At 42.0% G+C, this 144,179-nt stretch overlaps 3 protein-coding genes across 3 annotated transcripts in view; all 3 read left to right on the plus strand.

Moving 5' to 3' along the window:
* The first annotated feature begins 9,197 nt into the window (after window positions 1–9,197).
* On the plus strand, window positions 9,198–40,468 carry LOC140492292 (uncharacterized). Its single transcript, XM_072591248.1, has 9 exons — window positions 9,198–9,424; window positions 15,596–15,801; window positions 24,090–24,275; window positions 32,211–32,353; window positions 34,158–34,287; window positions 36,628–36,707; window positions 37,968–38,585; window positions 40,060–40,368; window positions 40,460–40,468. The coding sequence occupies exons 1-9, from the start codon at window positions 9,198–9,200 to the stop codon at window positions 40,466–40,468; spliced, it is 1,908 nt and encodes a 635-aa protein (XP_072447349.1).
* LOC140453313 (uncharacterized) lies at window positions 40,454–100,936 on the plus strand. The gene is made up of 15 exons (XM_072547875.1): window positions 40,454–40,674; window positions 41,947–42,567; window positions 44,113–44,730; window positions 45,958–47,752; window positions 48,445–48,627; window positions 50,878–51,020; window positions 55,701–55,860; window positions 59,271–59,405; window positions 68,144–68,232; window positions 68,357–68,456; window positions 74,537–74,633; window positions 83,841–85,068; window positions 95,655–95,795; window positions 96,717–96,861; window positions 100,150–100,936. Exons 1-15 carry the CDS (start codon window positions 40,522–40,524, stop codon window positions 100,299–100,301), a joined length of 5,760 nt encoding a protein of 1,919 aa, XP_072403976.1. The 5' UTR covers window positions 40,454–40,521; the 3' UTR covers window positions 100,302–100,936.
* Window positions 100,937–140,972: 40,036 nt separating this feature from the next.
* LOC140453325 (beta-1,3-galactosyl-O-glycosyl-glycoprotein beta-1,6-N-acetylglucosaminyltransferase 4-like) overlaps window positions 140,973–144,179 on the plus strand; it is a 15,369-nt gene continuing 12,162 nt past the window's right edge. Inside the window, exon 1 of the mRNA XM_072547876.1 lies at window positions 140,973–141,262. The gene's annotated coding sequence lies outside the window, so the exon portion shown is untranslated. The remainder of the gene's footprint in view (window positions 141,263–144,179) is intronic.

Here is a 144,179-nt window from a genome sequence, read left to right on the forward strand (position 1 = left end):
GAGCCAAGCATCTGCCTATCTGACAACAGCTGAACCTAGGAACAGGTAGCTTATCAGCCCTGACCTAAATACTTTATTATGAAAATCATTACATTGTTATTATAAAAGTTGGCTTAAAGTCTTTGTCTTTCATGTGATTTTAATAATTCTATCATAGCAATGTTAAAATTATGTTTTATTTGCTAATTCATGTTACCGTTCAGAAAGTTCACAAGATAAGGATAAAACAATGTTGGATATTGATATTATCAATGATGTGCCAGCAGAGACTACTGAACAAGTGAGTAAACTTTTTTTTTTGCTAACGAGCAAAACATTGAATATTTTATGTAAACATGATTTGGCACATTAATTATAGTTTGTGTATATCACATAGAGTCATAGAAATGTACAGCACGGAAACAGACCCTTCGGTCCAACCCATCCATGCAACCAGATATCCCAAACCAATCTAGTCCCACCTGCCAGCAGCCGGCTCATATCCCTCCAAACCTTTCTTATTCATTTACCCATCCAAATGCCTCTTAAATGTTGCAATTGTACCAGCCTCCACCACATCCTCTGGCAGCTCATTCCATACACGAACCACCCTCTGCGTGAAAAAGTTGCCCCTTAGGTCTCTTTTATATCTTTCCCCTCTCAGCCTAAACCTATGCCCTCTAGTTCTGGACTCCCCGACCCCAGGGAAAAGACTTTGTCTATTTATCCTATCCATGCCCCTCATAATTTTGTAAACCTCTATAACGTCACCCTTCAGCCTCCGACGCTTCAGGGAAAACAGCCCCAGCCTGTTCAGCCTCTCCCTGTAGCTCAGATCCTTCCACCCTGGCAACATCCTTGTAAATCTTTTCTGAACCCTTTCAAGTTTCACAACATCTTTCCGATAGGAAGGAGACCAGAATTGCACGAAATATTCCAACAGTGGCCTAACCAATGTACTGTACAGCCACAACATGACCTCCCAACTCCTGTACTCAATACTCTGACCAATAAAGGAAAGCATACCACATGTCTTCTTCACTATTCTATGTACCTACGACTCCACTTTCAAGGAGCTATGAACCTGCACTCCAAAGTCTCTTTGTTCAGCAACACTCCCTAGGACCTTACCATTAAGTGTATAAGTCCTGCTAAGATTTGCTTTCCCAAAATGCAGCACCTCGCATTTATCTAAATTAAACTCCATCTGCCACTTCTCAGCCCATTGGTCCATCTGGTCCAGATCCTGTTGTAATCTGAAGTAACCCTCTTCGCTGTCCACTACACCTACAATTTTGGTGTCATCAGCAAACTTACTAACTGAACCTCTTATGCTCACATCCAAATCATTTATGTAAATAACAAAAAGTAGAGGGCCCAGTACCGATCCTTGTGGCACTCCACTGGTCACAGGCCTCCAGTCTGAAAAACGACCTTCCACCACCACCCTCTGTCTTCTACCTTTGAGTCAGTTCTGTATCCAAATGGCTAGTTCTCCCTGTGTTCCATGAGATCTAACCTTGCTAACCAGTTTATAATGGGGAACCTTGTTGAAAGCCTTACTGAAGTCCATATAGGTCACGTCCACCACTCTGCCCTTATCAATCCTCTTCGTTACTTCTTCAAAAAACACAATCAAGTTTGTAAGACATGATTTCCCACACACAAAGCCTTGTTGACTATCCCGAATCAGTCCTTGCTTTTCTAAATACATGTACATCCTGTCCCTCAGGATTCCCTCCAACAACTTGCCCACCACCGAGGTCAGGCTGACTGGTCTATAGTTCCCTGACTTGTCCTTACCACCCTTCTTAAACAGTAGCACCATGTTAGCCAACCTTCAGTCCTCCTGCACCTCACCTCATTGATGATACAAATCTCTCAGCAAAAGGCCCAGCAATCACTTCTCTAGCTTCCCACAGAGTTTTCGGGTACACCTGATCAGGTCCTGGGGATTTATCCACTTATATGTGTTTCAGATTCTAACTGATCTTGTCGTCATGGGGTAGGCAATGTAGTAGCTGTAAATGACCTCTTCATAAGGACAAAGGCTAAATTACAACTTCCTGCTGACCCTCCCAGAAACTGAAAGTATGCTGGAGGCGGAAACATGCCAGTAGACTGGTAAAGCGACTGGTAGGGAGAAATTGGCAGTGTGGCCAACTCTGTCCTTGTCTTCACTACCTTATTAAAAGTTGTACCAGAGTGCATAAGTGATGACAAATGCTACTTGTTTTCTTGCTAGACATTAAATGGCCTTACCTTCTGTGTGGTAATGTTTTTGTTGTGACAATTTTAACGTAACCCACCAGTTACAAAGTCTACAGGACAAGGTGGAACTATGATTTTACACCTTGCTCAGTATTACTTATTGACCTCAGTGGAGACTAAAATAAGCCATAAAATCCCTACAGTGTGGGAGCAGGCCATCTGGCTTGTCGAGTTCACACTGATATTCTGAAGAGCATCCCATCCAGACTCACCACTATCCACATAACCTCATATTTCCCATGGCTAATCCACCTAGCTTGCACATCCCTGAACACTATGGGCAATTTAGCATGATCGGTCCACCTAGCCTGCACATCTTTGGACTGTAGGAGGAAACTGAAGTACCTGGAGGAAACCCACACAGACATGGGGAAAGCATTCAGATATCACACGGAGGGTCACTAGAGGGTGGAATTGAACCCAGGTCACTGGTGTGTGCGACAGCATTGCTAACCACTGAGCCACGATGCTGCTTGTCACTAGGATTCGTACTCTGATAAATTGAGTTATTTACAAATACTAATAGAGTTATATTTGTATAAGCAAGGAACACAGGTCTGTCTAGTTGACCTTTCCAAGCTGTTTCTTTGTCATGATTTTGTAACAGTAATTTCTTAAAAATCAATTTCATTCACGTAACTAACGTGAATTCATCTTTTCTTTTTAACTCTTCTATAATTTTCTCTTCCAGCAACCCTTAAAGCCACCATAAATATCTCTGCCTTCATTGTTTCCTGCTTTTGGGATGCTGTTTCAGACTACCTTTTCAATTAATCTGTGGCCACTTGCCCTTTTATCTCCTTGTGTAGCTGTGTTAAATTTTGTTTGCTAAAGTTCTGAGAGGCATTGGGGTCTTTTACTTTGTAAAAACATGAGTAAGTTCATGTTGTAGAACTAGTAAGGTCATCTGTTGATACCTTCATCTGTTCTGCACTATGAATCAGGTACCCATTAAGCACTCAGCAGTGGTTGAACTCTCAATGGTTAACTTCAACTATCTGATCTCTTCAAATAGGTTAGGGTGGAAACCAAACATTTTACTCAATCTCATCAGTTTCCTGACTTTCTGGACAAATCAGGTTTGCCTTCATTGAGTGAGGTGTAAAATCACCGTCCACTTGATTCCATGTATTTTTCACTAGGGGATTTAAGTTAAAATTGTCTCCGTGGTCTTTATCATCAAACAAACTGATTGTTAATTTTTCTTAGATAATTTCTGAAGAAGAAGACTCTCCAGAAATAAATCTACTTACAGGCGCTGTTATTACCCCAGGCATGTCAACAAAAAAGAGGGGAGTATCGTTATCTAAAGATATGTCAGAAATAGACTGCACAATACAGAATGTGCCATCAGTACTCTCAAGACAAACATCTTCATTGGGTTCTGGTGACTCGTCCATGGTGGAAACCTTGATATCAAATACATTGCCACCTGAAGCAGAAATGGCTGAACGACAAATGCAGGGCTCATTGACTCAAAGCATTATCTCATCCCAGGAAGAGAATTTAGTTGCACAAGGCATTGTTAATGAGAAAACAAATTCACATTCAAGAGACAGTGAGTTAACGCTCACAGATTTGTTGAGGCCACTGAGCAATGAATCTATGACTAATGCATTTACACCAATGAATATGTCACCTTTAATGGATTCTGAGATTGCACTGAATGATGGTTCAGCAACAGTTGAACCATTGGCAGAAAGAAAGGATGCATTGCCTGTAGATTTGTTGGCAGCACTGAACAAAATGCCATTAATGGTGTCAGTTACACCAGTCATTCAGGCATTATCATCAGCAAATGGCAAATCAGCAATTGATGCTGGCATTCAAGACAACCTAGGACTCAAGACTGGAACAGTTACACTGCATGATAATGATACACAAGATGATGATGACCTCACACAAATAACACATTGTGAACCGGACTCTCAGACTTCGAGGAAAACTGATCAGCTGGAACAGACAAGTATTGAGGTACATTTTTAAAATCACATACCATTGAAACTAAAAGAAACCAATTATTATAATGGAATTCTCTTTGTCAGCATTAATCATTGTAAAATCCCATCTCAACTAGTCAACATTTTGCTAAAGTCCAGGACTGGTGAAGTCTGATATCATTTCCAATTTTGCTAATCCAATTGAATACTGTTAAATGCTAGATGCTCGAAACAGTACCTTTGCTGGAAAGACTTTAGACTCATTTGCTGGAGTCAGAGTCAAAGATTCCTTCAAATTGTGACCCTTCTGTTTAGCTCAAGAAAATTGTGAAGTGAGACAAATGAATCGTTCTACTTATTTCTTATGCTCAAAAATCAGCTTGGGGGGAGAGCACAGATAGCAGTGCCGTTAGAAGTTGTAATTCAGACCCGCCAAGTATGAATTCAGTAAGTGAGTCCAAATCTATTCTGAGCATCCAGCAATGAATTACAAGAATAGCATTCTGTTTTCTTTAAATGCAGATTTTTAACATTTGTTCATGGGTTGTGATCTTGCTGGCTAGGCTGGCATTTATTGCCTTCCCTAATTTTCTTTGAACAGGTGGTGGTGAACACTTTGAACCACTGCAGCACACGTACACCCATAGTGCTTTTATTTTTATTTATTCATTCTTGGGATGTGGATGTTACTGCCTATGCCAGCATTTATTCCCATCCCCAATCGTCCTTGACAAGGTGGTGGTGAGCTGCCTTCTACAATCTACTACAATCCATGTAGTGTAGGTACATCTCTCGTGCTGTTAGGAAAGGAGTTATAAGATTTTGACCCAGCAAGCATGAAGGAACAAGATAATTCCAAGTCAAGTGGCCTTCAACGTGGAGCAGAACTTGCAGATGGTGGTGTTTTTATGTATCTGCTGCCTTTGTCCACCTAGATATTAGAGGCTCTGAGATTGGCAGATACAGTTGAGGAACCTTGGTAAGTTGCTGCACTGCAGCTTGTAAATGGTATAGTACAGCCATTGTGCCTCGGTGCTGGATGGAGTGTCAACCAAGTAGGCTGCTTTGTCACTTCACCTCTTGAGTTCATTTCCTTTGTCAATATTTGAACTAGGGCTGTAATGAACTCAGGAGCAGAGTAGCCCTTGGAGAATCTAAACTGAGCATCATTGAGTATGTTATTGCTGAGTAAGTTCTGCTTGATATTATGTTCAATGATCTTGTCATCACTTTTCTGAAGATTGGGAATAGACTGAAGCTGTGGTAATTAGCTTTGTGAAGAAGGCATACCTGGCAATCTAGATGTCAGCATGTACCGGAACAGCTAGGTCAGGTTGGATTAGTTCTGGAATACACAACTTTAATATTGTTGCCGGAATGTTTTCCAACCCCATAGCAGTATCCAGTATTGTCAGTGGCTTCTTGATGTCACGTCGAGTGAATTGAATTGGCTAAAGACTGGCATCTGTGATACTGGGTCCTCAGGACAAGTCTGAAATAAAATTGCCCACTTGGAACATAGAGCTGAAGATAGCTGCAAATTCTTCAGCCTTATCTTTTGAACTGATGTGCTGCGCTCCCACATTATTGAGGATGGGAATATTTGTGGAACGTTCTCCTTCTGTTAGTTGTTTAATTGCCCACCGCCGTTCATGACTGTATGAGGAAGACTGCAGAGTTTAAAAATGATCCGTTGGCTTTGCTTTGTCAATCACATTCAGTTTCTAATATTTGGCATGCAAATAGTCCTGTGTCATAACTTCACCAGATTGACACCTCATTTTTAGGTATGTCCAATCCTACTTTTGGTATGTTTTCCTGCATTGTTCATTGAACAGGACTGATCCCATAACTTGATGGTCAGGTTGGGTGCAAAATTTGCTGGGCCATGATATTACAGATTGGAGTTGAATACATTTCTGTTACTGCCAACGGGCCTCAGTCCATCATGGATTCTGAGCTTCAGTTGCTAGATTTGTTTGAAATTTATCCCGTTTAGAATGGTGATGCTGGAGGGTAGCGTCAGTGTGAAGATGAAACTTTGTCTCCACAGGAATAATCACCACCTACAGTAGATGTAATCTAGCAGTTATATCCTTCAGAACTTGGCCAGTTTAGTCAAAGGTGGTGCTACTAAGCTACTCTTGGTGTCGAATATTGAAGGTCCCACTTGGAACACTCTCTGTGCTCTTGTCACCTCAGAACCTCTTCCAGTTGATGTTCAACATATTCCCATGTTGAGTGGCAACTTCCTAACTATTTCTGATCCTGGATGTTGTGAAGTTGTTGGCACTGCTGCCAACAAATTAATGATGCCCACAAGAAATTTGGTTTGGAGCCTGGCAGGATGATCAGACTGATCATCAGGTTGAATCCTACCACATTTCCAGTGGCACCACTAGACTGATTACTGTCGAGTACTTACCTCAAACTGTAAACAAGCACACATGCCATCAGTGTATTTTCATCCTTAAAACTCAAAAAAACAAAAAATAAATACATAATCATGGACAAACATGTTTACATAGAATTGTGTAGAATTTACAGTACAGAAATAGGTCATTTGGTCCAGTTGGTCGCTGATGACATTTATGCTCCATATGAGCCTTCTCCTATCCCACTTTATCTCAAGATGCAACAAACATATTAGTACATATGAATTAGGAGCAAACGTAAGCCAGTCAGCCCCACAAGGTAAAAACAATAACTGCAGATGCTGGAAACCAAATTCTGGATTTGTGGTGCTGGAAGAGCACAGCAGTTCAGGCAGCATCCAACGAGCAGCAAAATCGACGTTTCGGGCAAAAGCCCTTCATCAGGAATAAAGCTTTATTCCTGATGAAGGGCTTTTGCCCGAAACGTCGATTTCGCTGCTCGTTGGATGCTGCCTGAACTGCTGTGCTCTTCTAGCACCATTAATCCAGAGTCAGCCCCACAAACCTGTTGTGCCATTCAGTAAGAACATAGTCACTCCTTATTCTCACCTCCTCTGATAACCTTTCAACCCCTTGCTTAACAATTCCTGATGAAGGGCTTTTGCCCAAAACGTCGATTTTCCTGATCCTCGGATGCTGCCTGACCTGCTGTGCTTTTCCAGCACCACTCTAATCTAGGCTCTGATCTCCAGCATGTGCAGTCCTCACTTTTGCCAAGAATCTATCTACCTCTGCCTTCAAAATATCCGAAGACTTGGCTTTCAGGAAGAGAATTCAAAGAATCACCAACACTCTGTGGAAAAGGATTTCTCCTCATTTCATGAATCCTCATTCTCCATCATTAATTAGGCAACCCTTTAGTTTTTAAGCAGTGACTCTAGTTCTAAATTCTCCCACAGAAGGAAACATCCTTTCTACATCCACCCTGTCAAGAACCTCAGGAACATATATGTTTAAATCAAACCACCTCCTAATTTTCTAAATTCCTGCTGATACATGCCAAGCCTTTCCAACTTTTCCTTGTAAGATAATACACCTACACCATAGTCTAGCAAACCTTATTTTAAAAGTTTCCAATACGTTTGCTCATTGACACTCAAATTGGGTCACCTGGCTGCTGACTTCAAAACAGTCTTGGTTCAAGCATGGACAAAAGTGCTGAAGTAAAAGTGACAGTCTCTGATATCAACGCAGCATTTGACCAAGTATGGCATCAAGGATCTCGAGCAAAACAGTGTCAGTACGAATTGGGTAAACTCTCTGCTGGTTGTCATACCTAGTCCAAAAAAGGAGGGTTGTAGTTGTTGGAGATCAATGATCTCAGCATCAGGACATCTCTGCATGAGTTCCTCAGGTCCTTGGCCCAATCATCTTTAGCTGCTTCAATCTTCTCCCCTTCATGAGGTTAGACGGGGGGATGTTTACTGATGATAGTGATGCAATCTTATCCATATGCAGTAAGATCTGGACTACATCCAGATTTGGGCTGATAAGTGTCAAGTAATATTTCTGCCACACATGTGCCAGGGACTGACCATCTCCAACAAGAAAGTACCTTAGTATTGCCTTCTTAATGTTCAGTGACATTACAGTCACTGAATTCTCCCATTCTCAATATCCTAGGGATTACCATTGACCAGACTCTGAACTGTACTGGCCATATAAATACTATGGTAAGCCAGAGGCTAGGAATTAGTAGCAAGTAACTCATCTCAGGACTCCCCAAAACCTGTTCACCATTTACAAGGCACATATCAGGAATGTAATGGAAAACTCTCCACTTGTCTGGAGTGGGTATAGCTCCAATAAAGCTCGAATCTTTACACCAAGCAGAATAAAGCAGCCTGCTTGATTGGCACTGGATCCACCACCCTCAACATTTACTCTCTTCACCACTGACACACCATGGTAACAGTGTGTACAACATACAAGATGTTCTCCAATAACTCATCAAGGCTCCTCTGATAGCATCTTCCAAACCTTCAATTATTTCACCCAGAAGGACAAGAGTAGCAACTGTGTTGGAATAGAATTGTCTGCAGGTTCCCTTCAAGTCCCACAACATTATGTCTTAGAAATAGATCAATATTCTTTAACTGTAAAAATCCTGGAGCTCTCTCCCCTGGAACACTGCTGATGTTGCTACACCCCAAGCACTGTGGCAGTTTAGGGTGGCAACTTCAGTTTTGATGGCTAGGAAGGGTATTTTACATTGAGAACATATTAAGGTGATGGCACCCTTTGTAGGTGTGGAATTGCAAAAGGAAATTAAGTTCAAGGAAATCTTTGTTCTTTTATTTCTCTACAGTTTTCAAATAAGAGTGAAACTGAGGTGAATACTTCTAAATGTGAGACCATAGACAAGTTAGCGAAAGAGCCAATTCTCCATACAACAGACACAGACTTAACAACCTCTTCCCAACAAGATAACGTAGCTGGTTCTATTACCCTTCAGAAATCATCTCGGAAAAGAGCTTTAATTGACTTTACCTGTCCCTGCTGTGAGCTTTCTGCTTCTAGAATACAAAACCTTGATTTTAACGATGGATCAGCAGGTAAAAAGAGAAAAACAATGTCTCCTATACATGAAGATCTCTCAAAACCGCAAAGCTCAGGAACAACTTACAAGAATAATTTAACATCCAATGGCCAACAAGCAGCTTGCAATGAAGTATCACATTCTATCAACAGACCAAACCCTAAAACTAGTGTTAACATTGTTGTTCAGCCTCTGAATCATCAAAGACAGTCCAGGCAAATCTTGAATTGTGTTCGAGGTTGCACAAATACCAGGAACAGGTAAGTGTGATACACATATGTGGATTTTTTCTGTGTTACGAAAGTGCTTAATGATTAACTTGTCAGTTTTTCTGCAGCCAAGGTGTTTCTTTTAAGGAGAGAGCCGTTCCAGAGTAATGGGGTTTTGTTTGCATTGGGAAAGTTTACAAGCAAATGCAGTAAACTTTTACACATTAGGCTTTTTGTGTGCAGGATTCAAAAACACCTGACAAAAGTATAATCCCATTATAGTACTGAACACCAGAGAGGATTCCCTTCTGTTTCACACCTTTCGGACTTAATTTAACTCACTTGAAAACCTGATAGCCTCTTCCCCGAGGTTGTTTCTTTCCTCTTTAGATTAGGGGAAACACCCTTAGCTTGAGGAAAATGTTTGAGTTTTGGTTTGGCAGTTTTGCAGAAGTCCTGGTTGAAGTTGGATGTGTAAACAGTTGCCTCTAAAGAAAGGCAACTGTTAATAATCTGTTTACATACTGATAAAAAATTACTGCAGTATATGTGGTTTAGTTTGGAAGTTACAGACCAGAAGTATTTGGTTACAAAGCTGGAGGAGTTATTTGAAGAAGGGCTTATGCCTGAAACGTCGATTCTCCTGTTCCTTGGATGCTACCTGACCTGCTGTGCTTTTCCAGCAACACATTTTCGACTCTAGGGAAAGCTCAGCCTTACGTATACACAGGTAATCTGCCCACAGTTCTCTGTGCCAAGGAGTTTCAAAGGTCCACAACCCTTTGACAGAGAAAATTTTTCCTCATCTTAGTCTTAAAATGGTGCCCCTGAATCCTGAGACCATGCCCTCTGATCCTGGACTCTCACATGAGGGGAAACATCCTCTCAACATTTATCTGTCAAGCTCCTTAAGAATCCTGCATGTTTCAATAGGATCACCTGTCATTTCTTCGAAACTCTAGTGAGTAGAGTCCCAATTTGTTTAGCCTTTGCTCCACGTTGGGGGAACGTCCTAGTGAACCTTTTGCCACTGATGAAGTAATATCTTCTCTTAAATAAGGGAACCAAAACTGCTGACAGTACTCTAAATTTGATCTCACTAGCATCTTGTAGTTTTGCATAAGATTGTTCTTATTCCTATCCTATATCCCTATTCTTATACTCCAACATCCTTGAAATAAATCCACCATTCCATTATCCTTCCTGATTACCTGCTGCATCTATGTGCTAGCTTTCGGTGTTTCATGCACAAGCACTCCCCACCACACCCCACCCTGGTCCCTTTTGTTGCAGCTTTCATTGAAATAATACTGTTCTTCTGCTCTCCATTCCAAAATTAACAACGTTTATTTTCCCACATGATATTCCATTTGCTTTTTACCCACTTAGAACATAGAACATAGAACAGTACAGCACAGCCCTTCAGCCCTTCAGCCCATGATTTTGTGCCGACCACTGATCCTCATGTATGCACCCTCAAATTTCTGTGACCATATGCATGTCCAGTAGTCTCTTAAATGTCCCCAATGATCTTGCTTCCACAACTGCTGCTGGCAACTCATTCCATGCTCTCACAACTCTCTGTGTAAAGAACCCACCTCTGACATTCCCTCTAAACTTTCCTCCAACCAGCTTAAAACTATGACCCCTGGTGTTAGTCATTTCTGCCCTGGGAAATAGTCTCTGGCTATCGACTCTATCTATGCCTCTCATTATCTTGTATACCCTCTCCTCCTCCTTTTCTCCAATGAAAAAAGTCCGAGCTCAGTCAACCTCTCTTCATAAGATAAGCCCTCCAGTCCAGGCAGCATCCTGGTAAACCTCTTCTGAACCCTCTCCAAAGCATCCACATCTTTCCTATAATAGGGCGACCAGAACTGGACGCAGTATTCCCAGTGCGGTCTAACCAAAATTTTGTAGAGCTGCAACAAGATCTCACAACTCTTAAACTCTTAAACTCTTAAACTCAATCCCCCTGTTAATGAAAGCCAAAACACCATATGCTTTCTTAACAACCCTGTCCACTTGGGTGGTCATTTTAAGGGATCTATGTACCTGCACACCAGATCCCTCTGTTCCTCCACACTGCCAAGAATCCTATCCTTAATCCTGTACTCAGCTTTCAAATTCAACCTTCCAAAATGCATCACCTTGCATTTATCCAGGTTGAACTCCATCTGCCACCTCACAGCCCATCTCTGCATCCTGTCAATGTCCCGCTGCAGCCTACAACAGTCCTCTATACTGTCAACAACACCTCCAACCTTTGTATCGTCTGCAAACTTGCTGACCCATCCTTCAATCCCCTCATCCAAGTCATGAATAAAAATTACAAACAGTAGAGGCCCAAGGACAGAGCCCTGTGGAACACCACAGACTTCCAGGCAGAATATTTTCCTTCTACTACCACTCGCTGTCTTCTGTTGGCCAGACACTTCTGTATCCAGACAGCTAAGTTTCCCTGTATCCCATTCCTCCTGACCTTCTGAATGAGCCTACCATGGGGAACCTTATCAAATGCCTTGCTGAAGTCCATATACAGCACATCCACAGCTTGACACTCATCAACTTTTCTAGTCACATCCTCAAGAACTCAATAAGGTTTGTGAGGCATGACCTGCCCTCACAAAGCCGTGTTGACTGCATTTAATCAAGCCATGATCTTCCAGATGGTCATAAATCCTATCCCTCAGAGTCCTTTCTAACACCTTGCAGACGACAGACGTGAGACTTACTAGTCTGTAATTGCCGGGGATTTCCCTATTTCCTTTCTTGAAGAGAGGAATTACATTTGCCTCTCTCCAGTCCTCAGGTATGACTCCAGTGGAGAGCAAGGATGCAAAGATCTTGGCAAGTGGCGAAGCAATTGCATTTCTCGTTTCCCAAACCAGCCGAGGACAAATCTGGTCCGGGCCTGGCGACTTGTCAATCTTAATGTTTGACAAAATTTTCAGCACATCAGCTTCCTCTATCTCTATCCATTCCAGCATGCACACATGCTCTTCAAAGGTTTAATTCACTACAAAGTTCATTTCTTTCGTAAAGACAGAAGCAAAAAACTCATTTAGAGCTTTCCCCTTCCTCCTCAGACTCTACATACAAATTCCCTATGCTATCCCTGATCGGCCCTACTCTTTCTTTTACCATTCACTTATTCCTCACATAAGTGTAAAATGGCTTTATGTTCTCCCTAATCTGTTCTGCCAAGCTTTTCTCGTGCCCCCTCCTGGCTCTCCTCAGACCATTTTTGAGCTCCTTCCTCGCCTGCCTGTAATCCTGTAGAGCTGAGCTTGACCCTAGCTTCCTCCACCTTATGTAAGCTACCTTTTTCCTTTTGATGAGAAGCTCCACCACTCTCGTCATCCAAGGTTCCTTTATCTTACCACTTCTTGCCTGTCTCAGAGGGACATATTTCTTCATTCACTTGCAACAACTGTTCCTTAAACAGTCTCCACATGTCTATGGTGCCTTTACCATGGAACAATTGCTCCCAATCCATGCTTCCTAATCATGTCTAGTCGCATCATAGTTTAGTCTTCCCCAATTAAATATCCTCCCATTTTGCCTAATCCTATCCTTCTCCATAGCTATGTAACTACTTACTGATTCTATCAATACCTCTCTGTAAATATTTGTATCCCTCTCAGGAATTGCCTTTCCACCTATTTTTGTGATGCCTGTAAATTTGGCTACAGTATATTCACTTCCTTTCTCCAAGTCATTAATATATATTGTACAAAGTTATGGTGCCGACGCTGATTCCTGTGGAAACTCAATGGTCACAGATCGTCCGCCTGAGAAATAACCCTTGCTGTTATCTCCACTTGCTGTTTCCTGCCCAATAACCAATTCTATGCCAATATAATACCTCTGACACCATGGATTCTTATTTTATGACTTAACCTTTTGTGATGTACCTTGTTGAACACCTTCTGGAAATTCAAATATGGAACATCTACTGGTTCGCCTCCATCCATTCTGGTTGAGACTTCTTCAGAGTTAATTTCCCTTTCGTGAAGCCAAACAGTAATAAAACAAATGGTGGTGGTAAAGATTGAAGGAGTGTTAATTATTTGAGAATGAGAGGGATTGCTTATGTGAATGAATTATACTAAGTTGCTCCTGTTCTTTCTTATTTTTGCTGCTCTTCCTCCATCATCTGCTAAATATTTGCTGCCTTAGCTAGTAATAAGTTCTCTCATTATTGTAAATATGTGCAACATATCGTACAACCACAAGTCTGGATACATATTCCACACTTTTAAATGGTACATAATATCAAACAGGGAGATGGTTCTGGTCACTTGCTTCATCCTGGAAGACACCTATTGCATTAGCTTTAAAGACCATGGTGACTCAAGTCTTAAACACTGATTTGAGGACTTCTGTTGTAACTGTAATAGTTGATGTTGCTTGATGATAGTCTTGTTGGTGAAGTGAAGGTGACTGACATATTACCTCCTAGTGAAGTTCAATTAGTGATGTGTTCACTGAGGATTCTTCGAGAAGGATCCTATTCAGTGTTGACCTCTTCTTTCCTCTTTTGCACCAGCTCTATCCAATCTTCTTTGCTGCCTCCATTGTCCTTTAGCACTACACAATTATTACACGCACACATCTACTTGAAGATAAACAAAATAGTTCAGTTCCAGACCAAACCTAAGAGAAGTCAAAATTAAGTTACAGACGGGAGGTCACAAGCCAGATATTACGTAGATAGTAACCATCAGTCAAAAAGAACAACTCAAAAACTGTAAAGAAAATTACTGCAGATGCTAGAAATCAGAAATAGAAACAGAAAATGCTGGAAATACTCAGCTGATCTGGAAGATCAAGTTGGAGAGATCAATAGAGTTAACATTTCGGTTGTGACTTCTCATCAAACTAATAACTAAGTTGGAAGTATAAATTATAAAGTAGAGGGAGGTGCTCATACCCGAGTACTAACATCCCTGGACTAGTAGCCTTGAACCCGAGTCCAACATTCTATGGAATGACATGTAGGGAAATTTGGATTTAATATAAATTTGCAATTTAAACGTAATCTAATGATTACCATGTAACCACTGTTGATTGTTGTGAAAATCCATCTAGTACACTAATGTCCTGTTAGGGAAGGAAATCTTCTGGTGTTCATGTGCCACCAGACCCATGGTGTTTAATTCTTAGCTGCCCTCTCGCTGTAACATGACTTTTTTTTAAAAAAACACCTTTGCTAGTGCCATGAGTTGCTAAATGAGATGAAAGTGTGAAGATTCAGACACTGGTGCAAGTCAATTTCCTAAAGAAGCTTGCGTGCCTTATTCAAACATATTACATGATCCTTGGTTGTACTTTTAGAGAAGACCGATCCAACATGACAAGAAATATGATAGACCATTATTAAGTGCTCATTATGTGCTGGTAAAAGGGAGATTGTATAAATGTTGAAACAAACACATTTCAACTGTCCCAGTAGAATACGTTTCAATATTTTATTGGTAATAGTTTAAGTGACAGTAGGAATAATAGAATGAAATTACTAATTTTATATTCATTATGTGAGTTTGCATTTTCCTGGTCATTGGCTGGAATTGACAGTACTCGGTTGTAATGGAAAGGTAAAAGGAGGCAACTCACAATCTGGTGTATAGCTCCATTGCATTACACCAGCATCCCCTGTCGCTCCTCTAAGATACTCCACTGGGACTGAGCATCCCAATGCTATAGCAACCGAAGCATTTCTAACTTTTGCCTCACTTTGCTCTTCCAATGTACTTTGTGTGTCCCAGCAGGGGCACTCTTGAAGAAATCTCGCGTAAGAACCAGTACCAGGAGTGCAGAGGGCATATAGAGATCAAAGTGTGTACTGTAGCACTAATGTTTTCCAAGATTTGAAGCCTGTAGGTGATTCTCTGGCTATGGGGTCTTGATCAGAGCAAAAAATGCACATGGGCAAACTTGCCAGTGATGCTCACAACCCATGAAAAGATTAAATAAATACTTTTCATGTTTGCAGCTGCACTGTTGCTTCCTGCTCTATTTTTAAAAGTAGCTGTGATACAGGTCTTGTTTAGGGCAAGAAAAATGCCTTATCCCCCTCCACTGACAGGTGCAGATATACTTTTTAAAGCAACCAACTTACAGAGGAAAGATAATTTGGAACTGTAATATCTTCAAATATTAAAATCACATGTATAAGCATAGCAGTATTTATTGTAATAAGTTGCTCTTTTCATTCAGGGAGACAGTTTTGCTAAGAAATGCCAAAATCAAGAAAGAAAGGGAAAACATAGCTAATGTAGAATATGAAAATCCACGAAGAGCCTTACAACATGGAATGATGTCTGTAATGAATGCATGTCAGAGTTCAAGAGCTCAAAAAGAAAATGGTGAGCATCATCATGTCCGGTGCCAGGACAGAAATCTTAGGAATGAAGCAACACCTGGTGAGCATAATTTTACCTGAATGTCACTAATAGATTATCTCTTTGACCATTTATTTCTGCACCCATAAAATTGTCTGACTCTGTTCTTGTCTCCGATAATCTGCTGCTAAAACAACCAGGATCCCTTCTTTTGTTACTCCTAGACATGACTATCCAAAAGGTAAAAACAATGACTGAAGATGCTGGAAACCAGATTCTGGATTAGTGGTGCTGGAAGAGCACTTCATCAGGAATAAGGGCTTTTGCCCGAAACGTCGATTTCGAAGCTACTTGGATGCTGCCTGAACTGCTGTGCTCTTCCAGCATGACTATCCAAAAGCACTTCTTGCTGACCAACATTTTCTCTGTTAATCTCAGGACACCCAAAACATCCCAACTTGCCCCAAGTATCACAGACTCATCAATTCTGTGCTTATGGGCTATATTTGCTTCCTGGATTAGTGGTGCTGGAAGAGCACAGCAGTTCAGGCAGCATCCAAATAGCTTCGAAATCGACGTTTCGGGCAAAAGCCCTTCATCAGGAATAAAGGCAGTGAGCCTGAAGCGTGGAGAGATAAGCTAGAGGAGGGTGGGGGTGGGGAGAAAGCAGCATAGAGTACAGTGGGTGAGTGGGGGAGGGGATGAAGGTGATAGGTCAAGGAGGAGAGGGTGGAGTGGATAGGTGGAAAAGAAGATAGGCAGATAGGACAAGTCCGGGCAAGTCAAGGAGACAGTTACTGAGCTGGAAGTTTAGAACTAGGGTGAGGTGGGGGAAGGGGAAATGAGGAAACTGTTGAAGTCTACATTGATGCCCTGGGGTTGAAGTGTTCCGAGGCGGAAGATGAGGCGTTCTTCCTCCAGGTGTCTGGTGGTGAGGGAGCGGCGGTGAAGGAGGCCCAGGACCTCCATGTCCTTGGCAGAGTGGGAGGGGGAGTTGAAATGTTAGGCCACAGGGCGGTTTGGTTGATTGGTGCGGGTGTCCCGGAGATGTTCCCTAAAGCGCTCTGCGAGGAGGCGCCCAGCTATATTTGCTTCCTGTTAAGCAACATTTCCATTTTCAACTTCTCAGCCTTGTTTTCAAATTTCTCATGGTCTTGGCCCTCCCTTTCTCTGTAACCTCTGACAACTTGATGGCCTTTTGAGGTATCTGCACTTCTCCAGTTGTTTTGCACAATCCCAATTTCATTGGCTGCACCATTGGCAACTCTGCTTTCCACTGCTAAGGAATTCCCTCATTAATCCTTTATTTCCATCTCTTCTTTCGCTTTAAAGATATTTATTAAAACCTATCTGATCTTTCCTAACATTGGATTTCTGTAGAAAAGAAATTTTAAAAAACCCAATAAAGCAAATAGCTGCAGATGCTGGAAATCTTAAACAAAAACAGAAATTGCTGGAGAAACTCAGGAGGTCTGACAGCATATGTGAAGAGAAAGCAGAGTGAACATTTTGGGTCCAGTGACCATTCTGCAGAACAGATTGTAGCTAGGAAAAGGTTGGTATATATGTTAAAGATGGGGTGGAGGAAGGGGGAAGAGTAAACGACAAGTAGAGATAGAGCCCTGAGAGACACAACCACAGTTGGATAGACAAAGGATTGGGTAATGGCCAGCCTGGGAGAATCAGTAGCTGCTATTGAAGGACCCACTATTGATTTACTAATTTTAGAGCCTGAGCACCTTATCCCATGCCCTTCTCCCAACCGTCACACACCTGGCCTTGTTATCACATTGTCTATGGTAGTAGCCAATCTATTGTCAGCTACTAATGGTCCCCATTAGCAATCATGGATTCTCCCAGGCTGACCATTACGCATTCTTTTGACTCACCAATTGCTGTTCTCTCTTTCTGTTTCTCCATTTACTGTTTACTCCTCCCCCATCGCTCTACCCCACCTTTAACATATATACTGAACTTTTCCTACCTGAAAACATAAGCAGGCTGAAACATAAACTCTGCTTTCTCTCCAATAATGCTGCTGGACCTGCTGAGTTTCTCTTGCTGTTTTTGCATCTTGCTGTTTCTATAGCTCAATTTCAATTTTTACTTAACTTTTTTTATTCTACTTATTTTACTAATCAAGCTATTCAAAGTTGTTAATACATTCCTCTGGAGCAGGTGGGACTTGAGGAGTAGGGACACTGCAACTGCACCACAATAGGGCCCTTGACAATATATCTGTGAAGCGCTTTGTACCATTTAGTTATGCTAAAGGTACAAATAGTTATTACAGCATCTAAAAATCCCCACCCTCAGAATTTGATTGCATCCATTCCTTTGAAAACAAGTAGATTATTGTTCAGTAACCACTGAACTGTTCATGTATGATTTTCTATTACACTGATTGTAAACTCACTGCTGGTGCTAAATTATGCAATGCAATATCATTTAGTCCAGATTGATGAAAAAATAATATTGTAATGGATGCCATTTGAATTATTTGAAGGGAAACTTAGATTTAACTAACATATATTAAAACATAGGATCCTGTTCTTTGTAGAGAGAAAGAACATGTAGATTGCACCTGTTTGAACTTAAAAAAATAGATAGCAGACATTCTCTTGTTTGTTTCTCAGGGTAATGCATTGACTATTCACTGTCAATTTGCCTGAATAAAATTTCATAAAACTCCCTACAGTGTGGAAGCAGGCCATTCAACCCATCAAGTCCACACTATCCCTCTGAAGAGCAGCCCACACAGATCCACCCCCCGTACCTTATCCATGCATTTCCCATGGCTAATCCACCTAGCGTGTACATTTTTGGATTGTGGGAGGAAATCTACACAGACACAGGGAGAACATGCAAACTCCACACAGAGAGTCGCCTGAGGGTGGAATTGAACCTGGGTCCCTGACTCTGTGAGGCTATAGCGCTAGCCACTGTGTCACCCTAATTTAAGACTAGGCAGAAAACTGTGTGGCCCTTGCCTGCCCCAGATCAATACCAGTGAAAACAGTCATTACAGCTTGTACTGTTACTGCAATCTACTTCTTTACTTATCATTCACTAAGTTTAACACAACAGAATAAATTGCATCAGGTTACAAACAAAGCTGTCTCAGTCTCACTATTGAGGCTGAGGTATTACCCACACTGGTGAGGGATAGCTGGTCAGGCTTCAGTCACTCAGTTTGATCAGTCATTCTTCTCTGAACTCACAGCTTGGGATCTTGCTTCTGTGATGGTTGTTCCTAGGTTACATTTGCTGATGTCTTGAAAATACTTATTTTTATGTGTTTTCTCTTGAAAGTTCCAGAAAGTGTGATTCCTGACCAAGACCCATTAACTCTAAGAACTTCCATCCAACTGTTGTATCAACAAGATGCATCTGTTTCATTGTCCTCCCTTCTGACTTTAATTTAGTAGCCTTTGTAACTACAAAGGTTAAGAAGTTTTTTAGCAAACCTTATCATCAAATTGCTGCTTAATGAGCAGTATCTTGCACAGCAAGCTTTTGTTCCTGTGAAGTTGTCCACTCCTTTCCATCGTCCTTGCAGAGAGTTAGCTGTTAACCATTCTGGAATTGTGTTGGAAATAAAATGCAGCCATTTGGCTACAACTGTCCTCATCTAATTAGTGCATATCCGTGGCAACACTTCAATGAATCAAAGTTAATTTGCCAACCAACCAGCATTCTGTTATTGTATAGTAGTAAATTTTGTTTTCCCTTTACGTTGATATTTCTTGTGAATTGTTCCAATGACTGTAAGATGAAAAGCTTTGACAAAATGTGTCTTTTTTCATCAATGTTCAGGTTGTGTCCAAATGATTTAAAGAGATTTAAGATTATATCTTCGTGGCAGGTAAAAACATCTACACAACTTAACAAATACATTCTCCCCGACCTCAAATTCACCTGGACCATCAGAGAGACCTCCCTCCTCTTCCTAGACCTTACCGTCTCCATCTCTGGTGACTAACTCAACACGGACATCTTCTTCAAACCCACCAACTCCCACAGCTATCTAGACTATACCTCCTATCCCCTCCTGTAAAAGCACTATCCCTTACTCCCAATTCCTCCGCCGTAACTGCTCCCAAGAGGAGCATTTTCACCCCAGGACATCCCAGATGGCCTCCTATTTCAAGGACCGCAATTTCCCCTCTCACATAATCAACAATGACCTCTAGCGCATCTCCTTCACTTCCTACACCTCCGTCTTTGATCCCCAGCTCTCCAACCACAACATGGATAGAACCCCCTGGTCCTCACCTTCCACCCCACCAACCACTGGATACAATGCATCATCCTCTGCCATTTCTGCCACCTACAATCAGACCTCCCCACAAGAAATATATTTCCCTCCCCACCCCAATTGGCATTCCGCAGAGATCATTCCCTCCGAGGGTCCCTCGTTAGGTCCATGCCCACCTCCAACCCACCCTCCACTCCCCAAACCTTCTCTTGGATCCACAAAAGATGCAAAGCCTGTAACCCTCACCTCAATCTGAGCCCCAATGGATCTTTTCACATCTGGCAGAGATTTTCCTGCGCACCCAAACACCTCTACTATGTCCATTGCTCTTGATGTTGTCTCCTCTACGTTGAGGAGACAGGATGCCAACTTGTGGAACATTTCAGAGAGCATCTCTGGGACACACGTACCAAACGACTCCACCGCCCTGCAGCCAACCACTTTAACTCACCCTCCCACTCCGCCAAGGACACACAAGTCCTGGGCCTACTCCACTGCCAAAACCAAGCCACCCGATGCCTGGCGGAAGCATGCCACATTTTCCACCCTGGGACCCTCCAACCACACAGCATCAACATTGACCTCATCAGTTTCCTCATCTCCCCTCCCACCTCCTCATCCCAGATCCAACCCTCCAAGTCAGCACTGCTTTCTTGAACTGTCCTACCTGTCCATCGTCCTTCCCACCTAGCTGCTCCATCCTCCCCTCTGATAGTTTGAAAAAAGTGATAGACAGACAGTCACATTACTTTCAGATACACCTCCCCTCAGTGCTAAGACCCAGCATACAATAGGAGAAGGTGAGGTCTGCAGATGCTGGAGCATACAATGCTGTATTTGTACAAGGCACTTGTTAGACTGTTGTGTACAATTCTGGATTCCATGATATAGGAAGGATGTGAACGCATCATAAAAGAGTTCAGAAGAGATTTACAAGACAGGTTCCATGGATGAGCAACTTCAATTATTAGGGTAGATTGAAGAGTTTGGGACTGCTCTTCTTGGAAAGAATGCAACTAAAGTTTTTCAAATCATGATCGGCTGGGTGGAATAGATAAGGAGAAAATGATTCCAGCAGGAAAATGGCACTAATTACAAGAACCGATGCAAATATGATGGACCAAATGGCTTCCTTCTGCACCATAACACTTCTGTGATGTCTGATATCCAGCTCCAATTAGTACATCTTAATATTACCTTATATGAGTTCTCAGCATTTAAGTCAGTGAAGGTTAATAATGAAATATCTGTATTGGGCACTCATTTCTGGTTTTCAAAATAATGGATAGAAAACAGTACTGAAAACAAAAAATCCCAGGATACCCATTTAATATTTGATTTCCTCAGTCACTACACTATTACTGTGGTATGTGTAAGTTGTGACTCTCTGTAAGCAAGAGCATGAAGAATTTGCAATTATTCAAAATAAAAAAGCTTCAATCTAATAGAATCATTGAGGAGCTCAAGAGGGACTACGCAGGTTGGAGAACCATGAAGCCCCTCTTTGAGTCCCCAGCGGACTGGTGGGAAACAGTAAAAGGGAACATTAAGAGGTTCTTCATCCTCAAAGGTGTTCAGGAGGCGAGAGAGAGGTGGGGAAAACTGTCCCAGCTCCAGGAAAGTATGCAGAACCTGCTCCTGCTGCAGACGATGCAGCAGGATTGCAGACAATCCTTCTATGCCAGTCTGTATGACGCGATGCCAACCGACAGCGCGGCCTCCCAGTCATTCCTGTCCTCTATCACGGAGGTCTTAAACGACAGAACACGGGAGAGGCTGGACCAGCTGCTATCTTTGGACGAGCTGACCAAGGCCCTCGAGTCCTTCGAAAAGAATAAAACTCCCAGAAGCGATGGCTTACCGGTCGGGCTCTATTCTACTCTGTGGGACTTGATTGGCCAGGATCTGCTGGAGGTGTATGTCAGTATGTTTCTGGCAGGTACCATGACTGAATCCATGAGGAAAGGCATCATCGCCCTCATCTACAAGTGGAAGGGGGCGAGGGAGAAACTCAAAAATTGGAGACCAACCTCACTGTTGAATGCGGATTACAAAATTCTGTCAAAGGTTATCGTCAACTGGGTCAGGTCTACTCTGGGGTCGGTGATTCACCCTGACCAAACCTGTGCTGTACCGGGCAGGAAGATCGCTGAGAGTCTCGCACTCCTCAGGGATACGATCGCCTGCATGCAGGACAGAGGGTTGGACACCTGCCTGATCAGCCTGTACCAGGAGAAAGCCTTTGACAGGAAATCACACACGTATATGAGAGATGTTCTGACCAAAATGGGCTTTGGGAGGGAATCTGCAATTGGATCAGACTGCACTACACCAACATTGTCAGTGCAGTCTCAATCAATGGGTGGGAATCAGATAGCTTCCCAGTCAGATCTGGAGTCAGGCAGGGCTGCCCTCTCTCTCCTGCCTTGTTTGTGTACTGCATAGAGTCATTTGCCGAGTCCATCAGGAAGGATGCGAGCCTCAGAGGGGTGACTATTCCTGACAGCGGGGGCCTGCAGGTTAAGGCCCCCCTGTACATGGATGACGTCGCCATTTTCTGCTCGGAATCGCTGTCCATGCACAGATTCATGTGCATATGTGACCAGTTCGAACAGGCCTCGGGAGCTAAGGTAGAGCGAGGCCGTGCTCTTCGGGAACTGGACCGACCAATCCTCGATCCCCTTCACCGTCAGGACCAACCACCTGAAGTGCTGGGTATTTGGTTCGGGGGGACTGGGGCGTGTGCCAAGTCTTGGGAGGAGCGTATCAGCAAAGTGAAGCAGAAACTGGGCAGATGGAAGCTACAGTCGCTCTCCATCACAGGAAAAAACCTGATTATCAGGTGTGAGGCACTGTCATTGCTGTTATACGTGGCACAGGTCTGGCCTATTCCCAGAACCTGTACCGCTGCAGTCACCCGGGCCATCTTCCAATTTATATGGAGGTCAAAGATGGACTGGGTCTGAAGGGAACTCGATGTATAAAGATCTGGGCAACGGGGGAAAAAATACACCCAATGCCACCCTCACCCTGATGGCCACCTTTGTGAGTGGCTGCATCAAGCTGTGTGTGGATCCCCAGAACACCAAGGGTCACTGCGTACTGAGGTTCTACTGTCCCTGGTGTTGCGAAGGATGGGCCTGGCCTCGCTGCCGCGGAACGCTCCGAGTAGTTGCACCATTCTGTATCACCTGTCCTTCGTGGAGAAGTTTATGAAGAAAAACACCTTTGACCACAAGTCCATCAGGAAGTGTTCAACACATAGTGCCCTTGAGACCCTTCGGGAAAAGGAGAGGGCGGATCCTGTCGAGCGGTTCCCTGAGCAGACTGTCAAAGCCATTTGGCAAAATGCCTCATCGCCAGAACTTTCCAACAAGCACCAAGACATGGCTTGGCTGGTGATGAGAAGGGCTCTGCCTGTGAGATCCTTTATGCACGCCCGGACTCTCAGCCACACCGCACGCTGCCCTCGAAGCAGCTGCGGGGGGGGACGAGACTGTTACACACCTCCTTCTGGAATGTGCCTCTTGCAGAAGAAGTCTGGAGAGGAATGCAGTGGTGTTTGTCGAGGTTCGTCCCGAGTAGCGCCGTGACGTGGGACTCCGTGCTCTACAGTCTGTTCCCCGGGACGCACACCGAGACGAACATCAACTGTGCCTGGAGGATCATCAACTTGGTGAAGGACGCTCCCTGGGTGGTCCGAAACCTGTTGATCTTCCAACTGAAGTTGACCCTGACTGAGTGTTGCAGACTGGCACATTCCAAGGTCCAGGACTACGTGTTGAGGGATGCGCTGAAGCTTGGGGCAGCTGCCACCAAGGTGCGGTGCAGAAAGACCACCATGTAACATCTGCCTACCTCAGAAGAACAGGGGGCCCACGCCTCAGCTAAATATGTAATCGTACAGACCTGTATATATGAATGATTACTCAGTCTCTGTATACCAAGAAATGGAATGTTTACGGATATATGGCATGACCAATTGTACAGACCATCAAAATATTTTATGATTAAAGTATATTTTTAAAATAAAAAAATAGAATCCGTATATTTGGTTTTCACTGGTATAAGATGTTGTTATTGCCAATTTTTCTTAATTTGTTTTCATCAGATGGTGAACACGTGCAGACTCGATCTGCCTCCAACCATTCTGTCATCATAAATTGTCGCAAGATTATGAATAAAAGGAACGTATATGGAGAGACAAAGTTGCATGAAGCTGCTCTAAAAGGGGATGTCGATCTGCTTCGAGCCCTCATACAAGCAGGTGCCAATGTAAATCTGGTAGATTATGCAGGTAGGGAGGATTCCATCACTTTTGAAAGTTTTATACTGCAAACATATCGGCAATTTTGGATGAAAAGTATGGATGATGCCATGTATGATTTTGATTTTATCAAAGGACTTCAGTGAATCCAATGTGCAGCACTGGAATTTTCCAGTGAACATGTCGGGAAAAGCAATCAAAACATGCAGAACACTGTAATGTGGTGTTGGCTTCAAAGAGAATGGAGCAATTGGAGGGGTGCAGAATTTTTGCAGCTACAACTGAATACAAGGAGATGAGTACCAATTCAAAAAAGGGGGCTTGGCCTGCTGATTTGAAACGCAAGACAATGAAAGAGTACCAACATGATACATGTAATATGGATGAGGGAAGGACAGCAGCTGTGAGGAGGTTGGCAAACTAAACTGTGAACTATCCCCACCCCCCAGAACCCCGAGGGGAACACTACCCCTGCTCATGACTCCACCCCCATTCCCCCCACCATCACACCCACTCCAGTTACAGGTTCTGCCCCCACTCCCAGCTCCACACCCACACCAGATCCCAGCTCCCAGCCCTGCCGAGTTTTCACCATCCCTCCAGACCTCCCCCTCACTGAGGATGAACGATCAGTCCTCAGCAAAGGACTCACCTTCATCCCCCTCCGTCCACACATCAATGAATTTAATACACACCATGACATCAAACAATTCTTCCATTGCCTCCGCCTCCGAGCTTACTTTCATAATCAGGATTCCCGCCCACCTTCCGAGGACCCCTTCGCCCACCTCTAACACACTGCATCCACCTGGACACCCCGCACTGGCCTATTACCTGCCCTCGACCTCTTCATTTCGAACTGCCGCCGGGACATTAACCGCCTCAGCCTGTCTACCCCACTCCAACCTCTCACCCTCACAACGCGCAGCCCTCTAATCCCTCTGCTCCAATCCCAACCTCACCATCAAGCCAGCAGATAAAGGGGGCATAGTGGTAGTCTGGCGCATTGACCTCTACACTGCTGAAGTCAAACGCCAACTCGAGGACACCTCTTCCTACTGCCCCTTCGACCATGACCCCAGCCCCCATCACCAAACTATCATCTCCCAGACCATACAGAACCTCATCACCTCAGGAGATCTCCCACCCACAGCTTCCAACCTCATAGTCCGGGAACCCCGCACTGCCCGATTCTACCTCCTTCCCAAGATCCACAAGCCTGACCACCCTGGCCGACCCATTGTCTCAGCATGCTCCTGCCCCACTGAACTCATCTCTACCTATCTTGACACTGTCCTATCCCCCCTAGTCCAGGAACTCCCCACACACATTGAAGACACCACCCACGCCCTCCACCTCCTCCAAGACTTCCGCTTCCCCGGTCCCAAACGCCTCATCTTCACCATGGATATCCAATCCCACTACACCTCCATCCGCTATGACCAGGGCCTCCAAGCCTTCTGTTTTTTCCTCTCCAGATGTCCCCAACAGTACCCTTCCACCGACATTCTCATTCGTTTGGCTGAACTGGTCCTCACCCTTAACAATTTCTCCTTCGAATCCTCCCACTTCCTCCAGACCAAAGGGGTAGCCATGGGCACACGTATGGGCCCCAGCTATGCCTGTCTCTTTGTTGGCTACGTAGAACAGTTGATCTTCCATAATTACACCGGCACCACTCCCCACCTCTTCCTCCACTACATTGATGACTGCATTGGCGCCACCTCGTGCTCCCGCGAGGAGGTTGAGCAATTCATCAAATTCACCAACACATTCCACCCTGAACTTAAATTCACCTGGACCATCTCTGACACCTCCCTCCCCTTCCTGGACCTCTCCATCTCCATTAATGACGACCGACTTGACACTGACATTTTTTACAAACCCACTGACTCCCACAGCGACCTGGATTATACCTCTTCCCACCCTACCTCTTGCAATAATGCCATCCCGTATTCCCAATTCCTTCGCCTCCGCCGTATCTGCTCCCAGGAGGACCAGTTCCACCATAGAACACACCAGATGGCCTCCTTCTTTAGAGACCGCAATTTCCCTTCCCACGTGGTTCAACATGCCCTCCAACACATCTCGTCCACATCCCGCACCTCCGCCCTCAGACCCACCCCTCCAACTGTAACAAGGACAGAACGTCCCTGGTGCTCACCTTCCACCCTACCAACCTTCGCATAAACCAAATCATCCTCCGACATTTCCGCCACCTCCAAAAAGACCCCACCACCAAGGATATATTTCTGTCCCCACCCCTTTCCGCCTTCCGCAAAGACCGTTCCCTCCGTGACTACCTGGTCAGGTCCACGCCCCCCTACAACCCACCATCCCATCCTGGCACTTTCCCCTGCCATCGCAGGAACTGTAAAACCTGCGCCCACACCTCCTTCCTCACCTCTATCCAAGGCCCTAAAGGAGCCTTCCACATCCATCAAAGTTTACCTGCATATCCACTAATATCATTTATTGTATACGTTGCTCCCGATGCGGTCTCCTCTACACTGGGGAGACTGGGCGCCTCCTAGCAGAGCGCTTTAGGGAACATCTTTGGGACACCCGCACCAATCAACCACACCGCCCCGTGGCCCAACATTTCAACTCCCCCTCTCACTCTGCCGAGGACATAGAGGCCCTGGGCCTCCTTCACTGCCGCTCCCTCACCACCAGACGCCTGGAGGAAGAACGCCTCATCTTCCGCCTCGGAACACTTCAACCCCAGGGCATCAATGTAGACTTCAACAGTTTCCTCATTTCCCCTTCCCCTACCTCACCCTAGTTCCAAACTTCTAGCTCAGCACTGACCCCATGACTTGTCCGGACTTGTCGTACCTGCCGATCTCCTTTTCCACCTATCCACTCCACCCTCTCCTCCTTGACCTATCACCTTCATCCCCTCCCCCACTCACCTATTGTACTCTATGCTACTTTCTCCCCACCCCCACCCTCCTCTAGCTTATCTCTCCATGCTTCAGGCTCTCTGCCTTTATTCCTGATGAAGGGCTTTTGCCCGAAACGTCGATTTCGCTGCTCCTTGGATGCTGCCTGAACTGCTGTGCTCTTCCAGCACCACTAATCTAGAGTATGAACTGTGAGCCTCATTCCTGATAAAGGGCATCTGCCCAAAACGTCGATTTTCCTGTTCTGTGTGTTGCCTGACCTGCTGTGCTTTTCTAGCATCACACTCTCGATGCTTAAACTATGAGAGAAGGAGTTAGAAAGTACAGAATGAAAAGAATGAGATATTTACATAGCACCACTCATGATCGCTGGCATTTCAATGTCCTGTATAGTAGCAAAGTACTTTTATAGAGTCATAAAGTCATAGAGATGTACAGCATGGGAACAGATCCTTCGGTCCAACCCATCCATGCCGACCAGATATCCCAACCCAATCTAGTCCCACCTGCCAGCACCCAGCCCATATCCCTCCAAACCCTTCCTATTCATATACCCATCCAAATGCCTCTTAAATGTTGCAATTGTACCAGCCTCCACCACATCCTCTGGCAGCTTATTCCATACTCGTACCACCCTCTGCATGAAAAAGTTGCCCCTTAGATCTCTTTTATATCTTTCCCCTCTCACCCTAAACCTATGCCCTCTAGTTCTGGACTCCCCGACCCCAGGGAAAAGACTTTGCTAATTTACCCTATCCATGCCCTCATAATTTTGTAAACCTCTATAAGGTCACCCCTCAGCCTCCGATGCTCCAGGGAAAACAGCCCCAGCCTGTTCAGCCTCTCCCCGTAGCTCAGATCCTTCCACCCTGGCAACATCCTTGTAAATCTTTTCTGAACCCTTTCAAGTTTCACAACATCTTTCCGATAGGAAGGAGACAAGAATTGCACGCAGTGTTCCAACAGTGGCCTAACCATTGTCCTGTACAGCCGCAACATGACCTCCCAACTCCTGTACTCAATACTCTGACCAATAAAGGAAAGCATACCAAATGCCTTCTTCACTATCCTATCTACCTGCAACTCCACTTTCAAGGAGCTATGAACCTGCACTCCAAGGTCTCTTTGAAGTGTAATCACAGATATACAATGCAATGCATTCAACCATTTTATGCACAGCAAATTCCCATAAACAGCAAAGTGATAATGATCAAGTGATCTGTTTTTGCAATATTGATTGATAGATAAATGTTGACCAGGAAGGCAAGGCTAAGTCCCCACTCTTCAAAAATCATGTCATTGGATCTGTTTGTCCACTTGAAAAGGGAGAGCAAATCTCCATTTAATCATAGAGTAGGGGGACGAGCTGAGAATAGTTCACAGGTTGGCGCAACATCGAGGGCCAAAGGGCCTGTTCTGTGCTGTATTGTTCTATGTTCTATCTCATTTGCAAAATACTACCTCCAGTCGAGCACTGGATTCCTTTGGAACAGCTGGAGCACAAGAAGAATGGCAGTGTTGATCTGTGCTATAATTCTTCCTTTTTCAGGAGATTTGTGAAAATACTCAATGAAAGTATGCAATCCTATTAATCTTATGCCTAATCTTTGCCATCATTCCCTGTGAAGTTCTAAATTATGCCCTCAGAGTTTGGTCTTGCACCTAACTAAGTCTTCAAGCAGTACATGCTTTATGTGAATCTGCACTGATGTTTACCTTGAGATGGCAGCTTCTTGCCACCGGCATCACAGGTGCTTGGGCAAATATACGATTGCTGCAGTACCTTCTAACAATGCCCTTTTTGAACCATAACGTTATCCTGACTTAATTTATATCACCCGAGAAGATGACAATGTGGCTTTGGCATGCAGCAACTAACAGGAGCACTTGCCATGTCTTCATAGCTCTCTTTACCACGTGTACAAGGATGCAACAGTCACCCTGTTAGAGCTTGCATTCCTTGTTGAGGATCTGCCGTCGCCAATGGGGACAATGTGGTATTGACTGAATATTTCTGCTCCATTGGCTCTTATAGACCTGTGACATTATGAGATGTCAATCAGGCTTCATGAACTTTAGTTACAATTGGAAGATGTAAGACATGTAGACATACTGCTTATGTGGGAAGTGAAGGTAGATAATAAACAATTGGGCAACAATTGGGTGGCACAATGGCACAGTGGTTACCACTGCTACCTCACAGTGCAAGCGACCCCGGTTCAATTGCAACCTTGAGTAACTGTCAGTGTGGAATTTGCATAGTCTCCCTCTGTCTGCATGGGTTCCCACTTTGTGTTCCGGTTTCCCCCAGCAGTCCAAAGATGTGCAGATTAGATGGATTGGCCATGCTAAATTGCCCATAATGTTCAGAGATGTGCAGGGCTCAGTGGGAAATGTGAGATTATGGGGATAGGATGAGGGTATTGGTGCTAGATCTTGGTGGAATTCAAAAGGGCTGAATGGCGTCTTTCCATGCTGTAGGATTCTGTGAAACAGTTATGGGATTTCTGAATTCTGGCCACACATTCTAGCTGTCAACCACTCACCTTTTCAAAAAATAAAGTTACTCACTTGGTGTATAGCTTTAATCAAATTGAAAATGCAGTGGGCATTTGATTTCCAGATCAAGGTGGTAAGCTTCAGAATTTGCATATACTGCGGTGAATTGCAGCTTCCCCTGTGACCCACAATGTACCTGCTGTCTGAATCACTCCCAGTGTCTTGGAACCTTTTTTTCCCAATGACCTTTTATTTTCCACCTCCATGTTACTATCAATGTTCCAATTTTACACCCAGAACCCTTCCAGTCAAGATCCTGATACCTTTGCTGGCCCTGTATTCTCCCCACATTTCAGGCTAGTCACCTTGAACTTTTTTGACTGCAGTCCCCACTACCCACCCCAACCTTTCTAGACACTTCTATCTTATCCTACAGTATCCCACTCTACTACATTCAGTTACCCCATAGCTGTAATCATTCCTCCAGCTCGCCAGTACCATGAGGCCAATCCCCAGACTTGAGCTGCCTGCAGCCATGAAAATGCCATGCTTAGATCCTACAATTTCCCTTGTGCATCTATGACTACTGAAATGACTATTTCTCCAGGACTGCTTTTTCTCAACAGCCCTTGTTAACTATGGCCCACTCCCCCAGATGCAATTAACAAGGCTTCCTGTCAGATAGGCCATAAACAAAGCTTCGTTTGCTTGACTTCTAAAATTGATTGTTGTAGAACTGACACAACCCCTCCCTCCCTGGACTGATAAGGTGCCAATCGCTGGACTTGAACTGCCTGACTGACCTCGGCTAATATTCTGGGTTAGAAATGGCTTAGCTTCTGGACTGACAGTGATGGTCCACCCTGATTAATAGGAGCCCATATTCACCCCAGTAATCGTGCTTATGCTTTTCCTTTTACGCATTACCATGCTTTTGATCAACATGCGCTGCCTCTGCCACATGCTCTGCAGGCACTCTGATGTTGACGCAGCATCATGCCCTTAAACCACATGTATTCCCCTTTCATGTTGAGGCTTGTCCATATCCTGCAGTTGAAGATTTACCTTGTGTGATACGTTGGTCCTCTCAGATGCAAGTTATTGCCTTACCTTCTGTGTAAGTTTGCCACCTCAAAAGCATAATTTGCTGCATTGCCATTCTCAGTTGGTCCCCTTGGATGCACCCAATTGTAGAGTTTACATCAAAAGTGAAAAAGACAATGAATGTTTATAAAGTCTCCTTAAAAGAAACAAAGGTAAAGAGCTTACCCAGACTGGAGGCTGAAGACAATGTTGTCTGTTTTAGGTGGTCACATTTGTGTGGTGTTGAGGTATCTTGATTGGGCAGAAGCCTGAATTAATTCCAGCTAGCTGTATAAATAATGAGAAGGTTGACTTGCATTTTGAGGTGGATAACTTAATTGCTAAAGATTATCTCGATAGCGAGAGGTTGATTTTTGGTTTTTAACCTGATTGAGTTCTCACATCTGCCATTCATCTCACCTTCACTGACGGGAGAAAATCATGCTCACTAAGAAAGAAGAATTTTGTGACAAAGAAAAACAGAAATTGCTGGAAAAACTCAGCAGGCCTGGCAGGCATCTGTGGACAGAAATCAGAGTTAATGTTTCATCTCCCCACCCCAACCCAACATGTCATGTAAAATTTCACTTTTAATAGGTACATATCAGAATTTTAATCAGCTAACCTTGCATCTTCAACCAGTCTCCTGGGAAAACAACTGTGTACTCTGCACAGGCAGTCTCATTTAAATGTTATTTATCCAGTTATTTATAGACCTGTGACAGAAAGGAAAGTAAACTACAAATTTAAGAGCAAATCCACAGACAGGTCTCGAAGTAAATAATGAAAGGACAATATAAAGGATACAAGTAGCATTTCAGAAATAGTTGTAAATCAGTAAATGAAAGACAAGGAGGAATGCAAGAAAAATACAGTCAACAGGGAAGTGATACAGAGAAAATTCTCGGATTGTAGCTTCCCAGTGGACTTCATCCTAGGAGCTTAAAATAAGTTGTATAAAGTTATGGCTTCAGCTAAGACTCTGCATAAAAACTAGGTGGAGCTGAACTCCCTTGACCTTGCCCACCGAAGTTGTGGATCTGAGCTTTACGTTTTTCCATTGGGAAAGAATTGTTTTTGTTTTCTATATGATGCTCTAAAAATAATACTTTTCTTCATCATTTCTAGCTGCTCATAACTTTAATCCGACTCTTTCTGAATAGAATGATTGTTAGCTCTTTGGGAATAGGTGGGGAGTGGGTGGGGTGATGATGTGGTTCTTCCTGTGTACTACATAATAGGAAGAACAACTCATTCAGTAGCTACTGAATTGGGCTTCAATTGCGTTTAACACATTCAGGCAGATCCACCACTTCTTCTGCACTTAACCACCTCATTTCAGAAGGTTTTTAAAGTGTGTGATTTTCAATGTGATTGTTTAATTGATTACCATGACATAAGCGATCCTAAGACTAATTTTATGATAATGGAAGAATAACTCTAGATTGTTATATCTTAATGTTAATCTGTGCTCTAGGTTGGACAGCTCTGCATGAAGCAAGTGTAGCAGGTTTTCATGAAGCTGTGGGGTTACTGTTGTCAGCTGGAGCACATGTAGATTGTAAAGGCTTGAACGGTGTGACACCTCTACAGGATGCAGTGAAAGGTGGACACTTTGAGGTACCTTTGAAAACCTTTATACATCTCTGCAAATTCAATTATATACTTTACACCCCTCAAAATGGCTGAACTGATAATTCATTAGAACCAAAGTTCAATGTGTGCTGGGAAAGCACCAATAAAACAAACAATGATTTTCAGCTTCTTTGAGAACAAAGAACAAAGAGAACAAAGTACCTTACAGCACAGGAACAGGCCCTTTGGCCCTCCAAGGCTGCGCCAATCCAGATCCTCTATCTAAACCTGTCACCTATTTTCTCAGGATCTGTATCCCTCTGCTCCCTGCCCATTCATGTATCTGTCTAGATACATCTTAAATGACGCTATCATACCTACCCCACTACCTCTGCTGGCAACTCATTCCAGGCACTCACCACCCTCTACATAAGAACTTTCCCCGTATATCTCCCCTAACTGTTTCCTCTCACTTTGAACTCGTGACCCCAGTAATTGAAATGGGAAAATAGGCACACAAGATGTAACTCATAATAATGCAGGACTCAAAGAGTTGGATGAGGGAATTGAATGTACTATAGTCAGGTTTACAGGTGAAATAAAACTAGGTGGGAAGGCAAGTGGTGAGGATGACACAAAATGTCTGTAGATGGTTATGGACTGAATGGGCAAAAACGTGGTAGATAGAATAAAATGTAGGAAGATGTGAGGTTGTACACTTTGGCAAGAAGAATAAGAGGAGCTGAACATTATTTAACTGGAGAAAGTTGCAGCACAAAGGGATTTGGGAGTGTTTACACATGAATCACAAAAAGCTAGCATCCAATTTCAGTGGGAAAAGGCTGGCAGGTGGAATGTTGACTTTTATATCAAAGAGAATAGAGTACAAAAGTAGGGAGGTTTTCAGAAAACTATATAAGGTGCTCGTCAGACCACAATTGGAATACTGTGGACAATTTTGATCCCCTTATCGAAAGAAAGATGTGCTAGCATTGGAAACAGTCCATAGAAGGTTTATAAGGCTGGTATTGGGCAGGAAGGGGCTATCTTACAAGAAGATGTCCAGTAGTTTGGCCTGCATTCATGCGAATTTAGAGGTTTGAGAAATTACCTTACAAAAGATACTTATGGGATTTGATAGGGTTGATGTGGAGAGGTTTTTCCCCTTGTGTGAGAGTCTAGGACCAGAGGGCATAATCTCACAGTAAGCAGTTGTCCATTTAAAACAGAAATGAGGAGAAAGTTGTTCTCTTAGAGGGGAGGGAATCTTTGAAATTCTTTACCACAGAAGGCTGTCAAGACTGTGTTGTTAAGTATATTCAAGGCTGAGCTGTACAGATTTTTAATCAGAAGGGGAATTGGGGGTTATATTGAAAAGGCAGGAAAATAGAATTGAAGGTTATTAGATCAGCAATTATACTAAATGGTGAAGCAAACTCAATGGGCTGAGTGGCCTACTTCAGCTCCTATATCTTATGGTTTTGTAAAAATCCTAATCTTAACATCAGTACCAACTATTAATGCCTGTTAATTCACATGTTTAAATAAAATGCAGTCAATGGCAGTAAATCTCTTCAAAGGGTGCAGTTTATTGTTTCAAACATTGATGGAGAAATGGGAGAATCTGAACAGAATTTTTGTTTTGTAATCTTACTCCTTTGTACCCTGATAAGATCATTGTTATTAGTGCTGTAGCTGGTCTAATAAAGCCTGAAATTTGTGGTTACCAGGGAATAGAAGAAAATGCACAATGTGATGGATGTACAAATTTACAATCAGAAGTAATATTTTGCTACCTGCCCACAGGAATATCCAAGATTAAGGTTTTAATTATTTGTTATGTCTATAGGTAGTCAGATTGCTGCTGCAGCATGGAGCTGACCCCTTTGAAAAAAATGAATTAGGGGAATGTGCATTACAAGAAACAATGGAAATCCAGATGAAGAGACTAATCAGAAGCCGTCTACAAGGAAGAGCAGGTATGAGTCTATTCTGTATGTCTTTAAAGAATTTTGACTATCATGCCTTGTGTACTGTATTACAGTTTTCAACCATACTGATATGGAAAACAAATTGTAGAGATCAGTGGTTTCTTACAGGAAGGAAGGTTAAATTTGAAAGCAAATCATCACTGGGTCATTTTTATAGATCACTTTTGGATAAATGTGACTGGTGGCTTAAGGTCAGGTTATCTCCCTGTCTTATCTTCAAAATTGTAAGTGGTCAATGTAAAGGAAGCTAATGCATAAAGAGGAAGTCTCTTACAGTTACTCTTAATTTAGGTCATTTCCTTTATTTTCTAAATTGTTTTCACTAGAAAAGTCTAGACCTTAATTCCTAAATAACATACTCATTGGACTGGATTTCGCCAATAGACTTGGAAATACGAAGTCAGTAAAATGGAATTTGTTGATGGATCAGTTGTTAATTTTAATTCTGAGATTGATAGATTTTGTTCACCAATGGTATTAAGGTATATGGGGCTAAGAGGAGTTAAGTCAAAGATCAGTCATGATCCCTTTGGATAAGGGATTTGAGGGGCTAAATGCCCTATTCCTGTTCCTGTGTTTTAAACTAAGACTTTAGTGTTCCTTGAGGAGTAAGTGTGGATTGTTCTTGATGGTGCACCCTGCTGGCATGGTCATATCATTGAACCCCAAGGTGAAATAGCATCATAACATTCAAGGCTATGGACCAAATGTTGATAAATAGGATTAGGTTGAATGTCAGGTGTTTCTCACAGGTGTCAGTGCAGACTCGATGGGCCGAAGGGCCTCTTCTACACTATATGATCCTATGAAATCAAACAACTGATTTGTTTTGAAAACTTCTGTAGGTCAGTCCACCCTGACAAAAGCACACATGTGCATACACCATTGTTGCACATGTGTGCTCAATCAAGCCTTTTGTTGCAAACTCAGACCAGTGTTCTGGGGAGATGGGCTTGAATCTCACAATAGCAGGTGGTAAGGTCTGAATTCAATTATTTTTAAAAAACTGGAATTTAAGAGGGGCTATTGTGACACAGTGATAGTATCCTTACCTCTGAGTCAGAACGCCTGAGTTCAAGTCCCACTTGTTCTCAAGGTATGTCATTGTAATTGATGGCTAAACTAAACCACTGGTAAACACTATCACTATCTGTTTTCAAACGTAATTGTAGAGCATTTTTATAAAAGAGACCACACCTTGATTAAACTGCTTTCATTTCTATATTGTAAAGCAATTCTTGAAAAATGTGGGAGATTCTGATTTAAGTTGTAAAAATAGGATTTGATACAAACCTCAGTTCTCTTATCGAGCAAAAAAACCTGAAAACTGGATTGGAATCAAACTTCAATTTGAAATTAGTTCTCTTTTCTAACAATGTTACCTATTAGAGTCAATTATTAACGGTACTGTTGGTTTGTGTGCTATTGCTCTAGCTTCTTGCCACTAAGTTATATGACTAATTCTGAATGTAGCACACTTCTTGTTCTTGTCCCTGAATGTACTGGAACACTTGAGCACATGAAAAGAGGAAATTTGGGGGTAAGGTTTGTAAAGGAGCTTTCCTGATTTTCTGTATAATTAAGGCCCTTCCCATTCATGTTTTCTCTATTCACTGCACTTAGACAATCCAATGCCAACAGTCCCAGAAAGAGGAAATTGTTACAATTTAAGTGTTGAAGTAGATTTGATTATTGTGCTGACAGCACTACAGGTGGGGCTGGATCACATGTTAAGAAATGGGCTCCCTGCACTGTAGCACAAAAATTGGGGACGAACTTGTGTATGCTTTGCTACACTGCACTGTTTCATTTTTCCCACAATGGCCTTATAGCTAGTATGAAGCGACATTTTTGCCAATCTCCAAGAGATGGATCTGCCTCAGAGAGCACTGGCTAATTGGAGGCTAGCACTCTGTGCACCTACAATCCATGTCAAAGTGATTGGAGGCATGTTGGACAGGGCAGAAGGGAAGGGTGGAAGTAAGGAGCCAAAATGTGAGGAAGGGCCTCTAATTGGCACTTGGGGCCAAGCAAGATGCAACCCTTACATATAACTGAACAGCAACCCACAAGATCATACCTACTAGGTTGCACTTTGTGCATTGACCTCTCCTACAAGCTTATTAGACCAGAGTGATGGCAGGATGAGGTGACTCATTCAGCATAACCCCATCAATGAAATATTGAAGCAAGTAGATGGCGTGATACTGATGGCATGGTTTCGTAACTTATAGGTCCATCCACCTTCTTCCCATCAGTAATGGCCTATTAAATTCATCCATGTTGCAGAGGAGGAACCTTATCTATTTTTGTTTATTATTATTTTAGTTGCTGCCAAAGTTGGAGCTAACAGCAACATTTCAAATAGTAACAGCTTTAAAAATTCAATGGACAGTAAAAAGCTTGAGGTAAGTGTCAATGTTATTTAGCAGATCTGAGAAATATAGTTTGAAGTGAAAAATTGTAGTAGATTCAGCACAATTATTGCACAATACACATTACTGAACTCCTGATTAAGAACATACAAACATACAAAATGGGAGCAAAAGTAGACTATTCAGCCTCTCAAGCCTGCTCCGCCATTCATCAAAATCATGACTGATTTGTTTGTGTTTTGATTTCCACATTCCCATCTATCTCTGATAATCCTTGATTCTCCAGACTAACAAGAATCTGTCTACCTCTGTCTTAAAAAGATTCAATAACTTCATCCCACCATGTTCTGAGGCACAGAGTTCCAAAGTCACACAACCCTCTGTTAGAAAAAGAAAGTTCCCTCCTGTCCTGCAAGGGGAATCCATAATTTTAAAACAAGGTCTCCTACTTCTGAACTGACCAGTAAGAGGAAATCCATGTCAAGACCATTCAGGATCTTATACACTTAAATTAAGTCACCTTTGATTCTTCAAACCTCCAATGGAATTAATCCCTGCCCAACTTATTCTTATAAGACACCTACCTCTTCGAGGTGTAAATTTAGTAAACCTCCTCTGAAATGGCACCAATACACTTATATATTTCCTTAAATAAGGAGACCAAACTGCATACAGTTGAGAAATTTAGTCTCATTAATGCGATGTACAACTGAAACATCCTTACTTTAATGTTAATTTTTTTGTTAATAAAGGATTGCATCTTTTTAGCCTCCTTGTTTATGTGCTGTAGGTACACACTAACATCTTGAGAAAGGAACCAGACCACCTAAACCCCTGGAAGTTCTGTAGTCAGTCTCGATTTAAAAACACTCTGCTTTTTTACTTTTTCTGAATAAGTGAACATCTTCACATTTTCCCACATTATACTACATCTGGCAGATTTTTGCCAATTCACTCAACTTATTGATATTTATCTGCAGCTTCCTTATGTCTTCTTCACAACATATTTTATAACACTAATTCTGTTATCTGCACATTCAGCTACCATGGCTTCACTCCCCTCGTCTAATCATTGATGTAAATTGTAAACAGTTGATGTCCCAGAAGAGATCCCAGTGGAAGTCCATTCATCTCACAGTGATCAAAGATGTATCTCAGAGCTTGCATATTTCATAACTTCTTTATTTGTTCAAGGGATGTGAACAGATATGTGTAGAAGCTACTACTATTATTGTTAAGTTGTTCTGATTATTTCAGTTAATCGTGTTTATTTTCTGATGTATTTAACTCCAGGAGAGCAGGAATTCTAAAATGGCTGCAATGAGTGACAGAACCCTGACTGTAAAGAGAAAAACAGGAAACACACATCAAGCAGAAAGTCACGTGGAGTCCAACAAAAATACCCAAAATACAGTAGCTACCAGTAACATAATTGAAAATCAGGTTACATCTGTAGATGTGAGACAGCCTCAGAGAAGCGTTACAACTCGTCACATGTTGAAATTACAGTCTCAGCTTTCTAGTCATCCAGAACAACAGATAACACAATGTAACTCTTTAAATAACAAATCTCAAGCTGCAGGCAGAGATGAAATTCAGAATGTAGCTTCCTCTGTAGCTATGAAAGAGATCATGACAAAGCCCATTAGTTGCACTTCGGACTCTGTTGTAGTTCCTGATGGTACAACTGAAGCTGATATAGCAATGAGACGATCTACAAGGATCAGAAATTCAATGTGTGGACTTTCTGACCAAATGGAGAAAACATCAACAAAATCCAAACAACCCAGTGCAGAAAACCTCCAACAAAATATATTAACACTTAAACCCTGCATGGCTGTGAGAAAAAATACAACAAAAGCTACCCTGAACTGGAAGGAAAAGATAAAAATGGAAAAACGAACAAGCCAAGTGAGTACTCAATGAATACCAATGGCAGAACACTTGAAGTGCAGAGGAACTAAGGAACCTTAGGATACTTATCCACAGATCCTTAAAGAGGGCATGGGGTGGTTAAGAGACATATGGGTTACTTGCCTTTACATTTGTGACATAGATTATAAGAGCAGGGGGTTATGTTGTAACTCTACAGGATTTTGCTTAGGCCATAGCTGGAAAACTCTGTGCAGTTCTGGTTATCACACTGTAGGAAAAATGCAAATGGACTGGAGGAGGGTGCAGAGGAGATTCTCCAGGATATTGTCTGGGATAGAGTACTTCAGGTATGCATTGATGCTGACTGAGCGTGGGTCGTTTTCTTTAGAGAAGGGAGGGCCGAGGGAGTGTCTTATTGAAGTATTTAAGATTATGAGAGATGTAGAGAGGGTAGATTAGAAATATCTGCACACTTTATTTGAAGGTTCACAAGGTTGCATAATTTTAGGGTGAAACGCAAAAAGTTAGTTAGGATTCAATGAAGAGTGTTTTCACCTAGAGGGTGGTAAGATCTGGAATGCACTACATAGGATGTTAGTTGAGGCATGAAACATCACAGCTTTTAAAAAGTTCTTGGATGAACACTTGAAATGTCATAACATTCAAGGCTATGGTCCAAGTGCTGCAAAGTGGGATTATTGTAGAGTAGTTTAGTTGGTGCAGTCTGAGTGCCTTTTCTTTATTGTATGATTCTGTTAATCCATGCTGGGGTCCAGAGTCTTGGTATTTGCTGCAGTCCTGTGAGACAACAATATGACATGGGTGAAATTGTCATTCCACTCGGCCATGGAGCTGTGTACACTGATAAAAGCAAATTACTGCAGATGCTGGAATCTGAAACCAAAAAAGAGAAAGTGCTGGAACATTTCAGCAAGTCTGGCAGCACCTGTAAGGAGAGAAACGAGCTGACGTTTCGACAAAGGGTCAGCTGGACTCGAAACGTCAGCTCTTTTCTCTCCATACAGATGCTGCCAGACTTTCTGAGATTTTCCAGCATTTTCTCTTTTTTGTGTACACTGATAAGCTGGAGGAGCCTCCCAATGTCCACTAATGTACTATGAAAATCCATGACAGAGAGGGTGCTGTGCTGACTGTTTTGTTCTCTCCACCTTGTAAAGCCTAGAGACAAAATCTGTTCTTCTTTGAATGTAAAGGTCTTGGTTAATCTCTGGTTGCATTTTTGTGGATTTTGCTGCTAATTGCAGTGATGTCATCATACTGTTGTGCCTTGAAAAGAAACAGGGAGCTACAAACAAATTGTAGACTCAAGATCTATGCCTGTGAACTACCACACATGATCAGAGACATATTTCATATTTTATCTTTCATAATTTTTTTTTATTTTTTAAAGGGATGTGAACAGGTATGTGTAAAAACTAGTACTATTATTGTTAAGTTATGCTGATTATTTTAGTTAATCATGTTTATTTTCCAATGTATTTAATTCCAGGAGAGCAGGAATTCTAAAATGGCTGCAATGAGTGACAGAGCCCTGACCCTAAAGAGAAAAACAGAAAACACACATCAAGCAGAAAGACACATGGAGTTCAACAAAAATACCCAAAATACAGTAGCTACCAATAATATAATTGAAAATCAGGCTACGTCTGTGGATGTGAGACAGCCTCAGAGAAGCGTTACAACTCGTCACATGTTGAAATTACGGTCTCAGCTTTCTAGTCATCCAGAACAACAGATAACACAATGTAACTCTTTAAATAACAAATCTCAAGCTGCAGGCAGAGATGAAATTCAGAATGTAGCTTCCTCTGTAGCTTTGAAAGAGATCATGACAAAGCCCATTAGTTGCACTTCAGACTCTGTTGTAGTTCCTGATGGTACAACTGAAGCTGATATAGCACTGAGACGATCTGCAAGGATCAGAAATTCAGTGTGTCAACTTTCTGACCAAATGGAGAAAACAACAGAATCCAAACAACCCAGTGCAGAAAACCTCCACCAAAATATATTAACACTTAAACCCTGCTTGGCTGGGAGTGAAAATACAACAAAAGCTACACTGAGCTGTAAGGAAAAGATAAAAATGGAAGAGGGAACAAGCCAAGTGAGTACTCAATGAATGCCAATGGCAGGACACTAGAAGTGCAGAAGAGCAAAAGGACCTTGGAATGGTTATCCACAGATCCTTAACGAGGGTGGGACAGGTTAATAGGGTGGTTAAAAGACATATGAGACACTTGCCTTTACATTTGTGACATAGATTATAAGAGTAGGAGGTTATGTTGCAGCTATACAGGACTTTGCTTAGGTACAGCTGGAAAACTGTGCAGTTCTGGTTATCACACGGTAGAAATGATGTGAATGTACTTGGAGGGGTGCAGAGGAGACTCACCAGGATGTTGTCTGGAATAGTGCACTTTAGCTATGAATAGAAGCTGAATGAGGGCGGACTGTTTTCTTTAGAGCGGAGAGAGCTCAGAGGGTGTCTTATTGAAGTATTTAAAATTGTGAGTGATGTAGACAGGGTGGATTGGAAGCATCGGCACTCCTTATTCGAATAGTCACAAGGTTGCATATTTTTAGTGTGAAATGCAAGAAATTAGTGGAGATTCAATGAAGAGTGTTTTCACCTAGAGGGTGGTGGGACCTGGAATGCACTGCATAGGATGTTAGTTGAGGCGTGAAACATCACAACTTTTAAAAAGTTCTTGGATGAACACTTGAAATGTCATAACATTCAAAGCTATGGACCAAGTGCTGCAAAGTGGGATTATTGTAGAGTAGCTTAATTAGTGCAGACTGAGTGCCTTTTCTTTATTGTATGATTCTGTTAATGAGTGCTGGGTCCAGAGTCTTGGTATTTACTGCAGTCCTGTGAGACAGCAATGTAAAGTGGGTGAAATTCAGTCATTGTCATTCCACCGGGCCGTGGAGCTGTGTAAATTGATAAACTGGAGGAGCCTCCCAATGTCCACTAATGGACTGTGAAAATCCATGACAGAGAGGGTGCTGTGCTGACTGTTTTGTTCTCTCCACCTTGTAAAGCCTAGAGATGAAATCTGTTCTTCTTTGAATGTGAAGATCTTGATTAATCTCTGGTTGCATTTTTGTGGATTCTGCTGCTAATTGCAGTGATGTCATCATACTGTTGTGCCTTGAAAAGAAACAGGGAGCTACAAACAAATTGTAGACTCAAGATCTATGCCTGTGAACTACCACACATGATCAGAGATATATTTCATATTTTATCTTTCATAATTTTTTTTATTTTTTAAAGGGATGTGAACAGGCATGTGTAGAAACTAGTACTATTGTTGTTAAGTTGTTCTGATTATTTTAGTTAATTATGTTTATTTTCCAATGTATTTAATTCCAGGAGAGCAGGAATTCTAAAATGGCTGCAATGAGTGACAGAACCCTGACCGTCAAGAGAAAAACAGAAAACACACATCAAGCAGAAAGTCACATGGAGTCCAACAAAAATACCCAAAATACAATAGCTACCGGTAATACAATTGAAAATCAGGCTACCTCTGTGGATGTGAGACAGCCTCAGAGAAGCATTACAACTTGTCACATGTTGAAATTACGGTCTCAGCTTTCTAGTCATCCAGAACAACAGATAACACAATGTAACTCTTTAAATAACAAATCTCAAGCTGCAGGCAGAGATGAAATTCAGAATGTAGCTTCTTTTGTAGATGTGAAGGGAACCAAGACACCTGAACCTATTAATTGCACTTCGGACTCTGTTGTCGTTCCTGATGGTACAACTGAAGCTCAAACAGCACTGAGACGATCTACAAGGATCAGAAATTCAATTAGTGGACTTACTAGTAAAACAGAGGAAACATCAACAGGATTCAAACAACCTAGTGCTGAAAATTTCCAACAAAATATTTTAACACTTAAACCCTGTGCGGCTTTGAGCAAAAGTCCAACAAAAGCTACTATGAATTATCGGGAAAAGATAAGAATGGAAAAAGGAACAAGCCATGTGAGTACTCAATAAATGGCAGGGCACTAGGATGCACAGAGGAACAGAGTTATCTTAGCATGCTTGTCCATACCCTTAAAGAGGGCAGGACTGTTTAATCGGCTGTTGATAAGACATATTGGACACTTGCCTTTACAGTTGTGACATAGATTATAAGAGCAGGGAGGTTATGTTTTAGCTGCACAAGACTTTGGTTATGCTAAAGCTGGAGAACTGTGTGAATTCTGGTTATCAGACAATTGGAACAATGTTACTGCACTGGAGGGGGTGCAGTGGAGATTGACAAGGATGTTGCTTGTGATAGAGCACTTTAGCTATGAATAGATGTGGAATGAATGTGGGTTGTTTTATTTAGAGCATAGATGATTGTGGGGGTGGGGGGTGTGATTGAAATATTTATGATTATGAAAGATGTGGACAGGGTGAATAGAACATAAGAATTAGGAGTAGGAGTACGCAGTCCAGCACTTTGAGTCCACTCCACCATTCAAAAAGATCATGGCTGTTCTCTTTGTGGCCGCAGCTCCAAATACCCACCCTCTCACCATAACCCTTTACTGTTCAAAAACAATTTAACTAAACATTCAGTGAGGAAGCCTGAACTATTCACCAGGCAGGGAATTCCACAGATTCACAACTCTCTGGGTGAAGAAGTTGCTCCTCAATTCAGACCTAAATCTGCTCCCCCTAATTTTGAGGCTATGTCCTATACCCTCTTATTCTCGACAGGAAGCGCCTGCTGAGCTTACTTGCAGGGTCACAAGCTTAGAAGATGTCAAAGTGAAAGGTAGGAAGTTGGAGAGGATTTGACGAAAAGTGATTTTAATCAGAGGGTGGTGGGGGCTGCAATACACTGTCTGGGAGGGTAGTTGAGGCAGGAAACCTCACAGTTTTTAAAAAGGACATGGAAGAACTCTTGAAATATCACAACATTCAAGGCTACAGAGTAAGTGCTGGGAAGTGGGATTAGTATAGAGTTAGGATAATTTAGTTGGTGTAGACTGGGGGCCTTTCTGTACTGTCTGATTCTATTAATCGATGCTGGGGTCTGGAGGTGTGGCACTTGGTGCAGTCCTATGAAACAGCAACATGAAGTAGGTGAAATCCAGTCTTTTTTCATTTCCCAGGCCATGGAACTGTGTGCACTGATAAGTTGGATGAGGCTCCGAATGACCACTAATGGATTGTGAAAAGAGAAGCTGCTGCGTTGGCTGCTATTTTTTTCTCCATCTTGTTGTGCTAGAGATGAAGTCTGTTCTTCCTTGACTGTGAAGGTCTTGATTAACCCTTGGTTGCATTGTTTTGGATTCTGCTGCAAAATGCAACTTGACATAGTTTTGTGCCCTGAAACAAAAACAGCTGCAAACAAATTGTAGACTCAAGAACTATGCCTGTGAATTACCATGTGATCAAAGACGTATCTCAGAGACTGTATATTTCATAACTTTTATATTTGTTAAAGGGATGTGAACAGATATGTGTAGATACTGTTACTGTTAATTTGTTCTGATTATTTTAGTTAACTATGTTTATTTTCAATTCCAGGAGAGCAGGAATTCTAAAATGGCTGCGATGAATGACAGAACCCTGACCCTAAAGAGAAAAACAGAAAACACACATCAAGCAAAAAGTCACATGGAGTCCAACAAAAAAACCCAAAGCACAGTAGCTACCTGTATTGTAATGGAAAATCAGGCTACATCTGTGGATATGAGACAGCCTCAGAGAAATGTTACTACTCGTCACATGTTGAAAATACAGTCTCCGCTTTCTAGTCATTCAGAACAACAGATAATGCAATGTAACTCTTTAAATAACAAATCTCAAGCTGCAGGCAGAGATAAAATTCAGAATGTAACTTCTTCTGTAGCTATGAGGGGAACCGAACCCAAACCTATTAGTTGCACTTCTGGCTCTCTTGTACTTCCTAATGGTCCAACTGACGCTCAGATAGCGCTGAAACAATCTACAAGGATCAGAAATTCAATGTGTCGACTTTGTGACCGAACTGAGAAAATATCAACTGATTCCAAACAATCCAGTGCTGAAAACCTCCAACAAAATATATTAACAGTTAAAGCCTGCATGGCTGTGAGAAAAAATACAACAAAAGCTACCCTGAACTATCAAGAAAGGATAGGAATGGAAGAAGAAACAAGCCAAGTGAGTACTCAATAAATGGCAGGACACAAGGAAACACAGATGTTGGGATGCCTGTCCACAGCTCTTAAGAGAGGGCAGCACAGGTTAATAGGGTGGTGAAAAGACATATGGGACACTTGCCTTTACAGTTGTGACATATTATAAGAGTAGGTAGATCATGTTGTAGCTGTACAGGACTTTGGTTAGGCCACAGCTGGAGAACTGTGTACAGTTCTGGTTACGACACTTTGGAAGGATGTGACTGCGCTGGACAGGGTGCAGAGGTGATTCATGTGGTCTGGGATTGAGAACTTTAGCTATGAATGCACACTGATTCAGCATGGTTTGTTTTATTTAGAGCAGAGAGGACTGTGGGCGTGCCTGATTGAAGAGAGACAGGGACAGGCTGGACAGGAAGCTCCTGCTCGCCTTAGTTGAAGGGTCGCAAGGTTGCATAATTTTAAAGGTGAAACGCAGGAAGTTAGAGGGGATGTGACAAAATGTGTTTTCACTCAGAGGGTGATGGGATTTGGATTTCACTGCCTGGGAGGTTAATGAGGTAGGAAACCTCACAGCTTTTAAAATGTACTTAGATAAACACTTGAAATGTCATGGCATTCAAGCATAAGGACCAAGTGCTGGAAAGTGGGATTAGTGCAGTTTAGTCAGTGCAGACTGAGAGCTTCTTTATTGTATGATGTATGTTTCAATTCTGGGGTCCAGAGGCCTGGCCATTGCTGTAGTCCTGTGAGACAGCAATATGAGGTGGGTCAAATTCAGCCATTGTCATTCCACCAGGTCATGGAGCTGTATGCACTGATAAGCTGGATGGGCCTCCCAGTGACCATGAATGGAATGTGAAAATCCATGACAGAGAAGCTGGTGTACTGGCTGCTTTTTCTTCCTCCACCTTGTTGTGCTAGAGCTGAAGTCTATTCTTCCTTGAACGTGAAAGTCTTGATTAACCACAGTTGCATTTCTTTGGGTTGAGCTGCAAAGTGTAATGAACTCAACATAGTTTTGTGCCTTGATTAAAAAAGGGAGCTGCAAACAAATTGTAAATCAAGAACTACGCCTGTGAACTACCACATATGGTCAGAGATGTGCCTCAGAGCTTGCATATTTCATAACTTCTTTTATTTGTTCAAGTGGTGTGAACAGATACATGTAGAAACTAGTACTATTATTGTTAATTTGTTCTGATTCTTTTAGTTAATTATATTTATTTTCTGATGCATTCAATTCCAGGAGGGCAGGAATTCTAAAATTGCTGAGATGAGTGACAGAACCCTGACCCTGAAGAGAAAAACAGAAAACACACACCAAGCAGAAAATCACGTAGAGTCCAAAAAAAAGATCCAAAATACAGTAGCTACCTGTATTATAATGGAAAATCAGCTGAAGTCTGTGGATGTTAGACTGTCTCAGAGAAGTGTTACTCCTCATCACATGCTGAAATTACAGTCTCAGCTTTCTAGTCATTCAGAACAACAGATAATTCAATATAACTCTTTAAATAGCAAATCTCAAGCTGCAGGTAGAGATGAAAATCAGACCGTAGCTTCCTCTGTAACTATGAAAGAGATCAAGACAAAACCCATTAGTTGCACTTCTGGCTTTGTTGTAGTTCCTGATGGTACATCTGAAGCTGAAATAGCACTGAGACAATCTATAAAGATCAGAAATTCAATGTGTGGACTTTCTGACCAAACTGAGAAAACATCAACAGAATCCAAACAACCCAGTGCTGAAAACCTCCAACAAAATATACTTAAACCTTGCATGGCTGGGAGTGAAAGTAGTTCAGAGGGGCAATCATTCTATCAAGAAAGCTTCAAGGTACTCACAGCAAATCGACTAAGCTCTCCAAATATGGAAACTAAGTCAGCTGATAAATTTTGCACAGTGAACATGTTACAAAGTGTGAGTAACAAATCCAATACCAACAACACAACAAACAATAAATTAGGTACAATAGAAATGCTGGATGCAAGCAACAGTAATGTGCAGCCAGCACAGCTGAAAAAAACTTCAAATCATTCACAACATTCATCACCAAAAACACAAACTAAAGACGATGTGATGAACATAAAAACCATTTGTGAGAATAATGTGATATTGGTTCCAAAAACCTTTGTTCAAGGACACACAGAAAACAACATTGATGATCACTCCATCGATCATGCAATTTCACTGGAAACGGGGAAATATAATTTTCATAATGGTGTTGATTCCACAGAATACTCTGACTCTGCTAGACATTTGTCAAGCATGGAATATAGTAGAACTACTGAGTCAACTACGATGGGTGAGAGTAGGAAGCATGAACCCACCAAAAACAAAGTCTCAGAAGAGAATTGTGAATGCAGTGTAGAAGCTTCTGTCATATTAAAACAGAGATGCAGTGACTCCGTGATTTCTGAATATGAATCTGTGGAGAAGCCATTTGTTTCTATGAACTCAGAACGTGTGTCCTCACAGCAAGAATCCAATTGTTCTACAACGTCAGATTATGAAAGACTTGATAACGGGATCACAGAATATAAATTAAGTAGCAATGTGGTCCCTACTGGAGATGTTAGTAAGGCAGTGATATTTGAACCAGTTATTCTCAGAGAAAAACCCAAAGGAGTCATGTCTGTGACTGATCAATCTATTAGCAGTGCTTCCACTTGTGAGACAGTCTCAATTTGTGAATTTAGTCCTGCAGCTACAAATTCACACCCAGGCCCTCAAACATGTTTGAATGAATCTAATGCCAACACAACTGGACTGAGAATCAATAAGCTACATGTTGCATGCCCCTTGTCCATGGCAATTAACATGGAAATAGATAAAGAAGCAAATGTAAATGAAGCCAGAGATAACTTTGCAAGGAACAAGTGCAAAGGATCAATGCAAGACCTCATTAAAAATGGCTCTGCCCCTGTAACTCAAACAGAAGGCAATGATGATCAAAGGAATAAACTGCAAGTGACTAAGAGAATGCACGGCATACAATCTACAAATATGAAAACTGAAGACAAGACAGCAAAGAGATCTGGTAGGCAACAGACTGCCAAAACTACTAAGGATATTATGCTTTTGTTGCATTGCAGATGAAATATGGTTTTAAACATTTCAGCAAGTGTAAATTATTAATGTTGCAGCTATGTTCTCCTGAGTTGAAGTATGTGAGTCACTATCTGCTCTGAGTGTTTTCAAGCTATTAGGAGGGTTGTTTCAGCTGGAGAGTGGATTGTGATCAAGTAGGTCAATGACAATACCACTATTTATCAAGGACTGCACTCACTTATTTGGATAATTAAATATTCCCATTTTCTTCCCTCTGCTCTTCCGTCATGGAGGAAATCTAACAATTTTCATCCCCAGTTCCCAAACTCCGGTCTAATTTTTTTTCTCACTGAAACACTTCTGACTCGTCCAGTTTTTCCCTCTTAAAGTATATTCTTAGATTCTCTGAATTATTTCTTCTACTTCTCTTGAGCACCTGAACTTGATTTACTTTAATAGCAAACACCTCTTGCTCATCTCACTTTGTTTAGCTGCTGTACCGAGTATGCTTCTAGCATTGGCAGCTCAGACATTTAATTTTGGTCTGATGAAGAGGTCACTGTTATGAGAACAATGAAGTTTATTTCCTACGCCATTAAGCATCATAGATATTTTTGCTTCAATCTACAGGAAACTCAATTTCAAAGCTATGAACTTGTATTCCTTTTTTAATTGTAACAGATTGTCCAATGCCTGATATTTTTACACCAACCTCTGAATCTCATATTCCAAAACTAAGTGCGCTGAACAAGAAAAATGGCAAGGGAGAGACTCGTCTGCACCTTGCTGCGATGAAGGGAGATTTAACTTCTGTGAGATCTCTAATCTCAGCTGGAATCAATATAAATAGCAAGGACAATGCAGGTTTGCTGACTTTAAAATGAATTTAAATAATACCAGGGTAGAATAGGACTTAAGCATTGCAGAAAAAAAAACAGAAGTGCCGGCCTTGCAGCCATCAGAACAGAGGCAAGAAAAGCAAATTTCAAAGGGAACAACAATTTGTATTACATGAGAAACAGGTTGCTGATTGCTTGGCTTTGGTCAAGGAGAATGTACCAGGAGACAGAGACCTCAAAGCCTTTGGTTTAACTTCAAAAATGGCCATGTTGACTCAGGTTGTTTGAGATGTACAATAGGGTCTGCATCAAGGAACAGTATTTCCAAAGTTTTTGTTTAATTGGAAGAGTGCAATGCCTGGACAAATATGTTTTTTTCATTTAGAGAACTAGGCTTTGAGTTTGAATATATGAATAAGCACATGAATCCACATGATTTGTTATGATTCACCAAGACATTGCCAATTATAGTCATAGGGATGTACAGCACAGAAACAGACCCTTTGGTCTAACTTGTCCATGCCAACCAGATATCCCAAGCCGATCTAGTCCCACCTGCCAGCACTCGCCTATATCCCTCCAAACCCTTCCAATATACCCATCGAGATGCCTTTCAAATGTTGCAATTGTACTAGCCTCTGCAAGTTCCTCTAGCAGCTCATTCCATACACGTACTACCGTCTGTGTGAAAATGTTGCCCTTAGGTCTCTTTTATACCTTTCCGCTCTCACCCTAAACCTATGCCCTCTAGTTCTGGATTCCCCCACCCCAGGGAAGAGACTTTCTCTATTTATCCTATCCATGCCCCTCGTGATTTTATAAACCTGTATAACGTCACCCCTCAGCCTCCGACGCTCCAGGGAAAACAGCCCCAGCCTATTCAGCCTCCCACTATAGCTAAAATCCTCCAACCCTGGCAACATCCTTGTAAATCTTTTCTGAACCCTTTCATGTTTCACAACATCCTTTCGATAGGAAGAAGATCAGAATTGCATACGATATTCCACAAGTGGCCGAACCAATCTCCTGTACTCAGCCACAACATGACCTCCCAACTCCTGTACTCAGTACTCTGACCAATAAAGGAAAGCATACCAAACGCCTTCTTCACTATCCTGTCTACCTGCGACTCCACTTCCAAGGAGTTATGAACCTGTACTCCAAGGTCTCTTTGTTCAGCAACACTGCTCAGGATCTTACCATTAAGTTTATGGTAAGATTTGATTTCCCAAAATGCAGCAATTCGCATTTATCTATATTAAACTCCAACTGCCACTTCTCAGCCCATTGGCCCATCTGATCAAGATCCCGTTGTAATCTGAGGTAACCTTCTTTGCTGTCTACTACACCTCCAATTTTGGTGTCGTCTGCAAACTTACTAACTATATTTCTTATGCTCACATTGACCTTGTAATGTGGCTCATTTATTTTTAAGAAATGGCGTACAGCGTCATGTTCTCTGTAAATAAAAGGACTATACTCAAACCTTGTGCCTTTTCTGAATTAACTGGAGCCAAAGGGAATTCCCCTCTGCCATCTATGTGGCAATATCTTGGCCCATTTGAATTGACTTGTCAGCTGTTCAGAACCAGTTTCTCCTGTCGTACAAATTGTTGCAATGATTTGAAATGTGTTGTTCCTACATTTGTCCTAGGAAGTACGAGACAAAACTCTTTATCAACATGTCTCTCATCAATATTCGAGAAAGAAATATGTAATCTTTATGGTTTTCTCATTGAATACCACTAATATTTACCAAAATGTTTTATATGACTACCACTTTACCACAACATCTCATTGGTAAACTTTTAAATATCTCCCATTTCAGACATTAAAATATAACTGTTTTGACTTAGTCAACATTCCAAAAGAAATAAAATGCTCTTAAAGTTCAAGTAGAAAGCTTGTTGCAGAGCTGTCTCTACATACCCCACCCCCAAATTCAGACTGGGGAATGTACACAGATTTTCTGGCTGTATGCATGCACCATATAGATGTCTATGTTAATGAAGCTGTTTCACAAAATACAGCAGAGTCAGTGTTGAAGGTCACAGGCTTGTGGTGTGTGGGGCAACTGGCATGATCATGACCCATGCCTGCCCAGTACCTTTGGCCTGTTGTGTAACTATCTCCCTGCTGACTGCAATATACAAGTTAATGTCAAGCCAGGGATGGGAAGTCAGAGCTTGAAAGTTTAAATTACTGAAGTCAATGTTGGTATATGACATAACTTTGGTGGTATCTGATTTTGTATATGCTGCAATTTTCTTACAAGGTTGGACAGCGCTTCATGAAGCTTGTAGCAGAGGCTTTATTAATATCATACAAGAATTACTGAAAGCCGGTGCTGATGTCAATAGTCGTGGAATGCATGGGGTGTTACCATTGCATGATGCTGTGAGCAGGTCTCATTATGAGGTATTGTGCTTTTTAGCAGTAACACTTGTCAAAAAATTTAGTTTCTCAATAAAAACATTCCTCACGCTTGGCACAATCCCCCTCACTACCACCATTGCCATCACCACACCAACCTCCATTTGAAACTTCCTAGACAAATGGGCTCAGGTTCACATTTTTAAATGGCCAGGCTGTATGTGAAACTATGGTAGATAATAGCAGCTCTCCAGAATATTGGTAATAGGATCTGAAGTGCATTAGAATGTAGCAGTGATCTTCTACCATCATAACGTTAGAAATGGGATGTTTGCTAATGATTGCACAATGTTCAGCACCATTTCCTAACAGCATTGCAGGTATACCTACCAAGCATGGACTCTGTTGGTTCAAGAAGGCAGGTTACCACCACCTTCTCAAGGGCAGTTAGGAATGGACAGTAAGTGGTGGCCGAGCAAGCAATGCCCACATCTAATAAAAATAATGAAACAAAGTATCAGGATATGGCTTTTATTGTATACACACCATACGTAGATATTGTGTATCAGCATCATCGGCAGATGTGAGTCAGTGGATAGCCTCTTGTTGCCCAATCTTCAACCTTTTTGATTGTTCAGATGCAGCTGGTGCAGTGAACAATGCAGAAGAAAAGTAGCATGGCTCTTGCTAGATTATTTTACATTGTCCTGTAGATGTATAGATATGGTCACACTCCAGTTGTTCATTGAGGAAACAGCCAGCACCATGTGGAAACTTGTATTCCTTGTACTACAACATGCTCACTCTGCCTGTTTCTCTTTGGTATGGAAGAATGAAGTGCAGTTAGCTCTCACTGAATTGAAAACATCAATAAGTTCTTTCATGAATCAGTGACTGCCAAACTACAAGCCTGAAAGGAGCTACACAAAATAAGTTAAGCTTGTTGGTCTAAGCTTACATTAGTAGCAGCAACAGATGTCAGATTACAAATGACAGGTATTGATCATCTCCAATAAAGAGCTCAAAAGTGAGGACTACAGATGCTGGAAAGCAGAGTTTGGATCAGAGTGGTGCTGGAAAAGCACAGCAGGTCAGGCAGCATCCAAGGAGCAAGAAAAATTGACGTTTCGAGCAAAAGCCCTTCATCAGGAATAGGGCTATTCCTGATGAAGGGCTTTTGCCCGAAACGTCAATTTTCCTGCTCCTTGAATGCTGTCTGACCTGCTGAGCTTTTCCAGCACCATTCTGATCTAACCTCCCATCTCTAATAAGAGACAATCTAACCGTCACCCCTTGACATTCAATGGTGATACCATCTCCCAAAAGGATCAACATCCTGGAGGTTACCACTGACCAGAAACTGAACTGGACTTGCCATGTAAATAATGTGACTCAATGCATCTAGTCATCCACCACCAGACTCCCCAATACTTGTCCACAATCTATAAGACACAAGTCAGGAGTGTGATGGAATACTCCCCACGTGCCTGGATGAGTGCAGCTTCAATAACACTAAAAAGGCTTGACATCATCCTGGACAAAGCAGCCTGCTTGATTGATACTACAGTCACATTTTTGCAAGGTTTGTGAAGGTTTGTAGCTCAGGTTGAGGTTTAGGGTGTAGGTTTGCTCACTGAGCTGTAGGTTTGATATCCAGATGTTTCATTACCTGGCTAGGTAACATCATCAGTGGCGATCTCCAAGTGAAGCGAAGCTGTTGTCTCCTGCTTTCTATTTATATGTTTGTCCTAGATGGGGTTCCTGGGGTTTATGGTGATGTCATTTCCTGTTCGTTTTCAGAGGGGTTGATAGATGGTATCTAGATCTATGTCCCAGGATAGATGTGTTGTCCCAGTCGACTTGGTGGTTTTTTTCATCCGTGTGTAGGGCTACTAGGGAGAGAGGATCGTGTCTTTTTGTGGCTAGCTGGTGTTCGTGTATCCTGGTGGCTAACTTTTTCCTGTTTGTCCTACGTTGTGTTTGTGCCAGTCCTTGCATAGAATTTTGTTGATGATGTTGGTTTTGTCCATGGGTTGTACTGGGTCTTTTAAGTTTGTTAGTTTTTGTTTGAGAGTGTTGATGGGTTTGTGTGCTACTAGGATTCCGAGGGGTCTTAGTAGTCTGGCTGTCATTTCTGAAACTTCTTTGATGTAAGGTGGTTAGGGTTTCTGGGACAACATATCTATCCTGGGACAGGCTAAGCAAAGACATGCCAGAGAATTCCGAGAGGCCTGGCACTCCAACCACAACGCCATAAACAAACACATAGATCTCGATACCATCTATCAACCCCTCTGAAAACGAACAGGAAATGACGTCACCACAAACCCCAGGAACCCCATCCAGGTCAAACATATAAATAGAAAGCAGGAGACAACAGCTTCGCTTCACTTGGAGGTCGCCATTGATGATGAAACGTCTGGATATCAAACCTGCAGCTCAGCAAGTAAACCTACACCCCATTACAGTCACTCCACCACTGGCACTCAGTAGCAGCAGTCTATAACAAAAGAGAAATTTCTGGCAAAACTCAGCAGAGCTGACATTTGTGGGAAGGAAGCATAACCCCTGGAGTCACTGACTTGAAATGTTAACTCTGCTTTCTTTCCACAGATGTTGTCAGATCTGAGTTTCATCAATAATTTAAGTTTTTGTTTCAGATCTCCAGCATCCATAGGTCTGTATTTTATTATAGCAGCAGTGTGTACTGTTGAGATACACTGGAGAAATTCAGGAAAAATCCTTTTACAACTTCTAAACCATGATCACTTCCAATTAGATGAACAAGGACAATAGATACATGGGAACACCACCTCCTGCAAGTTTCCCACCAGGCAACTCCCCATCCTGACTTGAAAATATGTTGTCGTTCTTCTACTGTCATTGAGTCCAAATCTTGGAATTCTCTTCCCAGTGGATTTACCTACAGCACATGGACTGGTTCAAGGTGGCATCTCACCTCTAACTTCCCAAGGGTAACTAGGACAGACAATAAATGTTGGCCAGCCAGCGATGCCCATGTCCCACAGATTAACTTGAAAAAGACTTTTAGTGACTTTCTCAAATGCAGACAACGCATAGGTTCTTCCTCGCTGTTAGGAAATTGTTTCTTGAACACCCTTTGAAAATCACCAGCATTCTCTTTCCCTCTTGAGGGGAGGTAGGTGGGGGGGGGGGGGGGGGGGGGGAGGCAAACAGACCTAGATGTGAGTGTAATGGCATGTGCTCACCTGTGGATGTAGTGGATTTGGCAAGGGTGGTTATTGTGAAACATCAAAAAGACATGTTTGCAGGATGTGAGGCAGAGCTGAGAATGTGGAAAGTGGTTGCGGTGTACACGACAGGTTGTAGGTGAATGTGCAGCTGTATTCATTTTTCTTGACCAGGTTAAATTATTAATGTATTTTCTACATTAAAATCAGGCAAAATTATATTGTGAATTATATTTTTGGCTTCATCCAGCCACACCTTCCTTGTGACAGGAGTTGGGTTGCTTCCTACCTTCAATGGGCAAAGTTATCTCTCTCTGATTCTTTACTGCTCCTAGTCATGTATCAGGGACACATGATTAAAGCTTTGTGTTATCTGAGGCCATCCTCTACAATTGGTTGTCTCTGTGCAGAACCTCCCAAACTCTCCAAATTCCTAAAATGAATTGACTCTTTAAATTTTGGAGATGTGAGTGCAGAGTGTGGATCAGCACCTCTTCCTCTGACATGCAATCAGTGCCAAACTCAGTGGTAAAGCTAAAATGAGATAGTCGTTTTCAAATGCTATACACATTTCCTGAAATTCCTTCCAGTTCTATCATGTGGTAACAGGCATGGTAGCAGAATGAATTCCAGAGTTAATGACTGGCACTCTTGTGGCTATTACTTTTGTTGATATTATTTTCAACCATAATGAGGATTAGAGGCAGATTTAAGTGCCTTTTTGGACAAATTTAACCAATTTAATGAGTGTCTACTTTAAAATAAAACAAAGTCAAGCATTATTTTCTCTGATGAATACTTTTTTTTCATAAGCATAAGAATTATAGGTTATTATATTTTATGATTGAAGGGATTCAAAAGCCATTTATTTTGTTGATGATAAAGTGAAATGGGTGTGTTCTATTAATACAGCCTCGCTGCCCTATAGAAGATATGAGGTGGCTGAGGAAAATGTCTGACTACTAGGAAGTCTCTCACAGATTTTTAAATGTTTCCATATATTGTCACAGCACATGCAAAACAACACTTACAGGGCAGAATTCAGCACAGCCCATTGGAACAGGCAAGCTGGTGAGTGAGCTCTGAAAATCTTGCAATCTAATTCCCAGCAAAGGTGAAACAATTCCATATTGAGTTAAGCCAGTGCATGCTTAACTCACTTGCCCGCTTGTGGTGGGAAGATGATTACGCTCATTAGGGAACCTCTTAAATCCAATTATTCTTAAAATCATCAGGATTTAAATGTCTTGACCTTCCACTGAGAAAGGATGTGGTGTTCTCCAATCTGTCATGCAATTAAATTCCATCCATAGCCACAAATGTACCATTAAGAAGAACATTCCTAAATTCCAGAAGTCAGATAATTACTTGATAGTTTTAAAGGTGGAATTTAGCTCCTTAAGTGTAAGAACTGTGAAGTAGCAAAATATATAAATTACAAAGTGATTTAACCCAAATATTCCTCAGCCTTTTAGCTGAATGAGTTTTCATGATGGTATATTGTATTTTTTAGGCTGTGAAACTCCTGTTACAGTATGGAGCTGATCCTAAACAGAAGAGTGCAGCTGGAAGGAGTGCTTTTGATGAACTCGCTGATGATAAGATTAAAGATCTACTTGAGACTCACTGCAATGGTGAGGTGACTGTTCAAGAACAATCACAGCCAATTATAGGTTGGTTCTCCAGTGGTTCAATCCATTATGAAATGTGGGTTTCAAAAGCGTGTACTGAGTTTCTAAAATGTTCTTGTGGTAGAGTTTTAATGGACCACAAATTATTTCTTTACAAAGAAGATGCTTTGATGGTGGACTGGAATCAGAAACCTTTGGTTGCTGACCATGTGTGTTAGGATCTTCTAAGAATTCAGGGTTGCAGAAGTTCACTGTCACTCCCATTTTGTGAGTCGAAAACAAACAAGTTGGGCATGATTGGTTACAAGGTTCCAAGCTAGTCACAGGACAAATGACATAATCAATCCTGCAGGACTCTCCAGAGGTTTCTTTGGAAGTAAAGGTTAACCTACTGGAGAATTTGGAAGTAAAATCATGGAGTAATGGAACATTCCAGCAGCAGGTGGCAAGGATGAGTGCTGAGTAGGGGGAGCTCAAGCAGTTGTACTGGGACCTCAAGCAGCAGTTGGAGATGGTCAGTGAGGGCAGCTGGACTGAACAGAACTTCATTGGGAAGAAAGGGCATCTTCATGGGAGAAAGGAGCAGACAGACAAAAGATTTCTCAACCCAGTGTAAACATCCATGTAAATACTCCCAAGTAACAATAATGATGATGACATTGGATATTTGACCTGGTAAACTACAGGATTGTGACTGAAGATGTGCTAAAAGGAAAGATTCCTTACCCATGCAGTCATTGGAAGGAAGTTCAAGACTACCTGCCAAAGCCTTTGGAGCAAGGTGTCATCCAAGAGTTGTGAAGTGTTCTCCTTTGTCCTTGGGATTCAGATGAAAGAATGAAACCTGGGGATCCGTGTCAGTTAAGAGGCCCTCAACGGAAATCCTCATAAGGGATGATGAACCTTGATGTATGCTGAGGAAGGATTGCAAATCCTCAAAAGTGCAACATAATTCTGGTCTCACAATAATAACCAGCTACCCTTCACTGAACAAGACATTGAAATGATGACTTTCCCAAGCACAAGGGGAATACAGAAGAATGCTGTTTTGGGGTCTTTAATTCATGCATGTGATGGATAAAACTTCAGGACATCTTTCATTTCCAGTCCATCCTTATGTATCTGAATGATATACTCACCCTCAGCTTGACATTTGAAGAGACCCTTTCAAGACTAGACATCACTAGCCTGCTTGTCACACATTAACTTAAAAAAAACAAACCATAGAAGTGTCAACTTTCCAGTCTGTGGGAATTTTGTTAGTAAGGAAGGCATTATTCCTGATGATAAGAAAATTGGAGTGGTAGAAAATTGCCCCAGCTTAATATGGGAATGGAATTACATGCATTCCTTGGTCTGATTCACTTCCACAGGAGGTCTATACAAGGCTATGTCCAATCAGATGCCCCATTCCAAGATTTGCTGAGGAAATCAGAGAATGTTGCAGGTGAGATTGAGAAAGTTTATAAGTGGCAGCATACTTCACTGAGCATCAAAGGGAGCTGGACTACAGCATGTGAAGACTTTGCACCATCAAGCAGAAGCTTATCTGATCACCTGCGATTGGCTGGCTACCCACTTTCATAGGAAACTGACCCTGGTTGATTTAGGAGTGCTGTCACAGGTTCAACAGCTGAAATGAGTAGTTAACATTTTTGCCAATCAGAGTCTCAAGCTGAAAGTGAGGAATGCAGAGATTTACTCCAGTATGGAACTCAAACTCTAGCTTTGAGCCACTTTGTTTTCCAGAAGTTCAGAAACACTCTCATCAGTGCCAAGTTTGAAGTGTTTACAGACAATAACCCATTCAGCTAATTCAAACATCTGTCAAAACTTAGAGCATTGGAAACCCAATAGGCAATTGAATACCAGACTAAGATTCAGGTAAGTGTCACTGATGCACTTTTGAGTGAAATTGAAACTAGGTCCAGACAGATGGAGCCAGATGTGGTTTCATCTTTGTCATTGAAATTGAAAGAAGACTTCAGACAGCTTCAGTTAATTTTTGTAGGTTTCAGTAAAGTGCACCATTACTGGAAGGCTCACCATCCATCAAGCCAGTGTGAACTGATAAAGGAGTCCAAATAGGCATTGAACTATTGATGTGCTGGAGGGGATTAGGGGGAAGGATAGAGTCTTCAACCTTGATTCATGTCAAGGAGAATGAGGTGAAGCAACTCATCCTTACTGACAGCTTGAAGTGTCAAGCATTGATAGCAAATCATAATTAAGTGGGCCATCAAGTAATAGGAAGACCAACGATAAAGCAGTGTTATTGACCTAGATGGCTGCTGATATTGATGAGTGCTGTCAATCTGTGAGAGGAATAAATTGTGAGAGGCAACTGCTTGACAAATGGTCATTGTATCCTTCCCCAGCAGCAGAAGGCAACAGTGAAGGAATATGCTGAGCTAGGGAGCCCGAGCAGTTCTGCTGGGACCTCCATCACTTGGTGGCAATAATGAAGGAGGTGTCAAACGGAACCTTTGGTTAATTGATGTCTTTGAACAAAGGGAGGAGCAGACAGATAAAGGATTCCTTAATCCAGTGTAAACCACAGGCTTCATTCCACAGAAATACTTCTTTGTTTAACTGTAATTTCCCTTAATGTTTGTCATGAGCTAATACCAGTGGAATAAATATCCCTGCATCATGAACTTTGGGCAGTTCCATGTGTTCAAAAATCATGCTACTATAGGTAATTTAAAACAATATTATCTTTATTTAAAAAACCTTCAACATTTTTGTTTATTGTTTGTCCAAATATTGTGGATATGGGGAAAGACAGTTGTTTAACTTGGGTGGGTGAGTGGGAAGCAGAGGCAATTAAAGTATGAACTCATCTCAGGATGTATCAAGAAAAATATCCAGTCAGCGTTGGTCATCAGAAGTAATGATGGTTATTTTGTAGGATTAGTCTCCTTATATCATTAGTATAAGGTTGTAGAATAGCTTTTCTTTGGGGGTGGAAACTAGTGAGGGTGTTGAAAGGTCTGGCTAGCAACTAAAATTTTAAATGAAGTATGTATTTAAAGACAAGTACATTAATAGAAGCATCAAGAACTTTCATTATAATTGAATCAGTGGGTTGGCATCATTAGTCCTGCTATTAATTGTCAGGTTGTCTGGTGTCCATGCCATTGTTTAAAATGTCTTAAAAAAAGATGTTTATTTTGGCTGCAGGAAATGTTGAAAGGTAGAGGCATTGAATCTATTTGGGTTTTCTCCATATGTGAGGAGGAAGTCATGGAAATTCTGGGGGCTCAGGGCAGTCATACGTGGCCGGCCAGAGGATGCATCCTACAAGATTATTGACTACATTTCACTCTTGTTCATTCCAATCTCATCCTCACACACCGAGAGTGGCAAAGTGTGGCCACTCCCAGTTGTCTATCTTTGCTCCTTAATAAGTTCTTGAAAAATCTAATCCTTGTCCCTCTGATTCCTTCCAGATCAACAAAATGTAGAGTACCGGGAGGAAAAGAAGCTGACAGAAAGCATCGCAGGAGATCCAACTGCATCACATGACCTAACTAAGGAGATGCCTCAGGATGGGCTGGTCGGGTCTTCAGTGAGAGCCTCATCTGGTATAGTAATGGCAGGGTTAAGGGATAGGATCCGTCTGCTAGAAGGAGAAGTCATAGACTAGATTTATGGGAGAGGTTAGAGAAGATAATTTTAAGAACATACCCTAAAGACAAAGACTGATCCTTATAGTCAAAGACTTTTCCAACCCACAGGTTGTCTGCGAGACAGCTTGTACCCAATGACACAGAACATGTGGGGATTGACTCCAGCTTGTATAGGGCCATTCAGCAAGCCATTGAGGCCCTCTAATAAACGATGGATGAGTAGTCAGCTCTGTAATCTATGCAGTAGAGCCCCAAATAAGACTGCTCAGACAGTTGTTTAGTGCTTTGATGGTTGCTAACATGATTTTGAGGTCTAGTTTCTCCTTAGACCAAGCTCCCTTGAAGAATGCAGCTCCAACATTACATGTTCTTGAGGCAGAAGAACAGAGGTGGGACTGCTGGAGTAGGTTAAGGCATCCTTACTTCTACTTAACCAGGAACAGCCTGAATCTGTTCCTTTTGACCTCCTCATATCATCATGTCAGTTTCCCTAGGTTCCTGCTGAAAAGGGGATGTCATTGATCATTTTATAAGTTACCTCTTGATCGTCAGTCATTTCTGATCATATGGTCTTAACATTTTTAAAAATGGGATGAAGGCATCATTGGCTTGCATTTATTATCCAAACCTAATTACATTAAGGCAGGGAAGACAGTTAAGAGTCAACCACATTGCTGTGGTCTGGAGTCACATATTGGTCAGACCAGGTTAGGATGGTAGATTTCCTTTCCTAATGGATGTTAATGAACTAGATGGGATTTTACAACAATCAACAGTAGTTACATGGTTGCATTAAGTCTAGATTTTTATTGAGTCCAAATTTCACCATGATAGGATTTGAACCCATGTCCCTCCAGCATTAGGTCTGGATTATCAGCCTAACAATATTATCACCATGACGCCGCCTCCTCTTGATTGCTCCCTGGTAATCATACAAGTCCTGTACTTAAAAAGAAGAGGACAACTCAAAGACTTCCCCATCAACACTTTGTAGGAGTGTTAGACCACTTTTTTTGGATATTTCATATCCATGGTAATTTTCTTGAAGGACACAAAGTACATCTGTGCTCTTCATTAAATTTAAGTACAAAGTGAAAATTCTGTGTACAAATCAAATTGAGTTAATCTAATTTCTTCACATCAGCCCAAGTTCATATAATTGCAATCATGCTCCATTTTTACTTTTTAAAAAATCTGTTTAACTTTATCTCTTTTCTGCAAATTTAGCACCCTCATTCAAAAAGGGAAAGAAGCAGAAAACAAGTATCTATAAGCCAATTGGCTTAACATCCATTATTACGAAAATGTGAGCGTCAATTGTGAAGGATGTAATTGCAGAGCATTTAATCAAGCAGAATCAACATGGTTCTGTGAATGGGAAATTATGTCTGACAAATTTATTAGAATGCTTTTGAGAAGGTAACAAGCAGGATCGATAAAGGGAAACCAGTAGATCTAATAAGTTCAGATTTCCAAAAAGCATTTCATGACATACTGACATAGAACAGGATAGAACAGAAACTGTCCCTTTGTTCCACCATGCCTGCATCAACCATGATGCCATTCTTAGCTAATCTCAGTTGCCTGCACTTGGTCTGCATCCCGCTATTCTCTGCCTGCTCATGTTTCTGCCTAAATGCCTTGTAAATGTTGCTATTTATCTGCTTTTACCACTTCCCCCGAGGCATATTTCAGGCACCTACCACTCTCTGTATAAAATCTTGCCTTGCTCATTTCCTATAACCTTTCCCCCTCTCACCTTAAACCTATGCCTCCTAGTATTTTATATTTCCACTCTGGGAAAAAGACTGTCACTTTCAACAGTATCCATGCCTCTCATAATTCTATATACAGGGTGACCTCCGAATCCATGGGTCAGGTTACCGTGGTTTCAGTTACCCACGGTTTACCACAACCTGGACGTATAAAAGGAAACGTTTGAGAACCAGGAACCAGGAGGCTGCCAAGAAGGGACATTCCTATTTAAATGAATGGGTTTGCACCTATCCGCAGTTTCAGGCTTCCACGGTAGGTCTTGGAATGCATCCCCCGCAGGTACAGGAGGACTACTGTACTTCTATTAGATCACCCCTCAAATTTCAACATTCTATCAAAGACAATGCAAGTTTGTCTAACCTTTCCTTACAGCTAATACACTCCAATCCAGGCAACATCTTGGTAAACCTATTTTGCATCCTCTCCAAAGCCTTCACGTCCTTCCAGTGCCCAGTACTCCCAAAGTGGCCTATTGTAAATTTTATACAGCTGCAACATGATTTGCCAACTTTTATACTCAGTGCCCTGACCAATGAAGGCAAACTTGGTGTATGCCTTCTTTACAAATTTATCCACTTACATTGCCACTTTCAGAGATCTCTGGACTTGCACCCAAGATCTCTCTATATATCAATGCTCATAAATGTTCTGCTTTTTACGAATACTTGCCTCTTGCATTTGACTTCCCAAAATGCATAACCTCACACTTGTCCAAATTAAATTCCATTTGTCATTTCTCTGCTCAGCTTTCCAATTATCTATATCCTACTGCATCCTTTGCCAACCTTCCTCACTATTCATAATTCTTGCAATTTTCATGTCATCTGTAAATTTACTAATCCGATCACCTACATTTTTAAACAAATCATTTAAATTACAAACAGAGGTTCCAGCACTGATTCTTGTGGAAAACCCATGGCTGCAGACCTCCAATCAGAAAAACAGCCCTCCTCAATTAGCCTGTGTCTTCTATGGCTAAGCCAATTTTGTGTCCAATTTACCAACTCACTATAGATCCCATGTGACTTGATCTTCTAGTCCAGCCTACAACAAGGGACCTTAGCAAGGTCCATACAGACAACATCCTCTGCCCTAGCCATATCGATCATCTGTCACTTCCTCAAAAAACTCAATCAAATTTGAGAGACAAGACCTTCCAGCAAAAAGGTTTACTGATCATCCCTATTCATTTCCAAATGCCAGTAAATCCTATCCCTAAAAATCTTCTCCAATAATTTCCATATCACTGATGTAAGGCTCACCAGACTATAATTTCCTGGATTATCCCTGTTGCCATTCTCAAACAGTCTCTTCTACAGTCTTCTGGAACCTAATCTCTGGCTAAAGAAAATACAAAAACCGTTGTCAAAGCCTCAGCAATTTCCTCCCTTGCCTCCATCAATATCCTGGGATAGATTTCGTCAGGCCCTCAAGACCTATCTGCCTTAATGTTTTTCAAGGCACCCAACACTTCCTCTTTCTTAATATCAACATGCCTTAGAATACCCCTCTTTAATCTTAACAGCCTTATATATGCTTCCTTTTTCTTTTTTGATGAAACTTCCAATATCTTTTGTCATTCAGGGTTCCCAAATCTTGCCACCTTTAAATTTTAACCTCACAGGACTGTGCTGATCCTGAATTATGATCAACTGGCCTTTAATAAATTCCCAAATGTCAGATATGTATTTACCCTCAATCAACCACCCTGGTCTAAATTAAACTGCCTTGCCCCAGTTTAGCACTTTCGCCCAAGGACCAGTCTTACCCTTCTCCATAGCAATCTTAAAACATGCAGAAGTATAATCCCAAAATGCCCTCCACTCAAAATGTGATCACCTGGCCAGTCTCATTCCCCAATACAAGGTCTAGTATGTCCCCTTCCCAATTTGGACTGTTTACATATTATTTGAAGAAACTTTCCTGGATGCACTTGACAAATTCTGCCCCATCCAAGCCCAGCACTAAGGGAATCCCAGTCAATATTGAGGAAATTAAAAATCACCTACTGCAACAATTCTGGATATAGGTTTGCTCGTGGAGCTGGAAAGTTCATTTTCAGACATTTTAGCACCATACTAGGTAACATCTTCAGTGAGCCTCCAAACGAAGCACTGCTTGTGTTTCCTGCTTTCTCTTTATATGTTTGGGGTTCCTTGGGTCAGTGCTGTCATTTCTTGTGGGGACATCATTTCCTATGGTGATGTCATTTCCTGTTATTTTTCTCAGGGGGTGGTAAATGGGGTCCAAGTCAATGTGTTTGTTGATAGAGTTCCGGTTGGAATGCCATGCTTCTAGGAATTCTTGTGCGTGTCTCTGTTTCGCTTGCCCTAGGATCGATATGTTGTTCCAATTGAAGTGGTGTCCTTCCTTATCTGTATGTAAGAATAATAGTGAGAGAGGGTCATGTCGTTTTGTGGCTAGTTGATGTTCATGTATCCTGGTAGCTAGTTTTCTGTCTGTTTGCCCAATGTAGTGTTTGTTACAGTTCCTGCACGATGTTTTGTAAATGACATTCGTTTTGCATGTTTTCTGTATAGGGTCTTTCAAAATAAGCTGCTGTTTTAGTGTGTTGGTGGGGTTTGTGGGCTACCATGATGCCAAGGGATCTGAGTAGTCTGGCAGTCATTTCAAAGGTGTCTTTGATCTAGGGAAGAGTGGCTAGGGTTTCTGGACACGTTTTGTCTACTTGTTTGGGTATGTTGCTGAGAAATTGGCAGACTCACATCTGTCCCACCCCTTATACATCCCTCCTTATCATGCCTGAAAAATCTAAACCCTGAAACGCTAAGCTGCCAATCCTGCCCTTCTGTCAACCAAGTTTCTCTAATGGCTACAACATTGTAGTTCCATGTACTGATCTAGCCTCTAAACTCCTCTATCTTATCCGTTATACTTTTTGCATTAAAATAATTATACTTTGGACCACATTAACATGGTCCTGCCTGTTCTTCTAATTATAATTACTTGCCTGTAACTTCTAAAACTGTAACTCCTCCTCAATCCCTCCTCATGCTGACCCACTGCTTTGGTTACCCACCACACTACACTAGTTAAAACTCTCTTGAATGGCCCTAGCAAATGTCCCTGCAAGAATATTGTCACCCCTCTAATTTAGGTGCCACACTCCTAACCTGGAAGTGATCTCAATGATCCAGCTGCCTGACATCCTCCCTCTTTAGCGCCGCATTCATCTGTATTATCTTCCTATTTCTAACCTCCTAGCACACGGCACAGGGAGAATCCAGAGATTACAACCCTAGAGGTTGGGCTGCTTAATAAGATAAGAACTCATGATGATTAGATTAGATTAGATTACTTACAGTGTGGAAACAGGCCCTTCGGCCCAACAAGTCCACACCACCCCACCGAAGCGCAACCCACCCATACCCCTACATCTACCCCTTACCTAACACTACGGGCAATTCAGCATGGCCAATTCACCTGACCTGCACATCTTTGGAATGTGGGAGGAAACCGGAGCACCCGGAGGAAACCCACGCAGACACGGGGAGAATGTGCAAACTCCACACAGAGAGTCGCCTGAGGCAGGAATTGAACCCGGGTCTCTGGCTCTGTGAGGCAGCAGTGCTAACCACTGTGCCACCGTGCCGCCCAATGAGTGTATCTATTGGCATGGATAGAGGTTTGACTAACTAATAGAAGATAGAGATTTAGGATAAGAGGATCATTTTCAGGATGGCAATTTTTAATTAGTGGAATGCATAGTGGAATAGGCTAGCATTGGAGACAGTCCAGAGAAGGTTCTCTAGTTTGATCAGAAGTACGGAGGGGTATTCTTATTTAACCAGGTTGAGTAGAATGGGTCTGTGCTTATTAGCATTTTGAAAAATGAGAAGCAACTTTATTAAAAGAGTTTTACGGGTCTTGTGGAGAATCTAGGACCAGAAGGTATAATCTCATAATAAGGAGTCACCCAGATAAGATAGATGAGGAGGAATTTGCAGAATATGTTTACCGTTAATATTGGTTAGAATTGATTCCTGGCACCAGTGTGTTCTTAGTAAAATGCAAAAATTCAGAAGTTGTCAGAGATACTCCACTCTTTCTCAGGGCACACTGTTCAGTCTTCCTTTATCTATCATGTATATCCCAATCTTTCACTTTCTGTCCAATATTATAAACATGTTTTTGTTCACTACTTTTTACCTCCTAGTTTGCCTATGTGTGTGCAAATGAAACAAATTTCAGTTGCTGCACAAAGCAACAACTTTCCTTGGTCACCGCAATGAGAAACTTTATGCTCTCGTGTCATTTATGATTGCATAGTCAGGTGTTAGATTTCCATTGTGAAGAACCAAATAACATTAAGACTCAGCAATTATTTTTCCATCTGCTAAAATATACCTCAATCTATGCGCCTGGTAGATAATTACCAATGGAGGAGTTAAAACGCAGAATAATCAAATCACTCCTCTTCATAGCCAACCCTGTACTGACATGTTGTTGGAAATGACTGATCACTGCATACGAGAAGTCATGCAGTTCAACCTCCGGGAATACATCCAAGTAGATTTGGCAATGTACTTAGCTGGAATTGCTTACATGTTTTTTTAAAACTTTGTCAGCTTTTACCAAGCTATAAGAAACAAAATGAAATCAGGGTGTTTGCAGTGGAAGAGAATAATGCCCCGAATACCTGTTTCACTGTTAGTAGAACAGACAAGCTGCTGTCCCCTTCTATCGCACATTTGAGTTGGTTGTGAATATTTTCCTGTTTAGAACTTTCAGGCGTTTCTTGCAGAGGACAGCAGTGCACTTTGCTAGTCAGGAGATGGATGCTCTGCACCAGGGTATGTGCAATTAATGGGTACCATATACTATTGCAAGCCTTGGCACCTGGGAAGTATCCTGCATTCTGTCAAATGGTATAATTTTTGTTGTGGGAAGTGGTTAATGTCCTGTCTTTTACAAATTGGGAATTCTTTATTTATTTGGTGAATTTGTGAAGAACAGTGATCAGTGTGGTTTAGAAGAATCTAATGTCAGAAATGTTTATTGTAACCACAAAAGCAAAACATAATGCTGACAATCTGAAAGAAAAAAGGTAGAAAGTATTGGAAATATTAAACAAGGCTTGCAATATTTGTGGAAACCGAAATGGGGTTAATGATTGGAATCTTTCTGCATGGTATGGTCTGTGGTGAAAAATTTGAGAAATTCAGGTGAGAAGTTAAGCAAGTACCTTCTTGACCTTATGAACAGAAAGTCCCATTTTCCAAAGTGACAAGATGAGATTCTCGCTAGTGAGCTATGAGAGGCCCATTTGCATGGCTCACCCATTATCATTTTCTAATTACTATCTAAGTTTGCCTCATTAATATACAGTTTTCCATTCTCGCACCTACTGGATAGAAAGTAGAGTTTGAGAATTCCCAACATGAAAGTCAGTGTAGTTATCTTGAAACTTCAGCTTGATTCTTTCTTTCATTGCAAATGTTGCTGCCAAGACACTTTGTGTGCAGGCCCAGGCAGCTGTCCTATGAATTGGACCAGGCTGCATTTCAGGGAACACATTTCCTGTCTTAGCATTCACTCACTTTGATTCAAATCAATGCATCTTAGCATCTTTGCTCTGCCTCGTCTTGCTGTGCTTTGCTCCCTCAGCCATAGCTAACATGTTCACACTCCTTCTGTTCCACCTTGCCTTTGAGCAATACCTCAAAGCCAATTGTCATGCTATAACAATTTCACATCTGCATCATGTACTAGCAATGATGGCTACAAATATGCTAGCAATGGCCATATCTCATAGCCTAAGGGAGTAGTCCTCAGTCAAGTCAAGAAAACCACTCTTCGGGGGGGATTCCCAGCACTATGTGTCCAGCAGCTCGGGCATGGACAGTCAACTATTTGGGGTGGTCACAGTCAGGATCCTGTCCTTGCATGGGGTGAGGAGTCAAATATTATTGTGAGCCATTTTCTCATGGCATGAGACAAAGGGAGGGATTGAGTGAGGTGCAAGTGACTGCCACAGTTGTTAGTGCTGGTACAAGTGGTGGAAAGGCAAGTTGTAAAGTGTCCTAACTGAGTGAGTAGGAGATATGGAAAGCATCCATTGTTATGAGTTTTGGGGAATTAAATGGCTGAGAGCAAGCAAGGGAAGATGTTGCATACGACAAGGAGAATGATGGAGCATGAGTCATGGTGAAAGTAGCAGAGATAGAAAAAGTGTGAGGTATCAGAGAGGATATAGTTCACTTATCCTGGCACAGCAGAGAAGGTCATTGACTTTCTTTTTGAGTTGCTGGGCACTTCTCTGGTCTATGGAGGCTCCACTGACTAGGATGGCAACCTCAGACCAAACCGGTGGGACGTAGTGTTGTTGACTCTTCTGCCAATCCTGAGGGAAAAGAACACTTGTCCTCTGTACTACTCCATCCACCATAACCCATCTGCAAAGCAGGATATCAATTTCCCCTTATCTGCCATTTCAGTGGCAAAGTCACAAACCTTGCTGGGCAGCTCCAGAAAGCATGGCCCTTTACCAGATGCACAACTGCCTTTCAAAGATGCCTTTCAAAGATGGCACCTTGCCAGGCATTCTGGAATGTCCTGGTAAGTACTTCTGCCTATAGAGAGTGGGAAAATTGATTAGCATCAGAGGAGAGGGGTTCCATAAGGAAATTCTGCATTGTCAGTGACGCTCATTTGGGATGATAGCATGGACCTTGTGGAGACTGATGAAAGGTGAAAATTTTTTACATCCTTTTTGCTATTTAACTTTTTAAAAATTACAGCATGTGAGTGTAATAAACACAAAACCGCCTTGTAAAGGGTGATATTGGGCAAGTCTGGTTGGATTACAGCCTCCTCTGTCAAGAAAACAAAGATAATTGTTTGGTAAATCTAAGTTTGATGTTTCTCCACGTAGACATCTGTTATGTATTTTACAGGTTCTTCAAATGACAACTGTGCCTCTTGTGATGATAAGCAAATTCCACTACCTTTAAACAATGCAAAGGACTTAGAGAGCCCACCCAATGTAAGTACCATAGCAAGTATATTGAACATTTGATAAATATGAATATTTTATTGAAGTGGTCTGGCAAAGAGTACAGGTCTTATGTATTTTATATGCTAGTGAACAACGCTACTTGTTATTTCAGTATATTTTACAGCATGAGTCAATTACAATGACATTGAATGAAATAGAAATGAAGGAAGAAAGGATGATGAAATGTAAACTCAAGGAGCATGAAAACGCAGGTCAGTAAATTTGAATCTCAAAGTAGTAAGGCTTGTGAAAGACAATGAAAGCTGATGTACAATTGAGACTTTTGTGATCAACCATGTCAAAAACTATACTAAAGTTAAGTGAATAAGGAGGGATAATGTATTATAGTCAAAGAAAATATTGTTCTTCACTTTGTTGATGTGCAGTTGGTAGATAATATAAAGACCTTGGAGAGGAAAACAAGGTGAGACTGGAGCAGTAGCTTATGGTGAACTGCAGAGTAAAGGCTGAGGGAATGAGTAATGATAACAATCATGAAAAATATGAATGCTTAAGAAGAAGGAATCTTTTACAATCTTGGCTAACATGATGATTTGAATTAATCTATCGGAAATGGGATTACGGGAACAAGTATAATATAAACTTGGAAAAGGCATGAAGGAGAATCTCGAGAGGGATTTGTATTCTAGTAGAGCAAGAGGGTAATGTGGTAAAGGTTTGGCTGAAGGCTGAAATGAAATGAGAGGCAGCTGAGCATATGATCTTTTTCATAAAGAGTTCCATTAACATGTTAGAGGTAAGGGTGGAGGTAGTAGGGTGGAGGGGTTTCAGGAGAATCTTGATAATGACAAAAGAAGCTTGATTTGCCATCGTTTTCTGAGGTAATCTTTGTGTAGTAAGTGGTTATGATAAATGAGAGTGAGGCCCTGTTGAATTTTTACATATTTCAACCTATCTGGTGTTGAATAGGTAAACTCAGAGTTTGTAGGATATACTTATGCCTGCGGTTCTCCAATTGCAGAACTGAAGATGGGGGCTTTCCTGGTTTAATAAATCAAGATTGGGGACAAGCACTTCAAGGATGGAAGTGAGAGTGTGGTTGAGCAAATCACCTGTGGCTGTATGGCACCTTGGTGAATGAAAGACCAAACAAAGTTTAAAAATGGAGTTGTTAGCAGCATGGGAGATAGAATTTTGCGGGAACCTTTAGAAAAATTAATAATTGAAATATATAAGCAGAGTTGAATGGTAAGGTTCATAAGAAATTGATCAACAATGATCAAAACTATTTGACTAAAGAGACTATTAGCTCACAGCGTTAGGGAAATGGTGATAAATATGGGGGGAATAATTTGTTTGAAGGGAAAAGTTAAGTGAGCACAAGAGCTTAATGAAAAAAAGAGTTCAATAGTGTTGAATTCGAGGCAGGAATTATTGAAGGAGATTGAGAAGTCACTCAGTGTAGATGCTGAGGATTGGAAGAATGGAAGGTGTCTGAGGGAGAAACAGGGTGTTGGTACATGTTGATAATATTAAAGGGGCAGCCAGCAGTATGGCCTCAGCTTATGATGCTTGAAGAATAAATAAATGCCAGAGGAGAAAGGCGTTGTTGGTGGTATTGGCCATGGCACCACTCTAGTGGTTGGGAGGATAGCTGGTGAAATATATAACCAGGCAGAAAAGCTACAGAAAGAAATTTATGCTATACCCTTTGAGCTTACACCAGTGTTACTTTGGCTTTCGGGGCAAGATACCAGGATTTGTGGTTCCATAGGTAATTTGGATATTAGGACATTGGCCTGTTTTTACATGCATTTTGATACTTTTTCATCAGTAACTCTCTGTAGTATCTCCATCATATGTGGCACCTATTAAAGAATTCAATGTTTTTGAAAGAATTCAGACTATAAAAATTCCGCGCTTCTAAAAGCTATCACTGAAAGCAGTACAATGTACAAGCATTCATCACAATCAGCCTGACTGAGACTGCTTACATATTGCAAGCAAAACAGGCACAGTATTGCTTCAAAGCGTTTGAGTATCCAAATGAGCATTGAAATACCTTCTCCAATCCTCACTCCCAACAGTATCTGAAGTAGCAACAGAAAAGTATCTAAGGAAATTGGGCAAGAGTTTCAAGGTCACATGCTGTGCACAAGTGTAGAGGTAACCCAGAAAGTGTAAGAATATTTGAAATGTCTACTCATTCCAATAAAAGTATTACTTGTCAATTATTGAACTGAGTTTCCTGTAAGATGCAGTTATAACTGGACTTATGTATTTTGTTGTGAGATTATTTGTATAAGTTTCTGATTGGAGGACAAATATCATGACACCATTACACAAACAAAAGTGCAGCAAGTTGGAACTACTCAGTTACTGTAATATTCTTGTGACTTCCATCTCGATTACTGGGGACAGAGTCAATTTAATTATAGGGTTGAGTGCCAGCAACTCAGTGAGTTATCCATTTCACAAAGGCTAGGCATTTTCAAAGCTGTACTATTTTCCACTATGAGGGATTGGCAGAGATTAGATTAGCCTGGAGACAAAGGTCTATAGGAATCCTTTCAAATTTCTTATCTGAATTTACATTTAGTTATAACAAAGAACAAAGAAAATTTACAGGCCAGGCACAGGCCCTTTAGCCCTCCAAGCCTGAGCCAATCCAAATCAACTGTCTAAACCTGTCTCTTAATTCCTAAGCATCTGTATCCCTCTGCTCCCCACCTACTCATGCATATGTCCAGATGCACCTTAAATGAATCTACCATGCCTGCCTCTACCACCTCTGCTGGCAACGCGTTCCAAACGCCCACCACCCTCTGTGTGAAGTACTTGCAGCGTGTATCCCCCTTAAACTTTCCACCTCTCACCTTGAAGCGTGATCTCTCGTTATTGAATCCTTCACCCTGGGAAAAAGCTTGTCTCTATCCACTCTGTCTATACCCTTCATGATTTTGTAAACCACAATCAGGTCCCCCCTCAATCTCCTATTTCTAATAAAAATAAACCTAACCTATTCAACCTCTCTTCATAGCTAGCACCTTCCATACCAGGCAACATCCTTGTAAACCTTCTCTGCACCCTCTCCAAAGCGTCCACATCCTCTTGGTAATGTGGTGACCAGAACTCTACATGGTATTAAGTTGGTAAGGCATGATCTCCCCCGCACAAAACCATGTTGCCTATCACTGGTAAGCCCATTCTTTTCTGAATATAAGTCGATCCTATCCCTCAGTACCTTCTCCAGTAATTTTCCCACCACTGACGTCAGGCTCACTGGTCTGTAGTTACCCGGAATATCCCTATCCCTGGTTATAATGCTGTTTTGCAATAGTTATTTATTTCTTTGTGAATAGTCGTTCATCCTTGTGGTCAACTTACTATCAGGGACTTCCACTGGCTCAGATGAGTCCATTTATACCTTAGGTCTGTCAGGTACTTCTGTCATAATTGCCGATGTGCAAAACCTGAACAAATGCTCATTGTCCCTTCCCTGCACCTGGTAAGGTTGTGAACTTTTTTTTTGGTACTGCACCAGATCCTGTCGAAAATGCTGAGAAACCAAAATTGTCTCCAAACATTCAGATACGTAATGATAACATATGTTCAGGATGATGAAGATTATGCTCAGGATAAATATCAGAAGCTGAATTTCAGAATCAAAAGGGTGATGAACAACTGAAATGGGTCATCAGAAAAAGATGGCTGAAACCAAAATATTATATTTCTTTTAAACTAGAATAGGGACTAGGAATCCCCAGACATAGAACACTATGTTGTATTTCCATGGTTTAATTATGTAGTCAGTTACTTGAGAACATATTTTGAAGCCAATACCATTCAGTTAAAAATCGCACAACACCAGGTTATAGTCCAACAGATTTGTTTGGAAGCCTTGGCTTTAGGAGCGCTGCTCCTTCATCAGGTGATTGTCAACAGTGCTCCGAAAGCTAGTGCTTCCAAATTGACCTGTTGGACTATAACTAGGTGTTGTGTGATTTTTAACTTTGTACGCCCCAGTTGAACAGTGGTGTCTCCAAATCATGAGTACCTTTCAGGTGAATGAGGGGTGAAGAATCAGGCAAACAGGTCTTAGAACTAATATTTGGAGAAAATCATTCCACAAGATTTTGTGTCGAGGCGAATTGTATTTGTGTGATATATATCTGATATGTACATCAAGCATTTAAAAATTAGAAATACTTATTGGCACTGTTTTCTGTGACCATTGCCAGAAGTCCACTTAACTTGCTAAGTAATCCTTTAAACATGTTTTTCTGTAAGGATATTTTCAGTCACTTTCCATATTATATCCTTAAAATCACTTTTTAAAATTTCAGTACTGTTTATTCAGCTTTTTGTTTTACTCTATTTCATTGCATTTGCAGCTGGTTTCATTTCTGATTTTTTTTTTGGTTGTTTAAGATTTATTGAGGATCCACTGCTTGGCTCACAACAACACTATCTGAGAAAACACCTCAGGTCCACATTTCAATGGTGGCACGGTGGCACAGTGGTTAGCACTGCTGCCTCACAGCGCCAGAGACCTGGGTTCAATTCCCGACTCAGGTGACTGACTGTGTGGAGTTTGCACGTTCTCCCTGTGTCTGCGTGGGTTTCCTCCGGGTGCTCCGGTTTCCTCCCACAGTCCAAAGATGTGCAGGGTCAGGTGAATTGACCACGCTAAATTGCCCGTAGTGTTAGGTAAGGGGTAAATGTAGGGGTATGGGTGGGTTGCGCTTCGGCGGGGCGGTGTGGACTTGTTGGGCCGAAGGGCCTGTTTCCACACTGTAAGTAATCTAATCTAATCTAATCTAATCTAATCTAATCTAATCTAATACAGACTTTGACAAACTGTGTTCAATTCCAGAAATGCAATCAAATTGATTTTGCCTTGACCTCAAGTCTGACTTTGACCATGCAGTACCAATAATCTTTGCCAAAGTCCCACCATTTATATCTTAAAGTTACCAGTGAGCAGAAATTTAACCAGATCAGCCATATAAGCCAGCTATTTACGCTGAATATGGATATCAATATGTATGAAGTAATGATATGTAATTGTCAGAAAATGCAGATCATTTGCAGAAAATGAACTGTATGATCATGCCACACAATTACTAGGCAATGACCATCTCCAACAAGACAGAATCTAACCTTGACATTCAATGGCATTACCATCTCTGAATAGCCTATAGTCAACATCCTGGGAGTTATCATTGACCATAAGAATAACATGGCTTAAAGAGGAGGTCAGCAATTGGGAATTTTGCAGCAAACTAACTCACCTCCTGACTCCCAAAGGTCTGCTCACTTCCAACAACATTCAAGAAGTTTAACACCATTCGGGACATCCCAGCCCACCAATCAGCCTTGCATCAACAATTTACACATTCATTACCCCCCCCGCCCCATTGATGCAAAGTGGCAGAGGTGTGTACCATCTACAAGAAGCACTGCAGTAACACACCTTCAACTACACGTTCCAAACCCACAATCTGTGCGTTACAGAAATACAAGGGCTGCAGATGCGCAGGGACACCAGCACCTACAAGTTCTCCTACAAGCATCAATCTGATTTGGAACTATATCCTGAAACACCCTGCAATTTGGCTGTACCTACACCAGGCAGACTGAAGCATTTTAAGAAAGCGAATCATCTCACCTTTCCAATTGGGAATGGGCAACAAATGCTGTGTTTGCAAGAATTCCCACATCCCCTAAAATAATTTTTTTTTAAATTGTACCTAACATGGGGATTGATTGTTTGCTTGTTCTTAATGTTCCTGTGTACAATATATGTGACCTCAATCCTTCCCTCTGACAAATATTTGATGTATGGTGTATACAATCTAATCTAGTGTTGGTGCAACAAATACTCCAGTTGTCCTCCAAAGAATGTGTGACACTAAAATATGGGACAGAAACAGTACTAGGCTTCTTCTGCTGGGTGCTTTGCTTCAGGAGCTGAATGGTTCTGCATGAACTCTGATGTATTAGAAAGTCGTTTGTGTTAACAACAGCCTGGAATGATATGATGAGCTTCTGAAAAAAACGTCCTAGCTTGTCTGCAATACTCTGGACAAATTACATTTACTCTATATTTCCAGAAAACTTTTCTGTTTATATTTGCTATTAGATTTTTCTGGGGAGGCCGATGAAAAGCTTGTAAATCCAGCATAATGGGGTTCAATAATACATTCAATTCGTAAAGTTGTACAATTTTTATGGGGTTCCTATCACAGTGACATAAAATAGATAAGTGTCAGCAAAGCATAGTATAGATTTCATCAGATTGAATAATCTGCTTTGTTTGTTTGAACAGCTCAGTTTGAGCTGGAGTTGTCCCAGGTACAGAAGGTTTTAAATGAAGTACTTACGAAACATAAGGCTGAAAAGGAAGATCTTGTGAAAAAAATTAGGTAAGGTTCAAATTGTAAAACTAAATGCATTAAAAGTGTGATGGTGAGTATTCTGTGATAAACTGCAGTTTATCTGTCTGTTTGTTTAACAAATGCAAAAATAGGTTATGTGGTTATGCTGATTATGTGTACATGGCTGATTTACGCTGCTGACTTGCAGACATTTGAAGCAGAAATGCTAATGTATTAAATCTACTACAAAATGTTGTAGAATTTAATTCAAGGTAGATAGTTAACAAAAGAAAAGGTTTTAATGAATGAAAAAGTATTTATTGGTGAGTATTCTGACACAGAAGACATCTTGTGATACAGTGGGTAACATCCTTGCCTCTGAGCCAGACACTTGGGTTTTAAGTCCATGACCAAGGAAGACACATTCAGTACACAACTAAAAAGATTAAGTAACAAACTTGTAAATCCTTGTAACATACATCAATGGTATGCAATAAGTGTGGGACAGATTCCTGGTCAGTTAAATTATAGAAAGAAATTGAAAACTCTTATCATCACTATTGCTCCAGGCTACAAAATGCAGGTAAGAGTGTATGTTGCCTGAACAATTCGGAGGTCAAGGAGGCTCCATTCGTTGGACAGCTGGTGTGGATCAGAGTGCTGCCAATAACACAGGAGTTTTGGCTTTTTGTTCCAGCTAGGGTAGATTGGGACCTGTCTCCTTTCCCTACACATGGTGGAGACTGTGGCAGTGTGAATCGAAATCTGCCATCAGGTTGAGAAGAAAGGTGAAACAGAGGGAGTTCACCTCACCAAGGATCGTGAAACATTGATCATGGATCAGTGTTAAACTTTCCAATAAACATGTTTTATTGTTTACTACTGGGATTAAATTATACATTTGTTATCTTGTGCATGAAAAGGTACTATTGTACATTGCTAATTATACTGGTAGGTAGCTGGAAAAGAAAGCATTTACAGGGACAAATGAAATTTCAAATGAGCATACAAGGTTTTTAAGTGAAATTGGAGTCAATGCATCATTTCTATTCTTTTGCCAGTAATGTGAATCTACTTTGTATATAATTCAATTTTTCCATGCTACCACTTTATAAATTGATATTTTCAAATAACCTTTTTCTTTCTGGTGACAGCCTTCAACTCTCCTTCTGTTTAGCAGTGCAGCCCTGTAAACAACAGCATAAGTTATTGACAATGAAAAAATTATATTCATATCAATTGGGACTGAAATGTGAGCCTGCTTCCACACAGCTCATTTTACACAGAAAATCAAATACAATTTTGACCTGAAATTGTTCAATTTCCATCAAGTGCTTATATTTTGTTTGCAAGCAAAAATGGGCAGATTGCTCAGTAGCTGATATTATTAATAACCAAGCACACAAAAGGGAGTTTTAACAGTTAGGGGAAGATGTATGCAGAGTTAATTTTTCTGAAAGTGATAACTGGTTGAGGTCCCAGTGTCATCCTGTCTACTTCACCTGGGTGCATTTCAGGCCAATGAAACAGTTCCTTGGATATGCTTGGGTAACTAAAAGTCAAATTGTAAATAGGTCACCAGCTTCTTTTTTTAAACTAAATTTCTAACTTTTTAAGAGCCAGAGCACTTTTTACTGAACTATCAGCAACTCATCAAAGTCAAATAGATGTGTGAATGTGAAAAACTGTTTCTTCAATAAAATGTACAGGCTGGACAGTCTTTGACCAATAAAACTGAAAGATGGTTAAGAAGGCATTTAACATGCTAGCCTTCATTGCTCAGTACATTGAGTATAGGAGTTGCGACACCATGTTGCAGTTTTACAGGATGTTGGTGAGGCCACTTTTGGAGTACTGTGCACAGTTCTGGATACCCTCTTATAGTACAGATATTATTAAATTAAAGGGGTTTCAGAAAATATTTATCGGGATGTTGCCTGAACTGGAGCATTGGAGTTATAAAGAGTGGCTGGATATGCTGGAATTTTTTTCACTAGAACGTAAAAGATTGAGGAATGAACTTATTGAAGTTTACAAAATCATGAGGAGCATAGATACAGAGAATAGCAAAGATATTTTCCCTAGGATAGAACCCAAAACTAGAGGTCATCTTTTTAAAGTGAGAAGGAAATGATTTAAAAGGGACTTGAGGGGCAACTTTTTCACACAGAGAGTGGTTCGTATGTGGAATGAACTGCCAGAGGAAGTGGTGGATGCAGGTACAGTTACAAAAAAAAGATTTAGAGAGAAATGAGCCAACAGCAGGCAAGTGGGTCTAGTTTAGTTTGGGAAACTTGGTTGGCATGGACGAATTGTACCGAAGAATCTGTTTCCGTGCTGTATGACTTTTTGACGCTATAAGTCGCAGGAGAAGTAGGTCACTCAGTCCCTTTAGACTTTCTCTGCAATTCAATAAGATTGTTGTAGTCTCAATGGCACTTTGCAAACCCACCACAAGCCACTATCTATGCCGGTGTTGGACTGGGGTAGACAAAGTCAGAAATCACATGACACCAGGTTATAGTTCAGTGTGTTTATTTGAAATCACAAGTTTTCCGTGTGCAGTTCCTTCATCAGTTGAATTGTCACCTGATGAAAGGGCAGCACTATGAAAGCTTAGGATTTCGAATAAACCTGTTGCACTATAACCTGGTGTTGTGTGACTTCTGACTTAAGCCACTATCTAGAATGACAAGGGAAACAGACACATTGGAACACTGCCATCTGCAAGTTTGTCTCATCTCACCATTCTGACTTGGAAATATATAGCTATTCCTGTACTGTCACTGGTCAAAACCCTGGAACTCCTTCCCTAACAACTATGTACAGCAAATTAACTGAAGCTGTTCAAGAAGGCAGCTCACCTCCAGCGTCTTAAGGGCAACTATGAATAAGTAATAAATGCTGGTCCAGCCAGCAGTGTCCACTATTGAAACAACTACATAAAGTATTCCTAACCAGATTGCCTCCAATAACAATCTGCAATTTGCAAATGAATACTTCTTGCACTTTGCCGAAAATTTGATTTATACACCTTACAAGTTCCCCATGATATACTCAGTTCAACGGTAAAGCTGAATGAGTATCAAAAAATTGTTAACGAATAATAGAGAGTTTCAAACAGCATTCCTAAATTACAGATCCAATCAAGTCTCCACAAACTATGGACAGAAGAAAGCTCAGAATGCAACTTTCCATTCTACAGTAAAAATTATCTCCAGGGCAAGCAGTCAAAGATTATCACTGAGTGCAAGCCACAGAGAAGTCTTATTGAAGCCCACAAGCTTCAATAACAAACTATAACAACAAAAATTGTACCAGGAATGTACCCAATGGAACATAATGATACAAGATCAAGGCAGATAAGGAGTAGTCATGCAAGGTGATAACATCAACAAAGATCTTATTTTGGAAATACCTCAACAAGTGCTATAAAAAGAAGGCATCTTATTTCTATCAACAAAGGTGTCAATCAGTCAATACATTTGATGAACCAGATGTTGAGTCTGAAACTCAGAAAGAAGCTGATACGACAAATCTCAATGAAGGCTTTCTAAGTCAAGAAACAAGAATACAGAGAAAGACTATCAATATTCTAAATTTGACAAGAATACAATCAGAGAGAGTGAAGCCTCTTGACAGATTGAATCAATGGTCTCAGAGACTTGGTGGATTTAGGTAATAAGTAAATATAAAAATTGTTGTATGAAAATATATACGCATAGACTTTGAGAGGAGATATAGTATAAGTCTTTGAAAGGGTTAAAATCTGAAAGTGTAACATATCCCACTCTGATGATGTAAGAGATTATGTGAGAGAGAACTAATTATTGTTCAAACTATTGAAGACTTGGTAACGTTTCCTAACTAAATATACAGCAACGATCATCTGTATTTTTGCACCATCTCACCACTAATGGATGTCCTGCTGAATCGTTGGCATTAGGCATTTTGCTTTTGTGCCTCTGTTTGGGGCTCCAGTAGAGGGGTCAGCAGCCATTCTTTCATGGGCCTCTGTTGTCTTCTAGGATTAATCTGCACTTTATGGGTTGGAATGACGATCTGAGGCAGCCTGAGGCAAATGTCATGTCTACTGCCAAGAAGTGAGCACACAGATGGAGAAAGCTCATGTGGAAGAAAACCAGTTGAACATCAAGAGATTGCATACCCTCCCTTTTGGAAGATCTGACTGGTGAATCACTTGGTGCCTTGAAGAAGCACCGAACCTGAAGTGATCCAATGATGGAGGTGGCAATGCACTATGTTCCCCCAATGGCATGCCTGTTATTAAAGGAATATGCTGTCAGATTTTGGTAAAATGTGACCCTTGCAAAACAGATGTGCGCAAGTGTTATAGAATGCTACTGAGGTTTGGTGCCAGAAATGAAGACATTTAAGACCACAGTGACTTCCTGCAGACGGTTTTGTCCCTCATGTCATGGGGAACAATATCTTACAGTCTTGTTCTCATTGTCAGCTGGAGCTTTTGTTTACCATCGCTGGCCATCTTATTGATCTTGGATGTTTTGTCTCCTCAATGCCAATTACATTCAAAGCTTAGTCACAAACTGACCACTCGCCTTTTACCCTCTACCATGTATGGACTCATCTTTTGCCTCCAGATCCACTTACAAGGACTAGTTGATGTTTCCAGCAGGCATGACAGGCTCCCTAATCTGGGCCCTGAAATATTCCATTCTTCCATGTGTAGCATGAGTATTTTAACAATTTTAATAGGAATAGGGATGAGAGTGGATTCCTGTCTCAACCTTCTCCCGTGTTACTCATTATTGCCGGCACCAGTATCAGTGCCTTGAAATTGACACTGATATTTGTGAATCCACTCAGTTTCCATTCATGACTCCATAGAGCCCTAGAAAATTCACCGTAGTACCTTTCTAATATTCCAGTCTACTTGAATCATCATTTGTTGATTTTGTTTTATAGATAAGATTGCTTGGTGTGGCCATCTGTTGCACTATTGTATTGTCTTATCTTGGTTTCCTGACTACAGTCCAAAATTTCATTGCTTTATTGATCTGAAGCCATAATTGTATACAAAGAATCTTGAAGCCTTATACTTTCCATATCAGTCAAAGCTCCAGGATAACTCCTGTAAGTGGTTTTTTAATGGCTTTGTATGTAAAATCATTCAAACACCCCATATTTTGAAAAAGGCTTCTAAATCGTATTCTTTTACTTTGTGGTGAATTGGTTTCCAGTCAGGTTTCCAAATGGCACCTGAAAAAAAAACAATTTTGTGTTTAACTTTAGCTCTCAGTATGTCTTGTTGCTCATTGCTTTCCAGTTATTCCTAACTCAGTTACTTCTCTACTGACCCCTACATATTTAGAGTCAAACCTGCCAGTTAACATTCTGTTCATCCCCCAGTTATTTTTTGTAGTTTGAAACATTTATATCAATAGGTGCATTTTTATATGCGTAGTGCTATTTTAATGTGCTAATGGAAGCAGATGAGAAAAATAGATAACTATAGGCCAGTTATCTTAATATCTGTTATTGGAAAATGTTCAAATATTATAAAGGAAATAATAGCACAGCATTTTAAAATACATACAAGTAGAGTCAGCATGGCTTCATGAATGGAAATCAAGTCTCACAAATTTACTAGATTTCTTTGAAAGGATTTGATGAAGGCAGAGTGGTAGATGTTGGCTGTATGGGCTTCTGCAAGGCATTTGACAAGATTCTGCGTGGTAGACTGGTTAGCAAGGTTAGATCACATGAAATCCAGAGAGAGCGAGCCATTTGGATAAAAAAATTGGCTTGAAGGTAGGAGACACAGGGTGGTGGTTGAGGGTTTGTTTTGTACTAGAGACCTGTAACCAGTGGTGTGTAACACGGATTGGTGCTGGGTCCACAGCTTTTTGTAATTTTATATAAATGGTTTGGATGTGAACACAGGAGGTATGGTTAGTAAATTTGTGGATGACACCAAAATTGGTGGTATAATGGACAGTGATAAAGGCTATTTCAGAGTACAGTGAGATCTTGACCGGATGAACCAGTGGGCTGAAGAGTGGCAGATGGGGTTTAATTTAGATAAATGTGAGTTGTTGCATATTGGCAAGACAAATCCGAGCAGGACTTACACAATTAATGGTAAGGTCCTGGATAGTGTTGCTGAACAACGAGACCTTGGGGTGCAGGTTCATAGTTCCTTGAAAGTGGAGTTGCAAGTAGGCGGTAGTGAAGAAAACGTTCGGTATGCTTGCCTTTACCGGTCAGAGCACTGAGTAAAGAGGTTGGGAAGTCATATTGAGACTATACAGAACATTGATTAGGTCACTCTTGGAATTCTGCGTTCAGCTCTGGTGTCCCTACTATAGGAAGGATATTGTTAAACTTGAAAGGGTGCAGAAAAGATTTACAAGGATGTTGCCTGAGTTGGAGAGTTTGAGCTATCGGGAGAGACTGGATAGGCTAGGGCTGTTTTCCATGGAGCGTCGGACTCTGAGGGGTGAGCATAAATGGATGGGGGGTCATAGCTTGGGAAATAGTGAAGGGTAGGCGAGTACAAAACTAGAGGGCATTGGTTTAAGATGAAAGGTTTAAAAGGGATCTAAGGGGCAACCTTTTCACGCAGGGGGTAGTGGATGTATGGAATGAGCTGCAGAGGAAGTGGAGGAGGCTGGTACAATTACAACATTTAAAAGCTATCTGGATGTTACATGACTAGGATGGATTTAGAATGATATTTATCAAATGTTGGCAAATGGAGCTAGATTAATCTGGTCAGCATGGGCAAGTTGGATCGAAATGTCTATCTGTGCTGTAGAACTCTATGACTCAAGGTAACAAACAGGATAGATAAAAGAGAAGCAGGGGATGTAATATAAATAGATTTCAGAAGGCATTTCATGAGGTACCACGCATTAGGCTACTTAAGAGCCCATGGTTTTGGAGGTGATATATTATCATGGATAGAGGATTGATTGACTTATAGAAGACAGCATGGTGGCTCAGTGATCAGCACTACTGCCTTGCAGCACCAGGGACCTGAGTTCTATTCCATCCTTGGGCAACTGTCTGTGTGGAGTTTGCACATTCTCCCCTTGTCTGCATGGGTTTCCTCTGAGTGCTCTGGTTTCCTTCCGTGGTCCAAAGCTGTGCAGGCAGGTTAAGGTGAATTGGCAATGCTAAATTGCTCATAGTGACCAGGGATATGCAGGTGAAGTGGGTTAACAGTGGAAATGTGGAATTACAGGGATGGGGTAGGTCTGGGTGGGATACCCTTTGCAGAGTCAGTGTGGACTGGATGAGCTGAATGGCCTGTTTCCACTCTATAGGGATTCTATGATTAAGATAGAGAGTGGGGGAAAAAGAGTTATTGTGAGGATGGTAATCTGTAACTAGTGGAGTCCTAGAGAGATCAGTGCTGGGACCACAATTATATGCAATACATCTATATATTCATGACTTGGATGAAAAAAGTGAATATGCTATAACTTGGTTTCCAGATGACGTGACAATAGATGGGAAAGCAAGTGGTGAGGATAACACAAAGAGTCTTCAGAATGGTATGGAGAGGTTAATCAAAATCTTGGCAGGTGGAATATAATGCACTTTGGTAGAGAAAAAAAGAGGGCTGACCATTTCTTAAGTAGTGAAATATTGCAGAATGCTACATGAATCACAAACAGGGTAGCATCTAAGTTCAGCAGGCAGTTATGAAGGTAAATGGAATGTTGACCTTTATTTCAAAGGGAATGGAGCATAACAGAAGGGAGGTTGTGCTAAACCAATAAATAAATAAATAAATATAAATATAATAAATAAATATAAGTAAATATATTTTGGGTTTTTGGATAGGTTAAGTTATTCTGTATTCTGTTCTCTTTTGTTTGTGTTTCTGTAAATAAATTCTATTTGTTTAAAACTGAGGGGTTTTAACCACCTGTATCCCTCCTGAATTATCCACTACACACCTGCTTAAAACAACTAGAAAAGGTAGGGTCATAGCTACCTTCTTGAAATGTTTTAAGGGGGTCTGACCTGGTCCATAACACTGACAGATTAGTGAATTTGTGGAATTGTTTATAGCAAAGCGCTCTCAAGGCTGAGATAAACTAATATTTAATCAGTACGGGAATCAAGGATTATAGGGAATTTTTAAAAAATTCATTTACAGGATGATGGCGTCAATGGCCAAGCAAGCATTTATTGTCCATCTGGGCCTAATTGCTCAAAGGGCAGTTAAGAGTCAACCACATTTCTGTGGATCTGGAGTCACGTGTAGGCCAGACTGGGTTAGGATAGTGGATTCCTTCAGTAAAGGGCATTAGTGAACCAGATGGATTTTCCCCACACTCGAAAATGGATTCATGATCAGATTTTACTGAGTTCAAATTACATCACCTGCATGGCGGGATACAAACCTGGGCTCCCAGAACATTATCTAGCGCTAATCCCACCACACTATTGCCTCCCCCAGAGAGGCGGTGGTGCAGGGAAATGAAGTTGAGAACTATCAAACCAGCCGTGATCTAATTGAATGGCGGAGAAGGCTCAGTGGGCTGAATGACCTACTACTGCACCTCTGACTTTTGATCTTCTGTGAGGTGTGTTTCTTTTTCATTTGGAACCAGTACATTATTCCTTCCATGTGCTGTTTGATGTATTAATTTGTTTCCATTTGGAATGATGTATTCATGAATCAGATAACTTTTTTGAGTATTTTATTGTAGTAAATAACGAGAGAACTCCAAAGGTACTAATGCATGGTATCTCCACATGCATCATTATGGTACGCACACTGACTTTGTATTAGAAATTATTAAAAATTACATCTAAAATTTTGTTGAATTAAAATGATTCTAAAGGCTAGTCTATGTGTGAGCTAATGTGCTACTGGAGGATTCTTTCTCCTGATCTGATCAATTCCAAATTTAGCTTGCTAAAGAAAATAGTTTATAGCATGAAAACTGTTGTTGAGAATAATGTGCTCAGCAGCCATATAATTTTGATTATCATCATCCACTTGATAGAGAATCGTCATTAAATTTTTGGCCCTTACCTAAGCCCTAATTTTTGGAGTTTATTTATTTATGATGACATCCGTTGTGGGACTGTACATGATAGGAAAAATGAACTAACTGATTAAATAAATTTATGTAAAATAAAATAAATGATTTAGGTTGTATTTACTATTGTTCTACATCCTTGCTGCCCTTTCTCAACAACTATATGTTGCATGTAAACTGTATCAGTTTGTTCCCATTTTGTATCTTACAGGATATCTCCAGGATCATTCAAACAGGGCACACTACAGAAACAACTAACAGCTTTAGTCTCACGACAAAGGAGATTTCTAAATCTGCTACGGAAAAGAAAAGCATTAGATCAGAAGTTGCGCAATTACAAATTAAAACAGGAAGTGCAGCAAAATAATACAGTAAATCCAACCAAAAGTTTGGCTTGTACTATTGAGAGCAGCATCAGGACCGTCACCAGCTCTAAAGAAGGACAAGTTTGGAATCAAAGTGAGGAACCAAGTGCTAATTGTGCCATAGAAACATCTAAAGAAACATACATACCTGGTCCATTTTCCAATCCAGAATGCATACAAAAACAGATTTGTTTGTATCAGGGTGAGACAGGTATTGCTGCCAATCAGAATACAAATCAAAGAGATATTCTGCAAGAAAATACAGCTGGGTGTCGCAATGAAAGATCTGATAGTGCTTGTCTGCTAAACGGCACAAGTAGTAACAGCAATGTAACAGCAATAGGTATTTCCAAATCTGTGTCAAACAAACAGAAAGCAAATACTTTGCCGCTACATTCTCTAGACGCATCACGTGTTCAAATGGAAACATTAAACACAAAACAAACTGACTACACAAATTTAACAGCATGCAGTACCTCTAGCCAGAATAGTCTTTTGAATACCATATGGTCAACTAATAATATAGAAAAGAATTTTGAAAATAAAACTAATTATACACTCTTGAACACAGAAAAATCCAGTGCTAATCACAAGGAGGTTGTCAACACAAATCCAATTCAAATCTGCCATAACAGTCAAAATATTAATTTTCTATCAGTTGTCACTCAACCTGTAATAACATTTCCACAAAAGAATTCAGAGCAGACATGTACTATCCAACCCATAACATTACAATCGAAATCATTGTTGCCAAGTACATCACGTTGGGTCAGGAATCACCAACAGAGTTTGCACTCTAACACTGCAAAACATAGTGGTATATGTCAGCCTGTTGGGATGTTAAATGCTGTTCATACAAATCAGTGCACTATGCCAGTAAAGACCACTCAGGTTACCCAGAACATTAAAAATGACAACTTGGTGAGTGTTTCCACTCTGTCTGGGAAACAGAATGATTCAGAATCTCTACCAGAGGATAAAGGAAGTGGACACAGAAAGCTGCTACACTTAATAGACTTAATCAGTAATGGATTAATTCAGCCGGGAGAAGATGTCCTGGAAGTCAAACTGCAGGTAAATCATTAAAACAAAACAATGTAATGGCAAGAAGTATTTTTGCTAAAAAGTGCTCATTTTACATTAAATAAATTGATTTTCCTACCTGATGTGGACATAGAGAACTGTCCCCCCAAAAAAATTGTAAAATTTTTGTTAGGTAAAGTTATTTCCAAAGTTATAGAATGGCACAGTCTAGTTTGGGGCCGTTTGGCCTTTGTGTGTGTGCTAGCTCTTCAAATGAGCAATTCATGTAGTTCTGCTCCCATGTTTTCCTCCCCATAACCCTGTACGTTCTAACTGTTCAGACAATATTGCAGTTCACTTCTAACCACCTCTACTGAATCTGTCGCCACCACACTTGGTCAATGCATTCAAAGTCTAACCACCCACTGAATGATAAGGATTTTTGTCATGTCACCACAGCTTCTCTAGCCAATTATCTGTAAACTGTGCCCTCTTTATCTTGATCCTTGAACAGCTTTTGTTTCTCTACTCTGTCCACACTACACCTCATTTGAATATCACCATCAAATCTCTGTACAACCTTTCTTGTCCAAGGAAATCAGTTCCAGTTTCTTCAATCTAGCCTTTGAACTGAAGTTCCTCATCCCTGGAACAATTCTTATGAATCCCAGTCCCTGGTGCTGTGAAGCAGTGGTGCTAACCACCGTTTCACCCCACCCCCCCAAAGAGAGGAGGTGGCTGTTTCTCCTGGCTGAATTGTTAATCACAAGAGGAAAAAAGATCCAGCACTGCTTTCTTTTCATTCAGTAGGCAACACACTGCTGTAGAGACTTCCTTGAACACAGTCTAGGAAACCTTGCTATCTCTGCACTTTACACCATTACTATTATTCATTTCTATATTTGCATAACTAGAGTCCTCAAATATGATGATAATTCTTGTAATTTCTTTGCAAATTTGTTCCTCTGCATTTTTCCCACTAGTCTATAGTCTATAGACTGCACTGAGCAATGTAATTACACCATTTTGTTCCCTAGTTCTAGGGGAAAAAAGATTCTGCCCCTGATCCCTCTGTGACATCATTTCTTTCTCTCTCTCCCCAGCATTGCAATATTCTCCCTAATCAATACCTATATCTCTTCCCTTTTCCTCAACAGCTTGGATCCAGGGATTTTAATATCCAGTGCTACCCTTCTTTGAGCCAGGTCTCTGTTTTAGCCACAGTATCACAGGCTGAATTTAATGTCCCATTGGGGTAGCAAACCTGGAATTGTCTAAATTACGGACTCCAACGTCCACTTTGGATAGACTTAGACACATATTATAAATTGTGAAATTAGCAGGTGTTGAGTACATTCTCAACCAACAAGAGTTCTTAAGGATGGGGCATCCAGCCACCAAGCTGGAAGGCCATGACCTGGAAGGAGGCCGTAGCCACTGATTTAAAGGAATATCAGGAGCCCCAGGCCTGAGAACTTGTGAAGAAAGAATTTTTAGTTTGTGAATAAAATTTTGATTTATGGGGTGAGTGCTAACGTTTATGTATTTGTGTATTTTAATCTGTGAGTCAATCAATGGAACTGCAGCAGGCTAGAGAAAGTTGAATGTATTTCAGGCAGACACCTGAGTATTGCAGGAATTCCTGGTGAATCAGTCACATTTCCTTGTGCTGTCACCTTGTGGCTTCACAAGTGGCCAAGAGAAGGCAGACTGCTGCTGACCAGCATGGAAAGGAAAAACAGTGATATGGTTCAATGTCAAATCCTGTGAGTCCTCCTCTAAGCTGTAAATGTGAAGCGAGAGATCCTACTGCCACCTGACAGCAACAGGCATCTCACAACCTGACCAAAGCAGTTTGAGAAGAGGTCAATAGTCTTGGAGTCATATGAGGAACTTGGATGCAGTGAAAGGAAGTGTCTCAACAACCTTATATGATCTCACAGACGGAGGGAGGCTTCGCTTTGGAGTTGCACAAGCATGGAGAGATGTGGGAAGGCTCAATGAGGGTACTATGATGTTAACCTGGTCAGAAATGTAAGGTTCCAAGATAAGCTGATATCTGATAAGCTATATACTCTAGGCCTAATAGGGCAGAGGAAAGAAGTGTGAAAGATTCATTATCCATTTGGTGCTGCAGATTCCTGCACTGTGGAATTGGCAGAAGTCAGACGAGAGCAGTATATACCAAATCTTTGCAAAATTGCCTTTCTGTTAAGGAGAAGATGGCTCACAATGCCTGCAAGAGGCAGTGGACAGGAGGTAGTGTGCCACACCCAATGATCTTCGTGCTTGTGAAGCAGAAGGCTTTCGAGCTGGTCCACTGGAGAAAGGGAGATACAAGGATGGCCTAGGGCTGGTGAGACTGCAGGGGACATTGTGTACTAATTTGAAAGCTACGTGTCAAGTGCAGAATATATATGTACTCAAGTTGGATGTTGAAGATCCCTGTGTTTCTGTCTGCTGCAGAGGTAAACTACCAGAAGCTAATAGAAACATTCTATGGAGCCTTACAGTAACCTCTGAGGAGAAAGAGAAGGCCACAGAGAGACTGCACATCCCTAATCTGCAGTCAGTACCAGTGAGATACCAGCACCTTGATGGGTAATTGCTCTTCAAAACAATGGAAAGCACAACCTGGTGAGGACAGATCATATCACACATACAGCCGATGGAGTCAGAGTTAGATAAAAGAGTTCCAAAATCACAAAACCTTGTGAACAAAAAAAAACTCATCTCTGTGCTAACTTTTAAACAGTAGCCCTTAGTTCTGGTGTCACCCACAAGACCATTCAGGACCCTATATAAAAGCAAAGTACTGTGGATGCTGGAGATCTGAAATAAAAGCAGAAAATGATGAAAAAACTCAGCATGTTTGGCAGGATTTGTACAGAGTGAAAAACAGAAACACTGTTTTGAAGAAAAGCCATTGGACTTGAAATGTTAATTCTGTTTTTATCCCTCCAGAAATGCTGCGAAATTTGTGGATGCTCTGCGGCACTTTCTGATTTTATTTCAGGATTTTATATACTGTACTTTAATCAAGTCACCTCTTACACTTCTGAAGCCTTGTGAAAACAAGTCTATAACGTCAAATCTCTGAACCCCAGCCTCCAAGGCATTTATTTACATTCTTCCTGAAACAAGAAGACCAAAACTGCACAGTATTCAAAGTGTGATTTTAATGACCAATTTAAACACCTTCCCCATGACAGATGTCTAGCTAATTGGCCATTAGTTATCTGTTTTCTGTCTCCCTTTTTGATTAGAGGGGTTATATTTGCTACATTCAAATTAATAGAAATTTGCCTGAATCTTTGGGATTTAAAAATAAGTTAACACCAATGCATCTACCATCTCATCAGCAACCTCTTTTATAATGCTAGGAGGAAGTCCATCTGAACCCAGAGACTTGTTAGTCCATAGCTCCGTCAGTTTGCTCAATATACTTCCCTCATGATTGCAACTTCACAATGTTCCTCTCTCCGTCCCACCTCCTGATTTACAGTCATTAAGACATGCTTTTTGTATTGTTTATAGTGAAGACAGAAGCAATATATTTGTTCATTTTGTTCACCATTTACGAATTATCTATTGTTAAGTCTAATTGAAAGGAAGGATGCACCACCCGTGAGTAATTAAAGAAGTTAAGCTAAACTTTAAAAAAAACTTAAGGAGCTACACAAAGATGATCAGCAGATCAGATTAATCAGGGGAAAGAAATTTGAGAGAAAGCTAGCTAGAAATGTAAAAATGAAAAGAGTTTTTGCAGGTACTTACAAAGGAAAAGATTAAGCAATGTGAGTGCCGTCTAAACCGAGAATAAGGAGTTAATGATAGAGATTAAGAAAATAGCAGATAAAATGAACAAATATGTTCTTTCTGTCTTCATGATACAGCATACAAGAAATATTCCAGGAAAATAAACTTTGGAAATTACAGTCATTAGGGAAGTAGTCCTGTACAATATGATGGAGCTGTGGGTTGACAAGTCCTGAGGTCCTGATGGACTTCATCCTAGTATTTAAAAAGAAGTGACTAATGAGTTAGTAAATGTGTTGGTGTCAATTTTCTACAATTCACTTAGATTCTGAAAAGGTTCTATCACATTGGTAACTTTCAAAGATAAACTCTCTAGTCAGGAAGGGGAGGAGGTAGAATACAGAAAACTATGGGCCAGTTAGCTTGATATCTGTCATGCGAAGTATGTTAGAACCAATCATAAAGGAAGTTATAATTCGGCACTTAGAAAAACTCAAGATAATCAGTCAGAGTCAGAAAAACTCAAGATAATCAGTCAGAGTCAGCACGGTTTTGTTAAAGGAAAATATGTTCACCAGTTTGTCGGTGCTGACTCAATAAGCTAAAGGGTCTTTTCTACACTGTATGAATCTATGAACCTATTGGAGTTCTCTGAAGGAGTAACATTTGTTTAGGATAAAGGGGAGTCTGTGGATGTATTGCACTTGGATTTCGAGAAGATATTTGATAAGGTGCCACATCAAAGGTTATCATGGAAAATAAAAGCTCAAGTTGTTGATGAGTAATATATTGGCATGGGAGAAGATTGGCTGGCTGGTAGAAAACAGACAGAATGCACAAATTGATCTTTGATTGGAGGGATGTGATAAGTGGAGTCCCACAAGAGTCTGTATGAGAGCTTCAAATTGTTTTCAATTTACATAATTGAATTAGATGATGGGAGCAAAAGGATGGTAGCTAAATTTGCAGATGATGTCAAGATAGTTAGGAAAGTATATTATGAAGAAGACATAAGGAAGTTGCAGGCAGATTTACAAAGGTTGAGTGAATGCTTACAATGTAGATGGAGTATAATGTGGGAAAATGTGAAGTTGTTCTCTTTGGTGAAAGAATATTACTTAAATGAAGTACGGCAGATTTCCAAGGTGAACAGGGATTTTGAGGTTCTGTTGCATGAATCACAAGATGTTAATATATAGGTATAGCAAGTAATCAAGCAGGCTAATGAGATGTTATCCTTTATTAGTGGAAGAATTCAACATTAAAAATGATAATGTGTACTCCAGTTATGCAGGGTATTGGTGAGTCTCCATCTTGAATATTGTGTGCATTTTTGGTCGTCTTGTCTCAGGAAGGATGTTACTGCATTGGAGGAGGGTCAATGGAAGTTTACTAGATTGATAGTTGGAATGAGTGGGTATTTTATAAGGAAAGATTGAACAGGCTGGGCTTGTTTCCACTGGAATTTATGTGAGTGAGATGGAAAGGAGATCAAGATACTGAGATGCTGTTCTTTTCTTGTGGATCAGTCCGGAGGTAGTAGGATATTGTTTTAAAGTTATGGATGACTCTTTCAGATCAGAGCTAAAAAGATTTTTTTTCTCTCACAATGTTGTGTGACTATGGAACTTTCTGCCTCAGGAGATTGTGGTAGCAAGGTCATTGAAGGTTTGTAAGACAGAGGTGGATTCTTGTTAGGCAAGGGAATCAAAGGTTATTGGGGTGAATGGAAATTGGAATTCAAAACACAAACATAATCTTAATGAATAGCAGCACAGGCTTGAGAGGCTGAATAATCTTCTGCTCCCATTTTGTGTGTTTCCATTTAATTTTCTTTCTCTCTTTAATTAACAAACTAAAATATTCTTAAATGTTGACAGTGTCTCCTTCAATCATTCACTGTACAGATTCACAACCATCTGTAAATAAATTGTCATGCTCTCCGTATTAAATCCATTACTTTTAATTTCACATTTAAACTCTTTTGCATTGAAGTTCGCTCTTTCCCTTTCCTTAATTTCTAGCTAAAATATTCTTAAATGTTGACATAGTGGCTGCTTCAGTTACTAACTGTACAGCCTCATAACCCTCTGTAAATAACATTGTCATGCTCTCTGTACTAAATCCATTGCATTCAATTTCACACTTAAGCCTCTTATTTAACATCCCACACTAGTTACATTCTGAAAGCAAATAAAAACCAAAACTGTTATGAAAATATGACCAGCATAAACATCTTTCCCTACTTGATTGAACCCCCCTCATAATTTCAAATATTTTTATCAAGCTCCTCCTTAATTTCCTTTTGTCTAAGATGAACAACCCCAGCTTTTCCAAGCTATCCAAATAACTGATCCATGTTGCCATCCTGTTACATCTTCTCTACAACGTGTCCAGATTGCATTCCTTTGATTGCATTCCTAAAGTATGGTTCCTATAACTTCACACAATACTTCAGGTGAGGCTCAACCAGTGCCTCATAAAAATTTAACACAACTTTCTTGTTTTTGTCTTCAGTGATTCTGTAGTACAAAGCAAAGTATCCATACATACCCTTCACTGACCCTTGCCAACCTACCTTCAAAGATTTATGAACATGTATGCCCAAAGTCCTCTGCTAGCTCACTCCCATTTAGGTTATGTAAGATTATGCTCCCTGTCGCTCCTCTCAGGGTTCATCACAGTTTTAAAAAGGCAAAATTACTGGTTCTATACTTGAATGTATGCAGTATTTATAACAAAGTAAATGAATTATTTGCACAAATACGGGTTAATAGATATGATCTTATATGGTTATGTAGAGATCAAAGGTGAAAACTAAGTGTTCAAGATATGTCACTGTAGCTGATTTGGCTGGATAGTTGGTTTACAAAGCCAACAGCATGGGTTCTTTTTAGATTTTTTTTAGATTAGATTACTTAGTGTGGAAACAGGCCCTTCGGCCTAACAAGTCCACACCGACCCGCCGAAGCGCAACCCACCCAGACCCATTCCCCTACATTTACCCCTTACCTAACACTACGGGCAATTTAGCATGGCCAATCCACCTAACCTGCACATTTTTGGATTGTGGGAGGAAACCGGAACACCCGGAGGAAACCCACGCAGACACGGGGAGAATGTGCAAACTCCACACAGTCAGTCACCTGAGGCGGGAATTGAACCCAGGTCTCTGGCGCTGTGAGGCAGCAGTGCTAACCACTGTGCCACCGTGCCGCCCATTCCCATCACCAGTTGAGGTTACCAAGAAGGACTCTCCTTCTCAACCTCTCCCCTTTCCTGAGTTATGGTGGCCTCCAGGTTAAACCACCACTAGCCATCTCTCTTTAATGAGAGAACAGCGCTATGGTGAGGTAAGACTGTAGTGATCTATTTGAGACAGGAAGGAAAGGGTAGTATGGTAGTGGGGATGGTATGGGATGGAATAAATATGATAGTAAGAAATAATCTTGAATCAGAAGATGTAGAATTCATATAGGTGGAGGCAAGAACTAAGAAGTGAAAGAAGACACTGGTAGAAGTGGTCTATTTGCCTCCGAACAGTAGCTGTATGGTGGGATGAAGAATGATTCAGGGAATAGTGAGTGCATGTAACAAAAACAGTTCAATAATCATGGATGATCTTAATGTTCATGTATTGAGATAGTCAGATTGGAAGTCATGTAGAAGAATTCACAGACAGTTTTCTAGAACATTATGTGACAGATCCAACCAGGATCAGGTTTATTTAGATCTGGTGATATGTAACGAGGCAGGTTTAATAAGTGATCGCAGATTTCCTCAGAAACAGTGACCATAAAATGGTAGAATTTAGCATTCAGTATGAGGAGGTTGAACTTTGGAAACAATTTTCCTAGCTTAAATCAGAGTAATTGCAAAGGAATAAGAGCAGATCTGGCTGAAGTTAACCGGGAAAGGAGTTAGCAGCAATGATGGTTGAGGCACAATGGCAGTCATTTAAGAAAATAGTTCATGGCTAACATCAAGGACATATTCCAGTGAGGATGAAGGATTCTAGAAAGGGAATAAGACAATCAGGATTAATCAGGGAAGTTAAGGATAGCATCATATTGAGACTAAAAAAAACCCTACAATACAGAAAAGTTAGCGGTAAGCCAGAAGATCAGGCAAGTTTTAAAAATCAACATAAGGTGGCCAAAAAATAATAAAGAGGGAGGAAACAAATTTTGAGAGTAAACTTGCAAGTCAGACCAAGATGGGTACTGAGAACGTCTTTAGCTATCTAAAGAGAAAGAGAGAAGCCAAAGTGAACATAGGCCCCTGAAACAATGAGACTGGGAAATTATAATGTTTAGCAAGAAATGGCAGAGGAGCTCAACAAATATTTTGCATCAGTCTTCACAGTAGGAGACACTAATAAAATTTCAAAATGACTAAATGTTCAAGGAGCAAAAGGAAGAGAGAAATAAATATGGTAACAATCACTAGAGAAAATGTGCTAGGGAAACTGAGAGGGATGATTGACTTAATGAGATATTAATAGCCACAGAGATAGTGGATACAATGGCAGTAATCTTTCAGGAATCCTTAAATTCTGGAAAAGTTGCAGATGATTGGAAAATTGCCAATATAGCATATTTATTTAAAAGGGGAAAGAGAAAGAGAAACAGTAAACCATAGGCCAGTTAACTTAATGTTATTAGGAAAATATTAGAGTCTACAATAAAGAAATAGATAGTATGATCAAGCAGAGTCAACATGGCTTCATGAAGGGGAAATCATGCCTGACAAATTTACTAGAATTCTTTGAGGAGGTAACATGCAGCATTGGTAAAGGGTAAGCAGTGGATATAATATCTTTGGATTTTAGAAGATGTTTGATAAAGTGTCACAAATTAGGTTGTTTAATAAGATAGGAACCTTTGGTGTTGGAGGTAGGATATTGGCATGGCGAGAGAATCAGCTAACTAATAGAAAATGGAGTTGAGATACGAACTTGGAGGTGCCGATATTGGACTGGGTGGACAAAATTAAAAATCACACAGCACCAGGTTATAGTCCAACAAAGTTATTTCGGAGCAGCACTCCACAACCACCAGATGAAGGAGCGGTGCTCCAAAAGCTAGTGCTTCCAAATAAACCTGTTGGACTATAACCTGGTGTTGTGTGATTTTTAAGTTGGAGATAGGGAGGCATTTTCAGGGAAGCAACCTGTAAGTAGTGGAGTGCCACAGGGATCAGTGCTGGAGTGCCATATTTACAGAATATGTTAATGACTTGGTTGAGGAAAGTGAATGTACTATAGCCAAGTTTGTGGATAATACAAAAATAAGTGGAAAGGGAAGCAGTGAGGATGACACAAAGAGTCTACAGAGGGCTGTGAACAGATTAAGCAAGTGAGCAACAACCTGGCAAATGAAATATAATCTGGGAAATTGTGAAGTTATTCCCTTTGGCAGGAAGAATAGATGAGCTGAATATTATTTAAACAAGAAAAAGTTTGCAGAAAACCACTAAACAGAGGGATTTTGGAGAACTCATAGAGTTATAGAGTCATACAGCATGGAAATAGACCCTTCAGTCCAGCGTATTCACACCGACCATACATTCCCAATCTTACATAGTCCCATTTATCAGCATCTAGCTCATACCTCTATAAACCCTTCCTATTCATATACCTATCCGGGTGCCTTTTAAATGTTGTAATTGTACCCACCTTCATCACTTTCTCTTGTAGGCCATTCCATAGATGGACCAGCCTTTACTCTTATCATAAAACTATGCCCTCTAGTTTTGCACTGCTCCACCCTTGGGAAAAGGCCTTGACTATTCATACTCATGCATGAATCACAAAAAACTAACTTTCAAGTTCAGCGGGAAATGATGGTAAACAAGATATTGGCCTTTCTTTTATAGGAAATGAAGTATAAAATAGAAAGGTTTTGCTAAAACCAAACAAGGCACTTGTCAGACGACAGCTGGTATGCTGGCAGTTTTGGGTCTCTTATTTAAATAAAAATATACAGGCTTTGAAAACAGTGCAGAGAAGGTTCACTACACTGATACCATGTGTGGAGGGACAAAGTTATGAGGAGAGGTTGAGTAGATTGGGCTTGTACTCATTGGTTATGTATGAGAATAAGGGGTGACCTTACTGAAACATAAAATATTCTTAGACGATTTGACAGGATGGATGCAGAAAGATTGTTTCCCTTTGTTGAAGAAGACCAGACAGCATAATCTCAGAGTTCAGAGCGGCACATTTAATACAGAGCTGAGAAGGAATTCCTTCTCTCAGAAATGTGTGGATCTGTGGACTTCTTTACTACAAAGGGCTTAGAGGCTGGGTCATCAAGTATATTCAAGGTTGAGATAGTCAGTTTTTTTTATCAGTAAGGGAATCAAGGGTTATACAGGAAAGGCAGTGAAGTAGAGTTGAAGATTATCAGATCAAATATGATCTCATAGAATTGTGGAACAGACACAATAAGCTGAATGGCCTATTTCTGTTCTTGCGTCTAATGGTTTTACCTGTATTCAATTGTCATCACTATGTATTTTTCTGAAGTCTTCTCTTGTCCTCTTCAGTATTTACTGTGTTGCCAAATTTTATGTTATCTATAAACCTCTAAAATTTTATTCTTATATCCAAGCCTAGATCATTCATGTGTAAAAAGAAAAGCAAATAGCTTAATACCCAATTGTGTTCTTCTATCTAGTCAAAAAAAAAACACCTGTTTATTATTTCTGACTAAAAGAGTAATTGCATTTCATATGCTTTCATTAGCTACCATTTATGAAGAAGTACTGAATATGTATAATTCTACAATCATGACGAATGATGAACTTGTGCATCATTATTTTTGGTTTTATAAAAAGTCCAGGTAATAAAAAAAATCTTGGTTTCTTACCCATAGGGATCTTGTCATAAAGCTGAATTATTGGCTTCTGGTTTAATCAAAAGCAAAGATGGAGCCATCCATCGTAATCCTGTGCAATGGATCAAAGCACTTCTCGGAGATCAAATACCAGTCAGCAAGAAATTCGCATGGAGCAAGGTACAAGACATAAAAACTGTACTAAAGAAAATTACTTGGATAATTTGGTCAGTTTTCCAGGAATGTAGTAATGTTATGACTTAGACATCTCCCAATGCATTTGTAAAATAAAATTATTAGAAAAGTCAATTTCAAAGGCAAAGGATTGCTCAGATAGCTTCCAAAACATCAAAGCAAAATACTACCTGGCTTGAATGTTACCTCAGCCTACCTGGAAGAAGCTAGTTGGTCAGGTAGTTAAAAGTTTACATGATACTTATTATAACCTGTCCATTTCTGATTTAACCTGCTGTGTTTTCCAGGAAGATGAGGTATTCAACTACATTAGGTGGGATCCTCAGTGAATGATCCACATTTGCATCACTTTGCTGGATACTGGCAGGGGCACCAATCGAGTGCCCACTTGCCCATTTCTACTCTCTTAATCCCAAGTAGGAAATTGATTGAAGGCATTTACATGAGGCCCAGGCATTAAAATACCTTGAATTCGAAATTTAGGCCAACAAGTGCCATTTGCCCATCCAAAAGCTGCCCCCAGTTAAATTTGATGTTGTCATGTCTTGTTTAGCAAAATAAGTTTTCCAAAATCTTTGTTTTAGCAAAATTTATGTATTCTCTTCAGCTGAATAAATTAATTATTAGTTATTCTCAATCAGGAACAGCAATCTATCTGCCAGAGCATTGTGAAAAAAATATTGCAAATATTTTATGACTGGCTATGGCCAATTTTCTTTGCTCCTTTCCATTGTATTGCAATTGTTTGGATACTCAGAAAAATTATACATACTCACTCTTTGGAATCCTTCTTGTTGAGTTACAAAAGTATGGCCATTTTGTAGAATTGAAGGTAGGAAATATCACGGCAGAGAAAAGCTTTTTCATTTCAAAGTGAGGCTTTACGTGGATTTGTTTACTTTTCAGGTTACATACAAAAAAAAAGAACTTTCTGAATACAGTTCAATGATTAAATCATCATCCAAGCTTCCAGAAATGCATCCTATTTCACAGTCAACTACATTAACAGATAAAACATCTTCAATGCCTCCACAGTGCAGAACTTTCAGAGGTTTGTTTATATGAACACTATGGCTAAAAAGGAAAACAGTGTATTCCATGCATGTTAATTTTACCTATCTTCCAGTTGACATATCTCAGTTATTTAATTAATATACTAATTTATTTATTTAAATAAATATTAATATGTTAGCAGGCCTATTCTCTTTATTCACACTATCTCTCATTAATCTCCTCTTTTCAGATGAACTGACCCCGATAAAAATTTCTTTCCAATATTCCTGATGTGAACAAAAACCTTCGCGTGATCCAAATAAGAGGGCATTTTAAAATCAGATTATTTGTCCAGTTGACTGGTTGTAACAATTCACATCGGCGAAAGTGAGGACTGCAGCTGCTGGAGATTAGAGTCTAGATTAGAGTGGTGCAGGAAATGCACAGCAGGTCAGGCAGCATCCGAGGAGCAAGAAAGTTGACATTTCGGGCAGGAGCCCTTCATCTCAAATGAGGCTGGAAGCCTCAGGGTGGAGAGATAAATGGGAGGGGTTGAGGCTGCGGAGAAGGTAGCTGGGAGTGCAATAGATGGATGGAGGAAGGAGTAAAGGTGATAGGTCGGAGAGGAGGGTGGAGCGGATAGGTGGAAGGAAGATTGACAGTTAGGACAGGCCATGAGGATGGTGCAGAGCTGGAAGTTTGGAACTGGGGTAAGATGGGAGGAGGGGAAATGAGGAAACTGGTGAAGTCCACATTGATGTCTTGGGGTTGAAGAATTCCAAGGCGGAAGATGAGACGTTCTTCCTCCAGGGGTCGGGTGGTGAGGCAGTGGCGGTGGAGGAAGTCCAGGACCTGCATGTCCTCGGCAGAGTGGGAGGGGGAGTGGAAATGTTCGGCCACGGGGCAGTGGGGTTGATTGGTGCGGGTGTCACCGAGATGTTCCCTGAAGCGCTCTACGAGAAGGCGTCCAATCTCCCCAATGTAAAGGAGACCACATCGGGAGCAACGGATGCAATAAATGACATTTGTGGAAGTTCAGGTGAAACTTTGATGGATGTAGAAGGCTCCTTTGAGGCCTTGGATGGAGGTGAAGGGAGAGGTGTGAGCACAGGTTTTGCAATTCCTGTGATGGCAGGGGAAGGTGACAGGAGGGGAGGGTGGGTTGTTGTGGGGGCATGGACCTGACCAAGTGGTCATGGAGGGACAGTTCTTTGCGAAAAGTGGATAGGGGTAGGGAGGGAAATATATCCCTAGTGGTGGGGTCCATTTGTAGATGGCAGAAATGTCGGCAGATGATGCAGTTTATGCAGAGGTTGGTGGGGTGGAAGGTGGAGCAACTCACATATCCATTTCAAGTTAGAACCTGGAATAGATTTTCGATTCAATATCAACAGTCTTGACCTACCTCCTTCAACATTGATTCATGGAGATAGCAAACTGGATTTTCTGGCACTTTCTCTTTTATGAGCGAAGGCAGTTCTGCATTTTTGGCAGGAAATTCCTCTCAAGTCTCCTTGAGAATTGTGGAGCCGTACTTCCATTCTGACAGTTCCTTAACACTGCAGAACTGGTAGAGGAAAACAACCTATGCCCTCTTATCACAGTAGTCAGCTGCCATATTCTGACATTTAAAGCTTCTGGCAGCCACTTAGCCACACGCTGTCAAGCCATAAATTAGCACTGAGTATGATGTAATAATAATCCTTTGGTCGAATCAGATTCAGTCGGGCTGGGGGATGTCAGGTTTGGTGAAGTTTGTCAGGCGAGTAAGTGGGATTGTCAAGTGGGATTTGGTGGTGAGTGGAGATTGTCGGGTTGGGTTTGGTGAGAGGGGATAGTTGGATTGGGTTTAGTGAGTAAAGGGATTGTCAGGTTCGATTGGTGAGTGAGTGGGGCAAGGTTGGTTGGGATTGGTGAGGGAGTGGGGATGGTCAGATTGGGATTGGTGAGTGAGTGGGGATGGTCAAATTGGGATTGGTGGATGAGTGGGGATGGTCAGATTGGGATTGATCAGTGAATGGGGTTGGTCATGTTGGGATTGGTGAGTGAGTGGGGGAAGGTCAGTTGGGATTGATTAGGGAGTGGGTTTGGTCAGGTTGGAATTGGTGAGTGAGTGGGATGGTCAGATTGAGATTGATGAGGGAGTGGGAATGGTCAGATTAGGATTGGTGAGTGAATGGGATTGTCAGGTAGGGTTGGTGATTGAGTGGGTATGGTTGGGTGAGGTCAGTTGGGATTGATTCGGGAATGGGATTGGTCAGGTTGGGATTGGTGAGTGAGTGGGGGAAAGTCAGATTGGGATTGATTAGGGAGTGGGGTTGGTCAGGTTGGGATTGGTGAGTGAGTGGGGGAAAGTCAGATTGGGATTGATTAGGGAGTGGGGTTGGTCAGGTTGGGATTGGTGAGTAAATGGGGTTGGTCAGGTTGGGATTGGTGAGTGAATGGGGGAAGTTTTGTTGGGATTGATTAGGGAGTGGGGTTGGTCAAGTTGGGATTGGTGAGTAAATGGGATTGGTCAGGTTGGATTCAGCGAGTAAGTGGGGAAGGTCAGTTGGGATTGGTGAGGGAGTGGGACGGTCAGATTGGGATTGGTGAGTGAATGGGGATGATCAAATTGGGATTCGTGAGTGAATGGGATTGTCAGGTTGGGATTGGTGAATTGAGTGGATATGATTGGTTGAGGTCTGGCAGTGTTTGGGGACGTCAGGTATGGTTGGATGGTGTGCTTCAGGGTGATCTGGAGCTGGTGTGGTTGGTAAAGGTCTGAGGGTGCATGTGCTTTGGGGAAGGTGGAGTCAGGGGGGTTATTTGGAGTAAGTATGGGATCTGTTAACTAGATACTCATGAGTTAAATTTACTGGGGGAATTGCTAAAGAGAGGACAGTGGTTGATGGGTATGTTACCAAATTGATAATCTAGTAGCTCAGGTTACTGCTTGAGGGACAGGGATTCAAATAGCACCTTCAGCAGTTGATGGAATTCAACCTTAATGAATTAACCATGAATTTTAAGAACTCACAAGCTACTACATTGTCATTAAAAAAGAAATCTGATCCATAAAGTCCTGAAGGGAAATAAATCAATTGGTCTTGTTCTACTTTACATTTGACTCTAGATCCTCTCAATGTGGTTGATTCTTAACTGCCCCCTGATTATGGTCTAGGAACATAAAGTAGTCAGTTGTAATAAATTGCTAGTGGAAAATGAAAATAGAATAAAATCAAATATAAAATAAATACTTTTTCTAAAAAGTCAGTTCTTTCTTTGTGATTCCTACCTGACTTTAACTTTTATAACCTTTTAAACTTGTGTTTGTGTAAATTGATAATTTTTGATCCCTGTACAGATCCTTCTCCCAAGATTCAGGAAGAGAAATCCAGCAGCAATTTCATGCAGTTTCATGAGGTTCTCCTTATAAGAAATGAAGAATTTCTGCCATGTCACATTATGGATCAGTACTGGAAGTTCTACACAGAGTGTGACGAGTGGAATTTCTAAAGTTACTCTTAATACAAATGCCTTTTTTAATGATAAGTCAGGGCAATATCCACCTCTTTCTCAAAATTGTGGTTTATAGGCAGTAACAAACCATTGTAGAAACATGGATGTTGTAATTTGAAATCAATGTTAATAGTTTCCTTTCATAATGCTGATTTTTGAAACCTTCCCCAGCATTAATTGCAATAAAGGTTAATATTTGGTCATGGTTTTTCTATTTACTTTGGTTTTGATACTTTCCCATGTTAAACTGGATAATGACTTTAAAACTGAGGCTTTGGTCATAACCAAAACAAAATCTGTTGAAATCATTCACTTACCCATTCATCCTTTGCAGGTAGTAAAATTTAAATAATGAACATCAATATGTCAGTGAGAGATGGACAAATATGAAAGAAATATGAATACATTTCTGAAAATCACAAAAGAGAAGTGTGATTCTGCTTTAATTCAACTGTATTTCATTAAAAGACATATTTAGTCGGATTCTTTTAGCTAAAGAGTTTGTCATTCAGTCTTTTTGTGTTTTTCTACCAAAATGGTTAACAAAGTGCAATGTAATTCAGTTAAAATTGTTACATGTTTAACAGTTATTGCTTTTATTCTTCTTGCATTGTGTGCTTGTGTTATCAGAATAAAAGGAACAATGATCATTTGAGAGGAAAATGTGCTTCACTGCAAGTTGACCATTTTATTTCCTTTTTTTCACCATGCCATTTATATTTAAGTGCAAGACATATTTAGAAAGTTTAGGGATCACTATTTCAAAGCAGTTACTGCTTAGTGCAGAAGTTAGCTGATAAAGAATGCCTAATTAAAATTAAGCCACTTTGTAGCTACAACAATTGATCTATGTATGTTATTTATCAACTTGAATTTACATGGCGCCTTTAATGTATTGAAAAATTGTGAGGCACTTCATGTGGGTTGGGGCAGTGAGGCTTGTTATTGAGACAAAAGTGGACACAGAGCCAGAGCAGGAGCTTTTAAGACAGGCAACTAAAAACTTAGTCAGAATAGAATATCTGAAGGAGGAGATGGAGAGATTCAGGGAAAAAAATCGAGATGAGTGATATCACATTGTTTGATATAATGGGCAATAGCACAGTAGTAATGTTACTGGAGTGGTAACCCTGAAGTCTAAACTTTCAGGCCAGATACATGAGATCGGGAGAGGTTAGGAAATTGGAATTCAGTTAATTAAATCAATCTGGAATTAAAAACTTTGTACCGGTAATGGGGGCCATAAACTACGAGATTGCTGGACAATCCTATGTGGTTTACTAATGCCCTTGAAGAAAGGAATTCTCCCCTCCTTACCTGGTCTAGCCTGCATGTAAGTTTGGACACAGTTGACTCTGAACTACTCTCTCAAATGACCTGCCAAGTCACCAGTGGGATTAAAATAGATGAATGTTTGATTACCAGTGTGGATATGATGGGCCAAATGGCCTCTTTCTTGTTCTGAAAACTCTACAATTAAGCTCATTTCATTCTGAAGCACTACAGGAAGTGTGGATGTAAACCACATAAGGAGCAGTAACAGAATATTGCACAACTTGGTCATATTCAGCAGGGAGTGGATTCCTGGATGTGACTCATATGTTTATTGCGCAAGGATCATTTTGTTGCAAACATCCAGGAGGGTGTGGCAATGGAATTGCGAACTATATACAATCTACTTTCGTGCTAATATTGGTCCAGGGCAAATTAAGCAGGATGGTTTACCCCATGTCATCTCATCTGAGTAAAAGAACTTATCTACTTTCAAGCCTGCTAAATCTGCTAATGCCTCCCCTCTCTCACTAATTCATTCAAGTATATCACAGTCCCCTCACTGACTTCTTTGCTTACATTATCCTTCTCTACAATGAATGCAGATTCATTTAAAACCTCACCAAACAGGTAGATGAGAGTAAACCGGTTGATGTGGTGTATATGGATTTCAGCAAGGCGTTCAATAAGGTTCCCCAAGTAGGCTATTGTACAAAATGCGGAGGAATGGGATTGTGGGGGATATAGCAGTTTGGATCAGTAATTGACTTGCTGAAAGAAGACAGAGGGTGGTGGTTGATGGGAAATGTTCATCCTGGAGTCCAGTTACTAGTGGTGTACCGCAAGGGTCGGTGTTGGGTCCACTGCTGTTCGTCATTTTTGTAAACCGACCTGGATGAGGGCACAGAAGGGTGCGTTAGTCAATTTGCAGACGACATTAAGGTCAGTGGAATTGTGGATAGTGACGAAGGATGTTGTAGGCTACAGAGAGACATAGATAACTGCAGAGCTGGGATGAGAGGTGGCAAATGGAGTTTAATGCGGACAAGTGTGAGGTGATTCACTTTGGTCGGAGTAACCGGAATGCAAAGTACTGGGCTAATGGTAAGATTCTTGTTAGTGTAGATGAACAGAGAGATCTCTGTGTCCATGTACACAGCTCCTTGAAAGTTTCCACCCAGGTTGACAGGGTTGTTAAGAAGTCATACAGTGTTTTAGTTTTTATTAATATAGGGATCGAGTTCCGGAACCATGAGGTTATGCTGCAACTGTACAAAACTCTGGTGCAGCCGCACTTGGAGTATTGTGTACAGTTCTGGTCACTGCATTATAAGAAGGATGTGGAAGCATTGGAAAGGGTGCAGAGGAGATTTACTAGGAAGTTGCCTGGTATGGAGGGAAGATCTTACGAGGAAAAGCTGAGGGACTTGAGGCTGTTTTCGTTAGAGAGAAGAAGGTTGAGAGGTGACTTAATAGAGACATATAATCAGAAGGTTAGATAGGGTGGACAGGGAGAGGCTTTTTCCAAGTATGGTGACAGCGAGCTTTAAATTGGGGGGTGATAGATATAGGACAAATGTCAGAGGTAGTTTCTTTACTCAGAGAGTAGTAAGGGTATGGAATGTTTTGCCTGCAACGGTAGTAGATTCGCCAACTTTAAATACATTTAAGTCGTCATTGGACAAGCATATGGCCATACATGGAATAGTGTAGGTTAGATGGGCTTCAGATTGGTATGACAGGTCGGCGCAACATCAAGGGCTGAAGGGATTGTACTGCGCTGTAATGTTCTATGTCCTGCTCCTCATATAAATTATCATCTGGTCCCTACTCTTTCCCTGGTTAAGTTTTTGCCCCTAATATACTTATAAAAAGCCTTTGGATTTTTCTTAACGTTATCCACCAGTGTGTTTGTCCCCTTTTCAATCTCTGATTTTTTTTCTTGGAGTAAATCTCTGCACTTTATGTACTCCTCAAGGGTATCCACCGTTTTGACCCTTCCAGTATTTTCCATAAACTTTCTTTCTTTATCTAATCCTGTACATTGCAATGCCTGAGCAGTGTGTATCTCTACAAGGTGTACTGCAGAAATTCACCAAGACATCTTAGACAGCGCCTTCCAAACACACATCCACTGGTATCTAGAAGAACAAGGCCATCAGATACATGGGAATACCACCACCAACAAGTTCTTCTCCAAGCCACTAATCATCCAGAATTAGAAATATATCACCATTTCTTCACTGTTGTTGGGTGAAATCTAGGAATTCCATCCCGAACAGCATTGTGGGTGTACCTAAACCATTTGGATTGTAGCAGTTCAGGCAGATAGTTCTTCATCACTCTCTCAAGGGCAACTAAGGATACACAATACACAAACCAAAAATGATTTTTTTTAAAAATCCTCACTGACAGCAGTTTGTTCCAGCAGCACAGGCTGAGCCTGTGTGCAGGACTTGGTCATCTCAGAAGTGCAGACACAATGCATCCTTTCTGGGTTGCTCGCTCATTCTTGCCTCCCTGTGATCACAGCAATGGTCCTGACCAATTCCAGCCACTACAACTGCCCTGAGGATCTCATCATTACCCACACCTAACCCCACATTCCCTACACCCACTGTAACCTAGTCTTGGTGGTCTTCTCACAATTCCGTGTCAGATTTTCCTGTGAGAAAGGGTTTAGTGTTACATGCGTGGGTATAGGAGCAGTTTGTGAGCAGGCCAGGTGGGGCAGTATCTGCAGTAAGTGAGTAAGAGATGCAATGGACAGAATGGGTATGCAGTTTGAGAGAATAAAGTGCATATGAGCCTTTGAGTGTACATTGTATATTAATGCTTGTATGCTATGACTTTTGCAGTGGCAGAGTTTGATTGAAAGCCTTATGAGTGTGAGGCACCAACAAAAAGCACGGTGTATAGAAATCATATATTTTTCTTGAGGGACTTGCCATTCCTATTGTATGGGCCAGTGGCACTGGCTTGCACTGTGATCTGCTCCCATGCTGGACATTTCTGATGGGCTTCTTGGTACCATTTCACTGGGAACAGGATGGACCTTCCCTCAGACAATTAATCCATCAGCATCTGCCAGGCAGCATCAATAAACCTGGAAGCCAGATTCGACTTCTTGGCTTCTGGCTCTTTGGAAGTTTCTAGCTTGCAGCAAGTGAATTGGTGTGTAGCTCGCCTTTAAATATGGAGAGTCTTATCAGTGGCAACAATGTCCAGCTCGCTTGCCACAACATCCTGCTTACACAGATAATGAGCTGATAAACCTCTGATTGTGTGACAATTACTCCCCAAACTCAAGGTGGATCTGATTGTCATCTAAGGTGCTTTGTTTGCATTGCATTCTTCAGACATACAGTAAAACCTGAGCTAATAAGATGACACACAATGGCGCAGATGCCATATTTTTCTTAAACTGGCATCTGCATTGCCAAACCTATCCACATTACAGAGCCAGATTTTGTAGCAGAGAGAGATTTTTGCGTGGTTAATTATTAATGCTATTGGATTTCTTTAATATTTTTCTTGTAACAGAGAATAACAGCAGAATTTGCCTCTTGTGCATACATCACCCAATGGCTATTAATGTCTCATTTTCAACTTCCCTGTTTGCTATTAAGACTATCCTCAGAACCCACTTCTTCGATGATGCATTTGGTTACCCCTGTTAAAATCTCTAATGTACTTTGTCCTTAAGAGACATAGATTGAAATGTTTTTCTATGTTGAAGGTACTTTAAAATGCATGTTTTTGTTGTTGATTTGTCACTAGGTATGTGTCCTGTTATAAATTTAGTCATATTAAGATAAAATATTCACTGTTACCGGTGAATGAGAGAGTAGAGGTTTAACCTCCTTTCATTACTGTTTGGACTTTGAAAAGGTTAGAATACTTTAGTTCAGCATTGAAACAGCCAACTGCAGTTGGAATTCGCATCAAAATAACATAGCTGCTAGTCCTTCGAAACATTGCAAAGATGCACCTCTGTGGCTGAATCTTGGTAGAAATCAGCTGTGTCAACTTTGGCAAATTTCATGGAGGACTTCTGTCCATTATCTCATGCTGTCTTCCAAAACTTGCTGCACTTATCATATTGTCCTGTTCACGACAGAGGTATTGACCACTGCTAGGATCTCCTAGGTATCCTGGTGAAACGTTTAAGCCCAGTGAAAGTCTGGTCAAGACCGGCATGTCCACAGCTGTTTACTTTATTTGCCCTGTACATGTTGGATAAAGGGTAATTGGCACCCTGCATTGCCAACAGGGATCTGAAGATTTTGCTGGCTGGAGCTGGAATGCTAAGTTTTCATTCCTTTAAAGTTTGGGAGAAGATTTGTAGCTCGGGTGCTCGTTGTTGTGGTTCTGTTCGCCGAGCTGGGAATTTGTCTTGCAAACGTTTCGTCCCCTGTCTAGGTGACATCCTCAGTGCTTGGGAGCCTCCTGTGAAGCGCTTCTGTGCTGTTTCCTCCGGCATTTATTGTGGCCTGTCTCTGCCGCTTCCGGTTGTCAATTCGAGCTGTCCGCTGTAGTGGCCGGTATATCGGGTCCAGGTCGATGTGTTTGTTGATAGAGTCTGTGGATGAGTGCCATGCCTCTAGGAATTCCCTGGCTGTTCTCTGTTTGGCTTGCCCTATAATGGTAGTGTTGTCCCAGTCGAATTCATGTTGCTTGTTGTCTGTGTGTGTGGCTACTAAGGATAGCTGGTCGTGTCGTTTCGTGGCTAGTTGGTGTTCGTGTATACGGATCGTTAACTGTCTTCCTGTTTGTCCGATGTTTGTTCCGACAATGGAACGAGGACATGCCGCAACCCAAAGGACTAGCCACACTACCATACATCAGGAGTATTTCTGAACTGACAGCCAGACTACTGCGACCACTAGGACTCATAACAGCACACAAACCAACAGCCACGCTCAGAGCACAACTCACCAGAACAAAGGACCTGATACCCAACATGAGCAAAACTAATGTAGTGTACAAAATCCCACGCAAGGACTGCACAAAACACTACATCGGACAAACAGGAAGACAGTTAACGATCCGTATACACGAACACCAACTAGCCACGAAACGACACAACCAGCTATCCTTAGTAGCCACACACACAGACGACAAGCAACATGAATTCGACTGGGACAACACTACCATTATAGGGCAAGCCAAACAGAGAACAGCCAGGGAATTCCTAGAGGCATTGCACTCATCCACAGACTCTATCAACAAACACATCGACCTGGACCCAATATACTGGCCACTACAGCGGACAGCTCGAACTGACAACCGGAAGCGGCAGAGACAGGCCACTATAAATGCCGGAAGAAACAGCACAGAAGCGCTTCACAGGAGGCTCCCAAGCACTGAGGATGTCACCTAGACAAGGGACGAAACGTTTGCAAGACAAATTTTCATTCCTTTATCTGGAATTGTTGCTGTCAACTTTCTAGACGGTGAGTGGAATAATGGGAAACTGCAGATTTTGCTAGCCTGCAATTATGTTAGTCTGATAACTAATTTATGTACTCAATTGTTGAATTGAATTGATCGCTTGATTGTTGCTTAAGCCTGTATGGAATTTTGAGAGCTCAGTAAACTGCAAATCAATGAGAAACTGTGTATGTGAAAGTGCAGCTTCCTTCAAACAAATCCAATTTTCATTAACAATGCTATGGATCATAAGATTAATTTCATGAATGTGCATTGTCACACAGGAATTGCCAACGCTTATTGAAATAATAGGATAATTGCAGGTATTCCATTGAATTTTCGATCTTGGTCCTTATCCACCAGCAGCACAAATTTGGAGATTATTCCTCTGTTATTGACCCAATCGGATCATTCTTTCAAAAAGCCTGGCAAACTGCACAATGGGCCAAATGACTACCTTCTATGTTACATTCCTGATGAAGGGCTTTTGCCCAAAACATTGATTTTCCTGCTCCTCGGATGCTGCCTGGCCTGAAGTGCTTTTCCAGCACCACTCTAATCTTGAATACCATCTGTGTTTTTGATTATGAACGAGGAATCAAAGGAGGCCACTCAGCCCTTACTAAATATCCCCTTAATTTTTTGAAACCAAATTCAATTCTATGAATCTTTACAATCTTAGAGCCCCAGGTTTGTAATCTCTCAAATGAATGCATTGATGCCATTTTAAATAAATAGTTCCCAGAATTAAATATTCAAGATCAGGCCTAATAAATGAGGCATAAACTAGTTTCATCTGTTTGCAGTCTCCTGAGATGTATCTTAATATTTGATTAGTCTCATATTTCACAGCATTGAAAATACAAGTATTGATCAACACAACAAGAAAATTGTTGTCAGGGAATCTTGAGCTTGATTCTGCTACTACCATCGGTTACCGTTTATTTTGGTTGTTTTTTGCTGTTTCAATGTTAACCATAATACAAAGGAACAAACCTAAAAGCAAGACTGTGGTCTGAATTTTAGCCCCACATGCTCCCAGAACATTTGATGTGGTGGCCAGTCATAAAATGAAGTGGTTGGTCAGGTCCCCACCATCCTGCCCATCCTAACCTGTCCCTTATATTGGAAGAGATAAGAAGGTATCGGGTGGCATTTCTGCCCTTAGGCCTATCAAGGCCTTTACGTGGCCAATTAACTGCTACCTTATTCCACCTCCACCATGATTTCTTGCTCTGTGGGGAAAGGTGGGCACAAAACTTGGCAACCTTGACTGCTGGGATATCTGTTGGGCAGGAAGGGGGTTATCTCTTTTTGCAGAGTTCTCTGTGCCCATCTCATGCTGTACTGACCATGGCCTGCCTACACCGCACCCCCACCTCCCGCACTGCCAGTCTGTGAACTCTTAACCAGCCTCCCCAGACTCACTCCAAGTTGAAGAGTCATCTTCTTCTCTCGGATTGCTTATGGTCCCAATAGCATTGAGCACAACCTGCTTCTGTTGCTGCTGGACTTGGAGATTGGCAAGTAGCTGTCCAGGCTCCAACATCCCGTAAAATCCATCCGTATGGAAACAGGAAATATTGGAAATATTCACAATGTCGGTGGAAAATAATCCTAGTTCATTTTTCTAATCAATGACCTTTTGTTAGAACTGGAAAATTATTAGAAATGAAACTGATTTCCAGGATGTGAAGAGTTAGGGGAAGTGGAATGAAGAAAAAGGTGAAGGATTGGGATAGAGTGAAAGGCAAGGAAGATTACATTACAGAAGAAATGGGCCGTATAAAGCAAAAGGATCACTGCTGGGTCCCTTATTGTGTGTGGTATATACTAATGGTGCAGAAGAGATTGCAAGGGTATGATAAGTAAGTTTGTGGATGACATGAAAATTGTCTGGGTGATTGATAGAGTCAAAGAAAGTCTTAGTTTACAGGAGGATATAAACTGATTGGCCAGACAGGCAGATCAATGGCAGATGGAACTGAACCCTGATAGGTGTGAGTGATGGTGCACTTTCAAAGAAGGAACAAGACAAGGGACTAGTCAATGAATGGCAGGACCCTGGGAAGCTCAGGAGAACTGAGGGACTCTAGGAAGCTCAGTTGTGGCCTAGATTATAACAGCAGGAAAGTTATGTTGGAGCTATGCATAACTTTGGTTAGCCATAGTTGAAACACTCTGTGCAGTTCTGGTTACCACGCTATTGGAAAGATATGGTTGCACTGAATTGGGTGCAGAGGAGATTCATCAGGATGCTGCCTGGGATACAGCACTTTAGTTATGAAGAGAGGCAGGATAAGCTTGGTTGTTTTCTTCAGAGCAGAGAAGGCTACAGGGGGCCCTGATTGGATAAGATTATGACAGGCATGGACAGAATGGATAGGAAGCAGTTGTATCACTTAGTCGAAGGATCAATAACAAGTGGGAATCATCTTGAGGTGAGCGGTTTCGGTGACTTGAGGAAACATATTTTCACCCAGAGAGTGATGTGGGTCTGGAATGCATTTCTTGGGAGGGCTGTTGGGCAAGTAACTGAACAACCCTTAAAACGTATTTGGGTGAGCACTCAAAATGCCATACAATTCAAGGCAATGGACCTAGTGCTGAAAGGTGGGAATAGTGAAGATTTAGTGTAGCTATAGAATAAACTAGATGGACCAAAGGGCCTTTTCTGTACTGTTTGATTCTATGAACATGGAACACATTCAAGAATAAAATAGGGACAGTGCAGGGCCAACAAGCTGCAATAAAGAGTCTGACAAACAATTCCTGTGAATATTGAGGGCTGTCAAGGGATATACAGGATTGGATAAAGAGGAAAAGGCAGCTTGTAGCTAATACTGGGAGCTCAGAATTGCAGAAGTGCAGAACTCTAGCAAAGTTTGGATGTTCAAAAAGGAACATAAAACAGGAAATTAAGAGAGCAAAATGGTGTGTGAAAAGATAATGGCAGGTAAAAGAAAAGCGGAATTTATTTTACAAGCACATTAAAAGTAAAAAAAAACACACGGAAGAGTGGAGCCCATTAAGGACCATCGTGGTAATTTACATGTGGTGACAGGTGGCATGGATAGGGTTCTAAATGAATACTCTGTGTTGGTGTTCTCGAATGAGAGGAACAATATGGGTATAGAAATCAGGGAGAAGGTCTGAGCATGGACAGAGTGGTCTGAATGGTCTGATAGTCATAAGAGTAGATAAATCTCCAAGACCTGATGGAATGTATCCCAAGTTGTTTGAATGGGAAGAATTTCCCATACATAAAAAAATACACACACACAAGGCTTATTCGAGTAGAACAATGTGACATTTCAGTTAGACCACAGGACCCTGCACCCTGACTGTTGACGATAGGACAGAAGGAGCTGATAAGGTAGATAGCTGATTAAAGTATTAAACTAAAATGAAAGAACATGACGTGCCCAAAGGAGTGACCACACTAAAAAGTGGGTGGAGACAAACTGCTGATGATTGCTAGACAACTTGTTTATTTTTGTGTATAAACAGCTGTAACTCTTGCTCATGAATCAGAGTGAGTCCAGTGTTCCTGCATGTCAACCTGAAACCTCTGTCCCTGCATTTACTGGGAACTGCTTGTAATAAACCAGTCGATTCACTTGAGCGAACTCCTTTGCCTCCAGGTTGTTACTGCCTCCGTGAAGGTTGCTCTTGCATTGCTGAATGAGGTAAAGGAGAAAATGCAGGGATGCTTGCAAAAATTTCCATTTCTACTCTGGCCACGTTGGAGTTTCGAGAGTACCGGAGCACAGCCAATGTGGTACTGTTATTCAACCAGGAAAATACAAGCTAGTCAGCCTAAGCTTCATGGTCAGAAGTAATTTTGAGAGACAGAATTAATCTGCACTCATAGAGGTAGGGATTAATAGCATAGTTTTGTTAAGGGGAGGTCATGTCTGACTAACTTCATAGAATCATAGAATCCGTACAAGTGCAGAAATAGGCCATCCAGCATGTTGGGTGTGCATGACCCACCAAAGACCATTCCACCCTGTAACCCTGCATTTCCCATTGCTCACCCACCTAGCCTGCACATCCCTGGGCACTATAGCAATTTACCATGGCCAAACCAGAGCACCTGGAGGAAACCCATGCTGACACGGAGGGGGCAATGTGCAAACTCCACACAGACAGTCACCGAAGGTTGGAATCCAACACGGGTCCCTGGTGCTGTGAGGCAGTAGTGCTAACCACTGAGCCACCGTGCTGCTCAACTTAAATGAATTTTGTGAAGAGGTGTGAATTTTGTGCTTTGATGAGGCCAATGCTTTTGATGTAGCCTTCTTGGACTTCAACAAGGCTTTCGATTAGGCTCCTCATGAAAGACTGAGATCCAAGGAAATATAGCTAATTGGATCCACAATTGGTTGAGTGGCAGCAAGCAAATGCTTGAGTGGTATTTTTGTGACTAGAAGTGTGGTTCTGCTGGGATTAGTGTTGGGGACATTGCAGTCTGTGGTTTTATAAATGATTTAGACTTGAATGTAGGAAGGTTGATCAGTAAGTTGATGGATGAGATGAAAATTGTTGGAGTGGTAATTAATGAGGAGGTTAGCCTTAGTTTACAAGAGAATATTGATGAGCAGCTCAGATATGCTGATCAGTGGCAAATGGAATTCAATTTGGATAAATGTGAGGTGGTGCGCTATGGCAGGACAAAGAGGTAGGGGAATGCATGATGAACAGTAGAATCTTGGGACAACTGGGAATCTGAGGAACTTTTGTGTGCATGTCCACCGGTCTCTTAAGATAGCAGGGCAGGGAGATCAAGTGGTTAAAAAAAATTTTTTCGTCAAGACAGAGAAATGTAAGAGTTGGGAGGTTATACTGGAACTGTATAAAACTTGGTCAGATCACAGCTAAAGCATTGTGTGCAGTTCTGGAATTCATGTTATAGGAGTGATGTGATAGTACTGGAGAGATTTACCAGGATTCTGCCTGGGCTGGACAGTTTAGTTATGAAGAGAGATTGAGAGACTGGAGGTGTTTTCCTTAGAGCAGAAGAGACTGAGAGGTGATATGATTGAGATGTAAAAGATTATGAGGGGCATAGACAGAGTAGACAGGAAGGAACTTTTCCCCTTGGTAGAATGATCCATGACCTGGATGGGGGTAGAGGGGGAAATGATTTAAAGTATGGGGCAGGAGGTTAAGAGGGGATGTGAGAAAGGAAAATTAACTCAGTGTATGGTGGGAATCTGGAACTCATTGTCTGTAAGGATGGTAGAGCATGAGAAAGGTTGAGACTGCTGAATCCTGAAGAAGGGCTTATGCCCGAAATGTCGATTCTCCTACTCCTTGGATGCTGCCTGACCTGCTGCGCTTTTCCAGCAATACATTTTCAGCTCTGATCTCCAGCATCTGCAGTCCTCATTTTCTCCTGTAAGGATGGTAGAGACAAACACCCTCATTCATTTAAGAGGTACCTAGATGTGCATTTACAATTCCAAGGCGATGAGGCTATGAGCCAACTGCTGGAAACAGGGATAAAAATGGTTAGCTGCTGTTTTTTGACCTGCACAGATTCAATCGGCCAAAGGGCCTTTTTCAGGTTTTAGGCCACTGTGACTCTGTGTCCCCATGAGGCAATACCAGCCTGCTGGTTACCAATGGGGGTAGGGGGGGGGTGGGGGGGGGGGGGGGGGGGGTGCCATATAGTAAAGTATGAAGCTGGATATTAGAGAGCTGTGTTGGGCTGATAATAAGGCATTTAACATGTTACAGTCCCCCATATTAGGTTACAGCAGTTTCAACCTTCTGAAGGCATGCCCAGCACTTCCAGGAGGAGGAAAGTTAATGTCATTCACCACTCTGCCATCATAGGCACCACCAACCTCTCTCTGATACTTCACACTCACTCTTTCTCTGTTCTTCCCTGAGATATTGGGGCCTGGTGACCAGCATCGTTGGAGCAAGCATCGACCTGAAATCACCAGGTACCTCCTCTGGCTTCCATGCCAAGGTTTCTTGATGCCCTGCTTGTTCCGCACATTTGGCAAAATGGAAAGCTGCCCTCTCCTTCAGAAAATAACAAAGGGACATCACACAGTTCAGGAGCTTCAAATTTTATAATGCCACAATAATCAGAAAAATAAATTATAAGACGGAATCTTGTAGGGGCCGAAGTGATGTGGCTATGGTGAGATTTCTGGCAGAACTAGACAAGATCTATCCTGATGAAGGGCTTTTGCCCGAAATGTTGATTCGTCTGCTCCTTGGATGTTGCCTGACCTACCGTGCTTTTCCAGCACTGCACTCTTGACTCTAATCTCCGGCGTCTGCAGTCCTCACCTTTGCCAAGGTGTTTGGCAAGCTCTAGCTCAATATCAGGAGCATCTCAAACACCAATGTTTATGCTTTTGACAGGTAGTGTAATGTATTTCTCACTCCCAATAATGAGCCACCAATTATAGGACAACAAAGCTTGTCAAATGCCTTATTAATAGCCCAACACACCTTTAATATTCAGTGTTCCACTTTATCAAATGTACTGAACATTGACAAATCTAGTAGTAGGATCCCTGCAGTGGGGAAGTAGGCCATTCAGCCCATCAAGTCCACACCGACCTTTTGTAGGTCATACCACCCAGGCCTACTTTATCCCTTCATTTCCCATGGCTACCTCACTTAGCCTGCACACCCCTAGACACGATGGACAACTTAGCATGGCCAATCCACACAACCTGCACATCTTTGGACTGTAGGGGGAAACCAACACAGACATGGGGAAAATGTGCAAACTCCATACAGACAGTTGTCTGACTGTGAAATCGAACCCAGGTCCTTGGTACTGTGAGGCAGCAGTGCTAATCACTGAGCCACTGTGCTGTTTGGTTAGAGATGGAAGTCAAGATGGGTACTTCAGCTTGACGCTTGCTCCAGAGCATCTCCATGTTGGACACCGGGCACCAAAGTCTCAGGGCACTCTCCATGGGCACCTTTTGCATGCACTCCATGTCGAGTGACATTGGCATCCAACATGTGCCAGCCTCTAACTACCCTCATGACTCATGTTTGATCCACTCACTGAACACAAAACACTAATTTTGCAACAACTGACTGCTGAATGGAACAAGGAGGTGTAAGAAAAGAAAAAGCAGGTTATGTTTTGGTTGTCATATTTTCATCTTAGTTCCATGGAAAATTTTGAGTATAAATGATTGCATTCATGGGTATTGTGCTAAGTGCTAAGCACTCGCAATTTGTGGCCCAAGGGACAGAAATTGCACTAACAATTGTTGATTTGCAAGCTGTGAGACTAGTAAAGGAGTTAACTCCATCTATTGGCTTAAGACTTAATTCATAACATGGAACTGGATATTGAAAACAATGGATTGAGAACTATGTTTAGAGATATGTATCGGGAAGTTAATAGCCTAGGTTTCATTCAGCCAGAACCAGAATACAGGGAAGCATTAGTGACGAACCAAACTCAAAGGAATGGGTGCAGGTATATCCTCTTCAAACAAGTTGTAAAGATTTCTCATGGGCCTTTATACATTGGTGCTACCATACATGTAGCACCATTAGTTACACGACCCTGTACTGTTTACAATGATTAAAGAAGGTGGTTAAGTTGTGTATCATGACAATGACTGTGTGATTCCAAAAGGAACTAAATTGGAGGGGTATAGTTGTGCAAGATGTAATTGTTTGCCCTCAAAGGCTGCATTATGTGCCTGAGGCAATGTGTAGGTTTTACACAACTAAACTCTTACACATGATCACACTCACACAGACCCCGTCTCATTCACACGTACTCTCTCAGATACACACGCACATGCGCATTCAAACCCTCTCACAGGCATATATTCTGTCACACTCCCCTGTGTGGACACACTCACACACACTCTCCCTCTCTCTCTCTCTCTCTCTCACATGTACACACATTCTCACTCTCTCTCTCTTTCTCTCTCACTCGTGCTCTCTATCCCATACTCTCTCTCTCTCTCCCTCACACCCATGCACACACACATAAGTCTATGGGTGAATTTGCTTTTGCAGATTTGCATTTGCTGATACATTTTATTTTGTTCAAAAAGCACACACTCTGCAGGCAGTCAGTCCATGTGACATTTTATAACTTCCTACTTTGGAAGTAAAACCGGTCTGATGTGAATTATAAGGAGAAGCTGAATAGGCTGAGGCTGTTTTCCCTGGAGTGTTGGAGGTTGAGGGGTGACCTTATCGAGATTTGTAAAATCATGAGGGACATGGATAGGGTAAATAGACAAGGTCTTTTTCCTGGGGTGGGGGAGTCCAGAACGAGAGGGCATATGTTTATGGTGAGAGGGAAAAAATTTAAAAGGGACCTAAGGGGCAACTTTTTCATGCAGAGGATGGTACGTGTATGTTATGAGCTGCCAGAGACGTTGGTGGAGGCTGGTATAATTACAGCATTTAGAAGACATCTAGATGGATACATGAATAGGGAGGATTTAGAGGAATATGGGCCAAGCATTGGCAAATGGGACCAGATTAGGTTGGAATATCTGATCGGCATGGACAGGTTGGACCAAAGGGTCTGTTCCATGATGTACATCTCTATGACTTTATGACTCAAGATTGGAATACAGATAGATTCTAACCTCACACTTTTAAAGCATTGTTTGAGCTGAGATGTCACCTTTTCTTATAAAACCTTACATTATCTTGGGAATATGACTTGAAAGACATTCTGGGCTTTACATATTAATGAATCAAAACCTGCAACCCATTCTAAATGATTAAAGACTTAACGGCAATCTAGGTTTGTTCAATACATGGCATCAGTTGTATGACACTTTGATCTTTTACGATAAATTCTGTGTCCCACAGTCAGGGCAGGGACAAGGTAGGATTGATAAATTAAACTGCATTTATTTCAAATCAAGAGGCTTAACAGGGAAGGCAGATGAACTCAGGGCATGGTTAGGAACATGGGACTGGGGTATCATAGCAATTACACAAACATGGCTCAGGGATGGGCAGGACTGGCAGCTTAATGTTCCAGGATACAAATGCTACAGGAAGGATAGAAAGGAAGGATAGAAAGGGAGGCAAGAGAGGAGGGGGAGTCGTGTTTTTGATAAGGGATAGCATTACAGCTGTGCTGAGGGAGGATATTCCTGGAAATACATCCAGGGAAGTTATGTGGGTGGAACTGAGAAATAAGAAATGAATGCTCACCTTATTGGGATTGTATTATAGACCCTCTAATAGTCAGAGGGAAATTGAGAAACAAACTTGTAAGGAGATCTCAGCTATCTGTAAGAATAATAGGGTGGTTATGGGAGGGGATTTTAACTTTCCAAACACAGACTGGGACTGCCATAGTGTTAAAGGTTTAGATGGAGAGGAATTTGTTAAGTGTGTACAAGAAAATTTTCTGATTCAGTATGTGGATGTACCTACTAGAGAAGGTGCAAAACGAGACCTACTCTTGGGAAATAAGGCAGGGCAGGTGACTGAGGTGTCAGTGGGGAAGCACTTTGGGGCCAGTGACCATAATTCTATTGGATTTAAAATAGTGATGGAAAAGGATAGATCAGATATAAAAGGTGAAGTTCTAAACTGGAGAAAGGCCAATTTTGACGGTATTAGGCAAGAACTTTCGAAACCTGATTGGGGGCAGATGTTCGCAGGTAAAGGGATGGCTGGAAAATGGGAAGCCTTCAGAAATAAGATAACGAGAATCCAAAGAAAGTATATTCCTGTCAGGGTGAAAGGAAAGGCTGGTAGGTATAGGGAATGCTGGATGACTAAAGAAATTGAGGGTTTAGTTAAGAAAAAGAAGGAAGCATATGTAAGGTATAGACAGGATAGATCGAGTGAATCTTTAGAAGAGTATAAAGACAGTAGGAGTATACTTAAGAGGGAAATCAGGAGCGCAAAAAGGGGACATGAGATAGCTTTGGCAAATAGAATTAAGGAAAATCCAAAGGGTTTTTACAAATACATTAAGAACAAAAAGATAACTAGGGAGAGAATAGGGACCCTCAAAGATCAGCAAGGCGGCCTTTGTGTGGAGCCACAGAAAATGGGGGAGATACTAAATGAGTATTTTGCATCAGTATTTACTGTGGAAAAGGATATGGAAGGTATAGGCTGTAGGGAAATAGATGGTGACATCTTGCAAAATGTCCAGATTACAGAGGAGGAACTGCTGGATAATTTGAAATGCATAAAAGTGGATAAATCCCCAGGACCTGGTCAGGTGTACCCTAGAACTCTGTGGGAAGCTAGAGAAGTGATTGCTGGGCCTCTTGCTGAGATATTTGTATCATCAATAGTCACAGGTGAGGGGCCGGAAGACTGAGGTTGGCAAACATGGTGTCACTGTTTAAGAAGGGTGGTAAGGACAAGCCAGGGAACTATAGACCAGTGAGCCTGACCTTGGTGGTGGGCAAGTTGTTGGATGGAATCCTGAGGGACAGGATGTACATGTATTTGGAAAGGCAAGGACTGATTAGCGATAGTCAACATGGCTTTGTGCGTGGGAAATCATTTCTCACAAACTTGATTGAGTTTTTTGAAGAAGTAACAAAGTGGATTGATGAGGGCAGAGCAGTAGATGTGATCTATATGGACTTCAGTAAGGCATTCAACAAGGTTTCCCATGGGACACTAATTAACAAGGTTAGATCTCATGGAATACAGGGAGAACTTAGCCATTTGGATACAGAACGGGCTCAAAGGTAGAAGACAGAGGGTGGTGGTGGAAGGTTGTTTTTCAGACTGGAGGCCTGTGACCAGTGGAGTGCCTCAAGGATCAGTGCTGGGTCCTCTACTTTTTGTCATTTACTTAAATGATTTGGATGTGAGCATAAGAGGTACAGTTAGTAAGTTTGCAGATGACACCAAAATTGGAGGTGTAGTGGACAGCAAAGAGGGTTACATCAGATTACAACGGGATCTGGACCAGATGGGCCAATGGGCTGAGAAGTGGCAGATGGAGTTTAATTCAGATAAATGCGAGGTGCTGCATTTTGGGAAAGCAAATCTTAGCAGGACTTATACACTTAATGGTAAGGGCCTAGGGAGTGTTGCTGAACAAAGAGACCTTGGAGTGCAGGTTCATAGCTCCTTGAAAGTGGAATTGCAGGTAGATAGGATAGTGAAGAAGGCGTTTGGTATGCTTTCCTTTATTGGTCAGAGTATTGAATGTAGAGAATATGGAAGGTATAGAATGTAGAGAAATAGATGGTGACATCTTGCAAAATGTCCAGATTACAGAGAAGGAAGTGCTGGATATCTTGAAATGGGTAAAGGTGGATAAATCCCCAGGACCTGGTCAGGTGTACCCTAGAACTCTGTGGGAAGCTAGAGAAGTGATTGCTGGTCCACTTGCTGAGATATTTGTATCACCAATAGTCACAGGTGAGGTGCTGGAATACTGGAGGTTGGCTAACATGGTGCCACTGTTTAAGAAGGGCGGTAAAGTCAAGCCAGGGAACTATAGACCAGTGAGCCTGATGTCGGTGGCGGGCAAGTTGTTGGATGGAATCCTGAGGGACAGGATGTACATGTATTTGGAAAGGCAAGGACTGATTAGGGATAGTCAACATGGCTTTGTGCATGGGAAATCATATCTCACAAACTTGATTGAGTATTTTGAGGAAGTAACAAAGAGGATTGATGAGGGCAGAGCAGTAGATATGATCTATATGGACTTCAGTAAGGCATTCAACAAGGTTCCCCATGAGAGACGGATTAGCAAGGTTAGATCTCATGGAATACAGGGAGAACTAGCCAATTGGATAAAGAACTTGCTCAAAGGTAGAAGACAGAGGGTGGTGGTGGAGAGTTGGTTTTCAGATTGAAGGCCTGTGACCAGTGGAGTGCCACAAGGATCGGAGCTGGTCCACTACTTTTAGTCATTTACATAAATGATTTGGATGTGAGCATAAGAGGTATAGTTGTAAGTTTGCAGATGACACCAAAACTGGAGGTGTAGTGGACAGCGAAGAAGGTTACCTCAGATTACAACAGGATCTTGACCAAGGGGCCAATGGGTTGAGAAGTGGTCGATGGAGTTTAATCAGATAAATGCGAGGTGCTGCATTTTGGGAAAGTAAATCTTAGCAGGACTTATACACTAAGTGGAAAGGTCCTAGGGAGTGCTGCTGAACAAATAGACCTTAGAATGCGGTTTCATAGTTCCTTGAAAGTGGAGTTGCAGGTAGATAGGATAGTGATGAAGGCGTTTGGTATGCATTCCTTTATTGGTCAGAGTATTGAGTACAGGAGTTGGGAGGTCATGTTGACAGCTGTACAGGACATTGGTTAGGCCACTTTTAAAATATTGCGTGCAATTCTGGTCTCCTTCCTATCGGAAAGATGTTGTGAAACTTGAAAGGGTTCAGAAAAGATTTACAAGGATGTTGCCAGGGTTGGAGGATTTGAGCTATAGGGAGAGGCTGAACAGGCTGGGGCCATTTTCCCTGGAGTGTTGGAGGTTGAAGGGTGACCATATAGAGGTTTACAAAATCATAAGGAGCATGGATAGGATAAATAGACAAAGTAATTTCCCTGGGGTTGGGGAGTCCAGAACTAGAGGCCATAGGTTTAGGATGAGAGGGGAAAGGTATAAAAAGATCTAAGGTCAACTTTTTCACGCAGAGGGTGGTATGTATATGAAATGAGCTGCCAGAGGATGTGGTGGAGGCCGGTACAATTGCAACATTTAACAGGCATTTGGATGGGTATATGAATAGGAAGGGTTTGGAGGGATATGGGCTGGGTGCTGGCAGGTGGGACTAGATTGGGTTGGGATATCTGGTCGGCATGGACGGGTTTGATCGAAGGGTCTGTTTCCATGCTGTACATCTCTGTGACTCTATGACTCTATGATCCTGCCCCACTAGCTACCTGTCGAAGGAGCAGTGCTCCGAAAGCTGGTGCTTCCAAATAAATCAGTTGGACTGTTGGTGTTGTGTGATTTTTAACTTTGTCCAACACCAGCAAGTCCACATCATAACTAAAATCAAAGCCAATTGTACCATGGACATCATTGTCAATTACAAATCCACACATACTGCTTATACTTGTATGGGAGATTACTGTGCAACTTCTACTCACTAGGAAGTGAAAACATTGCATTGAAATGTGAGGTGTAATACTGTAAATTGCTGACTTCATATCAGGGAGAGACCCTAATGAAGTTTGCTGAGGTATCTCTCCAGCATATACTTGTAAATAGAGTCTGTAACTGCTGAACCTCACTAAGCTCCAAGTGGCTGTTTAATCCACAGGTGGTCCTTTTCTTGCTTGCTCCCGGGCATCAGTTGTAGGTCTGACAGTTTGTGTGACTTCACTGACTTCGGGTAATATTCAGGTTGAGTCATATGAACCTGACTTTTTCAAAAATTCTGAGGTCTTTGCCTGGAGCAAACCCATGCGCTGGGCACAGAATGAATGGGAAATAAGCTCTATTTAATCCATTCACGCCATTCTTAATGTGCACAGTGCTGGGATTGGGGAAGCAAGTTAAAATCAAGCTACATTCAATCTCAAGTATGTTTTCCATTATACACGTCAAAGTCTTGGAACTCAGTATGAAGGAAAAGCTTCTCAAGTGCTGTGTGTAATGACACTGTAAATACTTAATTACTGATGCATTTAAAATGTTGTCAAACCAGTAAGCAGAACCATTCCTCCCTTACATATCTCCTGCTACTGCTAGTAAACAATTCTTTTTAAAATCTTGAAGTGTTTCAAATGCTACGTAAAGAAAACCTTCTGATGAAGTTTACAAATGGCCTTGAGGTTTTTTTGGATGAAGCATTATTCCTTTTCAAGATATACAATTCAAACTACTTACTCTGATAAATAGATACTTTTTTCTAAAAGTACAAGTAATTTAACTCAAAGTTAACAATCTTGGTTCATTGCAAGTTTATATACAGGCTCGAATACTGTACTATGATAACTTAGGAACAAATGTAACCCTCAGGATTAACTCACCTGCAAATACACAGTGGAGAATCTCCCGTCACGTTGAAATACTAGCCATGGTTAAACCTTTTACACCCTGCCATAGATGTACAAGACCCATTAATTAAGTTGAAATTCATCTTTTATTCTCCATGCCAACAATGCATTGACTTCCTCTGGCCTCTCTGTAAGATCTCATCACTTAGTTAAGAGGTGGGTAGAGTGATAAAATGAGAACTGGTTGAAAAAGAGGAATTTTGCATGAACATATTCACTGATTAAAAATGCTACAGGCATATACTCTGTAACATTTAGCTGAGCCTCACATTAGCACAACACTTTGCAAAAATACTGGATCAAGCAATTCTTTTTATTCTTGCATCTGATCACCACTAGCAAGGCCAGCAGTTGTTGTCCATTTGTGATTGTTCTTGAACTGATCTTCCTCTTCAGAGGGCAGTTAGGAGTCAACCACATTGTTGTGGGCCTGGTGTCATATGTAGACCAGACTGGGTAAGGATGGCAGATTTCATTCCCTAAAGGGCATTTTGTTTTCCTTCCCTGAAGGACATTACTGAACCTAATAGTGTTATGGTGGGATTTGAACCCATATTCCCAGAACATTAGCTTGAGTTTCTGGATTATTGGTCAGTATCATTACCACTATGTTCCCTCATCGTTGGTAAGCCTGGAATGTGGCAGTTACTTGGGATATTTATGTGAACAGAGCCCATGCAAAGTTCCCCAACTCATTACAGTTCTAAACAGGATACCCTACACTATTAAGCTCCCGGGTGAGGAGGGATGGACTGACTCCCCTTCCTTATTCACCCATCTCTTTCTCAGTTTATTGCAATGTAGATAATGTTTTAAAAAAGGATTCCTTACTTTGTGGGTAGCCTTCTGCCAAAACACATTAACAAATGATGTAAAAGGTGTCAATTTAACCAGGATTTCTTGAATTACAAAAAAAGATTGAGCTTATTAAGTACTTCACACAAGAGTCAATATTAAACCAAAACATAGATTATAAATAAGCAAAGTCAAAAAAAGACAAAGGTTAGAAAATAAGGCTATACAGATCTGTGTCTGAATTGTTCACGAAAGGGTAATATTGTGATTGTTGTAAGGTTGCATCTGTAATGTTGACATTATAATTTCAACTATTGATTTTGAGATTCTTGGCTTTGTAGGTCGATAAAAATTCCTTTATCCTAATTTCCTTTTATAAAACTGGTTTGCAGCATGCTCAGTGAGTGTCCTGCTTCTCTCTCTCCTGCAGTGCAGAGGTGCTTATTGGTTCTTTCCTAGGTGTGACTTCCGTAAGAAGCTACTCAAACTCTAGTTTACAGGATGCTAACAATCGCACTGAAATAATCTTTTGACCCCTCTTTTGTATATTTCTGGAAAGGGGAAACCATATTAAATGTCTTCAACTGGTGGCTTTCTGCTGAGGGGCGTGGTTATGGGCTGGTAACAGGGAGCCACCTCAACAGCTTGAGTCACTTACTGTGTTTTAAATTTCTTTGACACATTTAGGTGTCACATTTCATCACACCCACAGAGAAATTGTGTCAGCCACCACAGAATTTACATCTGCAGTAATTTTGTCTCTTTGAAAAAACACGTTTTGTCATTATAGCACTACTCCTGCCAGAATAATGAAATGAGATCCATTCTAATTTCACTTCAAAGGGTGAAAAAGTGATAAATATCTAAAATAAAAGATACAGCCACATAGATATTCATTCGCTTAAGCTTGATCATTATTATATTTTCAATTAAAACTAGATCTCCTTAAGTTCTGGCAGGAAATCTCTGATTACATTTGATTTCCTGGTAATGTCAGTGATTTTTAAGTGCTTTCCTTTATTGGTCAGAGTATTGTGTACAGGAGTTGGGAGGTCATGTTGCGGGTGTACAGGACATTGGTTAGGCCACTGTTGGAATATTGCATGCAATTCTGGTCTCCTTCCTATCGGAAAGATGTTGTGAAACTTGAAAGGGTTCAGAAAAGATTTACAAGGATGTTGCCAGGGTTGGAGGATTTTAGCTATAGTGGGAGGCTGAATAGGCTAGGGCTGTTTTCTCTGGAGCGTCGGAAGCTGAGGGGTGACCTTATAGAGGTTTACAAAATTATGAGGGGCATGGATAGGATAAATAGACAATGTCTTTTCCCTGGGGTTGGAGAGTCCAGAACTAGAGGGCATAGGTTTAAGGTGAGAGGGGAAAGATATAAAAGAGACCTAAGGGGCAACATTTTCACACAGAGGGTGGTATAGGTATGGAATGAGCTGGTACAATTGCAACATTTAAGAGGCATTTGGATGGGTATACGAATAGAAAGGGTTTGGAGGGATATGGGCTGGGTGCTGGCAGGTGGGACTAGATTGGGTTGGGATATCTGGACGGCATGGACGAGTTGGATCGAAGGGTCTGTTTCCATGCTATACATCTCTATGACCCTATGACTCTAAGTGGTGTAGTCGAAGCACAAGCTCCAGTGGTATATCTCAGTATTCTGTGTCTTAAACCTTCCCACAAAAGTCAATGAGTTGTGCTCAGTATGGACTGTGCTCTCTTTGTACAGATTTAGGACATAGATCTTGAACTGTTTGATAGCCAGTAATAAACCAGAAGTTTCCTTCTCTACAGTGGAGTACTGCTTCTAAGGTTTGTTCAGTTTTTTGGAGAAGTACACGATTGGTCTCTGTATTCCTGATTCATCAGGAGGACCCTACCTGATGTCACTCACAATGATGGCTACTTTCATTGCTTGTTTAAAGTTTGGAGCTGCAAGCACAGACCTGCAGGTTGAATTAGCTTCTGATAATGTTCAACTCCATTTTCCTGTGTTTTCACCATAACATTTGATTCCTTAACTAATTAAAACTCTACCTCAGCCTTGAATATGCTTAATGACCTAGCCTGAACAGTGTTATGTGGGAACGAATTCTACAGATTTAGGATTTAATGACCAAGCCTGTACAGTGTTATGTGTGGGAAGGAATTCCACAGACTCACCACCCTGTGAGAGAAGAAATTCCTCCTCGTCTCAGTCCTACATGTTACCCCTTATTCTGAATTAATGTCCTCTGGTGCTAAACATTCCAAAAATAACCTTTCTGCACGACAATGGTAAGCCCCCTATATATCCTGTATGTTTCAAGAAGGTTACCACTCATTCATCTTTATTCCAATGAGGACAGTCCCAACTTTTACATCTTCTTCTCATAAGGCAATCCCTCCATACAGGAGCAGCTTAGTGAACCTTCTCTAGACCGCCTCTAGTGCTGCTATATTTTAGAGAAGGTGGCCAAAACATATTTTTCATTCATGGGATGTATGCAAGCTAGCCATGCCAGCATTTATTTCCCATCCCCTATTTGTTCTTGAGAAACTGCTGGAGAGTTGCCTCCGTGAATGCTGCTGATATAGGTAGACTCACAATGCCATCACCTTTTAATCAATGAATGACTAGTAAAGCTCTTTTTGAAATACATCCTACTGACATTATAGGATGTGGTCATTCTAAACAGAGGTCATAATCATTGAATTGACATGGAAATGCTTGATATGGGGTATAAGAAAGGCCATAGGGATGATGAGGTGGAGGGAGAAGCTTGGCATAGTGTACGAGGAGCCTTGGGATGTAAGCAGAGGGTTATACATTGGCATTGGATGAGGCGAGGACCCATGGAGGGTGGATAGAGGGCATGAAGTGATTAACTTGAGGCATGGGGATGTGTGGGATGTGAGGGATGTGACTACTAAGGATTACTGTATTTACTATAAATGGGACAAGGTCAACCTTCTAAACAGCCACCCCTTTACTCAGCAGTTAACTTTAGCACTGAATTGAATCATTTAGGGCACATATATTCAATATAAAATACAGTGAAAAATGTGTACCGTCACCATGCATAGGCACAATTCACATGAACTTAAAATAAAAATTAAGAAATAAAATAAGATAAGTTAAAGAGAGTCCAACATTTTCTTCTCTGCCAACAATCTACCATCCTTCTGGAGTATTAATTGCAGTTTTGGAGCCAGTTTTTCCTGAGGTCAGTGTGTGAAGCCAGGAGTTTTCCTAACTCCTGCTACCCACATCAATAATGAACATCCAGTCTGGGATATCTACTTAGGTCCACCATAGTGGGAGCAAATGCCCGTTGCATTGCCAATGAGCAAACTCTGAAACAATTGGTGTAATATTGTACATTGATCCTAAATATGGGTACTCATGCAACACGTGCCACGGAAATTGTGGAATGATGCTGTGTTCTCAGGGATGTTCACACCCAAATCCCTCCCTGTGGGCATTGTGAGCCTACCTACAGCAGTTGGACGGCAGCGGGTTCAAGAAGGCCGCTCACACCAGCTTTTTAAGGGCAACCAGAGACAGGCAATAAATGGTGGCCAGCCAACTATGGCTACGTCACTGCCGGGCCAATAAGGGAATTTTTAAAAGTGTCACTTCTGGGATTTATTGCTAGAAATAATTATTGAGGATGCAACATAAATTAAATCAAAAACAAACAAACATTTGCATTTGGAGGGGAAAAGAGAAGGCAAAATATGTGTGTGTGTGCAGCAAATGGGCATGTTATAACAAGGTTTATTTTCTCATTATTTCAGATCAGGAATTGCTATGTAGTTCTCAACCAATGTTTTCTCTCTTTGTATTTGTGATGTTTTGAATTAGTTTTTGTTCAAGCCATGACTGCACTGAAAGTTTCACCAGAAACTAGTCTTGTTACTTGGAATAGTTGACAATGAGGTATCACCCAGGATTTGGCTCATTGTATCTTAGGTCACTAAGAGCAAAGGAACATTCTTGGTGTTCAATGTTGCTACAACATGTGGTGAGGATTACAATTTTAACTCCAGAGAGCTGGGACTTTGTAACTTTGTTTATGTTTTCTGCTCTTTTCAACTCCCCAAGACTGAGTTTTGTACAATTAGTGTTGTACAATTTCTATATTTTTACATGGCACATAATCCTGTGGCAGGCAAAGATGCCTGTTGTTGCAATCTTCCTTCCCCCCTCCATGGAATTAGCTCTCTAACAGAGTCTGCTTGAAATATTCCAATTGGTCTGACTGCACGAGCAGAGCCCAGGAGGAATGGGGTTGAACCCAGGCCACTGAGAGTCTACTATAATTAAGGTCAGATGGAAAAGTTGGTTTGAAGACTCCGACTCACGGTGATGAATTTCTGTCCCGCCCAGCACCAAGCACCAAACACCAACATATTTATGCTCTTCTCAGAGGAGTGCTCCTCAGTGTCCAACAGTGGCGCCAACATCATGAACCTATTTGGCATGACCAACCAGGTGGCAATATGTGCTGGTTTTTGTTAACTGGGAGGAAGAAGATGTGGCGTGACAGAGTCTGCAATTCTAAAAATTGCAAGGGTTAAACTAAGATAGGATGGTAGTTTGAATGCTTGTTGAGAGTTAATATAGTGTTTATCCCAAAAGAGAAACTTTGGCATAAATTTTAACAAAAAAAGGTCAACTTAACAATTTTAAAGCATATGGTTTTATTTATAGCCGTGTAAAAGCCATTGATATGTTTCTCAAATTTTTTTTAGCAAAGATGTGATTACTATCAAATAGATTTCACCATGTTCTTTTTTGTGCTGAATCATTTATGTTGCAAAGTTGTATTAACTCCACTGTTATTTTGTGTAAAGAACAGGCTGTCTCTGTAAAGTGCTTTGTCCTGCTCAGAGTTGTGCTGTGCCTCTGTTTTGGATTTCAACACTAGGGATTACCATCCACTTCAATAAATGCAGCTGATGCTACAGGGCCGGGCTTGAAAGTGTGCAGTTACATCGGCCAGGATTTCATTCCTGGGAGTGTACCATTCCCCACATTTTGGGCAGATTCTTAGCATTTTGTGGCAAAGTGGGAGTCATGTTGAGGTTGGTGGAGTGATTCCTGCTGCAAGGCTGGGTGAGATATCTCACCAGGTCTTACAGAAATCCCTACTCTAGTTGCTATTTGAGCTCATGCAGTGAGATTTCTGCCCTGTTTCCATCTCATCTTTCTTCACACCGTTCCCAAGTAACTAACAAATCACCGGAGCTCTGGGAATTCATTGGCATCCATTCCATCCACGCAATCTTTAAAATCCTGCTGTGTACCTGGACAAGAACTATCCGACCAGAGCTGCCCTACATGGTTCTGACATTTGCCCTGGACATGGTGGACAAAGGGAGTTTGTCTCCTGGCTTTGTATGCATGCTCCTGGAGCTGCTGCTGGACAGGGTGGTGCACAGACAGGACTTCCTCTTGCCCCAGGGCCAGCAGTGGAGGCCATTACATCAGACCGTGCCAGCCTGCTCTGTTTCAGCCGTTTGGAGAAATGCCCAGCACTATAGGAATATGGTCAATGTACTTTTCCATTCTGCCAGCATAGGTTTCACCATCTTATCTTCAATATCTGACACTCTATCTCTGCTACTGGACCCACCTTCCACGAAGGCTCACCTTCTACAGCTCTCCCTAATACATGTAAAATCTTGTCACTCACCCTTGACCCTGCCCATCCTACATGCCCTGGGCAGTGACTGCTCACTTCCTCTACTGTAACAGCTGTGTCACCTACTTTAACCTTCCATAATATTCAATTCTCTCTCATCCCAAGGGCAAAACAGCCCACAATATGGTAGAAAGAGTCAAGCTGGGTGGTGTGCTGCCTGTCATTTGGCTCCTCATCCCTCACGAGGAGGGCATTGTGTCTATGACTGCCCTGAGCAGGGCCTGGACAGGTCTTGGAGACTGGCCTAGACTCACTGTGCCTGGACTCTCCGAGCCAGAGGCTAACAATGTTGACTGGACTGAGGCCTGCCAACAGCTATTATAAACTGCATTGCTTTCCACATTTGACTGCCAGGTCAGAGATCCTGTTGACTGGCATTCTAGAGTAAGAACAGAGCCACTCTACAGTTAGACTGTTTTAAAACAAAAAGACAGATGTAAATTATGGCCACCCAGGGTAAGCTGTCTGATGGTTAACACAGATTTCGGATGAGATAACACCCTATAAAACAATGAGTTATTTATCAAGACCTTGTTGTGAAATCATTCACCTGCCATTAGATTCTCAAACCATCACTTTAGTGAATAGCTCCATAGTTCAACTGTTTTCACACGTACCTTCTGCTCTGAACAATTTGATCTGTGTTTATGTCATCTCCTTTCATACCTCAAGCTGTATAGGCATCCAGCAGAGGTTCACTCGGCTGAAACCAAGTGTGGAGGAACTGTCTTAAGAGGAGAGCTTGAGTAGATTGGGCCCATACTCATTAGAATTTCGAGGGATGAGGGACTGAACCCTGGGGAATTCCAATACAAACCTTCCTCCACCTTAAAAAATATCCATCGACCATTAAACATAATCAATTCCATCTTCCCAAGAAAAATGTACTTCTGTCTTCAAAGCCAAGTTGCAGATGTTTCACTATTGTATCTTTTTGCTACTTGTTATTTATACTTAAGAGTGTTTATATGTCATATTATTCAAATATTCAGAATGGCCATTCAGTTCAGTGTTTCTCATCAAACAGTTGAACTATGGAGCTATTCACTAAAGTGACTTGTGTACTCAAAATGAAAAGCTTTGACAAAATATGTCCTTTTCTCAGCAGCTAAGTTCTGTACTAAATGACGAAAAGTAACTTCCATCCTGCAGTCATACACTCATTATTATTTCATAAGCTTTGTAACAAAGTAAAGTTAAATCAAAAGCCTAATATTTTAGTATGGTTTTTAGATTAAAACATCTACCAGTTACTCTCCCACTAGGCCCTGTCTGACCATGGGGCACTTATTCAGCTAACTAGAGATGTAGCTAAGAAGAAAAAAAGAGAAAACTATAGAACAAAGGGATTTGGGAGTTGTTATGCATGAATCATAAAAAGCTAGCATCCAAGTTCAGTGTGTAACAGGGAAGGCAAATGGATGTTGGCCTTTATTTAAAGAGGAATGAAGAATAAAATTAGGGACATTTTCTGAAAACTGTACAAAGCACAAATCAGACCTCAGCTGGAATACTTTCAACTGTTTGAATCATTTATCTAAGAAAGGATACACTGGCTTTGGTGTCATCCAGGCAGGGTTCACCAGGCTGATACCAGGTATGGACAGGCTGCATAGATTGGGCTTGTACTCATCGGAATTTAGAAGGATGAGAGACTGAACCTCGGGGAATTCCAAGACAAATCTTCCTCCAGCCTAAAAAAATCCATCAACCATTACACTTTGTTTCCTGATGTACATTAGTAATGTAGATTCTAGTGCACTGAGCCTTAGATGAGGGCCTTCTCAGTCTCATAACCCCTTTGTACAGGAGAAGAGTTAACCATTTCCCACATTCGGTGAACACTTAGAATGTTAGGAAATGGGAGGGTATGGTTAGACACAAACAGAAAACTCAGATAAAGTAAGAACAAGATTGGGCGGACCTTTACCAAGGGGAGTTTCATGGAGGGTTCCTCTCTGCTAACTCTTGTGGGCTTTCTTACACACATGACGAATGCACCTCACTTCCTGTGATGCTGTGCCTACACTATCTGACACTCACCAATGGCCTCACCATGGCCAAGGTTGTCTGGGATATAAAGCTGAGCTGTGCACGAGGTCAATTGCAGCCAGCCACAGTTGCAGTTTCAGAACTTCTGCCCCAAAGACGGCTGACAGAAGCAAGTAGGTACCTCAACTTGCTGACAGCTTCCTAAAGGTACTGGGGGAGGTGGTGGAGAGAGAGTCATTCTTCTTCAGGACTGCCAGAGGATAGTTGCCACCTAGATCAGTGTGTTGTCTACAGTTTGGAGGAACACCCAGATCAGTTTGATGTTCAACAACATTTAAACAACGTGAAATACATAGAAAGTTCAATGCTGTAAGCTGCATTAGTAATTGAGAATACAGGGGGTACACAGGCCCCTGCAGTATCAAAGTACTTAGTCAGTGAAAGATAACTTCACACAACTCAGTTCCTTTCAGTGATGGTCACGAAGACTTTCTGCCTGTGTCACTTTATCCGATGCTCTGTAAGGTGCTGTAGCTTCTGAAGAATGTCTTAATTTTCTGACTCAGCACAATCCTCATCATCTGTCACGTTGTTTGGTGTGTCTTCTGGTTTTCCAGAGCAGGGATCCCATGGATTAAAAAGCGTCTTTATCTGCACAATACGGTACTAATCCCAGACATGACCCACATGATCCTGCTGTGGACAGGATATCCTAGTGCAGGAAGGTGTTCCATTACAGATACACTGCACATCGTGGCGTGTCATTCCGACTGCCATCTCTAAGCAGGGTATGGTGCCACCGACCCTTCCACATCTGTACGGCAATCCATCGAAGACCAGTGACTGTAGGTTTCCTTCATCTTCATCACATCATGAGGCCACCTACAGCTGGAATCTCACATTGAGAGGCTGTTCCACTTCTGTTGGGGGTCGTTGTGGTCCTGAGCTTCAGACCCATGTGTTTCTCATTCATTCCTCTAACAGCTCTTACAGCCACACCGATGACCATTGCTTCTGTGCCTAGATCCATTGGAGATGGTCCCAATGAGCCGCTGTGAGCAATATCAGATACAAAGCAGCTCCTCAATCATTCAGCTTTTGCAGCAATCACAAAAAATATTTCAACAGCATCCACCAAACACTGGGACGTGGGAACCCCAACTAGAAGGCCAATGGGATGCTTCTACAGTGACCTTGTCCGTGGCGGCCCAGATTCAGACATAAACCGTTCAGGTCTTTTGGGGCACATTCAGTGGGAGATTGTCCGTGTAGCAGCAACAATGAAGACAATTAGGGATGGCGAATAAATGCTGGCCTGGCCTGCAACATCCACACGTGTGAATGAATAACAAAAAAAGCCAATGCATGAGGTCCACATACGGTATTATGTGATAACAGACGTAATTCATCTGTAATTCATTTGTCTATGTCTGTTTAATGCTGTTGCCTCTTGAGGGGTCTCACATTACACAAAAGTGGAGACCTCTCCTGTACAGCAAGAAAGAAATACTTACTTCCCCCAGTGTAGGTGTTGCTGCACCTGTGATTTGGATGAGATAGATAGTCCTTGACCAAGTGAGTCAATGACACCCCCAAACTTCCATCCTTTCTGCCCCGTCCTCCTCATCAACCCCACTGTTGGAACCATAGAGGCCTGAACAATGGAGGCTATGGTGAGATCTTTGGCAAAACTGTGTGAGAATTTCCTGTGACACTCACCTCGGTCTCAGGAGCAAATTGTTGCATCTTTCATTTATTTGTTAAGCGGTGTGGCGCGTTCCTCTCTAGGCACTGGTGAAATGTCAACTAAGAGGGATTAAGGTTTATTAAATGCCTTATAATGGCACAACTCACCTCATTAATAATCAACTTGCTATCTTATCAAAAGAGCAGAACACGTTAGACATCAAGAATTCTAGAATTCAGACCAGGCATTTGATGACTTCAGCATATTCCAAAGGACCTCCATTTTGGTCACTGCACAAAAACATTGCAGTGTCTGCTTCACACACACCGGGACACATGTATCCCATATTCACATGCACCGGGACACATGTACCCCATATTCACACGCACCGGGACACATGTACCCCATATTCACACGCACCGGGACACATGTACCCCATATTCACACACACCGGGACACATGTACCACATATTCACATGCACCGGGACACATGTACCCCATATTCACACACACCGGGACACATGTACCCCATATTCACACACACCGGGACACATGTACCCCATATTTACACACACCGGGACACACGTACCCCATATTCACACACACCAGGACGCATGTACCCCATATTCACACACACTGGGACACATGTACCCCATATTCACACACACCAGGACACATGTACCCCATATTCACACACACCAGGACACATGTACCCCATATTCATAGATACCAACATCCAACATATGCCAGTGTCTAAGAATCCTTACGGCATATCTCTGAACCAATTACAAAGACATTTCTGCACTTCAATACTACATTTTGGACTCTCACTGTAATGGTACAACAGGACACTCAGGGACATGCACCCAGCTCACGGACTGCACCAGGCTGCATCTCCAGATTGTATGCTCACAGTCATAGTGCTCACTTGCTCTACGCTTACTCGGCTGTTTAATGCACCCTGCCTTACATTGCCTTGCCAAGTTCTTTTGTGTTTTTCCCCCTCAGCCAGAGACACCAGACCCATATTACTTCTGGGCAAAAATGAGGACTGCAGATGCTGGAAACCAGAGTAGAGATCAGAGTGGTGCTGGAAAAGCACAGCAGGTCAGGCAGCATCCAAGGAGCAGGAAAATTTACATTTTGGGCAAAAGCCCTTCATCAGGAATGGAGGCAGGGAGCCTCCAGGGTGGAGAGATAAATTTATTTTGGGAGGGGGGGGGGTGTGTACGGCTGGGGAGGAGGTAGCAAAGAGTACAATAGGTGAATGGGGGTGGGGATGGAGGTGATAGGTCAGTCTCCCAAGAGCCAGTGGGAGATATGTAGACAGATCATGGAAAGCTGTAAAAGCAACACAATGTAGAGGGTTGTTTTAACTTCCCTACATTGACTGGGACTCCCTTAGTGCCAGGGGTTTTGATGGAGTATAATTTGTTAGGTGCATCCATGAGGGTTTCTTGAAACAATATGTAGATAATCCAACTAGGGAAAGGGCTAATCTAGACCTGACATTTGGGAAGGCGCCTGGCCAAGTAAAGGAATTTTCAGTGCAGGAGCATTTTGGGAACAGTAATCCATAATTCCGTGCTAAATTGGTGGAAGGCTAATTAAAACCAGATTAGTCAGGAACGGGAAAAATTAGATTACTGACAACTGCTCAAGGGTAAACCTACATCTGACGTATACAAACGTTTTAAAGGCCAGTAGTTAACATTTCAGAACCAGCATGTTCCTGTGAAATAAAAGATAAGGATGACAAGACCTGGGAACTCTGGATGCCAAGTGACCTTGAAAATTTAGTTGAAAGAAAAGAAGGAATGTGTAGGGTTTAGGAAACCGAAATCAGACAGGTTTGAGGAATATCAGGGAAGCAGGAATTTAAGCAAAGAATTAGGCTGGTTTAAAGGGATCATGAAATGTCTTTGGCAAGTCAGATAAAGGAGAATCCCAAAACATTTTATATATGTATTAGGAGCAAATTGGTAGCTAGGAAATGGTGGTCCACTCAAGGATGAAGAAGGGAATTTAGATGTGGATCCAGAGGGAGTGGGTAAGGTTCTTAATGAGTACTTTATTGAGTACCTTAATGAGTATTTCCCAAGGAGAAGGACATAGAGTTGTACAGCACAAAATAGACCCTTAGGTCCAACATTTGCATGTCGACCAGATATCCTAAATGAATCATTTGCCAATATTTGGCTCATGTCCCACTGAACCCTTCCTATTCATATACCCATCCAGATGCCTTTTAAATGTTGTAATTGAACCAGCCTCCACCACTTCCTCTGGCAGCTCATTCCATATATGCACCACCCTATGCGAAAACGTTGTCCCTTAGGTTCCTTTTAAATCTATCCCCTCTCACATTTAAGATATGCCCTCTAGTTTTGGGCTCCCCTACCCTGGGAAACAGACCTTGTTTAACCTCATCCATGCCCCTCACAATTCTATAAACCTCTACAAGGTCACCCCTCAGTCTCCGATGTTCCAGGCAAAATAGCCTCAGCCTCTCTCTATAGCTCAAACCCTCCAACATCCTTGTAAATCTTTTCTGCAGCTGAAAATGTGTTGTTGGAAAAGCGCAGCAGGTTAGGCAGCATCCAAGGAACAGGAGAATCGACATTTCGGGCATCAGCCCTTCTTCAGGAATGAGGAAAGTGTGTCCAGCAGGCTAAAATAAAAGGTAGGGAGGAGGGACTTGGGGGAGGGGCGTTGGGAATGTGATAGGTGGAGGGAGGTCAAGGTGAGGGTGATAGGCCGGAGTGGGGTGGGGGCAGAGAGGTCAGGAAGAAGATTGCAGGTTAGGAAGGCGGTGCTGAGTTTGAGGGATTTGACTGAGACAAGGTGGGGGGAGGGGAAATGAGGAAACTGGAGAAATCTGAGTTCATCCCTTGTGGTTGGAGGGTTCCCAGGCGGAAGATGAGGCGCTCTTCCTCCAACCGTCGTGTTGCCATGGTCTGGCGATGGAGGAGTCCAAGGACCTGCATGTCCTTGGTGGAGTGGGAGGGGGAGTTGAAGTGTTGAGCCACGGGGTGGTTGGGTTGGTTGGTCCGGGTTCCCAGAGGTATTCTCTGAAAAGTTCCACAAGTAGGCGGCCTGTCTCCCCAATATAGAGGAGGCCACATCGGGTGCAGCGGATGCAATAGATGATGTGTGTGGAGGTGCAGGTGAATTTGTGGTGGATATGGAAGTGCCCCTTGGGGCCTTGGAGGGAGGTAAGGGGGGAGGTGTGGGCGCAAGTTTTGCATTTCTTGTGGTTGCAGGGGAAGGTGCCGGGAGTGGAGGTTGGGTTGGTGGGGGATGTGGACCTGACGAGGGAGTCGCAGAGGGAGTGGTCTTTTCGGAACGCTGATAGGGGAGGGGAGGGAAATATGTCCCTGGTGGTGGGGTCTGTTTGGAGGTGGCGGAAATGACAGCGGATGATACTCTGGACATGGAGGTTGGTGGGGTGGTTCAACCTCTGTTCAACTGAACTGGTCCTCACCCTGAACAACTTCTCTTTCCAATCCTCCCACTTGCTCCAAACCAAAGGAGTAGCCATGTGCACCCGCATGGGCCCCTGCTATGCCTGCCTCTTCGTAGGATATGTGGAACAGTCCATCTTCTGCAGCTACACTGGCCCCACCCCCCACCTTTTCCTCCGCTACATCGATGACTGTATCGGCGCTGCCTCGTGCTCCCACGAGGAGGTTGAACAGTTCATCCACTTTACCAACACTTTCCACCCTGACCTCAAATTCTCCTGGACCATCTCAGACTCCTCCCTCCCCTTCCTAGACTTTTCCATTTCCATCTCGGGTGACCGAATCGACACGGACATTTACTATAATCCGACCGACTCCCACAGCTACCTAGAGTACACCTTCTCCCACCCTACCCCCTGTAAAAACGCCATCCCATATTCCCAATTCCTTCGTCTCCGCCGCATCTGCTCCCAGGAGGATCAGTTCCAAAACCGTACCACCCAGATGGTCTCCTTCTTCAAGGACCGCAATTTCCCCTCAGACGTAGTCGACGATGCCCTCCACCGCATCTCTTCCACTTCCCGCTCCTCCGCCCTTGAACCCCACCCCTCCAACCGCCACCAGGACAGAATCCCACTGGTCCTCACCTACCACCTCCTTATACATCGTATCATCCGCCGTCATTTCCGCCACCTCCAATCGGACCCCACCACCAGGGACATATTTCCCTCCCCTCCCCTATCAGCGTTCCGAAAAGACCACTTCCTCCGTGACTCCCTCGTCAGGTCCACACCCCCCACCAACTCAACCTCGACTCCCGGCACCTTCCCCTGCAACCACAAGAAATGCAAAACTTGCGCCCACACCTCCCCCCTTACCTCCCTCCAAGGCCCCAAGGGACACTTCCATATCCGCCACAAATTCACCTGCACCTCCACACACATCATCTATTGCATCCGCTGCACCCGATGTGGCCTCCTCTATATTGGGGAGACAGGCCGCCTACTTGCGGAACGTTTCAGAGAACACCTCTGGGACACCCGGACCAACCAACCCAACCACCCCGTAGCCCAACACTTCAACTCCCCCTCCCACTCCACCAAGGACATGCAGGTCCTTGGACTCCTCCATCGCCAGACCATGGCAATACGACGGTTGGAGGAAGAGCGCCTCATCTTCCACCTGGGAACCCTCCAACCACAAGGGATGAACTCAGATTTCTCCAGTTTCCTCATTTCCCCTCCCCCCACCTTGTCTCAGTCAAATCCCTCGAACTCAGCACCGCCTTCCTAACCTGCAATCTTCTTCCTGACCTCTCCGCCCCCGCCCCAATCCGGCCTATCACCCTCACCTTGACCTCCCTCCACCTATCACATTCTCAACGCCCCTCCCCCAAGTCCCTCCTCCCTACCTTTTATCTTAGCCTGCTGGACACACTTTCCTTATTCCTGAAGAAGGGCTGATGCCCAAAACGTCGATTCTCCTGTTCCTTGGATGCTGCCTGACCTGCTGCGCTTTTCCAGCAACACATTTTCAGCTCTGATCTCCAGCATCTGCAGTCCTCACTTTCTCCTCGAAAATCTTTTCTGCACCCTTTCAACCTTAATAACATCCTACCTTTAGCAAGATGGTAGCAGACATAGATGATGGTATAATTAGGAAGGGGCATGTCAACATCTAGAAAGGGCAGATGCGTGGTATCTTGAGCTGACCTGATAGTTTGAAATTGGTTGTCAATATAATTTCAATGATGTTGAATTTGAAATACAAGCAGTTCAGTCATGATCGTATTGAATAGTGGAGCAGGTTAGAGGGGCTGACGACCTGTTCCTGCTCCTATTTCGTACGTCTGTCTGTATGTTCACAGATTGTTGATAGAAAGCATTGAAATGATTCAGACATCTGATGACAGCTTGGCGCTGCTCAAATGGCCATGAAATACCTGATAAAAACCAAAAGAACTGCGGCTGCTGTAAATCAGAAACAAAAATAGAAATTGCTGGAAAAGCTCAGCAGGTCTGGCTGCATCTGTGGAGAGAATTCAATGTTAACATTTGGGATAAGTGACCATTCGTCAGAACTGATGAGAGCTGGGAAAATAACAGTTTATATGCAGAAAATAGGGTGGGGGAGGGGATAAGGAGTAACAATAGGTGGGGATAGAGCTCAAAGAGAGAGTATAGTTAGACAGATAAAGAGGTAGATATGATCTGGCAAGGAGGGTGAATAGCTATTAATGGGGACTGTTAGTGGCTAGCAATGGCCTGTGTATAATAGCAGGCCAGGGAGGTATGTTGAAGTGACAGACAACTGGAAGCTCAGAGTCTTTTTGCAGACAGAACGTAGGGGTGTTCTGCAAAGCCATCACCCAGGCTGCGCTTTGTTTCCCCAATGTACAGACGATCACATTATGAGCAGCGAATGCAGTAGACTAGACTGAGTGAAGGAAAAAGTGAGGACTGTAGATGCTGGAAACCAGAGTCTAGACTAGAGTGGTGCTGGAAAAGCACAGCAGGTCAGGCAGCATCCGAGTAGCAGAAAATCAACGTTTTGGGCAAACACCCTTCATCAGGAATGGAGGGTGGAGAGATAAAGGGGGTAGGGTGGTGGGGCTGGGGAGAAGGTAGAAAAGAGTACAATAGGTGAATGGGGGTGGGGATGGAGGTGATAGGTCAGAGAGGAGAGTGGGGGAAGGTAGCAAGGAGTACAATGGGTAATGGAGGTGGGAATGGAGATGATAGGTCAGAGAGGAGAGTGATGCAGATCGGTGGGAAGGAAGATTGGCAGGTAGGACAGGTCATGAGGATGATGCTGAGCTGTAAGTTTGGAACTGGGGTAAGGTGGGGGGAGGGGAAATGAGGAAACTGGTAAAGTCCACATTGATGCCCTGGGATTGAAGTGTTCCGAGGCGGAAGGTGAAGTGTTCTTCCTCCAGTCATCAGGTGGTGAGGGAGTGGTGATGGAGGAGGCCCAGGATCTGCATGTCTTCGGCAGGGTGGGAGGGGAAGTTGAAATGTTGGACCACGGGGCGGTGTGGTTGATTGGTGCGGGTGTCCTGGAGATGTTCCCTAAAGCGCTCTGTGAGGAGGCATCCAGTCTCCCCAGTGTAGAGGAGACCACATCGGGTGCAACAGATACAATAAATTATATTGGTGGAAGTGCAGGTGAAACTTTGATGGATGTAGAAGGCAATTTTAGGTCCTTGGATGGAGGTTAGGGGGAGATGTGGGTGCAGGTTTTGCAATTCCTGCGGTGGCAGGGGAGGGTGCCAGGACGGGAGGGTGGGCTTTTGGGGAAGCGTGGACCTGACCAGGCAAACATGGAGGGAACGGTCTTTGCGGAAAGTGGAAAGGGGTAGGGAGGGAAATATATCTCTGGTGGTGGGTCTGTTTGGAGATGGCGGAAATGTTGGCGGATGATGCAGTTTATGCGAAGGTTGGTAGGGTGAAAGGTGAGGACCAGGGGGGTTCTGTCCTTGTTGTGGTTGGAGGGGTGGGTCTGAGGGTGGAGGTGCAGGATGTGGATGATATGTGTTGGAAGGCATCTTCAACCACGTGGGAAGGGAAATTGTGGTCTTTAAAGAAGGGTCCATCTGGTGTGCTCTGTGGTGGAACTGGTCCTCTTGGGAGCAGATATGGTGGAGGCGGAGGAATTGGGAATACGGGATGGCACTTTTGCAGGAGGTAGGGTGGGAAGAGGTGTAATCCAGGTAGCAGTGGGAATCGGTGGGTTTGTAAAAAATGTCAGTGTCAGGTCGGTCGTCATTAATGGAGATGGAGAGGTCCAGGAAGGGGAAGGAGGTGTCAGAGATGGTCCACCTTCTCCCTAGTCCCACCGCCCCATTTATTTCTCCACCCTGGATGCTCCATGCCTCCATTCCTGATGAAGGGCTTTTGCCCGAAATGTCGATTTTCCTGCTCCTCGGATGCTGCCTGACTTGCTGTGCTTTTCCAGCACCACTCCAATCTAGATTGAGTGAAGTGCAGATAAAGTGCTGCTTCACCTGGAAGGTGTGTTTGGGCCCTTGGATACTGAGGAGGGAGGAAGTAAGTGGACCGATGTTATACTTTCTGTGGATGCAAGGGAAGCTACCATGAGGCTGTGGGAGGATGCTGGGAGTGAGGGATGAGCGGATCCAGGGTCTCCCAAAGGGAATGGTCTCTGCAGAAAGCTGACAAAGGAGAGCAGAATTGGTGCCGAATGATCCTCTGGATATGGCAGTTAAGAACAAGGGGGAACCTGCTGCTGTTGTGGAAGGGAAGTGAAGGGGTAAGAGCCAAACCATGAGAAGCAGGTCTGAAATGGCTGAGGGCTCTGTCATCCACGGTGCTGGAGAATCCTTAGTTGAGGAAGAAGGTGGCCATTTCGGAGGCTCTCTTGTTGAATTCAGCATCATCGGAATAGAGGTGACAGAGGTGAAGGAACTGGCAGAATGGAATAGAGTCTTCACAGGAAGCAGAGTGTGAGGATGTATAGTCCAGGTAACTGCGGGAGTTGGTGGATTTGTGGGGAATTTATGAAAGACCTGTGGCTAATCCTCAGCACAGTGAATGTTGAGTGCACCTTTCCTTTGCAGAAGAATGCAAAACCTGGGCCATTATTGAAAACAACTGATTCATTCTTCAATGGACAGAACTGTAACTTCAATCTAGAAGTTGAGAAGCAGCTACAACTAAAGATGAATATCCTTTTCTCTCTGGTTCCAACCTTGGCTGATGAGATGAATATTATTTCTTTCTGCTGGCATCAATATCCTAGAATTTGAATCAGCCTGAATGATCACCCCATTATTCTCAGTGGATGTATGCCCACAGGCTTAAATTGCTGCTAATTTGGCACTCAACTGGGAATCTCACAGAAAGGCCACATGACTGACTGTTCTGGGACTCTTAACTGAGAGATTTGTGCTGTCGAAGATGTTTTTTTCTGAGGTTCAGGTTAAGCTGTGCTGCTGGAGTTGAATAAAACGAGCTCTGCATTATAACTAGCCGCCTTGCACCTTATCTGAGAGTGACGGTGGCGTTATGTTTTGGCTATTTCCCTGCACTGATATCCATAAGGTGGATCACACCCCTTCCTCAAATATTGCGACAATATCAGCAAAATGTAGATTTGAAATGAATATTCACAGTAGATTGGAGTTCTGACATGCTGATATGGAAAGCCAAAGACTACTTAAACAAGAAACTTCAATCTATTCTTTTGGCGCAAATGTCTAACATGACTTTGACCCTGCAGCGGAAACAATGTTCCCCCCATAGTTTAGTCCAATTTAACCAATTCCAGAGAGCCTCTGATTCCAGCCTATTGCCATCAATTAGAATTAGGCTTCGATACTGATCCAAGGAACGTAGAACTTACCTGCCTCAACATCATGATTCCAGAAGAAACAAAATACTGCTAGAAGACTGAAATACAAACGGAAAGTCCTGGAGAAACTCGGCAGGTATGGCAGCATTTGTGCAGAGAGAAACAGAGTTAACATTTCGAGTTAAGTGTGGGTTTTGTTTTCGCCAAGTGTTCAGCTTATCTCTTCCTCAGGATGAAAGTTTGAACAACAAGTTGGACTGAGGAAATTCCTGCAGCTCCTTCAGAAAACCCACCCGAGTGTGTCTCATTGAGAGCGATTTTCTAAAATGCGTTGAGCTTTGACAAAGGGTCCGTTAGACTCGAAACGTCAGCTCTCTTCTCTCCTTACAGATGCTGCCAGACCTGCTGAGATTTTCCAGTATTTTCTCTTTTGATTTCAGATTCCAGCATCTGCAGTAATTTCCGTTAATTCTAAAATGCGTTTGTTCGTGCCCCGTTTCCTAATGCTTTTCAAAACAGCTTGCCGATAGCGCCTTCTTGTTTAGTAAAACTTTTTTAAAAGCTTTACACTGGAGCGATCATGACACCGAGTTAAGTAAATGACAAGTGAGCAAAAGTCATTACTTCCAACGTTGTGTCTATATCCTTTACAGTGTTAAAAATCACCCAACATTAGGTTATGGTGCAAATGGGTGTATTTGGAAGGATTGTACCAGCTTTCAGAGCAACTTTGTCCAGTCCAACACCGGCACCTCCACATCCTGTACAGTGAGCACAGGGAACGTGAACACTCACCACTTTGTAACTAGGAGTTAAATAAGGCAGGCCTCCCCCTGAAGACAGGGAATGAGGGGGGGGGGGGGGGGGATTGCAGATAGGGGGAAATCAGTGTTTTCTGAGTGCCCTCAGTCACTCTGAGGTGATAATGTTCCTGCCGGTTTGGGAGATGACTGGTGGGTGTGTCTCTGTTGTGATCAAATCTATGGCGTGCTGTACAGTGCTCCACAAGACCCAGTGGATTGGACAGGACGCGGGGAAACAGCGGAGAGCTGCAGTACGAGTCGATGCTCCGAAGCGAATGACAGCAGCCTGGCTGACTGACGGAGAGCTTTCGCGCCGCTCCCCGCCAGTCCCGGCGCCGGGAAGCCGACAGCGGCAGCTCAATGAAGGAGCTGGCGGCGTACGGAGCTGCTGAAGAGTTCCCTCGGAACATTCCCAAAGAGTCCAGCGCCACTATACTTTCGCAAGTGACTCTGCTTGGATGTGGGGGTGTGTGTGAGAGAGATAGTAACACAGGCTGGCAGACCGACAGAGGTAAGCTGGAGGGGGCAGGTCATTGGCTCCTATAGATGACAGGAGTCGCACTGACAGCTCGTGGGGGGGTGGGCCATGGTGGAGACTGGGATCTTTCTTGGTCTTGGAAGTCAGAGCCATTCCAGAATAAGGGAGGCGAGCCATTCTCTCACATGTGGACTCCCACCTTGTGCACTTGGGTCTAGCCCCGCGTGTGGAATTGCACGGTGGAGTTAGTTAGTTTTTTTCGATTTGGCCTTTTCCCCAGCTGGAGTTCATATCCGCCCTGTTGGTGGGTGGGACGTGTCAGTGGTAACTGGTTCAAGTTGCACCAACTGTGTGACCCGTTGGCTTGGCGTGGGCTCCTTCCAGCACAGAGAGTAGGAACACGTTACTGCAGATGCTGCAATCTGTACTGACAAGAGAAAAATACTGGAGATCACAGCGAGCCGTCCAACCCCCCCCCCCCCCCCTTCACCTCCTCCCTCACCCCTTCACCTCCTCCCTCACTCCACAAAATGCTCATTTGAGTCCATTTCTACTTTTTCTTGGAATTTCAAAGCGAGTTCCTCGGTTTTGTTGGGAAATGGGAGTTCAGTCACCGGCCGAGAGGAATCTGAAAGGGTTCTCCCCGTGAAGGCTTGAGCGTTTTAGGTTTCATTTTTATTTCAAGACACCTACTTCCGCAATCTCGCCTCGGCTTGAAGTTTCGCCACAGTAACACATGGCACAGAAGTGAGCCCTGCTTCCCATCAGCTTCCTCACTACTCGTGACACAACCTTTTACGGAAAGAGTCGGTTTAACAAGCCCTTGAGGAACTCAGCAGATGAAGTAAACTGCTGGGAACTGTCTCTCTTTAGTTTGTTCGAAATCTCTTCAAAAAAGAACACTTTATCTCGATTTGTAATTTTGATACATGAAAAGTAGTTAAATATATTTTTATAAACGACACACGAGCTGAATTATAGAGGTGATGGGAGTATGTGACACGCCCTCCTGACATCAGTGGGGTTTGGTTTGGGAACACTGTCCAATGGCTGAATACATGCAGTTATAAAACATATGGGACGGTGGCTGTGGTCAATGGAGGTCAGTCAGCTCATCTCCAGGACATCTCTGCAGGGGTTTCTCAGGGCAGAAACCTAAGTCCAATCACCTTAACATGCTTCATCCATGGTTTACCCTCTATCATGTGGTCAGAATTGGGATGTTTGCTGATGATTGCCACGTTTAGCACCATTTGCAATGTCTCAGATATTGAAGCTATTTATGTCCGTATGTAGCAAGATCTGGACACATCCAGATTTGAGTTGTTGTTGGGAAATAGCATATATGCTCCCGAAGTGATCATCCCCACCATCACATCGTTCGTAAGAACTGAGGCCAACAATATCCCAACTTAATTCAAAGGTGTTACCATCACTGAATGTCTCCACTAGCCACATCTTGTTGGTGATGGGAGATGGTGACGTAGTGTTGTCCCTGGATTAGTGATCAAGTGGTGCAGGCTAATGGTCTGAGGAAGTGCATTCAAATCCCATAGTAGCCTGGAAATAGGGATTTCACTGGCTACAGGGCTTCTTGAAGGGTAATAAGACAGAGGTTGTTGTACACATTTGGTGTGAATGATATAGGTAGAACGAGGGATAAGGCTTTACATCAAGAGTTCGGGGAGCCAGGCAATAGATTAAGAAGCAAGTCCTTGAAGGTTGTAATCTCAGGATTACTCCCAATGCTACAGGCTAGTGATTACAGAAATAGGAAAACAGGGCAGCTAAACACAGCTCAAGAGTTGGTGCAGGAAGGAGTGTTTTAGATTCCGGGATCACTGGGACAGTTTCTGGGGAGGATGAAAGTGGGATGGTCTGAACCAGAATGGGACTAACAGCCTTGCAGGTGGGTTTGCTTGTGCTGTTCAGCAGGGCCAGGGGTCACAGTGGGTTAGTTCAATAGCAACTTAGCACAACTTAGCTGAATTCTCACTACCTTGGTTCCTTTTCTATGTTGTGTCACAAGAGAGCGAGGCGAGGCTAGGTGGCCTGTACTTTAAAGGCAGGAGTATGATAAGTAAGACAGATGAGTTGAGGGTGTGGTTAGACTCATGGAACTGTGATGTTGTTGCCGTCACAGAGACATGATTGAGGAAGGGACAGAACTGGCCAATCCAGGCTCTGGGATCTTCAGGAAGGACAGGGGAGGGTATAAATGTGGAAGTGTTGTTATGTTATTAGGTAGAGAGTCAGTTACTGCAGAAATGAGGGATGACATCAAGGACAGATCGTCAATGAGGCTTTGTGGGTAGAACTTAGGAATAAAAAAGGGGGCAGTCACATTGTTAGGAGTGAATGATAGGCCCCCAAACAGTCAGTGAGAAATAGAGGAGCAGATATGTAGACAATTCAAAAGGCATGTAAAAGTAATAATAGGGTCATTATATTAGGGGCTTCCAATACCCCAATATCAATTGGGATAATTATAGTGTAATGGGTTTAAAAGGGGCAGATTTTTTGAAATGTATTCGTGAGAACTTTTTATGTTAATATGTCGGTGGTCGAACAAGGAACAGTGCAGTGCTGGACCTAATTCTGGAGAATGAAGGCAGACTGGTGTTTGAGGTGACAGTGGTGGAGCATCTTAGTGACAGTGACCACAACATCATATGTCATAATTTGTGAGAGGAAAGGAGAAAGATGGTCTGCAAAAAAGGGTTTTGGATTGAGATAAAACAGAATCAAGGCCACCAGCCGATTCCACCTCCTGGAAGCACTTGCCGAATGTGTGGTAGGGAATGGGGCTCATCAGCCCACCAGCACAGAACCCATGACCAATGTCCCAGAATTTCCTAGTTGGGCAATCATACTCATTAGCAAGCGATTGCTGACGAAGGCAAATTTTATAAAAATATAGCAGGATCTGGCCAAAATAAACTAGGAACAA

This window comes from Chiloscyllium punctatum, chromosome 2, assembly GCF_047496795.1.
Source record: "Chiloscyllium punctatum isolate Juve2018m chromosome 2, sChiPun1.3, whole genome shotgun sequence".
NCBI lineage: Eukaryota > Metazoa > Chordata > Chondrichthyes > Orectolobiformes > Hemiscylliidae > Chiloscyllium > Chiloscyllium punctatum.

Excerpts from the sequence above, each read along its gene's own strand:
- LOC140492292 (XM_072591248.1), top strand. The coding sequence starts at position 9,198 with ATGTCTCCTATACATGAAGATCTCTCAAAACCGCAAAGCTCAGGAACA. Across the intron at positions 36,708-37,967 it reads TGGACAGTAAAAAGCTTGAG|GAGAGCAGGAATTCTAAAAT; the intron begins GTAAGTGTCAAT and ends ATTTAACTCCAG. Across the intron at positions 38,586-40,059 it reads TGGAAAAACGAACAAGCCAA|GAGAGCAGGAATTCTAAAAT; the intron begins GTGAGTACTCAA and ends ATTTAATTCCAG.
- LOC140453313 (XM_072547875.1), top strand. The coding sequence starts at position 40,522 with ATGGAGAAAACAACAGAATCCAAACAACCCAGTGCAGAAAACCTCCAC. Across the intron at positions 55,861-59,270 it reads ACAATCACAGCCAATTATAG|ATCAACAAAATGTAGAGTAC; the intron begins GTTGGTTCTCCA and ends GATTCCTTCCAG. Across the intron at positions 96,862-100,149 it reads ACAGTGCAGAACTTTCAGAG|ATCCTTCTCCCAAGATTCAG; the intron begins GTTTGTTTATAT and ends ATCCCTGTACAG.